Source organism: Coregonus lavaretus (assembly GCF_964263955.1).
Source record: "Coregonus lavaretus genome assembly, chromosome: 33".
Taxonomy (NCBI): Eukaryota; Metazoa; Chordata; class Actinopteri; order Salmoniformes; family Salmonidae; genus Coregonus; species Coregonus lavaretus.
In genome coordinates, this window is record NC_140020.1 from 15,493,137 (window position 1) to 15,637,315 (window position 144,179).

Sequence of the window (144,179 nt, forward strand, 5' to 3'; positions counted from 1 at the left end):
ATTTAGCAGACGCTCTTATCCAGAGCGACTTACAGGAGCAATTAGGGTTAAGTGCCTTGCTCAAGGGCACATTTACGTCATTTAGCAGACGCTCTTATCCAGAGCGACTCACCAATTGGTGCGTTCACCCTATAGCGATCATCCGTTCACCTACTCTGCGTCTCACAAAGATACGTTGGTTGGAACCAGAAATCTCAAATTTGGACTCATCAGACCAAAGGACAGAGTTCCACCGGTCTAATGTCCATTGCTCGTGTTTCTTGGCCCAAGCAGGTCTCTTCTTCTTATTGGTGTCCTTTAGTAGTGGTTTCTTTGCAGCAATTTGACCACGAAGGCCTGATTCACGCAGTCTCCTCTGAACAGTTGATGTTGAGATGTGTCTGTTACTTGAACTCCGTGAAGCATTTATTTGGTCTGCAATTTCTGAGGCTGTTAACTCTAATGAACTTATCCTCTACAGCAGAGGTAACTCTGGGTCTTCCATTCCTGTGGCGGTCCTCATGAGAGTCAGTTTCATCATAGCGTTTGATGGGTTTTGCGACTGTACTTGAAGAAACGTTCGAAGTTCTTGACATTTTCCGTATTGTCTGACCTTCATGTCTTAAAGTAATGATAGACTGTCATTTATCTTTGTTTATTTGAGCTGTTCTTGCCATAATATGGACTTGGTCTTTTACCAAATAGGGCTATTTGAAGAATCTCAAATATAAAATATATTTTGATTTGTTTAACACTTTTTTGGTTATTACATGATTCCATATGTGTTATTTCATAGTTTTGATGTCTTCACTATTATTCTACAAAGAAAATACTAAAAATAAAGAAAAACCCTTGAATGAGTAGGTGTGTCCAAACTTTGACTGGTAGTGTATATATATATACACACTAACGTTCAAAAATTTGGGGTCACTTAGAAATGTCCTTGTTTTCGAACGAAAAGCAATTTTTTTGTCCATTAAAATAACATCAAATTGATCAGAAATACAGTGTAGACATTGTTCATGTTGTAAATGGCTATTGTAGCTGGAAACAGCTGAGTTTTTATGGAATATCTACATAGGTGTACAGAGGCCCATTATCAGCAACCATCAGTCCTGTGTTCCAATGGCACGTTGTGTTTGCCAATCCAAGTTTATCATTTTAAAAGGCTAATTGATGGTTCTGTGAAATACTTTTTACAATTTTTGACTTTTCAGAGTCAGTTAAATCTATTGTTTGGCCCATTTTGCCTGAGGAAAAGAAGCTGCCTAATAATTATACTCACCTTGATATAGGGTGTTGATCTCCTTAGGCCACACCCTCCCTCATTACACAAATACACATCACCTGATATGCTTAAATCCAATAAGCATTCCAGTTTATACAGCTTGGAGTTGGGAAATATGCATAATAATGATGATATGGTCAAAATACTGACTGTGTAGAATTCAAGGCACACTTATCCAGCATGGCTACCACAGCATTCTGCAGCGATACGCCATCCCATCTGGTTTAGGCTTAGTGGGACTATCATTTGTTTTTCAACAGGACAATGACCCAACACACCTCCAGGCTGTGTAAGAATGCCAAGAGTGTGTCCAAACTTTTCACTGGTACTGTATGTAAAAAATAATTTGGCCATTTTTTTCATATATTGTTGAACATAATCTACTCTACGGGCATATTCAAGTTACAGAGTGGATTCTCTGCTAGTTTTAAAGTAATGGCACATAGTAGGCAATGTAACCAATCACAGCCCTCTTTTACTTACTGTATATCATTTCAAATCCTCCAAATAACCAGCAGAGGCTGACCATTTTGAATCCATTTTCACCTTCACTCGGTTGGTAATGCTTACAAATTGGATCATAACGCTAAAAGTAGCAGAGATCCCACTCTGGAACTTTGATATGCCCGTAGAGTATATTATGTTCAACAATACAGTATATTGAAATATTAGCCAAATCCAACATTTCATATTTTCAATATTAATAATAATATGCCATTTAGCAGACGCTTTTATCCAAAGCGACTTACAGTCATGCGTTTTTTGTGTATGGGTGGTCCCGGGGATCAAACCCACTACCTTGGCGTTACAAGCGCCGTGCTCTACCAGCTGAGCTACAGAGCTATTCAGGTTTATATTTTCAATATTCGTAAATTAATGTACTAAAATTATTATTGACATCAAAATCCTATTCATAGGCCTACAGAGCAAGCTGTAAGTCTTCATATGACACCAAGATTTGCTTTGTAGCACCTACAGATAAAACATTATGGAGTCTTAAAGAAATGTTCCTGAACTTTGGTGACTCGTAAGTATTTTTTAAACCTCCGGCTTTGGCCTGACTGTGTCATTTCCATGCACAGTTTTTATGAGAGTAAAGTCATACCGTAAAAAAAAAATCACAACAGCTATGATAGAAACAGGAAGTTTTGGTACAATTTTATAAATTCGGACAAATAATTTGTTCGTTCAACATGGTGGGATCTTTTTGATATAATAACCATCCTATCGAAGTAAACTTGGAGTCACACAATGATATGGTGTGTGGTCCTCCCACTACGACTCGGGAAACCATGCAATTTATTAGGCTACAGATGAAATAAGTTATGATTAACTTCACAGGGTGGTAAAAGTGCACAGTAATGAGCTTGATGCTCCTTTCCAGTAAATATTGATGGTCTTATTCTGGTGACATGATGATCGATGCTTGACTGACATTTGACAAATACAAATATTCTCACTCTTATCCATAATAATCTCATCATGTAGGCTAGCCTACCTGCACTGTATCTGTGAGCTGTTGGGTATATAGCGCACGTGCCAAGACCAGAGTAGGCACATTTGCTATTTAACGCAACAGTTTTTGTGACAAAACTATCGGTAGAGTTGAAAATGCGATGGAAACACAGAACTTTTGATTTTTATTCGGTACATGAAAACTCATCACGCACTGATTTTTAACCGCAACAAGTGAGTTTGGTGGAAACACACCACTGGTGGGAAATGGCACATATTTTCTTTATGCAGATTTTTGAATATTCGCATGAAAATCTGTCGCCATTTGGATGGATACCTAGATATAGTGTAGTTCATACACGCATAATCTACTGTCATGAAATCCCTAGTTTGAAAGCGACTATTTACTGCAAGCTGTGCTGCGCCATTTTTCCTCATGTGGGCCAGCCCCCTAGCAATTCAAGTTCTAGCTTCTTGCCATTTGAGTGACAGCTAGCAAGATGCTTCACACAGAAGAGCGAGAGAGCAATGAAGTGGTGCACATATTGGCACATATGTGACTTAATACGCAATTTTCTGGACTACTTTTGGCTCGTGAGTGCTACTTTCAGAATTACTGGCTAAAAAGTATACAAGAGTACCGCAGAATCTCTTTAAAGGTGTCACGTTCGTTGAATGACGGGACAGACCAAGGCGCAGCGTGATATACGTACATGTTTATTTAACTTTAAACACACGACAAAACAACAAAGGAAACGAAACGTGAAGTCCTAAGGTAGATAACACAACATACCTTACAAGGAACAAGATCCCACAACTAGACAGTGCCAATAGGCTGCCTAAGTATGGTCCCCAATCAGAGACAAAAAGCGACAGCTGCCTCTGATTGGGAACCACACCGGCCAACATAGATCCACACATACTAGATCGACAACATAGAAAAAGCACAACAAGGAAATATACACACCCTGACTCAACATATAAGCGTCCCCTGAGTCAGGGCGTGACAAAAGGAGGCCTGGGTAAGGCCAAAATATCACAAATATTCAAATTTTCAATTAATTATTTCTCAATTATGTTTTAAGATACAAATATCAAAGTATGTTAAAGCACCCATGCAATTTTTTAATCATCACTGTATGTCTAATACATCCCCTGTGTGTTTATTTCTCTGAGCCTCCTTTTGCCATTGAAATGCTCATTCTGATCATCTGCTAAATGACGTAAATGTAAATGTAAATGTGTGGGCTTGTTGATACAAATTTTTATATATTTACATACACAGCCCTGCTTAGGATCGTCTAGACTCTAGAGCCCTCAAACTCAACTCTGGACCTTGAAGCCAGTTCCACTGCGGTTTTTCATTGTTCCCCTCTAATCAGGGACTGATTTAGACCTGGATAAAAAAAAAAGTGGTTGTCCCACTGGCTATCATAAGTTGAATGCAGCAATTTGTAAGTCTCTCTGGATAAGAGCGTCTGCTAAATGACGTTTAATGTAATTAAACTAAACACAAACAGGACATTGTCCATCTGAGACTTGCCACGGGTTTTCACCCTGCTGTGACTGGATGCCCCATTTTTAGTTTCAACTTTTGCTCAGAGTGAACAGTTTGTCTGACTCTATAGGGTTCCGTTTGACGTCAGAGTGCCTCTCAAGCGCCAACTTTGGTTTCTGATGAGCCATGTAAGGCTCTGTGACCTGACTCACATTGAAATTACACTCTGAAATTAAACTGCAAAACTGCAAGTGACATTCAACCATGGCTCAGCAAAGTAAAAATACGTTTGCAGAGACAGTGAGTAGGATCGTTTGTTAGACCAAGCTCTGTATGACTATCTATATCATGTTGAGTTAAGTATTTCAAATATTTCACAAAATGTTATCAATTTATATTTCAAAGTATTTGATTCAACCAAGCACCAGTCTTCACTTTCCATCTTAAAGGGCCAGATAGATTCTGGGGTTCCCTTTAATAGTTCCAGACGTTCTAACCATTTTAACTTCAGCTGTTCAGTGCCTAGTCATGCTGCCATAGGAAAGAGGAACAAAGTTGCGCTGTGAGACCCAGGAAGTGTTGCCTAGCCATGTGAATGACTTGGATGCACCAGAACAATGCTCTCCGCCTGCCGTTTCCTCAGACAGCTGCCCAAATTCCATGTATTATACCCCAGGTTGCCTGGCAGTGGAACCCTCATATTGGAGCCTCAATCACACATTACAACATGCCAAAAGGCATTGGTTTAAAAGCCATTAAAATAACCACCGGCCGGCCACTACATTTTCAAAGGCACCGTTAATTTCTAGCTATTTATCAAATAGCCTTTTCTTTTGTAATGCAGGACCCGGGAAAGTCAAATTTGAGCTTTAGCGCACACATTTCTTCATCCCTTTTTAATTATTGTTGTGTTAGAGGTGGAACAAGTTTGTATTTCTAGCTGCAGATAAGAAGACTGCCTTTGCCAAAAATCTGCTCAGGAGCTCTTTTCAGGAGTTGAAAAGATGAATCTCCCTATTGAAGTGCTCCATCTGCTTGACTTTCACAAAGTTGAATGACAACAACTAATGAGTGAAAGAGATCCTATGCCTGGCAGAATCTGTCCTTACTACTGTATTTTAACTGATGAGATCACTCTCTCAATCCTATGTTTTATCAATCTCAGCCTAAAGTACTGTCATTACAGACATACACTGAGTATACAAAACATGGGGGTGCAACTCAATATTAGGAAGGTGTTCCTAATGCTTGGTATACTCAGTGTACATTGCCCGGTTGCACCATTGCAAGATAGTCAAAGTAATACATCTTATTATGAGGTGAGAGAACGCAACAAGGTTGGTAATTGAAATAAAAGAGCTCCATTGAAGAAGTCTTCTTCAATGGAGCTCTTTTATTTCAATTACCAACCTTGTTGCATTCTCTCACCTTATAATACGATGTATTACTTTTTCTACAGTGAAGCATAAAATGTGTCTTGTTTATATGCTTCACTGAGGCGCCGTCTTCTTCAATGGAGCTCTTTTATTTCAATTACAAAAATGACCCTAAAGGTCATGGCTTCAGAGGACATGTCTCGTTTCATTCATCTTACAACCCACCATGCAATCAATGAATGTTATTACAGTTCTTGTAATATTTAATGAAAAATAGAAACAGTGTGTCAGGCAGCCAAGAAAAGCTCAAAAGCTGTGAAGACAGATGGATCATTCCGGTAAACACATTGTTGTGGGAAATTACCACAGAGCCAAAGATCTGCTTCGTCAGAATAAAGTGGAGGGACAAAGTTTGGTGCTACTCTGTTGTTCTCTGTTGTTGTGTTGATGAATTCCCTCAAGTTAGTCTGTGACATGCTGCAAAGCAAGAAAACTACACAGTCCCTAAAGGGAAAAGCAGTTCAGAAACGTGTATTGCTTGTAATTGTCCACCATTTCCCTTTAGGATAGAGTACATCTTTACATAATTTATATACTGCAGTTTACAAAGCTATTGTTTACCCGCTCACTACATTACACTACAATACCTGATGAATGGTGGCAAATGTTTTGTTTCAAATGTTGATTTGCAGTCAACTTTTAGCCTTACCAAAACAAATAGATCCTGAAGCTGCCATTAGCCTATAGCTAAAACGTTAGAGAGATGATGATGATTATGGGGGAAAAAACAGGCATATCGTACTTGATAGACTATAGGGAGTCTATCTAGTAGTGTAGTAGACTCCCTTTTCTGATATTCCGTCATGGCATCAGCTAATCCAAGCTTCCGCAAACACAACATTTCACAACCCTCATACAAGGATGCTCCAATCCATCAGAAGCACATTTATCTGCACCGATCCAGCCATTTCAGGGATGGCCTTTTTCATAGCTCTTGGCATAGAAAGAGTATTATTGTGTTCTTGGACAGTTCAGTACAGTAACTTCCAGCTGGTCACAGAAACCTTGAAGCCTGATTCTTTGGGCAGCCCTTAGCAACATCCTGTAGCTCAGCTGGTAGAGCACGGCGCTTGTAACGCCAAGGTAGTGGGTTCGATCCCCGGGACCACCCATACACAAAAAAACTAAACAAAATGTATGCACGCATGACTGTAAGTCGCTTTGGATAAAAGCGTCTGCTAAATGGCATATTTTATTATTATTATATTATTATTATATTATTAAAAACAACAATAGCCCCAGAGTAGCCCAGTGGGCAACCTGATCTGTGCCTGCACAGATTACACCTCGCGTGACATTGTTCTCTGGCTATATGGGTGTCCTAGAGATGAAGAGGGCCAACAGATGGCAAGGAGAGGGAGAGGGAGAGAGTAGGCAGACCAAGGCAAGACCACCAGCTGTCATCCTCCACTGTGCCCTCTCACTGTCGTAGCTGGACCTCCATTACCCCTGTCTGAGGCTCAGAGGCACACACAACCAGCAGATACACAAGCACATGCCACAGACATTCCACAAGAGAGGAACCAACACAAACCACCACTTGAGGCTAGAGTGTACACACAAACACACTTCTTAAGGTGGCAAACACACACACACACACACACACACACACACACACACACACACACACTGTTGATCCAAACCAAAGCTTAGCAGAGAGAGGAATGAAGAAAAGCAACAGAGAGTATTAATTTAGCAACTCTTGTCCTGGGGTTTGGATGACTCAAGTATACCCTTGTTTTCAATCTATGCGTCTCCAACAGGTTTTTATACAAGACCACTTGAATAGACTTTGCTGGAAGACCCATGTGGGTGCAAGAAGGCAAACGTATGATTGATGGGGGCACACCACTGAACAAAGTGGCTTGACAGGTATTTTTCACCCATACCCTCCACTTCACATTATGCTGATGACCACTGTTAAAGAATTTGCAGAGACCAGTATTTACTTATTTTCTGAGCAGTGAATAGCCTACACTACAATTGCTAATTCGAACCCTTAAGAGAGTCTGTAATGTTGGTTTTGGGCTTTGGACATCATTTGAGAGAAAAATAACACCTTTTAAAAGCATGACACAAGCAGGATGAAAATCAAAACGTTACTCTTAGGTTATAACAAGCCCATTATCACGGGTTCCAACACGTCTTTGCTTCGTGACCTGCCAAAAGGGTTGAACAGTGAAAAACAAACACAGACCAAAGAATAAGTAAAAAACAATATTGGCAGTGAAGAGAACATGGCGCTGAATTTTTTTTCCGCAGTTTTAAAGGCAATTTTTCTGCAATTCTATCCATTTCGCAATGGAGCTGAGATAAAATGTTACAGTTTCAGCTAATTTCGTGCAATTCTACACAAAATCTAGAGATTTTCCAGTACTTTTCTATACTTTTTAGCCAGTAATTCTGAAAGTAGCGCTCATGAGCCAAAAGTGGTCTCCGAAAATTGCATACTATGCCACATATGTGCAGATATGTACACTACGTCATTGCTCTTTCTCTCGCTCTGATGTGTGTGCATCTTGCTAGTTGTCACTCAAATGGCCAGGGGCTGAAGCTCATTGGCTAGAACTCGAATTGCCAGGGGGCTGGCCCATGTGGGGAAAATGTAGGGAAAATGGCACAGCTTCCAGATAAAAAGTTGCTTTCAAACTAGGGATTTCATGTCGAATTGAGGTAAAACAGTAATTATGCTCATAGATTATGCATGTGTGAACTACATCCAGCCCAAAGCGGGAGGTTTAAAAAATACTTAGTGGTCGCCGAAGTTCCTAAGCATGTCTTAATGCTGTGTTCTTATGCTCAAACATGATAACAAAATCAATGGGGGCCTGATTGTCTAGCTTTTATTTTGTTGATTGTAAATTCTCAATGATTATAGGTTATTATTTCAAAATATAGGTCCATTATCTTTTCTATACTTTATTTTGTTTTAGTCTTTAAGTTTACACTGAAAGCGTTTTTTTCATCTTGAAAATCTATAAACATTTTAATAAATGTTTTATTTGCAATGCAAAAAAATGCACCAAGGCATTAACAAGGAATTCTGCCTTATAGGGTTCTCAGCTATACAGGTGGGGCAATGTGCACTACAATCCCAATGCTCTGTTTTAATGTTTAGAAATGTCAATCATCACTTGCTATATGGTTTTCGAAACATTTGGAACTTATCTTTCATATCAGCGAGAAATAATTTTTCAAATAAAAAAGGTACACTTACTGTAGCAGGATTCAGGTGTGCCTCCAGCCGATTAACTACACTTACGCTACACTTCCTCCCCAGTTACACTTACACACATATCCGCGCGACACAACTGGACCCCTGCCGCGACCCACAAGTGGGTCCCGACAACAATTTGGGAACCACTGGGCTACTAGTTTAGGTAATTGTGATTTATGCTGGTGGTTGATGATTGCTGAATCTTCAAACTACAACACTATTGTTTCCATACAAATATCAAAAAGACATAACCAAAAACAGCATTTCAATATTTATTGAAATACGACAATGTAGGCTAATGTAAAACTGTATTCACACACTGCTGAAATATGTTTTTCTTGCTCTGACCAATTGCTCCGCTGTTTCAGAAGATTACGTTTTGATAAACGTGCACTGAATTTAAACTTGGCAAGTGGTGCTTTACAAAAGAAACGAATGAATCAACAATCATATGCTATGTCAAGTGTTTGATGTAAAATTAAAAACGAATAATTATTCATAGCCTATGCTTGAATGGTATGCATTTTATTACATTTGGTCCAGTCAAGTCTGAAGCAGCCTAACATTTCTCATCCTTACCTGCTAAACAGTTTTCTTATCCTTTGAACCATGGACGGCGATGCTGTGATGGTTTCAGGAGGTATGGTCTCAATAGTCGTGACAACATGATTCTGCTGCGAGGATATCATCTCTGAACTAAACATTTAACGATCAGAAACCAGGGTGCATTCTGCTCGGTGCAAGGAGAAGACGTAGGGCTCGGGTACTCCACGAGGGACTAGATCCGATTCTCTGTGCGCGCGATGGACAACCTCCGCATTCATTCCATGGAAGTGAAGAATGTGTGTTGGCCCCACACGCGGGGGGTTCATGCAATATGCACCTGTTCTTTAGTGAAATGTTTGCAGAGGTACCCCGGTTCGTCAGTGTGCATTTCCTGAATGCCTGCTTCGGGCTGTGCGCTGATTATGAGAGGCGACTGGTTTTGGAAGGGAGGTAAACTACCTTTATTAGCCACCAGAGGGAGTGCTTTCACCACAGTTAGTGCTGTTGAACCTGAGGAATAAGCCCATTGAATAATGTCTACCGTTGGAATAAAGCTATGTAAATAGCCTGCAGATAAAGCGGATAGTTGTGCTCTATATACATAGTCCCAACAAATAGTCTGGTGTGGGGTTATAACAGATAAGCAATGCATGTGTAAATTGGCGAAAATAAGCATTATGGAAATGACAATGTCACATAATTTCAGTAAACCATACTGTAAACCTATTTTTACTTTTTCAGTTTCAAAAGGGTCTGGACTGACTATGAATATTCCACAGGGATATAGACTAATCATTATATTTTAATGGATAAAAGGAAGGAAATATTTGTATATTCATTCAAATAAATGTCATGTCATCCATATCAGTTGAATCACAGTAATATTTCCAGTGCCTTTGAATATGTCTACTTTATTCACCAAACCTTGAAATCTCACTACCTTGAAGTCAAGTTAGCTGTCTCGTGTTGCCATCCTCCCTAATTCCATACTGAAGCTAGCTGTCACAAGATCAGATGTCAAGGAAAGCTGTCACAAACAACAGACGAGTTAGTGGGGATAAAACAGTTTGGAACTAAAACACAACCATAAACAGTGAGCTGAGCTCTGCTTCCTCTAGTCAGAAAGACACCTCAACATAACCTAGTAATTTCTTTCTCTCTCTGCTTGTCTCTGCCCACACAGGGACATTTTCACAGACAGTCAAGACTGGCTTGTTTTGGAGCTGCCAATATTCTGGTTGAAACCCCATGAGTCACTCAGAGCCACAATCACAATGTTTACAGGGAGAAAAACAGCATGTTCCGTAAATGATGAAATGTCATTTGAGCAGCAATGGGAGGGAAGGACCTCTTCTCTCTGATGTAATTCTGCAGCAGCACAGTGTATGAGAATCTAAAGATACTGTGTTGAATTATCGGATGTCATTATTGTCATTCAAATGGCCATGTTACACCGTGTCAGAGGGCTTACTACAGCCTCTATTTAAGCCTTTTTCATGGCTCAGTTCAGCAGTCCCTCTGCCCTGGAGAACTGGGGTGTTTCTTCTAGCCTGGAACACCCTGTGGATCCGTCAGCCTGTCACACACACACACATCATGAGGCCATGAACGATGAAAGGTAATTATGGTAATATAAAGGCTCTGGTTTGGGGTACATTGGTGGTGGAGTTTACCTTGGTTGAAATTCCAAGTCACTTGTGATCTTCTTTGGCCAGCACTACTTTACGAATAGGACCAATACCTTGGGTCTTCTTCAGTACATTTCTTTCCTGAGGGAGAGATCAAACAGGCAAATAAATAATCTGTGATAATCAAACAGTAAACAAAAATACCTTTACTACAATGAATATCAATGAATATATTATCACTAGTGTTGGCTCCAACGCCTCACTCACATGCCCCACTTGAGACGGCAAGGGTTTCTTGGGGTCGTTGTGGCCCACATTAAGTGCCTCCACAGCCTTTAACAGTTTGAGGCAGTCTCTCTATTACCTGTGCATCTGGAAAGTAACTGCACTTTCCTGTCAACCTGCTGGCTGCTGCACACATCAGGATGACTCATTCTCACCCCTCTTGTTAATTAGGCAGAATGAACAAATAAGTAAAAGGGTCATTGGCAGGGAAATTAATAAAGTAAATTGTTTCACCCTGGCAGAGTTTTAAGCAGGGTTGGGGTCAATTCCATTTAAATTCCAGTCAATTCAGAAAGTAAACCAAATTCCAATTCCAAATTTCCCTCACTGAAAAGCATTGAAGAGAATTGGAATTTCACATTACTTCCTGAATTGACTGGAATTTAAATGGAATTGACCCCAACCCTGGATTTAAGTAGAAAGTATTCTGCCAAATTCACCTGGAATTCCCAAAGGTATGCCAGAATGTTAGAGGATTATATAGATATTAGTTGCTGAGGCTGTCAGCAGAACCACAGCCATGATAGAAGAGTATTTATTGCATGTACTGTATGGATAAGTATTTCTGCACAACAATACAGACATTCTGCTGTGGCAGTTGTGAACGGCCATTGAATCTCTGTCGCAATAGTATTTTGCAGTAGCCTATTCTTTGTGTGCTTGATCATGATCCAGCATTAAAACGATTGCCAAGTGAATAAAAGAGATACCAAAAATGCCTCCCAGCCGAACTTTAACTTTCAGCGTTCCCAATGAGCTCTTTGTGTGAATTATTAGTTCATGCAGACTTCCAGAAGAGAGATGGTCAATAGTGACTGTTGGAGAACTGGGGTCACAGAATTAGCTGAGGACAGATCTCTTTTCACTGGAACAGAGGCAAACGCTCAGGGTAGCTGATAACAGCTATGGATTTAGTCCGTCCTAGACCTCTAATACTCGTGAGAGGCTGGATTTAGTCCGTCTGTAAGATTTAGTCCGTCATAGACCGCTGATACTCGTCCTATTCGGACTTACAGAGACAATGGAACATCTTTGGCCTTGTATTCCTGATATGGGGAGTACTCCAGGGGCCATGTGTGTACAAATGGGCTTACATTACTCTATAAATATCTGACTATATTTAACTATGCTGGGTGTTCTCCTTCCTCTAGTTTGGTCACAGCATGAAATGCAGAAGAAAACAGTAATAAGCTATTTATGTTTAATTCTGTTTCATGATGTGACTTGTGAAATGAAAGTAGTCATTTTATTGGGATGGGTCCTACACAGGCAGCCCAATTCTGATCTTTTGCCCAATTATTGGCAAAAGAGCTGACCTGATTGGTCAAAATACCAATTAGTGGAACAATATCAGAATTAGGTTGCCTGTGTAAACATAGCCATAGTCTCGTGGTCCTCTGTAGCTCAGCTGGTAGAGCACAGCGCTTGTAATGCCAGGGTAGTGGGTTCGATGCCCGGGACCACCCATACACAAAAATGTATGCACGCATGACTGTAACTCGCTTTGGATAAAAGCGTCTGCTAAATGGCATATTATTATTATTGTTCATGAGCTGTCTGTCTCAGCCCATCAGACCCTTAGCAGGTTGTTAGTACAGCGAGAGACAGGTGCGGTCAAGGATGTACCTCGTCAATGTATTGACCTGTGTTGCTCCCAACAATATACCCGTGGAGCTAATAAATCCCATCCAACTGTTTGTTAAATGGACCGAGGCCAGTTAGAACACTCTAGATATTATCTGCTAACACACACTTTAATTAGTTTACATATTACATTATTATTATGTAGTTATTCAGATGTGGTTTATTTACGTTAGTTGGTATATGTTTGGAATGGCTGCTTCCTACAATTACATGTTCCCAGACAGCACTAATCATCCATCCGCTGGAGGTTGAAAAGGCACTGTGAAACATTGTCATGCACCAATACTCCAGCTCTCACCTATCAGAGTCGTCATGGAAACATACAACTATCAGGGGGAGTTGTAGTATTTCTGCCACACACACACACACAACACAGCCAGACGCACAGGCACACACACTCTCTCTGGTCTCTGTGTGTCTGCTCCACTCAAGGGTCACTTTCAATACAGGAAGGAATCCTCAGAGATACAGTAGCTGGTCCCTGTCCAGCCCACGTCCTTGGTTCTTTTGGGGCATGTACTCTACACGCATGCAAACTTGTCCATGTTCAAGGACTGATCATTTCTTTCAACATGTTGTTGTGGTACTATGCTGCTCTCTCTGTCTGTTCATATTCAGTACAATCCTTTCGAGCGCCAGTCTTTCTTTAGCATTCCTCGAGGCAGCCCTCGAGGTACTCATAGATTATTCATGATAACTAGGCATTAATAAAACAGTGACAAATCAGCCAGTGTGGCAGTTAGCAGGATCTGTTTTTGTTGTCGTTGTTGATTTCATAAGCTGGGATGCATCCTAACCTTTGAGAGAGAGAGAGAGAGCGAGAGAGAGAGAGAGAGAGAGACAGAGACAGAGAGAGAGAGAGAGAGAGAGAGACAGAGACAGAGACAGAGACAGAGACAGAGAGAGAGAGAGAGAGAGAGAGAGAGAGAGAGAGACAGAGACAGAGACAGAGAGAGACAGAGAGAGACAGAGAGAGAGAGAGAGAGAGAGAGAGAGGGGGGGGGGGGGGGGGGGGGGGTCGTTATTAGAGGAATAAGCACACAGAGGAATCAGTCACTGCTAGATAATTGTGGTACTGTCTGAAAGGCTATCAGTAGCCAAACCCTAGTGATCCATCAGGGGGCATTCATCTTAGCTGGAGTGTGTTAGTGGAGCATGACAGACGTCCTGTGAAGGCAAAGAAATAACGCCCCAACTGTGTAGGCTAAAGCATTCAAATCAATAAAACAGAGGCAACTAGCAGGTCTTAATAAAACATCATAATCCTTGGATGTATTTATGTCTTCCCTAATGTGTCCTGACTGGGCTTGTGTGTATATAAATGGACCTGAAATGATGATTTAGCCTTGGACAAATCCACCAGGATATTATTCTGAATCAATGTGCTGTGAATAATTCATGTAGATTTACCAACACTGGGGTTGGGCTTTGCTCTTTCCATTAATGTATCTGATACTATTCATAGAACCAACATATTGTGATATTTTGTCACGCTCTGGCTCCGGGACTGTATATTTTGAGCCAGGGTGTGTTCATTTGGTTGTGTTGTATTTGGTTGTGTTTCATTGTTTGGTCGTGTGACTCCCAATCAGTGGTAACGAGTGTCAGCTGTCGGCTCGTTATCTCTGATTGGGAGCCATATTTAAACTGTCATTGTTCACCTTGGGGTTGTGGGTTTTTGTTCTATGTTCAGTCGTTGTCACTGAGGACTTCATGATCGTGTTTTGTTTTGTATTCTCGTGTATTACATTAAAATCAATATGTTCGCTACCAACGCTGCGCTTTGGTCCTCCTCTCTCGTAGACGATCGTGACATATTTCTCAACTTAAACCCAATGGATATTTACTGCAATTTTACTGTCAATACTGAATCAAGTCAAAATGGGGGACTGCCACAGGTTCTGACTAAGAAAGACGAGTGCTGTGTATTGTAGTAGTAGACCAAGGTATATTAATGCTGCCTTTAAGTATTGAGTCATTTATCTTAAAAGGATGAAACTACAGAAGTGAACAAATAAGAACAGCAGGATCCCACATCAGAAATATGCAGTTTGTTACCAGTTCTCCGTTTAAATTCCATCTTCATTTAAAATAGGTACACACATAAATAAATAAAACATGTTTGACATATTATTTACAATCATACACAGATGAACAACCTGGTTGCCATGGTTACTTCAGCACTACACAGGAAACATTATTCACAATGCGAAAACCCCTACTAGGCCCTACCCCAGTTCAGTGGCTTTGGCACTGTTTACAACTAGAAGCCTATGTCTGTGTGTGTGTTATTTCCCCCCAGCACCAGACTGAACATGAAAATTAACATTCACAAATTAAGTACACGCCTCCTACAAGGTCACATGTTCATAATTGTTAATAATTGTTCATAAATGCACTCACAGCCCCCTACAGTTAGCTGCTTATAGCCAGCATACTGGAAACTGACAGTGCTTTCTGGCATTCTCTTGCTGATCAATCAGCAGGGAGAACAGTAAATTGAAAGGAAGGAGTAATTAAAACATGCTATTGCCATTCTACATCAGCTGTAAAAACGATGTTAATATCTCATATAAGACTTTCTGTTGCAGTGCAGTGGAAGCTGCTGAGGGAAGGACGGCTCATAATAATGACTGGAATGGAGAGAATAGAATGGCATCAAACACATGGAAATCACGTGTTTGATGTATTTGATACCATTCCACCCATTCTGCTCCAGCCATTACCATGAGCCCGTCCTCCACAATTAAGGTGCCACCAACCTCCTGTGGCCCCACAATGCTATTGCTTAAAAACACAAATGAGCATGAATCTAGCACACACTGGTTGGTTCTAGAATGGTTATGAGAATATTTTCAGCTTGGCTTCTCTTTTCTTCCCCTCAGGTTAAGAGGCCATGACAGTACAGTACATAGGGGAATACTATTGGGTCATCGTCAATAATTGTACTCCCAAGGCATCCTTCAAATTTGACTGATATCCTACTTAAAGATGCAGTCTGGGATCTTTAGCACAAAAAAAGAATGATGTTTACATGACTTAACATATCATACGAAATGGATGACGTAGTACACAGTTGGATGAAGTAGTGAACCAAAAACAGCACCCGTTTTGGCTCGTGAGCACCACTTTCAAAATTACTGAAATTATAGAAAGGTTCCGGAGCATCACTTTAACACACGAATTTGACAGCTACATTCTCATGGATAGGAAGGAATCTTTTAAGACAATAAATCTCTACAAAATAACCAATTTATTGTATTGAGAGAGAGAGAAGCTCTGTCTGTCACATTTTCTCATGTTACACTGGATCAAATCTAATCTCCTAAAGGCATCGCTAGGGTTATCAGAGAAGTAAATATGGCATTTTGGATAAAGGAGATACCAAAATGTCAGTGCTAATATATTCCTAAGAAGCTTACTAGAGAGGAAAATCCTCTCCCTTGCAAGGATGCTTTCTTTATGAACATAACGCAATTTCACTTAGTTCTCAATTACTGGCATTTAAAAACGTATTTTCAACATGTATTTTTATGTTTTGGGTTGGCAAATAGGGGGCCATAGCATCATATATCACAACGTTGAATGGGAACATAATCACGATAGGACAAAGGTTGACATCCCCCAACCCTATTATGAACATAACGCAATTTCATGTAGTTCTCCATTTCTGCAGCCTTCACTGGATCTAAAAGACTGACATTGAGGGTGGATTTAAAGTAAATCTGCCTCAATGTTGTACGCATAAGTGATTTACATTGAACATTAGTTGTTATTTTGTGCTTGTAAAGTAGACATTGGAACAGTACATTTTGATATTTCTCCAAAGCAACATTAGAATAGTCTCCATTTGGAGCAACTAGTACCATATAGTCTAACCAGACAGAATAGCTATGCAGATGACAGTAGGTAAGAAGAACCCTACCTTGTCTTTTTGCAGAATGGCTGAAGACATTTTGTAACACATAGAAAACATCAATGTAGCTAAACAGCTGCCACATCTTAAAACACTCTACACTCAACCATCTTCCATTTGAGGGGGATGTTAAGACTTGTGTAAAGTGCTGTATCTGAGAGGGAGTAGAGTAGCAGTACAGGGGTTCGAGCTGCTCTCAAACTGCCTGTCCTATCGAAAACACAGCATGAGACAGCATCCAGACATTTGCAGCTCTCCTGTACACCTCAGTGTTTAAAATGAAGCGTTTAACAAGAAGCATTTGTAGTTGCTTTCCCTTTGAATGATGGTGCAGTCCATCATGCATTTGAATGACTGCTGCATATACATTCAGAATGACTAGAACCCTGCATCTGAGTGTCTCTCCCTAAGTACACAGCTTTCAGATGGTGAAACACCTATTTGGTTATATGGGTTGGGACGCAATGATCAGAGAATGGCAAACCACCAGTGTCAGTGCATTCCATTGTTCAATAGTTGGCCCCCCGTGGGAAACGAACCCACATCCCTGCCGGCCAAACCCTCCCCTACCTTGGACAACGCTGGACCAATTGTGCACCGCCCATGGGTCTCCCGGTCGCGGCCGGCTATGACAGAGCCTGGACTCGAACCAGGATCTCTAGTGGCACAGCTAGCACTGTAATGCAGTGCCTTAGACCACTGCGCCACTCGGGAGTCAAGGTTTTAAATCCACCAGGCCCTTAACTTCTCGGGGCATACAGTACAGGGACTAAAAGACTTGTTCACCTCACCAAAGAACACAATACATGTGAGGGGACATGCAGAGAATAAGATCAGACAACACAACTCTATAATCAACCATTTACACCGGTTCAATTTAGCTGGCAGGAATGTTATTCTAAAGACACATTTTCGGCAGTTCAGTCTACCTTCAGAAGAAGCTGAGGGAATCCAACCCAAACAAAGCAGGTAGGTCTACCGCATACATGGGGTTTTCAGTAACATTAATTAATTATTCACACTGATAACCTTCCTATGACAACCCAACCACTGGCTGTTTCAGTCCCACAGATAGTCAGTTAGCATTATGGTGTAAATGCATACTGCCACATGGAGTGTGTCATTTGAACAGGTATAAAGCAAAGGTTGGCGATGTACTGCCACCTGCAGATATGGAATATTTGCGTATAAGTATAATTCATTGGTCGATCCCTCATGTCCCAGATGGAATCATGTGAACCTTCCTTAACCAATAGGAAGTCCCACCCAGTTGACTACTTCAACAATTTTTTAAGTCCTCAATGGCACTGCCCATGCTAAAACTGGCTTTTGGCCACTAGAGTCCTCTATCTGGGGTATCCCTACAGTGTAAATACTACAGTATGCCATCTAACCAGAGAGAAAGGAAAATAAAATACTGAATCTGGGTTTTAAACAAGTTCATGAGAGGAAAGAAATAGCAGACAAACACTTTAATACAAGAGTTCGTCAATCTTCACATGGATTAACAATAACAGACAGCAGCATTGAGGTGCTCAACATGCAGAAATCTTCATGTTATGGACAACATTTTTATTTTATTTTTTTCATTTAGCAGACGCCCTTATCCAGAGCGACTTACAGTTAGTGAGTGCATACATATATTTTTTTTCATACTGGTCCCCCGTGGGAAACGAACCCACAATCCTGCCGTAGGTTTAGTGTAACTTGCTGGCTGAGTTTCACCCATGTACAAAAGCAGACACACACACAGTCCACCACTAGTAACTCTGAATGAAGACAAAGCACAACCATGTAGTTACACATCCTTCACATCGCATCACATGCAGAGTAAAGTCACGTATCACAGAGCTCTCATTCCACATCCTCTTGTACCACATTGATCAAGCGCTACATTTGAAGCACACTTATGTAAAGTATATGGTACGGTCCTCTGTAGCTCAATTGGTAGAGCATGGCGCTTGTAACGCCAGGGTAGTGGGTTCGATCCCCGGGACCACCCATACGTAAAAATGTATGCACACATGACTAAGTCGCTTTGGATAAAAGCGTCTGCTAAATGGCATATTATTATATTTCCAGAAAAAAAAAACAAGGAGGTCCTCCATGCAGTCCTTCATTGAGATAGAGAGACCTGAAGCGCAATGTTGTTGTTCAGCATTAAACATTCTGCCTCACACATCCCTCCCAACACACCAATACACCACTCCCTTCCAGAGCAGCAGAAAGCTTTATCCATCATCCTCATTCATACCTCAGGGGCACAGCAGGATCTACAGCAAACAGAGAGAGCGAGAGAGAAAGAGAAGCAAAGCAACACTAGATTTACACCATACTGCTAACAATGTCCTTCAGGTGATGTTGGTTCCTTGTTAATCCGGCTGACACGGGGGTATTGGCGGATCTCCTCCAAGCCTGCAGATGTTCAGTGCGTGCCGCTACCTTGGCAGGGCCCGTACTATCCAGCATGCCTCACAGAGGCAGCCTGGCGAGCCTTTCACGTTGCGGAGGAGCAGTGAGTCCGAGTGAGTGGGGGTGGAGGTGAGATTCGATGTGATGTGGCGGTACGCTGTCTGCTTGTTCTCTAGTGCCTGTACTGTAAACATAGAGACCCGGGAGGAAGAGGGGCTAGGGCGGACCCCCACCCCACACCCTTGTCGTTCCCCTTCCTCTGGAGGGGGCGGGGCCAATCACTCACTTCCCCAGCCGCTGCTCACAGGAGGCGTAGCGCTGCAAGGCGCTGAATAAGTCCTCATAGGAGACGTCCACATGGGAGGGTAAGGAGCTGCAGGAGAGAGGGAGGATGTTAGAGAGATATACTACAGAGAGACACTTCTGGAGTGATGAACAGAAATGTCATCATGTTACATTAGTTAAAAGGCTCACTCCAAATACAATTATGCACTTTACTTTACTGATGCTTAAAAAAGCTAATGTCTAAAGCAGTTACAGCACTATACGGCCATCTAGTGTTCGATGGAGGTCAAGGCCCAAAATGTCCTTGCAAATCATAGAAAATGATTGGGGACTCTAGTGCCCAAAAGCCAGTTTTAGTATGGGCCGCGCCATTGAGGACTTTCACCATTTTGAAGTAGTCAACTGGGTGGTACTTCCTATTGGTTAAGGAAGGTTCACATAATTCCATCCAGGTCATCAGGAGGGATCAGCCAATGAATTAAACTTGAGCAAATATTCAATAACTGTAGGTGGCAGTATGCACCCTTTCAGTTTGTTAACCAACTCATAGAAATAGTAGAAGAAAATTGACGACTTCAAAATGGAGATGGCCTCAATGGTAATGCCTGTTCAATGGTAATGCCTGTTCGCTCACAGATGAGATAATGTACCTTTCTTTATTGCGCCAAATGATGGAAACTGTTTTTCGATAAATGATGATTGCCAAATCATTTTGAAGGTACACGAGGCATGTAATGTCACCACGTAACTATAAATCTCCACTCCACATTTAATTCTAAATGCCAACTAATTGCAAAATAAAACATTTCAACTATAAAATTGCTTCTTTGCAGGACAAGGATTGTCCTGACTTTCAAGAATGCCTGAATTTCTTCGCCTTGCTTTTCTGGTATGCTGGCAAGTTTCACCATCCAATTATTTCAGATCTACAGGAGTGCAAGTTTCACCATGGCACGGACCGTGGCGATACTTTGGCACATGAGAATTATTCGAATATGGTAAATATTAGTCAATCATTGCATTCTATGCCTAAATGGGTAATGGAAACACTTCAACCACTACATTTTTATTCAACACTAATTTTATTTTTAGGTGTGACGCCATTACGTCCAACTATTTTTATTGACACAAGATAGTTAAATGGAAACGCACCCTAGCAAGCAATTGTCGCATCCATTTTCTATGAAGAAAAAAAATCACTGGACAAGTTCATCTCTAAAAATAGGATTTATGCAATTGTTAGTGATGCATCATCATCATCTGGCAACATCTAACTGCACATCTTATGAAGGCTGAACTGCAACATTTCCTCTCCATTTCCACTATCCTTTAAATAGCACTGCTATTTATACTGGGTTGCACAGAAGCGTTTTAAAAAGCCTTGCCAATCTGTCAAGCCAGGAGATAAATTAGGCAGCAGAGACAGGTTTACCAGTTAATCTGCACAGATAACCACACAACAGGCCCATATCAATTATACTCAGGAGGTAAAGCAAAGGACACGCACACACAAACTCTCCCTCTCTGTCACACACACACACACACAAGTGGTTATGAGGAATCAGAAAGGAACCTCATTGTCATTCGTGTCCAGCTCTTCAGAGCAGCGGCTATCCCAGCGCTCTTCTACACGAGTGAGGCACCCTTACCTAACGTGTGTACACACACACTGTACAATACTCACATGAACTCTGTCAGTCTGATGTGCCAGGGCAGGAACCCCAGGGTGCTTTCTACTGGGCCGAACTTCAGAACCAGGTCTGGATCTGGTGTACTCTTCGATTCTGCACATAGAGACAGCATGGAGAGAGGTCAATGGAACAACCAATCACTGGAAATTCCAAGCCCCATAGATACTGACTGTGCTGAGGAACAGCTGTACTCACTGGCCCTGAGAGGTAAACACACCATAACTTCACTGTACACTACACTGGATTTGATTGGACTCAACTGCACTGAAGTGAACTCTGCTATCCTCTGTAGTTTATATTATGTCTGGATACCATATTTCTCATGAGTTTGTTCACATTTCTGCCTTCGGTCTCATCCATCACCTTCTACAAGAGTCTGTTTTGATTAGTGAGTGCAAACGGAGGTATTCCACTAAAGTAACGGTCCTGTGATTTACAGCTAGTGATGGTGATCAGTCTTAGCCAGGGGCTAACGATGGGCCGGGGCGGGCAGAGGGTTCAGGTCAAAGAACCCACTTTGAGAGAGGAGCTCTCTGGCACAGACTCCAAGTGCTTTATCTTCCCTTCATCTTTTGATCAAACACTGTTGGAGCTGCTCTAACAGGGGGCTCCTTGACATTTACCCCATTTCTTCCCTCCATCCTTCCTGAGCTTCAAATAAAGTGAAATTGCTACTCTGAACATCATGCCAAAGGAGAGCTGGTGAGCTAAGTGTCACTGTCTGTACTCCAGCTTGTAATAGTTTGGCACAGATTAATAGCAGATGATTTAAAGTCTATGATTAATACTGATATGATCAATATAATGTATATGGGTTTTATCCTGAAGATAAAGCAATTAAATAAAGGTGTTGTCCACAGCCAATGAATAACAATACACTAAGGACACCAGTAAGAACCAATGGCATGTCCTCCCCCTGATCTTGGGGCAGGGGCCTCCTCCTCCTCACCTCTGAGTAAGGAGTCCAACACAGTGACGTTGATGTCTTTGGATGTCTTCTCCCTCTGCTCCACAGCTCTACACAGCTGCTGTGCTGCCTGCACGATCCTCAGCTTCCCATCGTCTGGAGACAGCACCTTCAACAGAGACTGACACAACACCACTGTGGACACAGAGGAATACAGTCATAATGAGCCCCACAAACACACATACTGATACTCAGACTCACACATCACAATAATCATACCAATCAATGGTAAACGTGTCAGGTGTCTGTTTGACTGAAGGTGGGTGGGAATTCCTGCTTTACAATCCTTTAATATGACATTTATGGATTACAAAACAATTGAATAACAGGAACATAGAGATACTATAATTAATAGGTTATACAAGTGAATTATAGGTTCTCTATGAACAGGAAAAACAAGAATTCCTTGGTGAAGAGAATTATTCTGTGTTGTGTTCCTTTACAACTCCATATGGTCTGTGTGTGTGACGGTGTGTCATAACAGATTGACTTGCTCAGGGGAGAATGGTGTAGTTGCCAACAGCAAGTAAGACTACACAATAGAATAGATCTTAATCAGTCAATATAGGCTGGCTGCAGTCCACATGCTCTTCAATAAACAAATGCCACAGATGATGCAATTATGCATTCAAGCCTAGTTGAATTGGAATCCATCTAAAAAATACAGTTAACTATAATATTTGTAATCAGTTTCAAACTTCATTCAATAAGTGACGATGAATTGTGGATATTGCACTCCAATTAAGCCTTGCAATCTAAATTGCCCTAAAGGGTTTCATATATTATTTAGTATCCAATAGAATTTAATTGATTATTCATACTACACATGGCAGAATTCTGAATGCTTCTCTGTTCTCTTCTCGGTTGTAGCCCGTCTAGTGTTTCTGGTGTAACCAGATTATGGCATACTGCAGTAGTAGCAACAACGGAGAATAGCAGAGAAACCACAGGGCATGTCCCATTGTTCCAGGTGTCTTTTCAGGGGCCATATCAAGCGTTGAGTAGGTGTAGGAGTGCTGATTTAAGATCAGTTTAGTGCACTGTTTCTTAATCCTGGTCCCGGGGACCGAAAGGGGTGCACATTTTAGTTTTTGCCCTGGCACTCTGGGCTCTAAATTAATATATTTTATTGGTAGCACTGGTGCTCCTAACTTAGAAAAGTTAGGAGCACCACATAAAAGTTAAGTTAAAATAGATGTTTAAATTGATGGATATAGCCTATATTCGGCCTATATGAATCCTACTTACATTTGAAGCACATCTCCTGAAGGAGGAAGATGTGCTCAGATGATTCAGAACATGCCATTGTATAAACATGCTGATCTACACCACCACTGATAGCAACCTATATTAGAGTTAACATTTACTTTGCCCTAGCGGATTTAGCTAAATGGCATTTAGTTAGCGATTAACATTATTTTAAGCACATGCCAGCTTCCTTTTACATGCTGAGCAGACCACGTGCATGTTGATTTTGACCACCCACACCGGATGCGATCAGGACACGCAGGTTGAAATCTGAACCAACTATATTAATTTGGGGACAGGTCGAAAAGCATTACACATTTACGGCAATTTAGCTAGCTAGTTTGCTGTTGCTAGCTAATTTGTCCTGGGATATAAACATAGGGTTGTTATTTTACCTGAAATGCACAAGGTCCTCTACTCCGACAATTAATCCACAGATAAAAGGGTAAACCGAGTTTGTTTCTAGTAATCTCTCCTCCTTCAGGATCTTTCTTCTTCTTTGGACTTTATATGGCGGTTGGCAACAAACTTTAAGTTTCATTACCACCACCAACTGGACTGGAGTGTGGACCTTAGTTCATCTTTCAATCATGATGTTGTGGAGTACCGCTTTAGACGAGCCCTCCTAATCTGAGATGCTTGATACATACGGCCCCTGCTGTTCAGTGTTCAAGTGTCTCACCTTGATGGTCCTGTTTATCAGTGCCATTGTTAAGGAACTCCACAGAGAGCTGCTTGGAGCCTTCTAGACCTAGGAGCTCCTGCTGCTGCTTCAGGATCTCATCCATCAGCCTGGAGTTGTTCCTCCTGAAGACACCTGGGAACCAAAAGGGTCATGGCTAGAAGGGATCCATTTTTTGACAAATTAACATCACATTTTACTTTTCGTAGCAGGTTAGGAGAACTTACGCAGCAGCTTAGGATAATTAACATAGCAGGTTAGGAGAATAAGGTTAAGGTTAGGAAAAGGGCTAGGGTTAGCTAAAATGAAGAAAGAAAAATCTGCTTTTGATATTAATTTACAAAAGCTGGATGCCTTCTTGCCATGACCAACCAAAAGGGATATGCAAACAATCCAATAGGGATATGTTATCTGTTGGGAGGGAGGGGGGGAGTTTCAACCTCTCAGTGGGGGTTAGGAACATTGGGCACATCTGAACTCAACAACTGAAAGATGAGAAAACAAGAAGATCTGCAACCTTTCAAAACTGAGATCTAAAATTAACATCATAAGTCTAGTAATTAGGGGGGAATAATGCGTCATATGCCAGATTTGGCTGTAAGAGACTGATGACACAAGTCAGCAGACATTGAGGAACCACACAGCACTGAGAAGGCCCTCAAGAAGGCTTAAACAATATTTTTTTTAAACTAGCATGACCCAGTAAGAGTGGCTGTGGTGAAGCAAGAGCAGGAATACTGTGTGTGTGCAACCTTTCAGTTTAGCCAATTCCCTCTAGGCTCAAAGAATGGGTGAAAAAGCCATAGGGCAAACCTTGAAAGCCTATTGAGAGTCGAGACCACTAGTTGAAATCATATTCTATAATTAGCTATACAACATTGTTACAGTTGATAGAAAATAAAAGTATTACACTCCAGAGGTTTCTCTAATGACAAGACATGCCATATTGGGAAAGAGGGAAGGGCCCAAAGACAATTTATAAACTGGGTGGTTGGAGCCCTGAATGCTGATTGGCCGACTGCCGTGGTTTATCAGACCGTATACCACGGTATGACAAAACATGCATTTTCACTGCTGTATTTACAAAACATTTATTTTGACTGCTGTAATTACGTGGGTAACCTGTTTATAATAGCAATAAGGCACATCAAGGGTTTGTGATATGGCAAATATACCATGGCTAAGGGCCTTAGCATTGGTATATTGGCAATATACCACACCCCCTCGGCCCTTATTGCTTAAGTAAGCACCAGGAATATGAGCTGTGAATGGATACTGGTACAGGGTAGTATTATTACGTCTTTCACACTGAAATGAGGGGCAGAGAGACGAGACAGAGACATAGAAGGCCTAAGCAGATATGGCACAAGTAAGCGGTTAGATTTCTGAAAGGGAAGAAGGCTGGGTAAAGCTATTTAACTATCAGAATTTGTTAGATACCTAGGTAACAGTTATCCAAGATAACTAACAAAGTACCATGAATAGGAAAGTTCACCATTCGCTGATTACAAGCTAATCAAAATAATGGCTGGCTGGCAAGTGTCTGCACTGCAGCGCACGTTACTGTCTGCTGATGCTGTATTTATCAATACTTCCTGGTGTCATTTATTACAAATTAAATAACTAAGAAATAAAATCAATGATCTTACCGTAATTATCGTACACACTGACATAAGATATGCCGACTGCCATGCACCACACGACAAGGTTGGCGATATCTGTGTACCGTGGCTCCTCTTCCGCTATCAACAAGCCGATATGGTCAGGCAGCTTCTCCAGAGATTTCCCATCCGCCCCCCATCGATACCGACGACCAACGCGTTTACCGGGTGCTGGAACTAGCTTTTTTTGGTTAGGAAACGAGAGAGCTATCGGCACAAGAAGCGCTGTTAAGGCTCGTGACCACAGTTGCCCATTCCAATTCCGAAGACGGATTCGGAACCAAGTGATAAGCGTTCTATGAATGTGGAGAAGGACATGCAGAACCCGCCACACGAACTCGTAAACGATTGCCATTATGCCGCCCTTCTTGACGAAATGTTATAATGATCAGGTATGTATCGAGCTTTGCATTTCAAGTCTAGTTATGATGGATACACACTAATCTACTCCTGTGAGTCATTTAGCTTAATGCCAACACCTCAGCTTGCCGGCTGCCATCTTCATCCAACCTTTACACTCTGAACCCGGAGGATACACGTAGCTCACTGATTGGACGATTCAGCAAACATGAAATCACGCGAGAGCTACGTAGGGTTGTTCTTTTCTTCTTCTATGGAATATTGGCGATCACACAATTGAATGTGCATCCCACCACCTACTATGCGGGATGGAAACAGGATTCCCCCCAAAAACTGAGCAAACTAACAAAAAACGTACAAAAAATAAATAATATAAATCAAACAACTTTTCTGTTAAAAAATACAATATCTGATCCCTACACAGGCTCAAGGGGAACCTGGGAGGGCGGGTCTTCCGACGCCAGTACCCCTTGCAAGTCTTTAGATGTAAAGTCCTTAAGTCCCAAAAACTTTTCTGCCACAGCCACAATACTGTCCAGTTTCTTAGACTTCTTTGAGACTTGTGCTGTACAGTTTATAAATGTGGCAATGAACGCAACAAAATCCACAAAAACATTTACTACAGGCTGTCGTGTTCCATTACCATATCTTCACTATCATCACTTGTTTTCTCAATTCTTATAATCGCCTCCGCATAGGAGATTCGATTGACCGCTCTAACATTTGCCACCTCAATCTCCTTCACCCTTAGAGGGCACTCCAGAAACTCAGGATCATGATCCCCACCACAATTACAACACCGTCGTCCTTCTACACACCGTTATTCAGTATACTCTGTTCGTCTGCACACACATGGCCAAATCCTTTACAATTCTTACACAGCAGTGGTTTGGGGACGAAAACTCTTACGGCGTATCTTACATAACCAAGCTTCACATGCGTAGGTATTTGCTCTTTATCAAAAAACAACAGGACCGACAGACTTTCTTATTTTTCCCCCATTCACCCAGCGGGTCAGACGCCGGTCACCAACAACACCTGGAATTCTCTTCAGGTATTCAACCTGAACATCTGTCGTCACCCCTGAGATGACTCCTGAAGTTCAAAACACAAAACTTATGTTGTCCAGATGCGTTTGAGGCCCACTGCAATCTGCTTATGCTCTTCAGAAATACAATTAATCTAAATAAGACCACTCCTGGTCACTCTGACAGACCCATACTTCACCATTTTCGACACCTCAAACGGGTTTCCCACAAACGCATCCCAGCAAGAAGCGATTCATTATCATTCACACACGTATCCTCCACTCCAATTTTAGACAATTTCCTTTTTGTTCCAATTTTCGATACTACAGTTGTCCATTCAGAACATTCGTCTTCACCAAATTTGCTCGACGCGCTGCTTGATTCGAACTCAGCATCCACGTCCGCCCGTCCCCTCAAACGCACGCCGAGGTACTCGGGTTGTTCTTTTTTGTCAGAAACTGGAGTTTTCCACTAGTTACCACAGCCACAAAGTCAGAATTGGCTATATTGTAAACATTCATTAACAAACATTAATACAAAAAATGTGCTGTTTGGGCTTAATTTAAAGTTAGGCACAAGGTTAGCAGTGTGGTTAAAGTTAGGCTTAAGGTTAGGGTTAAAATCAAATTTGAAGATACATTGTAGAAATAGGCGGGGTTTATGACTTTGTGGCTGTAGTAACTAGGGACGACCGAACCTAGAGGTAAAGTGCAGGCAGGTCGTCACTGCCACAAAGTCACAAAGTCACAAGCCCTGCCATTTCTACAACTTCTCTTCCTAAAATAGGATTTTAAACCTTCAAGTTTAATGTCACGTGTACAAGTACAGTGAAATGCCTTCCTTGCAAACTCTAAAGACAACACTGCAGTTATCAATATCAATGTAGTACTAAAACATTACACAAGGTAGAACAAAAACACACGAGTAATACACATAAGAAATAAGAATACGAGAAAGTAAAAAGCTTTGAACAGGGTCAGTTCCAATACCATATTTATAATGTGCAGGGATACTGTAGTGATAGAGGTAAATATGTATAGACCTTACCCGTAACCTTAACCCTAACTTTAAATTAAAGACATAAAAGCACATTTTAGATTTTATGCATTTTATAGACAATTTTGACTTTGTGGCTGTGGAAACCGTGCAGGTCCAGCACCCTAGAAGTCCAAGTCGGTAATTATCAGTAGCTTGTATTTATTTGTCTGTGGTTTGTGCAGTGTACATAACACTTATTTATTTTTTTGAGTATCAATTAAGATTCTGCTATTAAATTCAGCACAAAACACACACACACACAAAAGTAAGGCTTATCCTATAGCAGATTATTAGCATCTGTTTGTGCCAAGTAAATGAAAACTGTAATGATATACTTGTTTATTTATTATTATGGTATTATACATTAGGTATTGAAGGTCTATTCTACATATACCTATTTACCAATGTATATTGCAGTGGCTGTTAATACAGTAGTTCAATGTTTTTCTATAGACTACGCAGCTGAAGGTAACTTCCTTAGCATTAATTGCCAAACTACAGTAATACATGTCAAAACATTCAAAAGACAAAAAATACTCAGTATGTTCAGCTAAACATGAAATGCCTCTGCTACATCTATTTTCTCCATCTACGAATCATAGTCATAATACTCCTCAGTGTCTGTCTGCTCCACTTGGTCCTCAGGTGCGGTTTCCGTGAAGTACTCCTCACATCTGTCCTGGGCCATCAGGTACGCTCTCCAGCTGTCCCCTGGCGCTCTCACAGGCTCATTACACAGCTCTTTAGGGATCTCCACCCTCCTGGCCAGCAGGGTCCTCTTGACCCCCAGGAGCTCACAGGTGCAGTTCCAGGGGTTCCCGTCTAGGTAGACGGTCCTCAGCCGGGGCAGCAAGTCCAGGGTGATCTGGGGGAGGGATGTCAGCTTGTTCCTCCTCAGGTTCAACACCTGCAGGCGCTTCAGGGACCTCAGCTCCTGCTCCTGGACGACCTCGATGCGGTTCCCTTTCAAGTCCAGGCGGATCAGACTCTCTGGAAGCCTGCCAGAGAGACATGTCAACAGAACAGTGGGCAGTGGCGTCTGCTCTCACCAAAAGGCCAAAGGAGTCACATTTAAGATGTGTTTATCTATCTATCGTCTTGTGGTTTATACTCAAATATGTTTAACCAAAGACCTACAATGTGGTTAGGCTGCTATTCTACCAATATATTGTACAAAGATTATTGTACAAATGAGTAATACTCAAGTGAATGTACAACACATCTATAATGTATTTAATGGATTCATAAATATGATCCCAAATGTTAGTAAAGCACCATATCAAAGGGATGAAATACATACCCGTCTGGAATAGAGGAGAGGAGGTTCTGTTCCAGAGCCAGGTTGGTTATGTGAATGCTGTTCCTCAGAGCATTAGCTTCAAAGTTCCAGATGGTATTATTCTCTAGGAAGAGATGCTTCAGCTGTTTCATTCCAGACAGGTGCTGGAAGGTGACTTCCTGGATGGAGTTCTGTCTGCAGTCCAGTCTTTCCAGTTTGGGGCTCAGTCTACTGGGCAGTACCCTCAGGTGGTTTCCTGGCAGCTCCAGCACTGTGAGGTTGGGCAAGCGAAGGCCACCGTCCACAGAAACCAACCTATTGTAGGACGCAGACAGAGATTTGAGGTTGCGGAGTTGGCCCATCTCTCGGTTCCTCAGTGCTCGTATTTGGTTCCTGTCCAAGTTCAGGTAGGACAGGACATGAGGGAGATCAAGTGGGACTCTTGATAGGAGGTTCCCTGGTAAATGTAGTGTCGTCAAGGACTGTAGCGGTGTGAAAAAGGCTGAGGGAAAAGAGGGGATCTTGTTGTTCCCCAAGCTCAACAGATTCAGTTCGGGGAGTCTCAGAGCACCTTGCACTGTCTCAATTTGATTTCCATCCAGGTAAAGACACTCCAACTTCACCAGGGTGGAGAGGGTGTTGGAACGCAGGTTGGTGATCTGGTTATTCTGAAGATCAAGCAGGCGTAGTTTCTTCAGCCCCTCAAAGACAGACTCCTGGAGGCCTGTGATTCTATTGTGGCCCACATTGAGGGTCTCCAGGCTGGGTGGGAGACCACGAGGGATCTGATGCAGTTTGTTCTTCTGTAGATCCAGGCTTCTTAGTACCCCCTGAGCCCTGAGAGCATTGGCCTCCACCACCTCCACTCCACAGGATGAAAGGATCACTTCCTCCAGCCCTGTCAGGCCAGATATGTCTCTACCCTGGAAAGGACAAACATATCAGGAGAAGATGTGCACCATTATACAAACAATATGCTATAAATCACAAGTAAATCATCACTCAATAGTCTTTAAATCTAACTGATTTCCAAGCATTAATTACAAGATGAAAGGTCTGACAATGGTTTGATAGTGAATCCATTGTTACCAATGTCACTGATTATCGATGGTTATTATCAAATGAGCAATTCCACTCTTACCTTTAGTTGCTTGATGTGGTTGTATCCCAGGTTTAGTTTCCTCACATCTTTAGTGATTCCAGTGGGAAAAGACTGCAACCTGAAACACTGCACTGACTTTGCACTATCACACACACACTTCCTTGGACAAACATTGCTACAGATGCACAAGAGAGTATGCAATGTAATACTAGCCAGCAAGATCATGAGAAACCACATCATGAACATCCAGCCTAGTTGGGCATCTCAGTAAAAAAGAACAGCACTCCCTCTTACTCTGGGGGTTTAAATACCTCAGCAAGGATTATGTGGGTGAGAGTAGGTGCTTTGCTTCATTTGGAACAATGGCAGAGATGTTTATCTTGGTTAAAAAACAACATTTGACACCGACAAGGAACTGACACAAACAGTAATAGATAGCCCTTCTGTTTGCGGACGTGAGAAACTTGCTGATAAACCATTTACAACCCATTCAGTTAAACAAATGCAATTTCCTCCTCTGTCTATTTGAATACTCTGTCTGCCATTGGCTTGAAGGAGTTGCCATATGTTTTCTACTTATGTTTGCATGTTATGTTTTAAGATATGTTAGATTAACTACCTTAACCCTGATTATTGCATGCACGCGTGACTGTAAGTCGCTTTGGATAAAAGCGTCGGCTAAATGGCATATATTATTAGTAAAATGTAATACAGATTAGTGAACAACGACCACCAGTCTTTTAACTGATGGATTGCCTCCTGTAGTGCCACCCAGGGCATGTATATTTATCTCTCATGAACATTAAATCAAATATTTGTCTGATTATACCAACAACAATGGTGTGAGATAAGAGGGTAGCAAATACAATTAAAATTAATTTATTTAATGCAAAAATTAGCTATGTAAAATATGTAGTACTGTCTGCATAGCCAATCACACGATGCCTACAATGACATATTAAATGTTTACACTCTCCAACAATATATTTAAGACACAGGGAGTTGCCAACAAAAACAAGAGTGGAAAGCAAAGCATTTAACCCCAAATTTTTACGACAAAGGTAAAATAATATGTGCCACTGTCTGCCAGTGCAAGGAGGGCAGGAAACTGCCCCCAAGAACTCAACACAGATTGACTAGATATGCTATCGATTGCTTTTTCTCTGCTGTGGCAGACTGTTGTAGTCGATTCAAAGCTATGATCTGTATCCGATTACGGATTTCCTGGTAGGATTAGGGTTTGGGAAAGAACCAAATACATTTAATTTTGCTAGTCTTTTCTGAAAAGAAACTGTTTCGTATGATTAGGGCATTTAGAGTACGGTGTAACTCAATTATTACGACTCAGTAAACTTATACAGGGAGGCAGACACAAAGCGCTGTTTTTATTTGTGAAGGGAAGCGGTTTGTCAGCTAGCTAACGTTGGCTAGCTTTAGCTTTTAGCCTGCACTGTTGGACATGTCTGCTTCGGCCGGTGTCTCTCCGTCAGCCCAGGGCACGGCCCTGGTCAGTCCAGGCACGGGGATGTCCATGTTTCGGTGGCTTGATGTTTTGGAGAAGGAGTTTGACAAGGCATTTGTTGACGTCGATTTACTACTTGGAGAAATCGACCCAGATCAAGCTGACATCACATACGAGGGTCGTCAAAAGATGACAAGTCTCAGCTCCTGTTTTGCTCAGCTTTGCCACAAAGCGCAGACGATTTTTCAACTTAATCACAAAGTAGAGGTGAGCACAAACGTGTCTTGTATAAATGCTTAAAAGGATGTGCATGATCATTTGATATGTTAATAGAATACTTATGCTGTGTAGGCCAACAAGCTAGCTCCTAGTTAGCTAAATAGCTGTCAGAATTAGAATGTCCTCCAAGGCTCTCTCAATGCATGACAGTGCGTCTCTGCCCATCCAGTTGACAGGTCGAGGGTAGATGGCTCGACATGATCCCAAACAACAACTCCGTACTTTGTCCCTTCCTAAAAGTTTGAGATTGACCACCAGTATCAATATTTGTGTAACTTGTTGACAATCTGCATTTATGCTCTGGCACTTGACAGAATAAGAATTTGGCAACAGTACACACACACACACAATATTTGACAGCCACTTAGTTGCAAAATCTATTGATGAGAAAAACAGAAACAAGGATCATCCTGACCCATACTCCACCATGTATGACCTCACCATGCTCAGTAACCATTGTTTGGTCAGCTGTGTAGTTGACTCTGTCAAGACCTTCCCAGCAATTCTTATGACTACCGTAGAGCTCCTATTACTGCCTGTATGTAAATTGATACTGCATTTCAGCCTCTACCTTCAGTGCAGTATAGTGCTGAGGCCAGGAATTCTGGCTTTACACAACCAGTTGACACCCAACAACACTACAAAGTCATGGCCTAAGGGTATATGACGTGGCTAAAGTACACCAAATCTGTGGAAAATCCACTGATTGGATTTGTGAAATGCCTCAGTTTTCTGTCCACTGGTAACTGGCGTTGGCAGTGTGACCATTTACAATTATGCTAAGTTCTATTTAGAGAAAGTAGGTTAGATCTGTATTGTTACATTTTTACCTAGGCCTACATGTTTTCCACCTACCTAAGGTAGCTTTGAGATAATGATAGGTTGACACAATGGTCACATTACAGCAGGAAGGGCAGAAGCCCATGATAAACACATCTCAAAAGGCACCAATGCAAGGGGTAAGGGCATAGAAATGTAAAATACTGGAGCATGGGAAGTTCACAAATATTTGTCAGATTCCACACCAGCAGACTGTGAGAATTGCCAGAACATAGAAACGTCATTAGGAGGAAAGATGTTTGAAATGCTTTTACATTTGTATCACAAACCATTGAGAAAATCATGAAAGTAAGTGGCCATTTTAGGCCTATACATGCCTCTTGTAAGACCCATGGATCGGTGAACCGTAGGCCTACATGATACACACATCTTGGTGTCATTATGCTCTAAATATAGATTGTCTTGATATTGAAATACAATTGAATTCATTTATTCAACATCAAAAATATTAATCTCAACTACTGCCTTGGGAGAGGCTACTGCCACAGATCAGAGCTAGAATGGGTCTCAGGGTAGAGGCCACTGCCACAGATCAGAGCTAGAAGGGGTCTCAGGGTAGAGGCCACTGCCACAGATCAGAGCTAGAAGGGGTCTCAGGGTAGAGGCAGTGCTCCTATTATCCTCCTAACTGGGAAGATGCTGGAAGGGCGTGGTAAGAGGGTTTGCCCTTTACAGCACCACAACTACCCTTTTTGATTTGGTTGATTTTAAGACCTTGTTTGGAACAATATACTCTACAAGTACATAATATTTCCAGAGTGGACTCTCTGCTAATTCTGAAGATGATACATTTTATGAGCACCACCAACACTGTGAATGGGAAAATGGATTCAAAGGGCTCTCCCACTGCTTGTGACTTTCTGAATGTGCAATCCTTAAGGAGGACTGTGATTGGTTAATGACTTGTAACGTCTATTTCTTTTTTTTTAATGGGTAATATCATTAAAAGTACCAGAGCCCACTCTGGAAATGTGATGTGTTTGAAGAGTATATTGTTACAAACACAGGGCTCTATGCTGACTTTTTTTTATTACAAGGAGCACGTGTGTGGCTAATTTGAAAAATGTAGGCGCACACAAAGAAATGTAGGAACACAATGAAAATTATTTGAGGTATTAAAGCTAGAATCCTTAATTCTTCTAGGCGCACCGGTGCTCCTAAATGAAAATTCCAGGTTGCACAGCAAAATATTTAGGCGGATATGGAAGTAAAATGATCACACTGTAGAGCCCTGAAACAATATGGCTAAAAATAAGATACATCGAAAAGGGTCGTTTTGAGATATTAATATTTTTAATGTTGAATAAATGAATGTGAAAATGTGTATTTCAGGAACTGGACATAGGCTACTCCATATTTGAGAGAACACTAAGGAGTATAATGACACCAAGATGTTGTCTGTATCATGTACGGTTCACAGATCATAGGGTTTTACAGGAGGCATGTATAAGTACAAAAAATGGCCTAAAATGCCAATTTCATCATGATAAAAAAAGGTGATACATGTAAAAAGCATTTTAAACATCCTTCCTCCCAATGAAGTACGTATGTGAGAATTGCCAGAACATTCTGAGATGCCAAAAATATTTTCAGCTGTCGTGGAATCACCCAATATTAATCCAGGTTCTCACACAGAAGACCATACATAACCGACGTTCTATAGTAATACTAGTCCCGTGCAAATAGGGCTAAAGAAGGGTTTAAGGTTGCCTAAAGCCCTATTCGGACTGGATTCGTTTTACTGGGGGAGGTCGGGTAGTGTAATTATGTGCACAAAACATGGCAGGAGAGTAACAATTCCAAAGTCCTCTGATAGTACTAGTCCCGTGCGAATCGACATCCCTGTGTTTTGAGAGAAATGTATGAGTTTGACAGGTGTTGCTCGCGCTTTGAGCAAGGAAACAATAACTGATTCGATAAATTGAACAAAATGCTGTGCATAGCCTATATATGAACGGCCTAAATGTATCAACTTTCACAGTGAATGCTTTTGTTTATACGTTATGTGCGAATATGAATTGAACATCGGCAAATGCGTCAAGAAAATAAATTGCGGCTATTTAATGCAACCCTTGGTTTTAATCGATCGCAAAGCATCATACAACCGAGCTAAACGTTTGGAAATGACAAGTTCACTTCCTCATTCATAGCCTAAAAACGCATATCAAGTGCAAGTGCGCTGTTTAGCTCACATCTGAAGGCTAGGACGTCGTCTACTGGGGATCGCTAAAATATCTTAATGATTATGATCACACTTTCTCAATTCAAATATTATGGCGACACTTTACCAAAGATGGTTTAGAAACTTGGGAACCAAGCTCGAGTTATCAGTGTAGCCTTTTGTCGACCGGACTTGTTGAAATAGCTTCATGCCTAGAAAAAACCTCCAGGCTTCAGTCATAACTATCAATTTATATATATATAAGGTAAGTATTACAGGGGGCAGTTTGGAAAAAACGAATCCTGTCCGAATCGTCCTCTTGAATAACGGACATTCTGGTGTAAATACATAACCAACGTTCTCTAGTAATACTATTCCCGTGCGAATAAGGTTTTATACCACATGTGTCTCTCCGAGTTTTCGCTCCTCCCTTGTACTTGATTGATGAATTAAGGTCACTAATTAGTAAGGAACTTCCTCACCTGGTTGTCTTGATCTTACTTGAAAGGGGAAAACCAAAAGCCAGCAGAAACTAGGCCCTCAAAGGTTTGAGTTTGACACCCCTGCCATCTACTCATAGGAACCTTACCAGCATATAAGCTAGTATTGGCTGAAAACGACCTAGTTGCACCTTAACCCCTTTTATGTAGTCTGTTGGCATGTTATTCTTAGCAATGCTGCTGTGATGTCAGAATAACTAGTAAACACTCATGAAAGTAGAGTAGAAGATTTTCTAGACCTTGAGGACTCAGATTGGTGGTGTCAAGCCTGTTTTTCCTGCCTAGCCATTGGAACCCATTACGAGCATCCATTTCTAGATTCAGATTTTTGGCTAACTCAGAATTCCACATGAATACGAGTGTATCGGCTAGATTTATATTTGGATCTATATTTGCTGAAGACCGTAAGCCTGAGAAGGAAGAATGTCTTCAGGTCCAGGGCCTCTCTCTGGTACCCAGATGTTCAGTGTCTTAGTGCTGCTACAGGTTAGGACATTTGGTGCCTGTTTCAGACCCCATGGGGATGGGTGTAATCTACTTTACCCCCGCCGTTAAAAATCTATTAAAACAATTCTTTATTTTCTCCATAGTCCTGAGAGTTCAATGGGGGCTTTATCCCCTTCTGTGAGATGAATCAGTTTTGCATGTGTGAATCACTTAAAAAGCTTTAACTGTGGAAGATGTAAGTCTGCCGGGGAAGCCAAGCTTTAGGGAATTACTTTCTGTCATTATGTTGCCGACACTTGAGAAAAAAGCTAAACTGTGTCTTGTCGAGGGAGCTAGGTTTTTAAATGCAAACAAAATAGATTGTAGAATAATAATCAAACATAAAGTGATCGCTCGGCTATTAAGACTTCCTCAGCCTCGGCTCCGGACTGTTACTCTGGCATAGTTTATCAGGAAGAGGACAGGTCAGCCGGACCCATGTCTTAGCCTCTCTGATTAGATTAGAGAGCATAGTGTTTAGGAGCAAGGATATAGAGATCACTCTGTGACCCAGCCATGAGATGCCCACATTCCACAACGCCCAACCCTCTGTGTCACAATCAGGATGTCCTGCCCCTTTTTGGCGTGTGTGTCAGTGTTTCCCCTACCTATATTACATTTGAGAAGCTATAGAATATTCGTACTATAGAATATTCTATTTGATTTAGACTGGGTCTCTATAATGAAGGCCTGATTATTACAGTGATAGATGAGTCTCTGTCTGAGGAGGATAATACATCATTTAGGAGACAGAGGCTGTTTAGTATTCAGTCAGATTCACATGATAACCACACTCCTCTTTCATCATCATAGGTGGAGTGAATCCTAAAATATGACGCTCATTCATATCATAGATTAATTCATTCCCACAGCTGTGACAGGCAGATGGCCCCAGTTCAATGGCATAAATCAATCAATGTTTTGTCTCTGAACTTAACTCTGCTTCCCATGTTGCCAAGCTCAATAAGCTCCAGAGACTAGCACAAATGTGATTTCTTTTTTTCAGGGTTCTGTTCGCGTACAATAGACAACCCTCAGCGCAGGATCTGTAGGCCTATTCATTTTGGCACAATTCATTCAGGCTTGAATAAAAAGTAGCCTGCTTTCTAAGAAAAAAACTTGTTGGAAATATCTGAACGAGAACAGAGAGAAAATGTAAAACAGACCAATTAAAAATCTAATTTGATCCATGCTGGGATAATGGCATGGGCCTGGCACACTGATTGCACTACATATAAATGATGATGAGGGTTCCTAAGAATCTAGGAAGTCAGAAGAAGTGTACACTTATGTAACTCTCTCTCTCTCCTCTCCCCCCTCCCTCCTCCAGGCTCAGCTGGTGGACCTGCGTTCGGAGCTGACTGACGTGCAGGCGGAGAAGGAGGTGGTGGAGAGGGAGGTCCACGACCAGCTCCTCCACCTCCATGCCATGCAGCTGCAGCTTCACGCCAAGGCTGGACAGACCGTGGACTCTGACTCCATCAAAGACAGGATGGTAGGGCACCTCTCTCACACACACGACTGCTAATATATTTTTTGGTATACCTGCTGAGGTTCCAGTGGGCCTGTAAAGTGGTAAATGGTCATATTCTTCCCCACTGCTTGGCTGTGATTTTAACTCTGCCTTTCTAACCTTTGACCCCTTCTCTGTTCTTCTCACCTTAAGCCTGTTCCCTCAGTGGAGGAGATGGTAAGTGTGTGATGTCCTCTGTGTTTGTGGTTAGTGATAGCTGTGCATCTCTGTCTTGCATGTGTCTGTGCCTTGGTCTGTGTACTCATCCTACCCTCAAGTTCGGTCTTTTCCTGCTCTTGCTAACAACAGTTGTTCATTAATAAGTCCAACAGGCCCTCTATGGGGCTTGTGCTAGCAGTTACATTTTACATTTTAGTCATTTTGCAGACGCTCTTATCCAGAGCGACTTACAGTTAGTGAGTGCATACATTTTTCATACTGGCCCCCCATGGGAAACGAACCCACAACCCTGGCATTGCAAGCGCCATGCTCTACCAACTGAGCTACAGGGGACTACTAGATAGTGAACTAATGCATGTGAACAATTGTGCAAATATTCTAAGGGGAAAGAAAAATGTGATATTTCTGTGAAAGCCATGAATGCCATTTGGTGAATGAGGGAGGTTGCTGTGTAATACATAAAGTATGTAGTGTTTGAGCTACGTTACCAGAGGGTCCACAAACACCCAAAGCTTAGACTGAGACAAAGGAGTCCCCAAGGCTCCCAGCCTAGGACCTGCGGCCAACCTGCCCTCCCCGATCCCAGTGCACCGCAGTGACGACAGTGATATCAGATATGGAATTATTGTAGCTTTGTTGCATTGTGTTTGTTATTGCCTATTCATGTACATTCGTGTTGCCCTATTTGATAGGAAAATGCATGTTTTGATACTTGGAAAGAGTTTTGTTTCAATAGTCAAGAAAGCGCAAAGGGAAATAGGTAAAACATAAATTACTACAAGACAAAAAAGCTCACTCAATCAAGCCTGATGGTCTTATAAAAGCAAAGCTTACTTTCATATAATTTAAAAAGTTTGAAAAAGTAGTGGAATGGGATAATGTCTTGGTGTGAGGAAAGCATTCAATACTTTATTTTGTAAGTTTGCGGTACAAATCACATTATTGTTGGAGCACCTCCTCCTAAGAGTATGAATTAGGCTGTTTGAGACGTTTTCAATCCTAAGCAACCTGCCTACACATTGTTTGAATTACAATAGACCAATTTAGCTACTGTAGTAGTTAAAAGATGTGTGCTCGAAAACCTTGGTAGAGCATGGGTGAAGTAGGCATTGTGGTGCTCATGTGACTTGAATTTCCTTTTTTGGCTTCAGACCAATATCTACTTCTCACTTAAAACATAGTTTTTGTCCTTAATTGATATGTGATTGTGGTCATGTTTTCATCATAACAAATCAGAAAATGTAAGCACATTTTCTAGAAAAGGAAATTACCAATTGTTCTGGTTGTCAATTTGATGCCACAAACAATCAAGTTCTGATGGAACCAACTGGCTGTACCTGTGTTCTAAAGATTAAGTTCAAATCTTTGACCCTTTGTTCAATCTCTAACTTATGGATAACTTGTTAGTCATGGTCACCATAAGGGTTAGTGCTTTGAACTTATAATAGCCAAAGTCACAGTTACCTATCTTGTGTGTCCTGTGTATGTGTGTGTCTTGTCCTCAAGTAGATATTTCATTTAACTTTCATCTATACTGTATGCTGTATCCATGTTTGTCTTTGACATGGTATTTGTGGATGTAACACAGCCTGTGAGGATGCAGCTGTGGACTGCTCTTTTCCTGCTCCCTGCGCTGTGGTGGCTCCCTGTCAACTGGGCTTCATCTAATATTGATCAGAGGAGACTGCTCTAGCCTCGAGTCATGACCCAGTCTCTCTGTAAAGCAGGGATCTCTCTCTCTCTCTCTCTCTCTCTCTAAACAGCACAGTGCCAGAGCTGACAGGAGCGAAGCACTTGCTCTCTCTGTAGAGTTTAACTCAACCATTTATCTTTGCTTGTTTGTGTTTGTGTGCGCCCTCCCGCCTGCCTGTGTGTGACAGGAGAGGGAGCTGCAGGCCAACAAGAAGGAGAAGGTGAAGGAGGTGAAGCTGGAGGCAGAGGTCAAGCTGCATAAGAAGGAGAATGAGGCCCTCCGCAGGCACGTCGCCGTACTGCAGGCTGAGGTCTATGGGGCCAGATTGGCAGCCAAGTACCTGGACAAGGAGCTGGCTGGAAGGTAACCCTAACCCTAGCTCCAACCCTAGCTCAAGCTTAGACTGAAATAGGGAGGGACTACCTCAAACCAATAATGCTGACAGTGGTAACTGGTTGTCTTTGGATCCATCGTCTCCAGAGTACAGCAGATCCAGCTGCTGGGTCGGGACATGAAGGGTCCCGCTCACGACAAGCTGTGGAACCAGCTGGAGGCTGAGATCCACCTTCACCGCCACAAAACAGTCATCCGAGCCTGCAGGGGGCGCAACGACCCCAAGAAACCCCTACCATCTCCAGTGGGGCATGTGAGTGGACATCAGAGTCAGGGGTTTGATTCTCATTGTAGTGAAGATATTTGTTTCCTCTTTGTGTATCGCTGATTATTTGGTTGTTTTATCTCTCCCTCAGGAAACAGATATACTGAAGAAGACTCAAGGAGTTGGTCCTATTCGTAAAGTAGTATTGGCCAAAGAAGATCACGAGGGACTTGGAATTTCAATCACGGTAACCTCCACCACCAATTTTAGCCCAAACCAGAAAGTGTTAAATGCTATGCCTCAACCCATAGTCTGTTGCTTATCTGTCATGGTCCATACCCTAATATGTGTGTGCATGTCTGTGTGTTCTTTCTGGATGGACAGGGTGGTAAGGAACACGGGGTGCCCATCCTGATCTCAGAGATTCATCCTACCCAGCCTGCGGAGCGCTGTGGGGGGCTCCATGTGGGCGATGCCATCCTGGCTGTCAACAGCATCAACCTGAGAGACGCCAAACACAAGGAGGCTGTCACCATCCTCTCACAACAGGTCAGACTCAGCCCCAGGGAGATAGAAGGGTTGCATCTTGACATTAATTGATGTATGACATGACTAGCTATAGTGGAAGAGTTGACTATAGCATATACAGCATGGGACCAGGCTAAGTAAAACCATAGTAAAAAGTGAATACATTCCTTTTGTGATCAACATTTCAAAAGCCTTTTGTCACCCTCTCTGTGACACCCAGTTAGTGTTTAGCCTGGGGGTTCGAGCTTTTACTGAGAGTCAGTCATATCTTTCCTTTCCTTAACTTTAGTCAGCCCACACACTCTAGAGTAATTGAATGGAGGTTCATGCTGGGGTTAGTTCATTTAGCCTGCGGGACTGCTGCTGTGGATTGGGGAAAAACAGTTAATCATGCCTCTGCAAACAAACAAACCAACAAACTAACTAAGCTTTTGGGTAACTTACTGTTAAGTTTTCTCTAACACTGCTGTGCATGTGTGCTTGTGTGTGTGTCTGCCTGTGTCTGCCTGTGTCTGCCTGTGTCTGCCTGTGTCTGTCTGCGTCTGTCTGTCTGCGTCTGTCTGCGTGTGTCTGTCTGTGTCTGTCTGTCTGCGTGTGTCTGTCTGTCTGTCTGTCTGTGTCTCCTCCTGTCCTCAGAGGGGAGAGATAGAGTTTGAGGTGGTGTACGTGGCCCCGGAGGTGGACTCTGACGACGAGAACGTGGAGTATGAGGATGACAGCGGCCATCGCTTCCGCCTCTACCTGGATGAGCTGGAGGAGGGGTCAGCCGCCAGCAGGAACAACGGCACAGCAGACTTGGCATCACTGCAAGGCAAGTTATCTCTACTGTACCTCAGTCCTGGGCTGTCATTGATCATAGAAAACGCACACATAGTTTTCACAGTAGGAGGGCTTCATTTCGATGTAGCTACGTGCATTTGAAGTGTTTTTACTTCACATTCACTTTCATTAGACAAATGGAAGTCTTTGTGTTAATGTGTAAATGGTAGGCTTGGACGGTATCCAGATTATCATACTTATACTGACCTTGTGCCATACCCGGATATTCGGTAGTACCGTGACTGAACACAAGGGGCGCTATTTTGAAGCCCCACTGAGCCTTTGAGTACTGAAATAATATATAAACGCAACATGCAACAATTTCAACGATTTTATTGAGTTACAGTTCATATAAGGAAATCAGTCAATTTAAATATATTCATTAGGGCCTAATCTATGAATTTTATATGACTGGGCAGGGGCGCAGCCATGGATGGGCATAGGCCCACCCACTGGGGAGCCAGGCCCACCCACTGGGGAGCCAGGCCCAGCCAATCAGAATGAGTTTTTCCCCACAAATGGGCTTTATTACAGACAGAAATGCTCCTCAGTTTCAATAGTTTCTCAGACGATCCCGCAGGTGAAGAAGCCAGATGTGGAGGTCCTGGGCTGCCATGGTTACACGTGGTCTGCGGTTGTGAGGCTGGTTGGACGTACTGAAAAATTCTCTAAAATGACGTTGGAGGCAGCTTATGGTAGAGAAATGAACATTAAATTCTCTGGCAACAGCTCTGGTGGACATTCCTGCAATCAGCATGCCAATTGAATGCACCCTCAAAACTTCAGACATCTGTGGCATTGTGTTGTGTGACCAAACTGCACATTTTAGAGTGGCCTTTTATTGCCCCCAGCACAAGGTGCATCTGAAATGCTTACTAACAGGGATGTAAAGAACTTTGTGCACAACATCAGAGAGAAATATGCTTTTTGTGCGTGTGGAACATTTCTGGGATCTTTTATTTCAGCTCATGAAACATGGGACCAACACTTTACATGTTGCGTTTATATTTTTGTTCAGTATAAATGTAATATCCCATAGAGAACGCTAACTAAATGCTAACAAGTGCATTGTGAAAATTCTAGAGTCTCTGAGCTAAAGTATTTGCAGGACAGACATCCCAGCTCATAAAGTTATACAAATAACTAAAAAATGCTACTCAGTTGGCTGCACGCACAAAACAAATATTAGACAGTAAGGCTCTTGATCCAGGAAGTGATTCTCTGCTGTTACCAAGCGATACTTGATTTTGGAAGAAGCTAGCCACTTCGCTAGATAGCTAACTAGCTACTAAATTAGCAAACCAAATGCACAACTGCAGAGCATTTTAGACAGCTAACTTAATAGTTATACGATATCTAGCTGGCAAACATTTAGTTGTGAATTCCATACTGTAACTAGATCACCTGGCGTGTGCTGCACAACAGTGAGTGACTCACAAGGCTTGGGTCTCTCTTCGTTGGGTGCTTGTAAACAAACACCACGTGACTGGGGAACACCGGTAAGCTTCATAATGAAAAATTATGTGACAGGTGAAATGAAGAACGCAACCTTCTTTATCTCCTAACGTATTGCAAAAGTTGACTACAGGTATTTACTTAAAAAGTAGCAAAAAAAATCAAATGTATTAAAAAAATTCAACGGTATTGACGGTATTAAAAAAACATCCTGTGGCTATTTCCAAATACCCCGATATACGGTATACCTCCCAACCCTAGTAAGTGGACTTTACAGACTGCCACAATACCATATGAGCATATGTGAATGAACAGAAAATATGGCATTTCAGTTGGTACAAGAGTGACGATAGATGCTACAGTAAGGAGAGAGAGTGTATTCATGTCTGTCTCTCTATATGTGCCTGATGCTGCAGCCCTGGAGAAGATGTCAGTGAGTGATGGCCCAGAGAACGGAGACACAGGGATCTTCAGTGAGACGCCATCGGAGGAGACCCCGTCTAAGGCGGCTGAGTCCGGAGAGAGCACTTCCTAGAGGGGCGGGCAGGAGCTGGAGGGATGGGGTGAGGGGGTGATGGGGGGGCAGAGGAGGAGGGAGAAAGGCTGAAAGACTGGAGTGCAGGTGTGATGTGTTTTTGTACTATACTATATGAGATTTGAGAGACTGGACTGCATCAGAGTCCACTGGAGGATATGAAGAAATGGGGATAGAGTCGACTCATCATTAAGTCGTCATGGAAACGCACTCAGAGCTCTTGAATTCACGTCACTATCTTTGTGCAATGATGAGGAACCAATGAGAGAAGACCACAGATTGAGGAGAGGATGTGGGTCTAGATGGTTGAATGGATGGACTGAGTGGTATTCTTCTCTTGTGTGTATAGTTAGTGATCCTATTCGCCCCCATATTAAGACTACACTTCCTTACTGTGAGACTGCCCTGCTGGTAATGAATACTGTTTTACTAGGCTGAGGAAAATCTTCTCCCTTCATAAATGTTGGCTTTTATTTATCTCTTACACATGTAGCTTGTGTAGAGGGGTTTCTCTCAACTGTAATGTTCATTTTCTATCACTGATTATGATATCAATGTTGATTCCCATGTCATACCTGCACCGCTCTAAGATCCACCTACGAGTAGGCTTAGCCCTCAAGTGTTCAGAATATAGAACAGCCACATTCACCTACTGTATGTCAAAACAGAATGTACAGTCAGGGAAAGACTTGTCAGAATTCAAAGGATTTCAACTATTAGGGTGTGCCCTCTGTGTTTCATTAATGGTATCACATAATGTCACCATAGTTGTGTTTAAATGCAGGATACATCTGGTTTTCAGTCCTCATTACACAACATTTTCATTTAAAGATGGGGCACTCTGAGCGATGTATCTTGTGTGCTGCCTCGCTGTCTTCATACTGTGTTGAAAGTCCTTGTCATTTACTTTGAGGCACACACACTGGCTGATGTTCTCTGAAAACAAGTTGTGTATGACAAAGTTACTGATATCTCTGGAAACATTCGAAAGTTGTTTTGTATTTGTGTAAAAAATACCACAAGTACTGTATGTGTTAACTGTGTCAGTGCCACGGAATCTACTATATTAATGGTGTTTAACTGACCCATATTCGCAAACTTGGGATACATCTTCAACATTACACAGACAATTATAGGATTTGTGTGTTATGAAGCACTGCAAATTGAGTCGCCTGTACCCATAAGTATTTTATTTTCATTAATTGTCACGTGTCGCTCCATTGCCAGAAATTAGAAGTGCAATATCTTTATAATAAACTCAACTAGGATTTCTCCTTAACCGTCTTTGTTCTTGTCCCTTTTCACGCAAAGTACATATCTTGCTTTTTGTATGTCCCTAAAGTTCTTCGCTGGTTTGTTTCCCACCCTTCTCTACTGCTGGTGTGCTGTGATCTTGTATCAGTGGCTGTCAAGCTGTGTTTTCAGACTTGTTAGGACTCAAAGATGACTGACCACAGTGTGTTGACTGCACTGTGTTCTGATATTAAGAGCTGTCATAGGGTTATCAACCTGTCTGAGGGATGGGGGTTTCCAGCTTTAATCTATGAATCTTACACAACCAAAATGTTTGTGTACATGCACTAAAGATCTGTTAAAAAATCAAATCCACAAACTATCATCTTTAGAGAAATCTGTATATATTATATAAATGTATTGGCTGTTTTAAAACATGAAATCAGTGCATTTCTGTAGATCATATTGGAATTTAGCTACTGTAGTAGCTAGCATCTCTCTACTGTACTTATTAGAAATTTACCCCAATTGAGGTGGTCATGACAACCTACAGCCTTGTGTTCCAATCTTGACTTCATTCATGGCTAATCTGCAGTTACTGTTTTATTTTTATTTTTTTATCTACACTGAACAAAAATATAAACGCTAAATGTAAAGTGTTGGTTTCATGAGCTGAAATAAAAGATCCTAGAATTTTTCCTTATGCACAAAAAGCTTATTTCTCTAAAATGTTGTGCACAAATTTGTTTACATCCCTGTTAGTGAACATTTCTCCTTTGCCAAGATAATCCATCCACCTGACAGGTGTGGCATATCAAGAAGCTGATTAAACTACATGATCATTGCACAGGAGCACCTTGTGCTGGGGACAATAAAAGGCCACTAAAATGTGCAGTTTTGTCACACAACACAATGTCACAGATGTCTGACGTTTTGAGGGAGCGTGCAATTGGCATGCTAACTGCAGGAATGTCCACCAGAGCTGTTGCCAGAGAATTTTATGTTAATTTCTCTACCATAAGCCGCCTTCAACGTCGTATTAGAGAATTTGGCAGTACATCCAACCGGCCTCACAACCGCAGACCACGTGTAACCACGCCAGCCCAGGACCTCCACATCCGGCTTCTTCACCTGCGGGATCGTCTGAGACCAGCCACCTGGACAGCTGGTGAAACTGAGGAGTATTTAATTCTGTAATAAAGTCCTTTTGTGGGGAAAAACTCATTCTGATTGGTTGGGCCTGGCTCCCCAGTGGGTGGGCCTATGCCCTCCCAGGCCCATCCATGGGTGCAACCCTGCCCAGTCGTGAAATCCATAGATTAGGGCCTAATTTATTTATTTCAATTGACTGATTTCCTTATATGAATTGTAACTCAGTAAAATCATTAAAATTGTTGCATGTTGTGTTTATATTTTTGTTCAGTATAAATTGCGATTTGATCAAACTCAAATGCTCTGCGTGAAGGACATGTCCAAGCCAAGGACAGTTCCCTGCTTAACGTTAGTGAAAGGACACACAGTGGCACTAGACACTGAGAAATCGTGTGTCATCTTAGAGAATATTCACATCGCTTGTTGCCAGTGCTTTTGACTGAAGAAAACAAAGGCTCCCTTTTTGTACACAGGTTTTACCCGACCTTGTTTTCTTAGTTTTTATTTTATTCCTTAAAAGCAATTATTTTTGTCATAAAATGTGTTTCTGAAATCTTGGACGATTTGGTATAAATGTCTTATCTGTAGTTAATGTATAACATGAAATCTTTGAATAAACTTAAGTGTATTTGCCCAATGTGGTCTGTACAGTGTATGTGTATAGCCTGCCCTCCTTCAAACCTTCAATATATGAAAGGGAGATCTTCATCTTCACGAGGTTGAAATGTGAAGGTCCACATTGTTGACAATGAGAACCAGACAATGATTAAACTGGAAGTTATTTTTCTGATGTGTACTGGTTACTAATACTAATTTTTTCCTTTGACCTACAATGAACACCAGGGGGAGACGTAAGCTCTAGAACCACTGGTAGTGCATTCTGAGTTATCAATACAGCACATGGAAACAGCAGTCGTCAATTATTCACAGTGAAGACACATACTGAACATTTAGCAAATTAAAGAACATACAGTTACGATTCATATCAAACTGCTAATGATTTCATACAGACAGTTATGGTAAGAATCATCATCTCATTTAGCCAAATACTTGTAAACAGGCTCCAGTTTTCAGTTAACGTTTTTCCTACCCTTTAGAATTTGTCAATGGGACACAGTACAAAACAGATACTCTTCAAGCTGACATGAACAAAGCTAAAATCACAAAGTCGGCAGTCTGCAAGAAGAGACATGACAGGAATTTGTGGGGATAAACTGAATATCCAGGAGTAGTGTGGTCACAGAGAAAGCTGATCTGAGTCTGAGCTTTCATGTAGCTTTGGGTTGGAGGCTGGAGGTGTAAATGGTGCTCCACACCCCTGTGTGAACGGCCTGGACTAGGCCCAGCCCACTGGCAGACAGGACCTCACACACACCCGCTCTCATCACACACTAACGCTCATAGCAACAAATAGTATCTTCTCAGACTAGGGTTATCTCCACCAGACAACCACTCTAACCCCCGCTTATGGAGAGACCAGTAATGTGTTATCAGGGCCCTCAGTGAGGCTGTCATATCCCCAAACCAGCCCTCTCCCCTCTTCTCCTCAGCTGGGCCCAGAGCTGGGAGGACTGGGCAGCAGCAGTGTCACTGATCATCAGCTGCTGCTCCACGACTGACACCAAACTACCACATTCCTCCACAGACAGAAACAGGCTGATTGCTGGTGGAGGTGGGGTGTTCCTGTCACTTCCCACTTCTCTGGGCGCTGGGACTGGAATGCTGGTCGTCCCAGGGCCTAGGCTAGGCTGCTGAGACGCACATTTTCACATAGTAAAGAGACCTTGACATGTGGAGGTCAACTGCTGGTGTTTTTATTCAGGGCTCAGTTTACAGCCAACAGTCAGTAGACACACTGAACACTTTGAATGAGAGTGACAAACTTCTTGCAACGATCAGACGCAGTACTGTACATGTACAAACATACAACCCCGCTTGAAAGAGCTCCACAAAATATTTCACAGAAATGAAAGAGTTCTTAGTTCCATCCTAACACAGCAGCAACACCACTGGTGCTTTTAATATAGTCGACAGCACAGGACAGCAATTCTATAGATTTTTTTCTTTACTCTCAAACGATGCACATGTATGTACACACTGCAGTAATGGTACCATTTAACATGGCTTTGTATTCAACATCCATTTAAAAAGAACAGGCCTTTACAGTAGTTCTTGACCTAGTTCAGTTAAACAGATCATCTAAAAACAGCTTTGTGATGTGTTGTAGTCCAGTTATACTCCCCTAAATCCCCTGTTGGGTGTTTCTAAATATGCCAGACTAACTGTACACTCTCTCCCATTGCCTATTCATGGGCTCTCTGCTCACACTGACCAGATCTGCCTCCAGACTTTGATACAGAGCAGCGATGCAGCCGTTCGGCTTTAGAGCATAGAGCCACCTGCAACATGGTAACAAAGCCCCCATTGTGGGGGACCCCATGCGGTGACACCAGTCCTTTCAGTCCCTTCATTCACAGTGTGTCCTTACAGTTCTCCGTTAAGAGCCAACTCCACTGACTGACTGCATAAATCGCCCTATAGTAGGACCCGCTGGGGACACACAAATCTGCCACTTTAAACTGGGTGCTGCTTTACTTAACAAGCACTCTGCTTCCTCTATGCCTCTATGTCTTCCTGCTGAAAACAGCTTCACCTCAGACCGAGAGATTCTGAAAGCTTTATCATGACCTCAAAATATACTGTACAGTTAAGGAACCGAGTCACATTATCTCAATCTTATGTTACAGTCACAAACATCAGTCACAGTTGGGAATGAGGGGAGGTATTTTCCAATTTTGAGGACATGTCCTGTCTCCATCACTATTTGCTTTTTAATAAATCACCTTATCCCTAAAAAAAATAGGAAAATAAAAGTAAGCATTTGTATTTTCATGTCTGCCTTCACAGCCTCAGAGATGCATCCAGTTCATCCAGTAGGTCCGTTTCACACAGCAAACACAAACACTGTCGTCTCCCACACGCCGGATGTCAGTTGAAAAATAATTTACCATTTAGAGGAGATTGGTTATGTTTTCTACAGTGAGGTCCGTCTAAAACGGCAGTAAACTGAAAGAAATCACAGTTTGACAGTTTGTCCTGTAGTCCCATAGATGTTCCATCCTTAGGTTCCTCCAGAGCTGCCCTCAGGGTCTGGTCTATGGTCCGGCCTGAGGCCAATGGCGGGGGCCACCCTCACACAGTCCCTGGGGGTAGAGTAGCTCTCCAGCGCCGCCGGCTTGGCCAGGGGCCTCTGGTAGTCTGAGTAGCCATTGCTCCTGCTCTGGGCTGCAGGCTTGTTCACCTTGGGGCTGTCGTAGACCCCCTCAGAGTTACTGTGTCCCTGGTCTGTTTTGACCTGGGGGGTCTGGTAGCCCCCGGAGGAGCCCACCCCTGCCTCCCTGTCCATGGTTTTAAAGGAGGGGGTCTTGCTGAGGACCACCCCTGGGATGCAGTAGTTGGCCGGGTCTGGCAGGAAGCCATCCTTGTGGAAGGTGTGGCGCTCGATGATGGGTGTGGCGTACTCTGGCTCCTGGTTGGTGAGGGGCAGGGCGTACTGGTTGGCTGTGTGCAGGTAGTCGTAGTGGGTGGAGGGGTCGCTAGGGTCCTCCTTGGTCTCTGTGTCCATGGGTCTGAACGTAGAGCCCTTCCTGGTCACTGTGCCCATCCCAATCATCAGAGGCTGCTGGTACTCTGGAGGACACAAGGACACAAGTCACTTAAGAACTTTATTACCAGTGCCATGGTGATCAAACGTGACAGTTTTGGAAAGAGCATATTAAAACACCAACTTGTTTTTTTTTCACTCAGTTATAATGAATAATATGACTCCTTTATAGTGCATTCGGAAAGTATTCAGACCCCTTCCCGTTTTCCACATTTTGTTACGTTACAGCCTTATTCTAAAATGGATTACATACATTTTTTCCTCATCAATCTAGACACAATACCCCATAATGACAAAGCGAAAACAGGTTTTTAGAAATGTTTGCAAATGTATTAAAAATAAAAAACAGAAATACTTTATTTACATAAGTATTCAGACATGCACTGTCAACTGTGGTAAATTCAATTGATTGGACATTATTTGGAAAGGCACACACCTGTCTATATAAGGTCCCACAGTTGACAGTGCATGTCAGAGCAAAAACCAAGCCATGAGGTCTAAGGAATTGTCCGTAGAGCTCCGAGACAGTCAAGGCACAGATCTTGGGAAGGGTACCAAAAAACACAGTGGCCTCCATTATTCTTAAAATTTGGAACCACCAAGACTCTTCCTAGAGCTGGCCGCCCGGCCAAACTGAACAATCGGGGGAGAAGAGCCTTGGTCAGGGAGGTGACCAAGAACCCGATGGTCACTCTGACAGAGCTCCAGAGTTCCTCTGTGGAGATGGGAGAACCTTCCAGAAGGACAACCATCGCTCAGAACTCCACCAATCAGACCTTTATGGTAGAGTGGGCATACGGAAGCCACTCCTCAGTAAAATAAACATGACAGGCCGCTTGGAGTTTGTCAAAAGGTACCTAAAGACTCTCAGACCATGAGAAACAAGATTCTCTGGTCTGATGAAACCAAGATTGAACTATTTGGCCTGAATGCCAAGCATCACGTCTGGAGGAAGCCTGGCACCATCCCTACGGTGAAGCATGGTGGTGGCAGCATCATGCTGTGGTGATGTTTTTCAGCGGCATACTGAATACTTATGTAAATGTGATATTTTCATTTTTTATTTGTAATACATTTGCAAAAAATTCTAAAAACCTGTTTTTGCTTTGTCATTATGGGGTATTGTGTGTATATTTAATCAATTTTAGAATACGACTAACGTAACAAAATGTGGAAAAAGTGAAGGGGTCTGAATACATTCTGAATGCACTGTATATCAAAAGGACACAATTTTCTTTCAACACAGACATGATCCCTTTCATTTATCTGTATATACTGGTAGCAGGTTTATAGTGACCCATCTCAATATTAAACCCTGGCAGAGTATGTGAATCATCAATAATTGGTGCCCTAAAGGAAAGCTGTGGATTATTAACAGCAGCAGTAGGCCATTATTTATCTGTCAGGAACTGTTCAGTAGACTACTAGAGGACTTTCCAAAGTAAAGGATTACACTAGCTAGCCTCCTGCTGGCTCCAGCTTTGATGATCAACCCTCTCAAGCTCACCCAGAATTACATGTAATTACTAATAAGAGCCAGAGAAGAGGATCGTCAACTGGTTTTTCAGGCCATTGTGTGATGATTAATGAAGTCTTCTTACTTTGTATTGTTGGTTCAGACACTGAGTCAGGAGCTTACAATGAGTTCTAGATTGCTTTGGCAATGGACTGAACAGAGAACTGTAAACTAATCACCACAGAGTGTGTCACAGTTACTGTGAGTGGGGTTATGTCTGTAAAGAATGGAAAGCTTGACTGAGTTTTTTTCACCTCACACTGTCTGGGTGGTGGAGTTATTATGGATCAATACAAGTAACTCAGACACTCTTGGAGGAAAATGGAAGTTCAATAGGTGGTGGTGCCTCCATTGAATGGTTCTATATTCATTTCTATGGGAGCCTCAGGCTCTTGAGTTGGGATGATTGGAGGTGTGTGAGTGTATGGACATACGTCTCTGTGTGTGGGTGTATGGACATACGTCTCTGTGTGTGCATGTGTCCTCACCTGCCATGGTGCTGGTGACCAGGTCTAGTTTCTGCATGGGGTCCTTCTCTGAGCTGTAGCTGATGGTGAACTCTGTGGACTGGTGCCTGGCAAATGGCTGCTTGATCTGCTTCCAGCAACCTGAAGGCCGGGGGCAGGCAGGCAGAGACAGTAAAAAGACAATGGTTAACTCCACAGACAGATAGACATAATGACAGGACTCTAGCAGGGACAGCACAGAGATAAGCACCAAATTACAGCTGACCGGCTGGCTGAAACTGCTGAGGCTTCCATATGTGAGCTATTCTTTTAGAGACGCCAGGAACGAGAGTCATGCTGTACTATAGATATGGTTCTGTTTCAAATTCTCTGTCTGCTTTAATCATGTGGAGGGTAGAAGTGGATGAGGGTAGGGCAAGGGGGGTGAAAAGCTGGCAGTTGGACCTATGCTTGTGGATGTGGCCCAGTGTGCTTGCTGGAGCGCGTCTGTCTGCTCTCAGAGACAAGCCCTGACTGGCTTTCACTACCCACAACTCCCCACCGTACAGACATGTTGTCACAGATCAATAAAGCTGGGATCTGTGAGTTTCATTAAAGCAGTCATGATGATAAGGAACAATATACAACCTGTTAGCTGACTGGGTATTACAATAACAACATGGATTTTTCTATTAGTTATATTTTCCTGCCTATAGCTTATTTCTAAGGCTCATCTTCACCATTCAAATTTATTCAATTTGATGTACAGTATGAATGACATCTTTGACAAAGTAAAGACTAACATTAGGCTTCATTGCTATGACAAAGAGATGAGTTGAGAGATTGTTCACTGACCTGTTTTCTGGGTATCAGAGGATCCGTACGAGTTCTCCTTTGTCTTCTTCCTGTGACAGAAAGACAAATGCTGGGGTGAACTCCAGTGACAGGGAGGACAGGGGTGCTCCCTCACCCTTTCCCGTGATAACCTCCTGGGCGGGGAGGGGAGGTGGAGCTGAGGCAGGGGGATGTAGTGTCACCTTTATCCCCAACACACAACTGCCTGGCTCTGCTGAGCACCCTTCTCTCGTTTATCTTCGTTTCGCCCTCTCTCTCTTCTCTCTAGGGACTCATGCAGCTGGCTAGATGTTCTGACCCATGACCCCTTAAGCCCCTCTCCCTACCACCTACAATAATTATGTGCTGGACTCTGATGTGTCTCTGTCTGGTTCTAATGTTTACAGATTTGGCAGAGGTGACATATATATACAGTGGGGAGAACAAGTATTTGATACACTGCCGATTTTGCAGGTTTTCCTACTTACAAAGCATGTAGAGGTCTGTAATTTTTTATCATAGGTACACTTCAACTGTGAGAGACGGAATCTAAAACAAATGTATTATTTATAATTTTTTAAAAATATTTTTAGTCATTTAGCAGACGCTCTTATCCAGAGCGACTTACAGTGCATACATTATTTTTTTTTCATACCCCCTGTGGGAATCGAACCCACAACCCTGGCGTTGCAAACACCATGCTCTATCAACTGAGCTACATCCCTGCCGGCCATTCCCTCCCCTACCCTGGACGACGCTGGGCCAAATCCAAAAAATCACATTGTATGATTTTTAAGTAATTAATTTGCATTTTATTGCATGACATAAGTATTTGATACATCAGAAAAGCAGAATTTAATATTTGGTACAGAAACATTTGTTTGCAATTACAGAGATCATACGTTTCCTGTAGGTCTTGACCAGGTTTGCACACACTGCAGCAGGGATGTTGGCCCACTCCTCCATACCTTCTCCAGATCCTTCAGGTTTCGGGGCTGTCGCTGGGCAATACGGACTTTCAGCTCCCTCCAAAGATTTTCTATTGGGTTCAGGTCTGGAGACTGGCTATGCCACTCCAGGACCTTGAGATGCTTCTTACGGAGCCACTCCTTAGTTGCCCTGGCTGTGTGTTTCGGGTCGTTGTCAAGACCCAGCCACGACCCATCTTCAATGCTCTTACTGAGGGAAGGAGGTTGTTGGCCAAGATCTCGCGATACATGGCCCCATCCATCCTCCCCTCAATACGGTGCAGTCGTCCTGTCCCCTTTGCAGAAAAGCATCCCCAAAGAATGATGTTTCCACCTCCATGCTTCACGGTTGGGATGGTGTTCTTGGGGTTGTACTCGTCCTTCTTCTTCCTCCAAACACGGCGAGTGGAGTTTAGACCAAAAAGCTCTATTTTTGTCTTATCAGACCACATGACCTTCTCCCATTCCTCCTCTGGATCATCCAGATGGTCATTGGCAAACTTCAGACGAGCCTGGACATGCGCTGGCTTGAGCAGGGGGACCTTGCGTGCGCTGCAGGATTTTAATCCATGACGGCGTAGTGTGTTATCAATGGTTTTCTTTGAGACTGTGGTCCCAGCTCTCTTCAGGTCATTGACCAGGTCCTGCCGTGTAGTTCTGGGCTGATCCCTCACCTTCCTCATGATCATTGATGCCCCACGAGGTGAGATCTTGCATGGAGCCCCAAACCCCAAAATTCTGGAAAACTGTCAAATCTCTTAAGGGTTGCATTTCCTCCTCTCTGCCCCAGCAAATTAATTCTGGCCACATTACAGACAAAAATGGCATCATTGATGCATTTAAATCGCCCTTTTATTTCAGCTGGCTATCTTTTTGAAAGAGTGTCTAACCCTACCATCTCTAAGAGTGTCTAACCCTACCATCTCTAAGAGTGTCTAACCCTACCATCTCTAAGAGTGTCTAACCCTACCATCTCTAAGAGTGTCTAACCCTACCATCTCTAAGAGTGTCTAACCCTACCATCTCTAAGAGTGTCTAACCCTACCATCTCTAAGAGTGGGCTAAACCCTGATTCTGGAATTTTGCAGATTTAGTCAGAAAATGGTAGTGAAGTTTTTGCATTTTGGCAATTCACAGAAAAATAAGTATTTGATGCCTTACTTTCTATAGATACCAAGAAACCACTGGGGCTGAACAATTGGAACTGGGTCTGCTCAAATGTGCTGCCCCCCTCATTGCTGGCTCAGTAACCCATATCTTAGATCTAACATTGTTATCAGGAAATGTTTCAAAAGTATGGAAAACAGCGTATGTGCTGTCACTCCATAAGGGCGGGGATTGTGATCTTGATAATTATCGTCCCATCTCCAGGCTTCCATGTCTAGCTAAGATTCTTGAATCTTTGGTAAATAAATAACTTCGCTCTTTTTTATCTGAGCTTGGTATTTTGAATATAAATCAATCTGGGTTTAGGCCAGGGCACAGCACTATCACAGCAACCACATTAGTTCATGATATTGTCAATGCTTTAGACACTAAAATGAATTGTGCTGCCTTGTTTGTGGACCTGTCAAAAGCGTTTGATACTGTTGATCATGCTATTTTATTGAACAAGTTGTCCTTGATTGGCATGGCCTCTGACGCCTGCTCATGGTTTCATGATTATCTTAGTGACAGAATTTCCAAATTTCCTGAAGATGTTCTGCAGGGGTCGATACTAGGACCTGCTCTTTTCACTATTTATATCAATGCTATTGGTCCATCTGTTTTAAAAAATCAATTTCATCTATATGCTGATGATACTATTATGTACGCAATTGCCACGACAGCTGACCTGGCTGTGACATGTCTACAGTCCGATTTTTGCAGCTGTGCAGGAAGCCCTTACTGATAAAACTCATGCTTAACAGGGGCAAAACTAAATGTTGTTTTCAAGTTCTTGTAAGATTGTCTCAGATGGATTACATCTTCACTCATCAGATGGTTCTATAATCAAACAAGTCCCTGAATGATTTAATGTTTAAAAAACATAGGAATTAGCTTGTTAAGAAGCTAAGATTTAAAGTGGGCTTTTTTACAGAAACAGATCTTGCCTCTCTCTAGTCAGCAAGAAGCAGATTGTGCAGTCAACCTTTTTATTGGTTCTTGATTATGGTGACACTATTTATCAAATTGCAGCTGCCACTACTCTCAACCCCCTGGATGCTGTTTATCATAGCGCCCTTCGTTTTATCACAGGAGACAGTTCTATTACTCATCATTGCATTCTTTACCAAAAGATTGTCTGGACCTCTTTAAAGTCATGTAGATCACATCATTACACTCTTTTTGTTTACAAAGCCCTGCTCCACAAGCTTCCAACTTACGTAACTTCACCGTTAAGATTTAAAATGTCATCAAACTCGTGGTTAACTCTGGAGACTCCTTTGGTATCTACAGAGTTATGTAAATCAGCTTTTAACTTCCTTGCACCCTGGTTGGAATAATCTCCAAATGACGTTTCAATTGGATGCTTTGGTGTCCCTAGGGCAATTCAGACAGCTGACAGAGGATTTTTATAATGAAGAATATGTTTGTTTTAATTGACTGTGTTTTGTATCTTAATGTGTATTTAATGTGTATATTGTGTATATTTATGTTTATCTATACTTGCCTATTGATGATTTCTTTTTTGTATTGTGCAGGGCTCATTTGCAAAAGAGACTTTAGTCTCAATATGACTTCCCTGTTGAAATAAAGGTAAATAATAACCAAAGACAATGAAGGCTGGTATTAAAGAGATTCATGGTACGTGTGGTGTGTATCCTCCTCCAGTGTTCTGTCACTGACGACTGTGGTTGTGTTGGTCAGGTCTGGCTCGTTATGTTATCTGAGCAACAGACAGGCAGCCATTCCGAAGGACCGTTCTAAGAATCTCCCTGACCCTCATTGTCCTACAGTATATAATGTATCTATCCCTCACTCTAATCTATTTCTTCTCTTTCACTCTCTCTTTTCCTGAAAACATCTACCTCTCATGCATACTGACACAGACACATAGGCAGACAGATAACATCTCCCACACATACGTAACAGACATACTCTAGGGAGTAAGCACACGATAGATATAACCCGCTGCTATGGGCACGTATAAGATCAGGCTAATCTGAGTTTGTCGGTCATGTTGTCATGGGGACAGGAAACGCACGAGTTAAGAAGGTGCAAGCTCTCCTTACACAACCTTACATTACGGTCTCTAAAAACATGACATTATCTATTCAAATGACATGAACGAGTCGCTTACTTCTGTAGCATCTTGACTACACATATCCCAATCAGCAGGAGCACCAAAGATAAGACTGTGGGTACGATGATGATGGCCAGCTTCACTGAGAATAGAGATGAGAGGACCGAGCATGTTAGCCAGCTATTACATAAACAAACAGAAGGATTCTGGTGGATGGTTAATGCAGGCTGGTTAAAGCAGTGTTTTAATGAGATGGGTACCTAGGTCTGCCTGGGAGGGCACCGGCTCAGTGATCTCTTCGTCCACCACCGGAGGCTTGGGTTTGGTGGGTAATGTCTCCAGGGAGACCTGGGACGACAAGTTCACTGAGGAGAGAGAGGGAGAGAAGAGGAAGAGAGAGAGCGAGAAAGAGGGGGGGTTTAGCTGTGAGCAGGTGTGACAAAAACTTGATACAGCCCAAAACCAAAATAACAGAACTAACTTACTTCCCCACTTTATTGTAATGTACTGTAAAACAACAGATCAGTAGTTTTCTAATATGATACTATGTTTCATAATCGTCGTCTCAGAAGGATTATCTACATGCAGTCATCAATCACTATCTACTAACTCACTGATAATACTATCTGGTATTGTAGCCAGACCCACCCACTCAGTACTGTGGTCTGGACATGGTGGTTAGGATGAGTACCTCTGACATGGTGGTTAGGAAGAGTACCTCTGACATGAGGGTTAGGATGAGTACCTCTGACATGGGGGTTAGGATGAGTACCTCTGACATGGGGGTTAGGGTTAGGATGAGTACCTATGACATTGGGGTTAGGGTTAGGATGAGTACCTCTGACATGGGGGTTAGGATGAGTACCTCTGACATGGGGGTTAGGATGAGTACCTCTGACGTGGGGGTTAGGGTGTACAGTATACCTCTGACATGGGTATTAGGGTTAGGATGTGTACCTCTGAGATGGGGGTTAGGGTTAGAATGTGTACCTCGGAGATGGGGGTTAGGGTTAGGATGTGTACCTCTGAGATGGGGGTTAGGGTTAGGATGTGTACCTCGGAGATTGGGGTTAGGGTTAGGATGTGTACCTCGGAGATGGGTGCAGCCCAGCAGCTCTACCCTCATGGCGATCCTCTGGTGCCAGGTTTGAGGGATGATCCGCAGGTAGCGGGCTATGATTGGAGGGTGGAAGGTGTTCCTGGTCTGATGCAGACTGTCCTGGTTCCCCTCAAATATCTGACAGGGAGGAAGGGAGAGAGGGGAGGGGGTCGCTGGGTTTAATTGATGACATGCATTTTTGTAATTCATTAGCAACACAACACATTGATTACATATAAAGAAAGGCCTATTGTCACACGATAATACAAAGGAATGTATTTTGTTGGCCAATAACATCTACCAAAATGTCTATTTGTTCCATGATCAGGCAATTCAATATTGGAGTCAGATATTCGATAATTGGATTTGGAGTACTCACCATGTATTGTGTGCTGTTGTTCTGTGTGTACGTCCTCCACCGACTCCTTTCCTTGTGAACTATCTTGAAGCTTCTCACATAGTAGTGATAGTCCAACATAGTAGAGCCAGTCGTGATAATCCCTGTAAAACAAAAAATAGAGAATGTAAAAACTCCAAATCTCACTTTCTATTGTTCACCCGTTGGTCAGCCCTGGAATGTGCTGGAACAGGGACAGGAGACATCACCTCAGAGAGCAGAACAGTCACTGCACCACCAAGGGGAAACCCTCCCAGACATTTGCAGCTCCCAGACAGCCATGATGAGCATTTTTGTGGCAGAGGAGCGCCTGACACGGGGCCAGAACAATATGGCGGCAGACGGACGACCAGCAACATGTCATTACTCCACATTACACAGGGCATTGTGGTTCATATGGAGACGCAGTGCAACCTATCATTATAGGAACTGACTGTCATATTTCAAATACAGAATGGCAGACTCTCAAGGTAGTTGTTGGTTTCATGGCTAAAATGTACTTTTGTTGCATAAAGAGCAACAAGGGTTTCCAATGCACAATTGTTGACACCGACAACAACAGAAATCAAATCTGTGAGTATCATAACATGAGTATCAGAAAGGCATGATCCTTAAGGAAAGAAAGGGTTGTATTCTTCAGGCTATAGAGTCTTACGATTGTTGCACAACAACAATTATACGACAACAGTGCTTCCATTTTCATGGAACTGCATTCCAATCAAAACGATGTTCCCCTTAACTCTGGATTTCCGAACCGGCAGACAAAGCTAGACATTCTTCATTGACTGGAACCCAATGTGTTGTAAAACAGCATGAAATTAACTTGGGACTTGCTGACTACACACACCACACTCAAAATAAACTATTGCGTCCGGCATGGTCTTATATTTAAACAGGCCTTTGTAAGTCACTTTCTTGTTTGTGGAGGAGCAATACAGAGGGGCATTCTCTCCCTCCATGCATTACTGAGAACTGGTCTAATACATTAGATTACTGGTCTAATGCTGTGTGTGTGTGTGTGTGTGTGTGTGTGTGTGTGTGTGTGTGTGTGTGTGTGTGCGCCTGTGTGTGTGTCCGCGTGTGTACACATGTGCTACGGTTTTGCAGTGGTGAGCCCTCCAGAGTTAAATCAAAAGAAAGGCCCATTTATAAGGGTAATTACCCCCTCTAAACAACACCCTGGATCAGATCTCATTCTATCCCTTCTCAGCTTTTTCCGACAGATGTGTGTGTGTACGTACATGTTGAGCCTTAATCCTATTACCATCCTCTACAGAGGGCTATGAAAGGGGGGGAAGCAGCCAGGCAGGAGAGGGTTAAATCTAAATGCCTGTTTTTAATTGATGCCACGGGGGGAGGAAATTGCCATTGCTCCTATAAGACTTGGCCAAGAATGCCAAGGCTCCTACTTTATTACAGTTAACTGTAATGTTAACAGTATGCTGAGCATTGAGCAGGCCAAGTAAGAAGGGATTGCCATTTATCAGGAGAGAGAGATTGGCAACAATGGAAATCTGTACCAGTAGGCTACAACCAAATCTCAAAATTCCAGATGTGAAAAACACCATAAAATAAGCTTAGCCTGGTAACCTAAAGGTACTGTGCCTTCAGAAAGTATTCATACCCCACATTTTGTTGTGTTTTCAAAATTCTTCAAGCTCAGTCAAATTGCTTGTTGCTCACTTCTAGAAAACCATTTGCAGGTCTTGCCATAGATTTTCAAGCAGATTTAAGGAAAAACTGTAACTCGGCCACTCATGAACATTCACTGTCATCTTGGTAAGCAACTCCAGTGTAGATTTGGCCTTGTGTTTTAGGTTATTGTCCTGCTGAAAGGTAAATTCATCTCCCAATGTCTGGTGGAAAGCAGACTGAACCAGGTTTTCCTCTAAGATTTTGCCTGTGCTTAGCTCCATTCCGTTTATTTTTTATCCTGAAAAACTCCCCAGTCCTTAACGATTACAAGCATACTCATAACATGATGCAGCCACCAGTATGCTTGAAAATATGGAGAGTGGTACTCAGTAATGCATTGTATTGGATTTGCCCCAAACATAACACTTTGTATTCAGGACAAAAAGTTAATTGCTTTGCCACATTTTATGCAGTTTTACTTTAGTGCCTTGTTGCAAACAGGATTAATGTTTTGGAATATTTTTATTCTGTACAGGCTTTCTTCTTTTCACTCAGTCAATTAGGTTAGTATTGTGGAGTAACTACAATGTTGTTGATCCTTCCTCAGTTTTCTCCTATCACAGCCATTAAATTCCGTAACTGTTTTGAAGTCACCATTGGCCTCATGGTGAAATCCCTGAGCGGTTTCCTTCCTCTCTGGCAACTGACTAAGGAAGGACACCTGCATCTTTGTAGTGATTGGGTGTATTGACACACCATGCAAAGTGTAATTAATAACTTCACCATGCTCAAACGGATATTCAATGTCTGCTTTTTAATTTTTTACCTATCTTCCAATAGGTGCCCTTTTTTGCGAGGCATTGGAAAACCTCCCTGGTCTTTGTGGTTCAATCTATGTTTGAAATTCATTGCTCGACTGAGGGAACTTACAGATAATTGTATGTGTGGCACACAGAGTGAGTCCATGCAACTTAATATGTGACTTGTTAAGCAAGTTTTTACTCCTAAACTTATTTAGGCTTGCCATGACAAAGGGGTTGAATATTTATTGATGCAAGACATTTCAGCTTTTCATTTTTAATGAATTTGTAAACATTTCGAAAAACATTATTCCACTTTGACATTACGGGGTATTGCGTGTAGGCCAGTGACCAAAATAATCTCAATTTAATCCATTTTAAATTCAGGCTGTAACACAACAAAATCAGGATAAAGTCAAGGGGTGTGAATACTTTCTGAAGGCACTGTATGTAGGGCAAGCCGGACATGCCCTATATAGTGTGGAGACAATATAGGGATCCAAATAAATGAATAAGCCTGAAGAAAAAGTCAGAGTGCTACTTAGCTTCTATTGTTAGAGTCAGGTAGAGAGGAGTTTTGGATGCATCATGTTTGAGAGCAGGTTCCTCTGAGTAGGACTCTTATCTCACCTGTGATCCTTTTCTTCTCCCCCAGGTCCAGCTGGAGCCACTGCAGGCTGTCGTTCTGGTCTGCAGCCCAGGAGCAGCCCCTTGATCCTGGGTCAGCCTGGGAGCTGTTGGGCGCCCAGTCAGACTGTGAACTAGAACTCACAGACACATGCCGCAACACTGACTGGTTCTTACAGTCTAGAAAACAACAACAGAAGAGGAAAAAGTAAATAACAAAAATTCTGCTGCTCTAACTGAATAAAACTGAACCAAAATATTCCCACTACTTCCTCTGTTTCCCCCTCAACATTACTGCTTGTTTTTGTTTTTCTGGTTTAACATGAATTATAAGTAATGACGTTTCAAAACGAATTCTAACAACATCAAGGAGGGGGACTGTATATTGTTTCTCGACTTTACACTAGCATTTGATTAACATAATAAAACGCATCTGGAATCAATAACTCAACCACTTATGGTGAGCATTGACTCCACAGGAAACGTACATGTCTTAAAAATCAGCATCTGTACTCTTAAAGGGGAAATAATGTATACTTGGAATGGCGCTGGAATGTATAGAGGACATTTTATGGGCTCCTGACCAATTCTGCTATTCAAATCAAAGGCTATTTGTCACATGCGGCGAATACAACTGGTGTAGACCTTACAGTGAAATGCTTACTTACAAGCCCTTAACCAACAATGCAGTTTTAAGAAAAATAAGTGTTAAGTAAAAAATAGATAACTAAAAAATAAAATAAAAAAATAATTAAAGAGTAGCAGTAAAATAACAGTAGCGAGGCTATATACAGGGGGCACCGGTACAGAGTCAATGTGTGTTCTTTTGCACTGATCGTAACTTTATTTTGTACATAATGTTTCCACCATCGTTTCCTATGACCGGAATGAGCTTCTGGACATCAGAACAGCAATCACTAAACTCAATTTGGATGAAGATTTCTACTTCAATGAGTTGGCGGACCAGGCCCTAATCCCCAACACTCGGAAGAGAAAGAGACGGCGACAGAGGCAGACCTGATGAAACTACGGCAGAGAGTAAATAATCCGCCTCTACCCTCTGTTCTATTGGCGAATGCATAATCACTGGAGAACAAACTGGACGAGCTCTGTTCGAGACTATCCTATCAATGGTACCTGAAGAACTGTAATATACTATGTTTCTCGGAAACTTGGCTGAACAAGGACATGGATAATATTCTAGCAGTTTTTTTCTATGCATCGGCAGGACAGAACGGCAGCGTTGGGTAAGCTCAAGGGGGGTGGTGTGTGTCTCTTTGTTAACAACAGCTAGTGCGTGATCTCTAAAATTAAGGAAGTCTTGAGGTTCTGCTCGCCTTAGTTAGAATACCTCATAATAGGCTGTAAACCATACTATTCACCAAGAGAGTTTTCATCCATATTTTCCGTAGTTGTTTATATACCACCACAAACCAATGCTGGCACTAAGAATGCACTCAACTAGCTGTATACGGCCATAAGCAAACAAGAAAATGCTCATCCAGAGGCGTCGCTCCTAGTGGCCGGTGATTTTAATGCAGGAAAACTGAAATAATTTTTACCAGCATGTCACCTGTGCAACTAGAGGCGAAGAAACTCTAGATCACCATTACGCCACACGCAGAGACGCATATAAAGCTCTCCTTCACCCTCCATTTGGCAAATCTGACCATAATTTTATTCTCCTGATTCCTGCTTACAAGCAAAAACTCAAAACAGGAAGTACCAGTGACTCGCTCAATACGGAAGTGGTCAGATGAAGCAGATGCTAAGCTACAGGACTGTTGCGCTAGCACAGACTGGAATATGTTCCGGGACTCATCCGATGGCACTGAGGAGTTTACCACATCAGTCATCGACTTCATTCATAATTGCATCGACGACGTCGTCCCCACAGGAGACATCCTGTCAGAACAGTCACAGGAGCAACTAGTCTGACTAAACCCGTCAACTCCGCAACTAACTAAAACCCTATGTAAAGAAGCTATGACTCTTGTCCTCCTCACCATTCCAACATAATGAGAGAGAGGAGCATTGAGGAAAGTCAATAAGGAGCTAGTCTTATTTAAAGTGCAGGACATCAACAGTGTTGATGAGGTCATGAAGAGTCCAGACTAGGGAACATATACAGTGAGGGAAAAAAGTATTTGATCCCCTGCTGATTTTGTACGTTTGCCCACTGACAAAGAAATGATCAGTCTATAATTGTAATGGTAGGTTTATTTGAACAGTGAGAGACAGAATAACAACAAAAAAATCCTGAAAAACCCATGTCAAAAATGTTATAAATTCATTTGCATTTTAATGAGGGAAATAAGTATTTGACCCCCTCTCAATCAGAAAGATTTCTGGCTCCCAGGTGTCTTTTATACAGGTAATAAGCTGAGATTAGGAGCACACTCTTAAAGGGAGTGCTCCTAATCTCAGCTTGTTACCTGTATAAAAGACACCTGTCCACAGAAGCAATCAATCAATCAGATTCCAAACTCTCCACCATGGCCAATACCAAAGAGCTCTCCAAGGATGTCAGGGACAAGATTGTAGACCTACACAAGGCTGGAATGGGCTACAAGACCATCGCCAAACAGCTTGGTGAGAAGGTGACAACAGTTGGTGCGATTATTCGCAAATGGAAGAAACACAAAATAACTGTCAATCTCCCTCGGCCTGGGGCTCCATGCAAGATCTCACCTCGTGGAGTTGCAATGATCATGAGAACGGTGAGGAATCAGCCCAGAACTACACGGGAGGATCTTGTCAATGATCTCAAGGCAGCTGGGACCATAGTCACCAAGAAAACAATTGGTAACACACTACGCCGTGAAGGACTGAAATCTTGCAGCGCCCGCAAGGTCCCCCTGCTCAAGAAAGCACATATACAGGCCCGTCTGAAGTTTGCCAACGAACATCTGAATGATTCAGAGGAGAACTGGGTGAAAGTGTTGTGGTCAGATGAGACCAAAATCGAGCTCTTTGGCATCAACTCAACTCGCCGTGTTTGGAGGAGGAGGAATGCTGCCTATGACCCCAAGAACACCATCCCCACCGTCAAACATGGAGGTGGAAACATTATGCTTTGGTGGTGTTTTTATGCTAAGGGGACAGGACAACTTCACCGCATCAAAGGGACGATGGACGGGGCCATGTACCGTCAAATCTTGAGTGAAAACCTCCTTCCCTCAGCCAGGGAATTGAAAATGGGTCGTGGATGGGTATTCCAGCATGACAATGACCCAAAACACACGGCCAAGGCAACAAAGGAGTGGCTCAAGAAGAAGCACATTAAGGTCCTGGAGTGGCCTAGCCAGTCTCCAGACCTTAATCCCATAGAAAATCTGTGGAGGGAGCTGAAGGTTCGAGTTGCCAAACGTCAGCCTCAAAACCTTAATGACTTGGAGAAGATCTGGAAAGAGGAGTGGGACAAAATCCCTCCTGAGATGTGTGCAAACCTGATGGCCAACTACAAGAAACGTCTGACCTCTGTGATTGCCAACAAGGGTTTTGCCACCAAGTACTAAGTCATGTTTTGCAGAGGGGTCAAATACTTATTTCCCTCATTAAAATGCAAATCAAATTATTACATTTTTGACATGCGTTTTTCTGGATTTTTTTGTTGTTATTCTGTCTCTCACTGTTCAAATAAACCTACCATTAAAATTATAGATTGATCATGTCTTTGTCAGTGGGCAAATGTACAAAAATCAGCAGGGGATCAAATACTTTTTTCCCTCACTGTAGCTAGCTAATGTTAGCTGGCTGGCTCGCTAGCTAACGTTACGTGTATGATCTTACTATTCGTATCTCAGAGCCATTTGCTCTGAGATTTCAAATACTTTTTTCCCTCACTGTATGTCAGACATGTCATGGCATCATTTGTCAATGTCAGGACATTTATCAATTTGTCATGTGAGCATTGATGATGTCCGAGTTGATCGGAGAGCAAAGATCTCTTCGTGCAATTATTGATATTTTAGAGAGAGCAGTCCCTTTGAGCTAAAACATTTACCACATAAGGCCTATGTGAAAGTGCCTGCAAGAAACATGACAACTGTAAATTGGGAACGAGACACATTTTACATCACAAGTTCTTAGAAAATTGTTGTCCAGAGTAACTGAGCGTAAATAAGCCTAATAAGTGCAGTCTGTCTTCTGACATACAGTGCCTTCGGAAAGTATTCAGACCCGTTGACTTTTTCCACATTTTGTTACGTTACAGCCTTATTCTAAAATTGATGAAATAAAATAATTTCCTCAGCAATCTACACACAATACCCCATAATGCGAAAACAGGTTTTTAGAAATGTTTGCAAAGTATTCAGACCCTTTGCTATGAGACTAAAAATTGAGCTCATGTGCATCCTGTTTCCATTGATCATCCTTGAGATTTTTCTACAACTTGATTGGAGTCCACCTGTGGTAAATTCAATTGATTGGACATGATTTGGAAAGGCACACACCTGTCTATATAAAGGTCCCACAGTTGACAGTGCATGTCAGAGCAAAAACCAAGCCATGAGGTCGAAGGAATTGTCCGTAGAGCTCTGAGACAGGATTGTGTCCAGGCACAGATCTTGGGAAGGGTACCAAAACATTTCTGCAGCATTGAAGGTCCCCAAGAACACAGTGGCCTCCATCATTCTTAAATGGAAGAAGTTTGGAACCACCAAGACTCTTCCTAGAGCTGGCCGCCTGGCGAAACTGAGCAATCGGGGGAGAAGGGCCTTAGTCAGGGAGGTGACCAAGAACCCGAAGGTCACTCTGACAGAGCTCTAGAGTCCCTCTGTGGAGATGGGAGAACCTTCCAGAAGGACAACCATCTCTGCAGCACTCCACTAATCAGGCCTTTATGGTAGAGTGGCCAGACGGAAGCCACTCCTCAGTAAAAGGCACATAACAACCCGCTTGGAGTTTGCCAAAAGGCACCTAAAGACTCTCAGACCATGAGAAACAAGATTCTCTGGTCTGATGAAACCAAGATTGAACTCTTTGGCCTGAATGCCAAGCGTCACGTCTGGAGGAAACGTGGCACCATCCCTACAGTGAAGCATGGTGGTGGCAGCATCATGCTGTGGGGATGTTTTTCAGCGGCAGGGACTGGGAGACTAGTCACAATCGAGGCAAATATTAACGGAGCAAATTACAGAGAGATACTTGATGAAAACCTGCTCCAGAGCGCTCAGGACCTCAGACTGGGGCGAAGGTTCACCTTCCAACTGGACAACAACCCTAAGCACACAGTCAAGACAATGCAGGAGTGGCTTCGGGACAAGTCTCTGAATGTCCTTGAGTGGCCCAGCCAGAGCCTGGACTTAAACCCGATCGAACATCTCTGGAGACCTGAAAATAGCTGTGCAGCAACGCTCCCCATCCAACCTGACAGAGCTTGAGAGGATCTGCAGAGAAGAATGGGAGAAACTCCCCAAATACAGGTGTGCCAAGCTTGTAGCATCATATCCAAGAAGACTTGAGACTGTAATCGCTGCCAAAGGTGCTTCAACAAAGTATTGAGTAAAGGATCTGAATACTTATGTAAATTGGATATTTCCGTTTTTTGCTTTGTCATTATGGGGTATTGTGTGTAGATTGATGAGGGGGAAAAAACAATTTAATCAATTTTAGAATAAGGCTGTAACCTAACAAAATGTGGAAAAATTCAAGGGGTCGGAATTCTTTCCGAAGGCACTGTAGCTGTTGTACCGTCACGTGTCTGAACACATCTGTACTGTAACACCAACAGTTGATTTGTGAGCGTTCCCAGGAGGCCTGCCTGCCTGCCTGCCTGTGATATACAGTGCTATGAAAAAGTATTTGCCCCCTTTCTAACTTTCTCTACTTTTGCATATTTGTGATACTGAATGTTATCAGATCTTCAACCAAAACCTAATATTAGATAAAGGGAACATAAGTGAACAAATAACACAACAATTACATATTTATTTCATAAACAAAGTTATGCAACACCCAATTCCCCTGTGTGAAAAAGTAATTGCCCCCTTACACTCAATAACTGGTTGTGCCACTTTTAGCTGCAATGACTCCAACCAAATGCTTCCTGTAGTTGTTGATCAGTCTCTCACGTGGCTGTGGAGGAATTTTGGCCCACTCTTCCATGCAGAACTGCTTTTTTTATTTTCTTTTTTTATTTCACCTTTATTTAACCAGGTAAGCCAGTTGAGAACAAGTTCTCATTTACAACTGCGACCTGGCCAAGATAAAGCAAAGCAGTGCGATAAAAACAACAACACAGAGTTACATATGGGGTAAAACAAAACAAAGTCAAAAATACAACAGAAAAAAATATATATACAGTGTGTGCAAATGTAGCAAGTTATGGAGTTAAGGCAATAAATAGGCTATAGTGCAAAATAATTACAATTAGTATTAACACTGGAATGCTAGATGTGCAAGAGATGATGTGCAAATAGAGATACTGGGGTACAAATGAGCAAAATAAATAACAATATAGGGATGAGGTAGTTGGGCGGGCTAATTTCAGATGGGCTGTGTACAGGTGCAGTGATCGGTAAGGTGCTCTGACAACTGATGCTTAAAGTTAGTGAGGGAGATAAGTGTCTCCAGCTTCAGAGATTTTTGCAATTTGTTCCAGTCATTGGCAGCAGAGAACTGGAAGGAATGGCGGCCAAAGGAGGTGTTGGCTTTGGGGATGACCAGTGAGATATACCTGTGACGTGTGGGTTTTCAAGCATGAACTGCTCGTTTCAAGTCCTGCCACAACATCTCAATTGGGATTAGGTCTGGACTTTGACTAGGCCATTCCAAAACTTCCAATTTGTTGCTTTTTAGCAATTTTCATGTAGACTTGATTGTGTGTTTTGGATCATTGTCTTGCTGCATGACCCAGCTGCGCTTCAGCTTCAGCTCACAGACGGATGGTCTGACATTCTCCTGTAGAATTCTCTGATACAGAGCATAATTCATGGTTCCTTCTATTAAGGCAAGTCGTCCAGGTCCTGAGGCAGCAAAGCATCCCCAAACCATCACAACACCACCACCATGCTTGACCTTTGGTATGATGTTCTGTGGAATGCAGTGTTTGGTTTTCGCCAGGCATAATGGGACCCATCTCGTCCAAAAAGTTGACTCAAGTTTGCCAAAAAGCACCTGGATGATCATCAAGACTCTTGGAAGAATGTTCTATGGACAGATGATTCAAAAGTAGAACTTTTTGGACGACATGGTTCCAGTAATGCCTGGCGAAAACCAAACTTTCTGGATTTTTTTGTTGTTATTCTGTATCTCACTGTTCAAATAAACCTACCATTAAAATTATAGACTGATTATGTCTTTGTCAGGGGGCAAACTGATAGATTAATTTGTATTTTAAGAATAATGACTAAAGGATTTCACCCCAAATACAGTATAAATGTGTGAACGGTGTTAGAGTTATAATGTAGTGTTAACCTACTAACAGAGGGGGGCGGGACTAAACATTCCAGGGTGAAGGGGACTGAGAAAACTGGTTAAAAAAAGCCTCCTAAAGGTGGGCGGAGCAAAGTGCCTTTGTGTGTCAAGGGGTATAAAGCTGTATGTATGTTTTTTGGCGGCAGAGCTCTCCATGATTAAAAATACACATCATTCTTGCTGGTTGTGGACCTTGAATCATTTATGATTAAAACCAGAGCCTTACAACCCCTGGTAATGATTCAAGCTTAGGTTGAATTAGAGATAGAAATTCTCATGACACAAACGTACAAAATCAGCAGGGGATCAAATACTTTTCCCCCTCACTGTAGCTGACTGACTGGATGAAACTGTGCCAGACTGCAAACAGCTGTATGAAAATATCACACAGACAGGAGATACAGGGTTCCCACTCTTCACACCAAGATAAGGTGAGACTACACTAACTTTCATTTTCCAAACCAGATATTTTACCCCGTTTGACTGCGAATTACTACCTTTTTCAACAACTATCAGCAAGTCATCAGAAATGCTGGCATAAAATGTTTCATTTTGTAACTGGAAGGCTTTGATACATTCCTTCCTGGTGAAAATGCAGCACATTTTCTTATGTGATAAAAACAATGGCCTAAGAAACTGTAGTTTGAGAAATAAATATTTAAGAGCATAAAATCAGTAGAGAAAGAGAACAAAACAAATCTTACCATTAGTGACGAACGTGAAGAGAGCGTCGGACAAAGAGCCGCTGGAAGAAGAAAAATTATATCCATCAATGGTGGGCCGTTAGCTTCAATGATTACAATTACAGTGATAGATTGAGGGCCTGCCATTGTGGAGGAACACCCATTGTGGCCACAAAGGAGCATCACCAGATTGTCACACCTCCCCATTCTCTTCCCAAATCAGCCTTCACAAGGACCCTGCGCTTTGTTTCCCCTGCCCTCCCCTGTGTAGTCTCTTCTCTCCTAGTGGCCTATAGCTGGGGGATAAACCTGAACACATTAAGACCCCAGGGTTGGTGTTAATTAAAGGGGGCTAGTTGGGAGAATTGTATATTTCTCCGTCATCACTCAACAATCTCTAATTTTCACCAGCTTCCTGGATCTGATGTCTTTATCTTTGAACAGTTCAGAAAAGCAGACGAGGTGGTTAAATTATATTTATGGACGATAAGAGAGGTGTGTCAAAGTACAAAAGATCAAACGCTTTAATGTGGGTACTGACTTTCACCTGCACTTGGGAGTGTCAAAATGATCTACTATCTAACAGTCAAAAAGAAACGGATCCTGCTACAACATGGATACAAACATACACAGGTGTCCATCTTGGTTTGAGCTGATCCATTTCCAATAACAGAAAGTCATTATCAAACAAGATATTGATCCTTTCTTCCAAATTGGACAGAAACTGTCTCAGGGCAGTGTTATATCATCACTGTCAGCCATCCTGAGAGTGGGAAGCATGGGGCTGTGGTTGATTGAGAGAAAGGGATGGGCATTGGTCTTGTCAGAGTAAATATTTTCCTTCCACATTTTTCATGTCTAAATCCAGCAGAATCCAGTGAGGAAGTAAAGTTAAGTCAAACTTGTCTTATCACAACGGCTTAACAGCATCCAGTCCTTCCTGCATTTTAGGGAAATTAGGGCAAGGGGGATACCTAGTCAGTTGTACAACTGAATATTTTATACATACCGTTGGGAGTGTTTGTTAAGTTCATGTTCTAACACAACCCAAGTATTCATCCCCTTCAGCAAAGGCCAAGTATTTGGAGAATTAGACTTGTATTAGGCTGGGGTTGTACATTTACAACAGAGCACTATGCTTCATGCAGATTTGGTGACACAGCACTTTTCAAGAGAAATCCACAAATCCTCAAGGTCTAGGAGCCAGAGAACGATACTGAACATATTCAATTCAGCAGTGCATGTTTAGCCATTGAATGCAATGAAGCAAATGTCTAAAGACCCCATGCATGTTTCCTTTGTATAGAATCTGTTAGCAAAGCTCATATAATGTTGTTACATGGCTATAAAGAAATGTCAGTGTACAATATGTTAATACACAGGTTCAGTAGGACAAAAGGTTTATGTACTGGTACAATTAAGATTTATTTGCTACACATAATAGGAGTTTACATTTACACATTTAGAAAGTGATTGATTGATGTGCAGTGCTCAATATGTGTAGAGGGCAAATCAATACTGGGTAATTTGTGAAAACCGAACCCATACATTTAAAAATGTCACAATTTGATTTGCCATCATTGCTTCAATGCATTCACATAGCTAGGCTTAGGGGCTCTGAAGCTTATTTGATATGCACGAATTATCACGTTAGGTTTGCATGCATTACTTCTAAATGACAAAATCCTCCATCCCCCACTGAATATTAGGGACAGCTTGAGTGATGGCCATTTCTTTAAGACTCAAATCAAATTATTTCAAGCCCCTTTGCCTTCACCCTGTTGTCATAATACTAGAGATGCATCACTGTGTTACATGTATAAAAACTGACTATACGACTACACGCTGCAGTCAATAATGACTGATGGACACTATTTTTCTCTCTTCCCCCACCTCAGACTTCAGACCTCCATCCTAAATCTCTATGATTGCCATGGGCAATAGACTGAGTGTCTCTGACATTTATGAGTAGCTGGCTAATATATCATTGAAACAGTGCAGGAATGCTAGCCCGCTAGCCCTGCCTGATAAATCCTGTTTCCACCTATGTGAACTAGCCAAGGCCAGGGGCAGCGGACATTTATTTAATACTCGAAGCAGAGATGACACAAAGAACATGAGGTGTCCCTTCATGCAGGTTTATGCTCCTCTTAGGACTGTTAAAAAGATCAATCATAAGCCAGTGGCTAATGTTTGTAGACACCAATTGGTACCTATGCTTACAGAAACCTATAGTGCTGTGAAGGGCAACATGTGATGCCTAACATTCAAGTCTACTGCTGTTGTACTGCCCATCCTCTGAATCATGGCATGTCATTCCCCAGTACTCACTCTTTGGACTGGATCCCATTGGCTCTGGTGGCGGGGTAGTGACTCAGGCCTTTGTGGGTCTCCACGGATACCCATCCTCCTAACTCATCCAGGATAACCCCTGCATGGACGGCAGCCTTACACAACACAGATGTCTGAAACAACAGAGATATATCATATATTAGACATACAGAACTGAGGTCTGAAACCACAGAGAAATATCTGATATTAGAGACAGACAGACCCATCATAGAGGTCTGAAACAAAAGACAGATATACTATTACACAGACAGACACAGCTCAGATAACAACCAGGGCTAAACACAGAGAAGGTGGGAGAAGTGTAAAACTCCGGACACTCTTGTAATGGAAGTCTGAGCCTGAGATAGCCAAACTGTGTGTGGTGCTACCATTCAGACGCACCAGGTCTGGCAAAAAAACATTTCACCAAGAGAGTGTGGGCCACAAAATACATACATAAAACCTGGACTTGCAACAAAAGTGAATGAGCTTGGACTACTGCTTCCATCAGTGCATCTTTGCAGTCCAGTGCACCATTCCTCTCATGTCTGAGGTTCCCTTTAACATGGAATGGCCCATAGGAGAGCAATGCAGCTCCCCGTCATTCATCTGTGTCAGCAGTGTGAGCACAGGCATCTCATCCCAAATTAAAGAGGCAATCTCATGATATGGAGCCGCAGTAGATGCTAATCTACTATAAGCCCCATGCATTCTCAATCACACCACACTTAACTTAAACGTGGAAAAAAAGGCACATTGTGATTGCATTCAGGGGCGACAATTACAGTAATTGCAGCTATAGTAGGAATGTCAAACATACTTCTCGGTGGTTCATTACTTAGGAAATCAGTACTTTGTCACAGAACATACAGTACCTTTGGAATAGCTAGATGCCTACCTCTCAAGAGAATGCCCCACCCTGCTGCTGAAATGAAGAGCTGGGACAGGTGAAAGGGAGCTCTTTGATGGATAAGTGTATAAAAACAGGCATTTCCTCCATAAGACAACGTGAAATGCCTTACAATTAACATGGCAATCACTGGAGTGCTGTAAAAATGAAATGTAGCTCTGCCGATCAAATTCTCCATAAAGTCTCAAACACTAATACAGATGAAAAATGAATTTCTGAAAAAGTTGTTCAAACATGGTAAAAAAGACTAAAAGAAATATAAATATATAACCTAACTTCAACATGGAGACAAGGTGAAAGCTCAGTGTTAAAATCAGTTACGGCACATTTCAGCCTGCAGCCATTTCCTCCCTTTCCATGTAAAAAGCCATTACAGACAGGCTGGTCTGACGACTAGGTGTTATACAGTAGGTGAGCACTGAGCACATATTCTACTCTGAGTGGGGGAGGGAGGGAGGGTCCCATTAGCGGGCCAGTGGCTGGGGCCCTGAGGAGCTGCTTTACAGAGGCCTGGCTGTCGCTTATCTGGACCAACAGCTGCTCTGGGGTCAGATTTAACTGTCTCATTATTATTACCCTGATCATTTATACACTGCCGGGTGGGCAGGCCACCACACCGTAAATACATTGAACTCTGCCCTGCCTGTCTGCCTGTCTGCCGGTGGAGCAGATGGATAGGCTCTGGTAGTTTGTATATCCCGAGTGGCGCAGTGGTCTAAGGCACTGCATCGCAGTGCTAGCTGTGCCACTAGAGATCCTGGTTCGAATCCAGGCTCTGCTGTAGCCGGCTGCAACCGGGAGACCAATGGGGCGGCACACAATTGGCCCAGCGTCGTCCAGGGTAGGGGAGGGAATGGCCGGCAGGGAGGTAGCTCAGTTGGTAGAGCATGGCGTTTGCAACGCCAGGGTTGTGGGTTCGATTCCCACGGGGGGCCAGTATGAAAAAAATAAAATAAGAATAATGTATGCACTAACTGTAAGTCGCTCTGGATAAGAGCGTCTGCTAAATAATGTAAAATGTAAATGATATCATGGACCCAGTCAGAGTTATGGCTAGAGACTAATCACAGACAGTTGCTGGAGCAGGGCTGGGTTCAAGGCTGCTGCTACTGCTACTAGTAGGAGCATAACAGACTAGATAATGGCTTTAACACCTCAGCCAAAGACGGTCTGGTTCTAACTGAGAGTGGCCATGTGTCCTGCCTCTGTTAACCTCATTCTCTATACCTCTGCAGACTATTTCAGAGAAGCATTTACCATCTTAGCAGCAGGGGGTGAAATGCTACATAGTAGGAGAGGAACCATCAACAGTTACTCACTTCCCTGCTGTCAGTTCCCAAGGGTCATAATCACTAACTAAGTAGACCTTTCAACCAACAAAATATGTTGCTAAATTATTAATTCACTTACAGTGCTTATTAACACTGAATGATGACATATGGTATGATAACCACATTAATTACCGATACACAATGTATCAAATACATAGCCACAATGCCTAGATGTCTTGTATGGTTATAACAAATACACTCTGAGGAACATTAATGCCATACCATAAACCGCCCAGAACACATTCAAACTGTTTGGTCTAAATGCTAATGGCCGTGTCTATTGAATGGGTGCAGTGGACAGATAAACAGGCATCATCTCCTCATAATCTAGGCCCTCCACCAAACCCTCTCAATACAATAGCCCACGTGGACTAATCAATCGCTCTGGCCCAGTCTCCCAGGCTGCATCCCAAATATATAAGGGAATAGGGTGCCATTTGGGACGCAGCCCCAGCCCTCGACGCCCATCCTTCTTCCCAGCAGACGGTGGAGCGTTGGGAAGTTCTCTGTTGTTGTGCTCCCTCAAACCTATTGTTGTGGGGCTGTGGCTCCCTGCTGGGCTTCCTAAGCCTGGAGCTGTCTGTCACACTGACCGCCTGGCCGGTGGGCGGCTGCTCAATAGTCCTGATCACACCCCAGAGAGAGCAGAACCTCAGGAGGCCGGGAAAGACCCTGGTCTGGAAAGCCCCTTTCTTTTTAGATACTGAACCCCATGCAGGGCTGGACAGGGTAGGAGGGCCAGAGGACCACGGGGTTGACCCATCCAGGTGACCCACATGAAATGTATCCTGAGCCCCATAGAGAGGAGGACTATTATAACTACAGTTCTGGAGTATTTTTGGGAATACAGTGACCAGAATCTTCTCACAGAGCTTAGTTCTTAAGAGCTTAGTCTATATGTGTGTTTGGCTGTTCACCTCAGAGTATTACACATCTTATGGTATTACACATCAGCTACTATTTCCAGGTATTACACTGAAACAGCCTTACAAAGAGAGGTGGAAATCTCTGGCTCTAACTATGTGTAATGAGCCCAAAGCATTCTACAGTACACGAGCCCTAAGCCAAGCACAACTGGACCAGGTTTTACAGTTGCCTTGCCCCTTTGGTTTGGCTGACCTGTGATGCAACCTAACAGCAAAACCCAGCTCTGCTGCTGAGGAAAAATGCACCGCAGTTACATAAACAGATTAACCATCCAATATACCTCCACAACCACTTTGTGTTTGTGTGTGTGTGTTCAACAGCAGCAGCCAGGCAAAAGCACCAGCAACAACTGGTTAGCCTGGGACCAACTTCTCCTATCCAGCTTTTGGTGTGTCTGTTTCTGTGCCTAACAAGGGCCCATTCAGACCTACTACTACTTTAAGAACCTGTGGGCTGAGATGCTCCAAGTGGGGCCTCAGAACAGTTGTGTTCCTCTGACAGAAGACAGGAAAATGTCATCAAGGGTAAACAAACAAGTGCTTGGCTGGCTGCTTCAGTGGACTAGAACCTGTTAGGACAGAACTGCTGCCAAGGCTTCCAACAACACATAGATGCCTCGTAAATACCTACTCTGCAAACCAACGTCTGTGCTTAAACTTTCCCCAGGGGGGAGGCAGAGACCAAACAGCATTTCTGTCTGCTTTATAAACCTGGAAAAAAGCCAGAGAGCAGGCTACCATAGAGGAGGACTAGACTTTTACTTACATGTCTGTAACCCTGGGAAATGTCCCCGGATATGTCGCCTGCCACTGCTTTGCATCCTGCCGGACAGTACTTCCTGTGAGGGTAGACAACAATAGAACACACTTGTTGACAACACATTGGCCCCATCCTGTCAATTTCCCCAGATGGACACAGTTCAGTGGAGTGGTGAGTGATCTCTTCACACCAGATACGGTCTCTGCTGACACTATCAACATTACTACACCCTAATGTGACAAAATGGACTTGGTGGAGACGTATTGTATAAGATACTTGAATCTAAATTGTACATTTATTTCAGAATATTTAGGAAATGAAAAGCCCATCTTTGACTAGCTGTGGGGTAACAAGGGGTAATATTTTTCATTAAGGCCCATAGTCAATCTAGGAATCTATTGCCATTACAGTTAATCAAGAACTCAAAGCATGACATTTGACTTGTCTGAGACACACACCTACATACGAAACACCCTTACCTGTATTTTAAGCCTGAGAAATGGCTACCTTTGTCCAAACATGTGAGCAGATCTGAGGGGAGAAAACAGGGGAGGAGCGGAGAGACAATGAGGGGAGAAAATACCATCTGACCAGTGGTAGAGCTGACAGAGGAAACCAGCCCTGTGGAGCAAAAAGGACGACAACAACAGGATGAAGACCCTGTTTCCTTCACTCCCTCTGGGATGAACATTAATGTATACACACGCACAGACACACACAACGCACACATTCATTGCTCTTAGCGATCAACTACATTATGTTTTGGTCAACAACATCATAACGGTGGAAACAGGCATATCCAGCAAAACCAGTTTGTAAACTCCTATAATCTCCTGGATCAGCAAACTCTGTGTTTGTTTGTCATTCAATATGGTCTGACTTACAGCAGTCTATGCTGTGTTCGAAAACGCTGCATGTAGAAACAGCCCCAACCCTTCTGGGTTCACCCCAAGGAGAGGAGAGGACAGGACAGGACAGGCAAGTCGTGGCACAGCTGATTGATTAACCAGTAGCACTGACTGTCCTCAGAAAGAGAAGGCCAACCAAGGGACCGCACAAAGAAAACACAGATGTAGAATTCAGACAATGGTGTATTTTTTATCAAGATCATTATTTTGGCATAAAACACCATTTAATAATTAGTTTAGGTGTAGATCTAGAGAGGAAGAGGCTCAAACCTCTGTGGTCCCCTGAGGAGTAGGAGAACAGGAACCCTCGGCCCGAGATGTGACGCCCACTGCGGAACTGGACGATGACCTCATTGGAGTCCGTGTGCACCTCTCTGGGGTAGGACTTCAGGCTGCCACAGAATGTCCCATACACTGCAACAGGAGAGAAGGCCACAGGTTTATCATAACAGCCATTCATCTGCATTTTGACAGCAATGTGACCTCATTTCATATTCCAAATGACCAACACAAGATGGTGCCACCATATCTGAGGCCATCCCACAGGGGCTGTTTATCCCTCCAGGTCTCACTGACAGGTGCTCTATTTTCAGCCCCAACAACCCAAACCACATCATGTCATCTGAACCTCTCTTCCTCTCTCCCTTTCACACACACACAATGAAAAAAAATGCTTCCCTTTTGTCAGCGACAGGAATCTCACTGTAAATAATTTGCAGGGCAGACAAAGGGAGGGGGAGAGAGAGAGAGAGAGAGACACCCAAACCCAGCACAGTGCCCTTTCCAAAGACCGGGTCTCAGCCAGGCAGCCAGTGCTGGTTGTGCTTGGTCTCAATGGCCTGTGTGTTCACCTGACGACCATGATGAAATATGATGCATCCACTAGTCTCTGCATCCACTAGCCTCTGGGTGGAAATCACTATATCCACTCCCTCACTGAACTACACATCAACAACCTTGAGGGATTTCCTGATGAACAAATAATTACATTCCTCAGTCCTATTGCCCTACAGAACATTAGAAGGTTCATATAAAGGAGTTTCAAAAAAAGTGTGAAAATACCACATTCAAGGTATGACCGGGAATGGGATACTGTAAATATCACTAATTCCTATGGGTATTAATGAGCAACACATGTTGTGAAACCTAGTCAGTGATGGAATACTTCCACCAGGAAGCTGTTGAGGAGAGAATCCAAGGCATACAGTGTTTCACCACTGAGGTTTCAAAGGGCCTCTGACACCCTGGCCTCTGTACTGGTAACCTCAGCTGTGGGTGGGTTACAACATGGGCATGATGATCATTCACTGTACAGCATGATGGATCTGGCAGCTCAACACTACCCTCAGCCCATATCCTGCTCTTCACCCCAGCCTCCTTCCAGCCCAGTAATTGTTACTCAGAGTAGTAGTGGCAGGCTGGAGGAGAGACGTCCTGCTATAGTGCTGCATGACAAATTTACATTTACATTTACGTCATTTAGCAGACGATCTTATCCAGAGCGACTTACAAATTTGTGCATTCACCTTATAGCCAGTGGGATAACCACTTTACAATTTTTTTTATTTAATTTATTTCTATTTTTTGGGGGGTGGGGTAAGGGGGGTAGAAGGATTACTTTATCCTATCCCAGGTATTCCTTAAAGAGGTGGGGTTTCAAGTGTCAGGTGTGGTTTCAAGTGTCAGGGATAGGATAAAGTAATCCTTCCAACCCCCCCCCCCTAATTTCAGATGGGCTGTGTACAGGTGCAGTGATCGGTAAGGTGCTCTGACAACTGATGCTTAAAGTTAGTGAGGGAAATAAGAGTCTCCAGCTTCAGAGATTTTTGCAGTTTGTTCCAGTCATTGGCAGCAGAGAACTGGAAGGAATGGCGGCCAAAGGAGGTGTTGGCTTTGGGGATGACCAGTGAGATATACCTGCTGGAGCGCATACTAGGGGTGGGTGTTGCTATGGTGACCAATGAGCTAAGATAAGGCGGGGATTTACCTAGCAGTGATTTATAGATGACCTGGAGCCAGTGGGTTTGGCGACGAATATGTAGGGAGGACCAGCCAACAAGAGTATACAGGTCACAGTGGTAGGTAGTATACAGTGGGGGGGAAAAATATTTAGTCAGCCACAAATTGTGCAAGTTCTCCCACTTAAAAAGATGAGAGAGGCCTGTAGTTTTCATCATAGGTACACGCCAACTATGACAGACAAAATGAGAAGAAAAAAATCCAGAAAATCACATTGTATGATTTTTTATGAATTTATTTGCAAATTATGGTGGAAAATAAGTATTTGGTCAATAACAAAAGTTTCTCAATACTTTGTTATATACCCTTTGTTGGCAATGACACAGGTCAAACGTTTTCTGTAAGTCTTCACAAGGTTTTCACACACTGTTGCTGGTATTTTGGCCCATTCCTCCATGCAGATCTCCTCTAGAGCAGTGATGTTTTGGGGCTGTCGCTGGGCAACACGGACTTTCAACTCCCTCCAAAGATTTTCTATGGGGTTGAGATCTGGAGACTGGCTAGGCCACTCCAGGACCTTGAAATGCTTCTTACGAAGCCACTCCTTTGTTGCCCGGGCGGTGTGTTTGGGATCATTGTAATGTGGAAAGACCCAGCCACGTTTCATCTTCAATGCCCTTGCTGATGGAAGGAGGTTTTCACTCAAAATCTCACGATACATGGCCCCATTCATTCTTTCCTTTACACGGATCAGTCGTCCTGGTCCCTTTGCAGAAAAACAGCCCCAAAGCATGATGTTTCCACCCCCATGCTTCACAGTAGGTATGGTGTTCTTTGGATGCAACTCAGCATTCTTTGTCCTCCAAACACGACGAGTTGAGTTTTTACCAAAAAGTTCTATTTTGGTTTCATCTGACCATATGACATTCTCCCAATCCTCTTCTGGATCATCCAAATGCACTCTAGCAAACTTCAGACGGGCCTGGACATGTACTGGCTTAAGCAGGGGGACACGTCTGGCACTGCAGGATTTGAGTCCCTGGCGGCGTAGTGTGTTACTGATGGTAGGCTTTGTTACTTTGGTCCCAGCTCTCTGCAGGTCATTCACTAGGTCCCCCCGTGTGGTTCTGGGATTTTTGCTCACCGTTCTTGTGATCATTTTGACCCCACGGGGTGAGATCTTGCGTGGAGCCCCAGATCGAGGGAGATTATCAGTGGTCTTGTATGTCTTCCATTTCCTAATAATTGCTCCCACAGTTGATTTCTTCAAACCAAGCTGCTTACCTATTGCAGATTCAGTCTTCCCAGCCTGGTGCAGGTCTACAATTTTGTTTCTGGTGTCCTTTGACAGCTCTTTGGTCTTGGCCATAGTGGAGTTTGGAGTGTGACTGTTTGATGTTGTGGACAGGTGTCTTTTATACTGATAACAAGTTCAAACAGGTGCCATTAATACAGGTAACGAGTGGAGGACAGAGGAGCCTCTTAAAGAAGTTACAGGTCTGTGAGAGACAGAAATCTTGCTTGTTTGTAGGTGACCAAATACTTATTTTCCACCATAATTTGCAAATAAATTCATAGAAAATCCTACAATGTGATTTTCTGGATTATTTTTTCTCAATTTGTCTGTCATAGTTGACGTGTACCTATGATGAAAATTACAGGCCTCTCTCATCTTTTTAAGTGGGAGAACTTGCACAATTGGTGGCTGACTAAATACTTTTTTCCCCCAGTGTATGGGGCTTTGGTGACAAAACGGATGGCACTGTGATAGACTACATCCAATTTGCTGAGTAGAGTGTTGGAGGCTATTTTGTAAATGATATTGCCGAAGTCAAGGATCGGTAGGATAGTCAGTTTAACGAGGGCATGTTTGGCAGCATGAGTGAAGGAGGCTTTGTTGCGAAATAGGAAGCCGATTCTAGATTTAACTTTGGATTGGAGATGCTTAATGTGAGTCTGGGAGGATAGTTTACAGTCTAACCAGACACCTAGGTATTTGTAGTTGTCCACATACTCTAGGTCAGACCCGCCGAGAGGAGTGATTCTAGTCGGGTGGGCGGGTGCCAGCAGGGTTTGATTGAAGAGCATGCATTTAGTTTTACTAGTGTTTAAGAGCAGTTGGAAGCTACGGAAGGAGTGTTGTATGGCATTGAAGCTCGTTTGGAGGTTTGTTAACACAGTGTCCAATGAAGGGCCAGATGTATACAAAATGGTGTCGTCTGCGTAGAGGTATATCTGAGAGTCACCAGCAGCAAGAGCGACATCATTGATATACACAGAGAAAAGAGTCGGCCCGAGAATTTAACCCTGTGGCACCCCCATAGAGACTGCCATAGGTCCAGACAACAGGCCCTCCGATTTGACACATTGAACTCTATCTGAGAAGTAGTTGGTGAACCAGGCGAGGCAGTCATTTGAGAAACCAAGGCTATTTGCAGCGGAGGGTGCAGAGCTGGTGGCCGGGGTAGTGGTAGCCAGGTGGAAAGCATGGCCAGCCGTAGCAAAATGCTTGTTGAAATTCTCGATTATTGTAGATTTATTGGTGGTGATAGTGTTTCCTAGCCTCAGTGCAGTGGGCAGCTGGGAGGAGGTGCTCTTATTCTCCATGGACTTTACAGTGTCCCAACACTTTTTGTAGTTAGTGCTACAGGATGCAAATTTCTGTTTGAAAAAGCTAGCCTTTGCTTTCATTTACATTTTACATTTTAGTCATTTAGCAGACGCTCTTATCCAGAGTGACTTACAGTTAGTGAGTGTATACATTACTTTTTTATTTTTCATACTGGTCCCCCGTGTGAATCGAACCCACAACCCTGACGTTGCAAACGCCATGCTCTACCAACTGAGCTACATCCCTGCCGGCCATTCCCTCCCCTACCCTGGACGACGCTGGGCCAATTTTGCGCCGCCCCATGGGTCTCCCGGTCGTGGCCGGCTACGACAGAGTCTGGATTCGAACCAGGATCTCTAGTGGCACAGCTAGCACTGCGATGCAGTGCCTTAGACCACTGCGCCACTCAGGAGCTAGCTCAAGGCTGATTAGCCCACCACAACATCCATTCGGTTGCAGCTAGCTAGTTGCGATGATCCGGTGTTAAAGGTCCAGTGATTCAGTGATTCCGGCAGAAAATCCTATATGTTCTGGGTCGATAACGCGCTGTGCAGACTGGCCGATAATAGTCCAGGCTAGAGCTGGCTGGTAGGTAGTGCAGGCCACGGACAATGGTGAAAAAAACCCCGCTAACGGTGGCTAATAGCAAGTAGCTAGTTTGCTGGCTACTCCCGTCCGGTAGACAGAGAGGTAGATAGCCGGGATATGGGCTCGAGGCTAGCTCAAGGCTAACTGGTGCTTGCTTCGGGGGCAGTGGTGATTAGCCAACAGCAACATCCATTTGGTTGCGGCTAGCTGGCTGCGATCCGGTGTTAAGGTCCAGTGATTCAGTTATTCCGGCAGAAAATCCGATGTTCTGGGTGAAAAAACGCTAACGGTGGCTAATAGCAAGTAGCTAGTTAGCTGGCTAGCTAGTTTCAACTGGAGATTCTAGATAAAAAGGTAAGTAAATAATAGAATCCGTTCCACATTGAGTGAGGCGGGTTGCAGGAAAGTATATTTAGTAGAAGGATGAAAAGTGTGATAGGGAAATATATACGTAAAAGACAAAAAAACAAAAAAAAACAGGCTATTTCCACGGACACACAAGAGTACACGACCGCACTGCTATGCCTTCTTGGACAAGTAACAGACACATCTCAACATCAACTGTTCAGAGGAGACTGTGTGAATCAGGCCTTAATGGTCGAATTGCTGCAGAGAAACCACTACTAAAGGACCCCAACAAACGTGTCTTTGTGAGACACGTGTGGGTGAACGGATGATCTCTGCATATGTATTTCCCACCGTAAAGCATGGATGAGGTGTTATGGTGTGGGGGTGCTTTGCTGGTGACACTGTCTGTGATTTATTTAGAATTCAAGGCACACTTTACCAGCATGGCTACCACAGCATTCTGCAGCGATACGTCATCCCATCTGGTTTGCGCTTAGTGGGACTATCATTTGTTTTTCAACAGGACAATGACCCAACACACCTCCAGGCTGTGTAAGGGCTATTTTACCAAGAAGGAAAGTGATGGAGTGCTGCATCAGATGACCTGGCCTCCACTATCCCCCGCCCTCAACCCAATTGAGATGGTTTGGGATGAGTTGGACGGGAGCGTGAAGGAAAAGCAGCCAACAAGTGCCCAGCATATGTGGGAACTCCTTCAAGACTGTTGGAAAAGCATTCCAGGTGAAGCTGGTTGAGAGAATGCCAAGAGTGTGTTATTTCATAGTTTTGATGTCTTCACTATTATTCTCCAATTTAGAAAATAGTAAAAATAAAGAAAAACCTTTGAATGAGTAGGTGTTCTAAAACTTTTGACAGGTAGTGTAGTCAAACACCATCAAAGCACATAGAGATCTCAAGGTAACAGAGAGACTATAACGGCATACAGTGACTGTCAAATGTATTGGGACAGTGACACATTTTTGGTTGTTTTGACTCTGTAATCCAGTACTATAATCCAGCAATGACTATGAGGTTAAATTGCAGACTGTCAGCTTTAATTTGAGGGTATTGTCATCCATATCAGGTGAACTGTTCAGAAATTACAGTACTTTTTGTACATAGTATCCCCATTTTAGGTTAACAAAAGTATTGGGACAAATTCACTTATATGTGTATTAAAGTAGTAAAACGTTAAGTATTTGGTCCCATATTCATAGCACGCAATGACTACACTGAACAAAAATATATAAACACAACATATAAAGTGTTGGTCCCATGTTTCATGAGCTGAAATAAAATATCCCAGAAATGTTCCATAAGCACAAAAAGCTAATTTCTCTAAAATGTTGTACACATTTCTTTACATCTCTGTTAGTGAGCATTTCTCCTTTGCCAAGATAATCCATTCACCTGACACCTGGCAAATGCTCACCTTCGATGGCCACTGGCACGCTGGAGAAGTGTGTTCTTCACGGATTAATCCCATTTTCAACTGTACCGGGCGGATGGCAGTTGTGTGGGTGAGCGGTTTGCTGATGTCAAAGTTTTGTAAAGAGTGCCCCATGGTGGTGGTGGGGTTATGGTATGGGCAGGCATAAACTACGGACAACGAACACAATTGCATTTTATCAATGGCAATTTGAATGCACAGAGATACCGTGACGAGATCCTGAGGCCCTTTGTCGTGCCATTCATCCGCCACCATCACCTCATGTTTCAGCATGATAATGCACGGCCCCATGTTGTAAGGATCTTTACACAATTCCTGGAATCTGAAAATGTCTCAGTTCTTCTATGGCCTGCATACTCACTAGACATGTCTCCCATTGAGTATGTTTGGGATGCTCTGGATCGGCGTGTACGACAGCGTGTTCCAGTTCCAGCCAATATCCAGCAACTTCGCATAGCCATTGAAGAGGAGTGGGACAACATTCCACAGGTCACAATCAGCACCCTGATCAACTCTATGCAAAGGAGATGTGTCGCGCTCTATGAGGCATATGGTAGTCACACCAGATCCTGACTGGTTTTCTGATCCACGCCCATATTTTTTTTTAAGGTATCTGTGATCAACAGATGCATATCTGTATTCCCAGTCATGTGAAATCCATAGATTAGGGCCTAATGAATTTATTTCAATTGACTGATTTCCTTACTCAGTAACTCAGTAAAATCTTTGAAATTGTTGCATTTATATTTTTGTTGTAACTCTACACATTTGTTGGATGCATCTGCTGTTTGTTTTGGTTGTGTTTAGATTATTTTGGGCCCAATAGAAATGTATTGTATATAATGTATTGCGTCATTTTGGAGTCACTTTTATTGTAAATAAGAATGGAATATGTTTCGAAACACTTCTACATTAATGTGGATGCTACTATGATTACGGATAATCGTGAATTAATCGTGAATATTGATAAGTGAGGAAGTTACAGACACACAAATATCATACCCCCAAGATATGCTAACCGCTCACTAATACAAGAACAGGATCACCCACAACTTCCTCTTTGTGTGAGGCTATTCTCAAGTTCAACAAAGACACCCGCTCTCTCCTCCGGCTCTTTATATAAGGAAAAACCCCCCAGAAGAAGCTCTGTCCTTGGCTAAGTGAATAGGGAAGCTCAGTCTGACATGTGCTTTACATCTGTGGAGAAGGAATGTTATGAAGACTGTGGTCTGTGTAGCACCACCACCGCTAGCTAGGTCACACTTCCATCCCCACATAGAACCAGAGAGACAATAGCCAAGGCCAAGATGGCTGACTCAGACTCACCATGCTTGCCTCCGTAGCCAGCCTTGAGGACCTTGACATAGTCCGACTGGCAGTCCCGTGCCTCCACATCCAGGTCTCCAAACCTGAGGACCAGGCTGTTGCCCTCTGGCACACGGATCTTCCACTCGCACCAGGTATTGTTGGGGTAGGTTCCCGGGTAGTTCTTAGATGAGAGGACACCGCTCTCTGGGCCCAGCATTGAGTGGCCACAACCGTCATCTGGACAAAACCATAGGAGTGAAGTCGAGTTAGATCAGAAAAGTTCTGTCTCCATTTTGGTGTTGTATTTCTATTACATTGTTTAAGACTTGTTAAACCATGATATGAGAAACACACGTGATGGTGGAGCTAGGTGGAGAAAAAACTGGAAGGCAAATAAGAACATTCACCATTCAAGGCTCAACTTTCACTCCACAACTACGCCAAACAACCTCACCAGTAAATTAGACATATTGTTCAGTTTGCTAGCTAGCCAACATGACTAATTTTACTAAGCTAACCGTTTACAATTAATCAAGGAAAGCAGCAGGTCTACAAAGAGAATGTGCTAGTACATATGAAAGGAATCACTCATGTTAAGTAGACATTAAGGGAGGGAGACATGTCAAGACAAGTCAAACCAAACACACTGTAAATATTGCATTGTGTCAGCAAAAATACAAGCCCTGATGAGAGCTATTGGAAGGCAGTCTTAATTACATCAATCAAAGTGAGTAAAAATTAGCCAATGTCTCGATGAGCTGACGTCTTCTCAGACTGACAACAAATAGGAGTTACTTAACAGAAATACCTGGCTGATGCACTTCTGCTTAAGAACGCAGAGCACAGCAAAGCAAAAAAAGCACAACCTCCAAGAAAGGCAATGCTCTCTCTCTAGAGATCCAGAGATCCCCATTGGGTGGCACGAGAGGTGGGGTGTCTGTCTGAGATGCTCAGCTGCTTGGGCCAGGCCAGCTCCAGGCTCTTGTAGAAGGTGTGGGGCTTCCCTTTGGCCGTGTGTGTGTGTGGTGTGCCAGTGGCGCCCATGCCTCGGGGCCTAGCCCAGCACCCTGGTGACACGGTGGACCCTGTTTACAGAAAGGTTAATCCACTGTCCCCCTGGGTGTGGCATTAACACCTGTGACAGCACTAACAGGCCCGCATGGGCCTCATGGCAGCTGTGTCCCACAGAGACCAGTCACCAGACTGCTTCCCACAGACCTAGGCCCAGTCCTAGCCTCTAATCCCTAGAGACGTCACGTAGATATGAAATGATTAGCAATATTGATTAGCAATATGGTGAAAATTCTACCTAGCTTATCATAGGGCAAGGTTGCGCTACTATCACGTCTTATGCTTACACCTATCCCCAATACATCATACCTATTCAATTTCTTTCAGATCTAGCCTATATAGGGCGGCAGGTAGCTTAGTGGGTAAGAGCATTGTGCCAGTAACTGAAAGGTCGCTGGTTCTAATCCCCGAGCCGACTAGGTGAAAAATATGTCGATGTGCCCTTAAGCAAGGCACTTAACCCTAATTGCTCCTGTAAGTCACTCTGGATAAGAGCGTCTGCTAAATGACTAAAAAATAAAATTAAAATAAATATGAAGTGCCTAGGAGGTAGGGGCTAGTGTTTGGACTGGGCCCTTGAACTTAGATGTACTGTATGTAGAACAGAAACACATAGTCCAGACATCAATGGCAGGATCTGTGCAGTGCTGGAACATTTCGCATAGGCCTAAAACATGCATGAAATAACACTGGTTTCTGGATAAGGAGCTCTAAAGACAGATTCTTTCCAAGGAAGGTAAATCACATTTCATGGAAAAACATTTAAAGAAAATTAGTTGGCCCACGGACAAATGAATGAGGCTATTAAAAAACACATGATGGCAGCTTTGACTTGACTGGCCAGTCCACAGGCATGCAGTGATGTTACGTCAGCGTCACACACTGGGCAGGCACACACAGTGGCCTTTGTGGTCGGAGGCTGGACTCAGTCCAGATGTGAGGCTGGGCGGACAGCACAGCGGGACGGAAAAATGTAAACAAGATGCAGATACCCACCTGGGGGCAGGCGCAGGAGTCAGTGCATCATCACACAACGGTAAAGTAGGAAATAGACTACACCCATGCCGCGGAGAATTACTGACCATAGGTGTGTAAACAGAGAAGGTCAGAGTGGGCCCTTTAAGATCCACTCAAGAGCCTTTTCAGGTAGTGGTTCGTTTGGAACAATAACAATCAAGCTCTCTGTCTATGTTTTTTGTTTGTTTGGTTCAGTCCACATGCACTTTAAATACCTAAAGTACAACAAAATGTTTACATGACAGAGTCCCCCAGCAGATAGACCTACTAAGCCATTTTTTAATCTTCCATGACCTAGACATTTTCTGATCCTCTCAGATATAGGCTCCTGTGTTGGAGGTTTCAGTCAGATTTCAGTTCTTGTCTTTTTTTAGTTCCTGAGATTCTTCATTCATAGTGAGGTATCATTTCTCTCTATGCAGTGCACATAGTTGGGTCACTAGAGTAATTCCACCTAAGCTTTATGTATCATTTTCTCACTCCAGTCATACTGATATACACAGGCAAACTCATTCATTCATTTTTTACTAACAGAGAATATAATGATGCAATTTAAATGTTTTATGCCAGTGCATCTCTCATCGTCTCTCCTGAACACCTGGCTGACTTCTGCCCTCGGGACAAACATGAAATATTCACTTCACACACTCAGAGGGGCAGTTGTGGAAGCAGATGCAATGTGACAGGCAGGGAGGCTCAACATAATACCAGGTAGAGGGGGAAAACGCCATCAAATAATGACAGGAATCAATTCTTCCCCCGCTCTGTCGGACTACAATGTGCATCGGACTAAAACTGTTCATTGCATGGCTCCACACAAGGTTCCCAAAGGAAGCCAGTGGGAGAGCTTTGGCTAAGCTGAGTGCTAAGGCATGCGTGGCGCTGTAGGGCATTGTTCAGCAGCCAGTGGTGACTCCTTGGTACTGAGAGACAATACCACAGGAGCACAGGCACAAAAGGATGACCCTGCTCCATTGTCATTCTAAGGCACGTAGCCTACTATGAGCCTATCTGGCTAAATAGTACAAAATCGAGCATTGCCGTCCATCAGTGTGGTGGTACAGGAGGATGATCAATCACACAGCTATTATGGTCGCAGCTCCAGTACCTCCCTTTTGGCTGTTTTGTCACGGGTGAAAGTCACCTATCTTCTTAGGGATTGTTAGATTACATTTGGCAGGTAGCCTATGTAAGCCTACAGGCTTAATGGTTAACCATTGAACTGAAGACTACTATACTTACTTTCAACATTCCTCTTCTAAGATAATACAGCTCAGAGAGTTTCAAGGAGTAATGTTTGAAAGACAACTGTTAAAACATGACTGGTTCTATTTCTCACAACATTTTGCATGTTTGATCTCAACTCAATGTAGCATAACAGTGATTCAATGTAACAAATACATGATTCATTGTAATTACATGCCACACACTACTGTTTCATTGAAGTACTTAACATTCGAGGCTTATTGAACAAGCCCCACACAATGTGTTATTAACCCTTTATGTGCCATGTATTTAAGGCACATAAACACTGTCTGGTGTGCCTTCAACACATGGTACACCAAAGTCTAGTAAAACGTCAAATTATCGGTGTCATCCTGAATTAAAGAATATTCAGGTTCCATCGAATGTGAAGTAGCGAGACCTGTTACATACAATCTGCTGTAGTACAATAAAGTAATGGGTAATCGTGTAAATCGCGGTTGCTTTAACGACGGTTAGTTTGCTTACCGAGTTTTTCGCCGAACGCGGAGAGTATAGTCCAAACCAGAAAGAATCCATGAAGTTGCTCCTTTCCCGACATCTCAGTTTTTATCCAAAGTAAGGCAACGAAAGCGCATATGGACACACATTTGTCTCGTCTTCATGGGATCATTTTCTTTAGGAAGTTTTGCTGTAATTCAAAGGATCCCGATGCGCTCCGTGTGCTTCTATCCTGCCTGTATCTCCACAGTAGATTCCTTGAATGAACTCTTCCGTGTTTCATCCACAGGCGGCACCCAGTGGTTGGGTCGACCAACCAGTCTGACCGCCACGGTGTCGTTGGGGAGAGGAGTATAACTGTTGAGTAGCCAAGAAAGGTAGACAGGCAAGAGGCAACACAATTGATCAAAATAATTGTTGTTGAGTTCAATTGCACACCTCTGCTGAAAGGTAAGCCTATGATCTTTTTATCTAGGCCTACTTCATATAGGCCTACTATTCTGTAATCAATTGCAATGCTATTGGGTATTTGCTATTCTAGCCTATTTATTTAATGACAGAAATACTGACTCAAGTGAGGTGTTTTTAGGTTAGCTGATTAATTGACGATGTTTGTTTTTCATTAACATTTAAGGTGATCATAGGGCAGTGAGGTGTGGAAGACCCCCGTTAATGGGTTGATTAGATCAAGTTGATATACACTGAACAAAAATAGAAACGCAACATGAAACAATTTAAAAGATTTTACTGCGTTACAGTTCATATGAGGAAATCAGTCAATTTAAATAAATGCATTAGGCCCTAGTCTATGGATTTCACATGACTGGGAATACAGATATGCATCTGTTGGTCACAGATACCTTAAAAAAAAGGTAGGGGCATAGATCAGAAAACCAGTCAGTATCTGGTGTGACCACCATTTATTTGCCTCATAAATGTGACACATCTCCTTCGACACATCTCCTTCGCATAGAGTTGATCAGGCTGTTGATTGTGGCCTGTGGAATGTTGTCCCACTCCTCTTCAATGGCTGTGGGAAGTTGCTGTATATTTGGCGGGAACTGAAACACATTGTCGAACATGTCGATCCAGAGAATCCCAAACGTGCTGAATGGGTGACATGCAGTGGCTACCTGTCATTCAGGGCAGGTGGTTTGAGCCCCACATTTTAGCAAAAAAAAATATATATATACATATATATATATATATATATACACTATCAGTCAAAAGTTTGGACACACCTACTCATTCAAGGGTTTTTCTTTATTTTTACAATAGTTTTTACATTGAAGAATAATAGTGAAGACATCAAAACTATGAAATAACACATATGGAATCATGTAGTAACCAAAGAAGTGTTAAACAAATCAAAATATATTTTATATTTGAGATTCTTCAAATAGCCACCCTTTGCCTTGATGACAGCTTTGCACACTCTTGGCATTCTCTCAACCAGCTTCATGAGGTAATCCCCTGGAATGCATTTCAATTAACAGGTGTGCCTTCTTAAAAGTTAATTTGTGGAATTTATTTCCTTCTTAATGTGTTTGAGCCAATCAGTTGTGTTGTGACAAGGTAGGGGGGGGGGGGTATACAGAAGATAGCCCTATTTGGTAAAAGACCAAGTCAATATTATGGTAAGAACAGCTCAAATAAGCAAAGAGAAACAACAGTCCATCATTACTTTATGACATGAAGGTCAGTCAATACAGAACATTTCAAGAACTTTGAAAGTTTCTTCAAGTGCAGTCGCAATAACCATCAAGCGCTATGTTGAAACTGGCTCTCATGAGGACTGCCACAGGAATGGAAGACCCAGAGTTACCTCTGCTGCAGAGGATAAGTTCATTAGAGTTACCAGCCTCTGAAATTGCAGCCCAAATAAATGCTTCACAGAGTTCAAGTAACAGACACATGTCAACATCAACTGTTCAGAGGGGACTGTGAGAATAAGGCCTTCATGGTCGAATTTCTACAAAGAAACCACTACTAAAGGACACCAATAAGAAAGAAGAGATTTGCTTGGGCCAAGAAACACAAGCAATAGATATTAGACCGGTGGAAATTTGTCCTTTGGTCTGGAGTCCAAATTGGAGATTTTTGGTTCCAACCGCCGTGTCTTTGTGAGACACGGTGTGGGTGAACAAATTATCTCCACATGTGTATTTCCCACCGTAAAGCATGGAGGAGGAGATGTTATGGTGTGGGGGTGCTTTGCTTGTGACACTGTCTGTGATTTATTTAGAATTCAAGGCACACTTAACCAGCATGGCTACCACAGCATTCTGCAGCGATATGCCATCCCATCTGGTTTAGGCTTAGTGGGACTATCATTTGTTTTTCAACAGGACAATGACCCAACACACCTCCAGGCTGTGTAAGGGCTATTTTGCCAAGAAGGAGAGTGATGAGTGCTGCATCAGATGACCTGGCCGCCACAATCCCCCGACCTCAACCAAATTGAGATGGTTTGGAATGAGTCGGACGGCAGAGTGAAGGAAAAGCAGCCAACAAGTGCTTAGCATATGTGGGAACTCCTTCAAGACTGTTGGAAAAGCATTCCAGGTGAAGCTGGTTGAGAGAATACCAAGAGTGTGCAATTTTCTGGTTCTAACATGATTCCATATGTGTTATTTCATAGTTTTGGTGTCTTCACTATTATTCTACAATGTAGAAAATAGTAAAAATTAAGTTAAACCCTTGAATGAGTAGTTGTGTCCAAACTTTTAAATATATACTTTTTTTTTGGGGGGGGGGGGGGGGGGGGGGGTTGCCTGTTTTGCATGTTATTTTGGCATTAATACATGTCACGTATCAGTTTGCAAACAATTTTTTTAATAAATGATAAACATGGTCTCTTTTTTGCTTTCTTGAGTAAGGCAGCTCCAAAATGCAGGTGTTTCAGCCTAGCTCAGTGCTTTCTGTGGTGGTGGGGCAGCCAGCGGAAAATATGGAGCATAGGGGTTGGTAATGTTCTCTAGTTGTGCTGTGATTGGCTCAGTGTTCTGTCATTCATGGGGACACTACTTCACTGCCAAATCTAAGGGTAGAGCTCGAGAATTCAAGCCCCTTGGGTGCTGCCATAGAGTTACATTAGAAGTGCCCATCCAAGAAGGCTCAAGGTCATTGGCCACAGATAAATTGACGTCAAATCATGGTATATCTACAGTAGCTTTGATTGGACTGATCATGTCAACATCATACTTTCAAAATCTTAGCTAGCAGTCATCATGAATCAAGTCGACAATCTACTGGCAAATCCTTTTTAATAAACATTGCACAACAAGTTGAAAATCGCAACTTCAACAATGAGTGGTTTGGAAGGAATCAGTGGCGTGGGTGTGTGGAGTGGGTGTGTGCTATTCAGTGGAGTGGGTGTGTGGTCCCAATACTGGGTTTAAGGGTCTCTTTCCCAAGCTTAAAATTATAAACATTCAACATTGGCCATGCTGTCAATCCAGCATGATTTCAGCCGCGCTCAAAACAACTGTTAACTCGGAACTGGGAAATCTGACTTCAGTGAGTTCAAGACAACTGTGAACTCGGGGAAAAAACTAGCTCTGACTGGGAAAATATGTTTTGAACGGTCATCCAACTCAGAATTGTAAGTCGGGAACTCTGGCCTCTTTTTAGAGCTACGACCTGAAGATCACTGACGTAATCATGATTCAACCTTGCTTTTTCCCCAAGTTCCCAGTTGTCTTGAAAGCACCATAAATCCAGAGAATGCCAGACTTTGATGACAAAGTTTGATGACAAAATTTGCCCACAAGGGACTGCCGCGCCTCCTTCCTGTTCAAGTGAGCACAGCACAACAAGCAAACCAGATGGCATCATTTTCTTGTTTATTTTAATCTATGGATAGCCAGGGGTACACTCCAAAACTCAGGATCATTTACAAACGAAGCATGTGTTTAGTGAGTCCATCAGATCAGAGGCAGTAGGGATAACCAGGGATGTTCTCTTGATAAGTGTGTGAATTTGACAATTTTCCTGTCCTGCTAAGCATTCAAAATGTAAAGAGTACTTTTAGGTGTCAGGGAAAATCTATGTAATTTTCTTTAGGAATGTAAAAGTAAAAGTAGTCAAAAATATAAATAGTAAAGCACAGATAGATACCCAAAAAAACTACTTATGTAGTACTTTCAAGTATTGTTACTTAAGTACTTTACACCACTGGGCATAAGCTATGGACAACGAACACAATTGCATTTTATCAATGACAATTTGAATGCACAGAGATACCATGACGAGATCATGAGGCCCATTGTCTTGCCATTCATCTGCTGCCAACACTTCATGTTTCAGAATGATAATGCACGGCCCCATGTCACAAGGGTCTATCAGTACATCCTGGTGGGGCAAACCCCCCCCCAAAATTGGGGGATGCATGCCAGCAAATCCACTACACAACACTAAACAATATATTAATTGCACTATAACGGTGACAAACTGTGCCCACAAACTGTCAAGGCCTACATAAAGCTGTCCCAACAGCAGAGTCCCAACACCTTACCACTAGCAGCGAAACAGTTCATTCAGCCTCATTTACTGCCTTTAAAAAAAACATAGCTGATATATGGCTGACTTGCTTAAACAAATGTTGTTTCTACTGACAATTGAGATGTGCCAATTGCACTCTCCCTCAAAACTTGAGACATCTGTGGCATTGTGTTGTGTGACAAACCTGCACATTTTAGTGGCCTTTTGCCCAGCACAAGGTGCACCTGTGTAATGATGATGCTGTTTAATCAGCTTCTTGATGTACCACACCTGTCAGGTGGGTTATCTTGGCAACAGAAAAATGTTCACTAACAGGGATGTAAACAAATTTGTGTACAACATTTGAGAGAAATAAGCTTTTTGTGCATATGGAAACTTTTATTTCAGAGTATGAATTATGGGACCAACACTACATGTTGCATTTATGTTTTTGTTCAGTACATGTGAAAGACATACACTGAGTGTACAAAACATTAAGAACACCTGCTCTTTTCATGCCATAGACTGACCAGTGAAAGCTATGATCCCTCATTTATGTCACTTGTTAATTCCACTTCAATCAGTGTAGATGAAGGGTAGGATACAGATTAAAGAAGGATTTTAAAGCCTTAAGACAATTGAGACATGGATTGTGTATGTGTGCCATTCAGAAGGCGAATGGGTAAGACCAAAATATTTAAGTGCCTTTGAACGGTGTATGGTAGTAGGTGCCAGGTGCACCAGTTTGAGCAACTCAGTATTAGGAAGGTGTTCTTAATTTTTTTAATTTAATGGGTTGATTAGATAATGTTTATATATAGTTAACTTTTCAAATAATGTCACACATTGTTTTCTTTCACACTCATAGAGTTCAAATACCCTTATGCATGCTTCTCTATTGCCCTGTCTCTATAAGTCTTTATCCAGACATTCAAATGCAGTTTTGATTGACTGTCGTTGGGGCCGCTTTAGGGAAATCTATTATTATTATTCCTTGTTTATAGAAAAATGTGAATAGAACATTTACATTATTGGTGGATGTACATTGTAGCTGACTGCCATTGATAATGATAATGCAACAAAGATCTTCTTGATCCATAGTCAATGTCTTTACTGTACTTTACTGTACAGTAGGCCTACTTTACTGTAAGGGCCATCTCCAAATTGTCCCCCTGCTGCTCTCTTGCCAAAGACAGAGCAGTTATACACTGTCAAACAGTCATAGTGCTGTCCTCTCAGGGGAGATGGTGATGAGTGACCGTGGGAGCTACCTTATCCCTTTTACTGGGCCTGCTGCTAGCTGCAACAAACACATGTCAACACGTCTACATCTGAGCTCCATTAGACACTTCCTCTATTACATGGGCTCATATCACATACCATATCACAAGAAATTATGAGACAAAACACATCTGCCATAGACTGACCAGGTGAATCCATAAACTTCTATGGTTTTGATAATTACAAATGCAGCTGGGGATTAGGCTTACTACCTGGTATAGATCACATCGAGCAGAGTGAATCACTAGCTATGCTGGAACTAAGTACTGGGACCAAAGGCTCATAAAGTGGTATAGTGACAGGATTATGCAGGAATGAGTTAAAACGTGAGGAAGCGTCTAGATAGGCAGACTCATAAGACTCTGGGCAGACTGTCTTAATGCTGTGGTCCATCGTTTGTTAGTCATATATTTCATCCCCTTGATATATCTTATTTTTCTTTCTTTAAACAGCAGGGATTCTTACAGATTGTGCCTTTAATGTTTATCTTTGGTCCATAAATTGAATAGTGGAACTATATCTAATCCTAGTGGAGTTTATGTGCACTGCATGTTAGGCAAACTTCAGAAATATGGCAGGCACAGAAGAGACAGATGAAAGAGGTTAGTTATCATAATCTTTGGGAGAGATGCAGAGTGATCTACAGCAAATATTGAATTCTGTTAATGTCCCTATTACAGAACTGAGTCAGAAAATTGTTTGAGTTTATTTTGAGGTCACTCTGAAGTATGTGACTTTCTGTACTGAAGGCAGAGAAAGCATAGACTTTTCCTTTTTTTACACAACTATTTAAAGTGCCACCCATTACACTTGCTGTGCAAATCAAACACATCTCTGAAAGCGCTATCTGGAAATCCACTATCTGTAATTGATTGAATCACTGACTATAGATAAAATAATCGGCTAAATGGCCCGCCATGTTGAAACAAATATGGATAGAATATAGCAACCTGCAGATGGCGCTGTTGATTGGGAAGGGATCTCGTCCTCTTTTCTATACAGGGAATAACATCCATCTCATTGGCGACTACTCTTGTCTCAATGCTTATTACCTACAAATTATATTGAACCTCAAAGATGTATGAACCCAATGTGAGAAACAAGTTTAATAAAAGGAAAGGGAGAAGCCTGAACAAATAGCACAGTCGTTGGTTGCCACTAGAACATACTCAAGGAAGAAAGTCCATAAGGCTGGTGACTCTCCTGTCCTCAGAAAGTTTCAATTTTATTTTTAAATTACATTGACCTACAATGTACAGTACATGTGTTCACAGGGGACAGGCAAGATCTTGTCTGGATTTTTAAAAATTCCTTGTTTAAAGAAAAATGTACATTGTAGCTGACGGTTATTGATAATGATAATGCAACCAAGATCTTCTTGATCCATAGTCAATGTCTTTCCTGTACTTTACTGTACAGTAGGCCTACTTTACTGTAAGGGCCATCTCCAAATTGTCCCCCTGCTGCTCTCTTGCCAAAGACAGAGCAGTTATACACTGTCAAACAGTCACAGCACTGTCCTCTCAGGGGAGATGGTTCCACAAAATGAGTCCCTTTTCAGTAGTGTAACTTATAGTAGTGTAAATATATAGTAAGGGCCAAATGAAGTAAAAGTGTTGACCGTAACAGGGTTAACGATTTCATCTTAAATCAGCCATAATATGTTCCAAACACAGCATCATATGATGCAAAATGCATCATACAGGGATGATGTCTGTATTTTGAAAGTTGCATATCTTAAAAACTTGAGTGCTGACAAGGAAAACATTTTGGGACTATGTCAGCAATGGACTGGAGTTTTCCTTTAAAGGGCATTTCATTTAATATATCAAGCTTTTAAAATGCAATATTGGTGCACAATTAAAATATCAAAGGGATGCAGAAGGGACTCATTTCCTGGACTAACCCACCTAATTGTAGGCTATCTCAACCCAGCTAGCACATAACGTTCTGAGAACCATATGCTTCTTAGAGCTTGGTTGTCCTATGGTTACTTTGCATACAACCTTCCCACAACATTCAGGGAATGGTGCACGATAACCAGCTAGTACATCATGTTCTGAGAACCATATGTTTCAATACTATGGGAATTTCAGTACTTCAACATAACGTTTTCTATAGGTTTCCTCATGGTGCTATTGAAAGTCATGTTCTCAGAACGTTCCGAGAATGTTAAGAAACAACGTTCTTCTGTGGGAATTTGAGTACTTCAGCTTAATGTTTTCTGGAGGTCTCCTCATGGTTCTTTTTTAAATCATGTTCTCAGAACATTAAGAAAACTTTCCATAAAATTCACAAGAAAACATTAGTAACATTTAAATAACGTTCTAAGAATGTTATTTAAAAATATACATTCCGTTCTCAGCATCAACAAAACTCTCTCTATCCTATATCTTGTTAAGTGTGTTCATGTTTGTTGGCCGCGCCCACTATTTGGCCACACCTGATCTTAATGAGTGCTTGTTTCCTTCGAAATGGGGTCTGTTTGAATAGAGTAAAATGAACAGCTTTGAGTTTAAAAAAAACATTCATGCTAGCTACATCCTGGTGGCGCAGTGGACTAATTCCATGGATAGAGAACAGAAGATCATAGCTTCGGATCTCCCTGAGGCCCCCCACCCCCTACTGAACATATTTATATACCTGCTCATGTTGCACTTAATGCCTATCAGACAGTGTGTTATAGAGCCATTGCCGATAAGTGAAGGCCTTCGTTCAACTTAACAATGGTGATTTTCAATTACTGATGATCTATACAGTGTATTTCCATGTACAAGGAGAAAAACAAAGTGGAACTCAAAGATTATTTACTAGATTATATCCCTGCAATTACAGCTGAATGGTTCTCAATCCACTCCAATATGCACCAAGCTATAAGCAATAGCTTGCAGCATATTCACCATTATCCCAAAACTATTGCCAGCTGAAAACAAATTGCAATAACTAAATCAAATTACTGTCAATAAAATAAAAACAATTACGATAATAATGTATAAATGGTTATGGTTATCTTTCATAATACCAAGTTCTAACAGCTTTTGTGAAGATTTATCTTGAATGTATTTTATAGTCCATACTGTGCCTGTTTTCTCTTTCATTAGATTGAATCAAGGCTGTGAGATTTTATTTTTTTACACGTCTTGTGCATTCTGTTGCAGGCACATTTTTTATGTTATGACTCTGAGAGCAGAAATGGTGGGTGAAATTAAGCACTATGAATGAAGAAATTGTATTAAATATTGTTATTTGATTTCGCTATTCTAATACTAGATTTAGAGGTCTTCCTAGGCCTTGTTTAAATTGAATAGAATTTGAGAGAATATCTTTGTAGTTTTTAAAGTTCTAGGTCACCAATGTCTGTCTCATAACGACAAAAGTACAATAGTACTTTTTCCAAGGTTTCAGTAGAGAGGTTAGGGTACTTCGCTATTCAAGGCTTGTGCTAAATCAATATCCCATTTTCAGACCACAATTTAAAGTGTCTCTCTTTTAATGAAAAGAAAGGTTGAGGCTTTCTTTGCAATGGTCTCGCTCAAGGTTTCATTACATTTTTATGATACAAAAGCCAACAATTTTTTTAAAATGTTAATTCCACAACACAATTAGAATTGTATCCAATGGTCTGCTATTTTATTTGTTTGGACAGAATTTAATTTTGTTTTTATATCCACCAGTTAAGATGTTGACCCAGGAGAAAATGGTTAACCTGTTCACTTATTTGTCAGCTGTAAAGTTGTTTACAAATCTAATTTCTTCACCCACATTTTGACCCTAAGATTTCAGAGGTCCTTGTTACTGTGCATACCCTCCGTGCATTGTTATTTTATGTAATATTTTTGACATTCACAATTTGCCCCCATGAAAAACATGAATAGACCTACATTCGATAAAAAATCATGGACAGACTTTTCAATATCAAAACACACTTGATATTGTTAAAATGTTTGCTTTCCATGTAATTCATGTAGGAATGATGAGAAGTTGAGAACATACATTATAGTTTACTGAATGTTCTTGACTTGCTGGTACCATTGAAAATGTGTGTCCTCCATATTTTTACACTAGGCTGCGCTGTTTCTTACCCATGGCTGCAGTACACAGCCATAGATCATAATGCAGTGCTTCGTAGGTGAAATATATATTCTTTATTATTATAAAGAAATCTAAAAAAATACAACATCTCACATGTTTCTGAACTCTGAAAAAATATCCTCAAATCTAATTGCAATATCATTTATTTCATACTGGTAAACTACGTAAAGCATTTAGCCCACCCATCTGGGGACAACCGCATAAGCTTCCCTTAAAGGGGCAATCTTCTGTTCAAACAACAACAAAGCGGTCGCCCCACCAGTGTTTTGGTAAAGGATGGGGCTGGAGAAATGGCAGAATATATTTTTGTTGTTGCATGCACTACAGATGGCTATATCGGTCTGCTAATACAGAACTAGTAAAGGTCCAGTGCACTACTTTTTTGTTTTTGTTTTTTGTAATAATGTTTGTTGTTGTTTTATTAACTTTTTTATTCTGATTTTTCAGGGGGTGCTGCAGCACCCTCAGCACCCCTGCTTCCTGCAGCTGTGGGCATTTATAAGGTACAGTGTATATTCTTCAAGAATCAATGGGTATACAGTTGAAGTCGGAAGTTTACATACACTTAGGTTGGAGTCATTAAAACTCGTTTTTCAACCACTCCACAAATGTCTTATTAACAAACTATAGTTTTGGCAAGTCGGTTAGGACATCTACTTTGTGCATGACACAAGTAATTTTTCCAACAATTGTTTACAGACAGATTATTTCACTTATAATTCACTGTATCACAATTCCAGTGGGTCAGAAGTTTACATACACTAAGTTGACTGTGCCTTTAAACAGCTTGGAAAATTCCAGAAAATGATGTCATGGCTTTAGAAGCTTCTGATAGGCTAATTTACATCATTTTAGTCAATTGGAGGTGTAACTGTGGATGTATTTCAAGGCCTACCTTCAAACTCAGTGTCTCTTTGCTTGACATCATGGGAAAATGAAAAGAAATCAGACAAGACCTCAGAAAAAAAATTGTAGACCTCCACAAGTCTCGTTCATCCTGGGGAGCAATTTCCAAATGCCTGAAGGTACCACGTTCATCTGTACAAACAATAGTACGCAAGTATAAACACCATGGGACCACGCAGCTGTCATACAGCTCAGGAAGAAGACGCGTTCTGTCTCCTAGAGATTAACGTACTTTGGTGCTTCTAGTGCAAATAAATCCCAGAACAACAGCAAAGGACCTTGTGAAGATGCTGGAGGAAACAGGTACAAAAGTATCTATATCCACAGTAAAAACTAGTCCTATATCGACATAACCTGAAAGGCTGCTCAGCAAGGAAGAAGCCACTGCTCCAAAACCGCCATAAAAAAGCCAAACCACGGTTTGCACCTGCACATGGGGACAAAGATCGTACTTTTTGGAGAAATGTCCTCTGGTCTGATGAAACAAAAATAGAACTGTTTGGCCATAATGACCATCGTTATGTTTGGAGGAAAAAGGGGAAGGCTTGCAAGCCGAAGAACACCATCCCAACCGTGAAGCACAGGGGTGGCAGCATCATGCTGTGGGAGTGCTTTGCTGCAGGAAGGACTGGTGCACTTCACAAAATAGATGGCATCAGGGGAAGGAAAATTATGTGGATATATTGAAGCAACATCTCAAGACATCAGTCAGGAAGTTAAAGCTTGGTCACAAATGGGTCTTCCAAATGGACAATGACCCCAAGCATACTTCCAAAGTTGTGGCAAAATGGCTTAAGGACAACAAAGTCAAGGTATTTGAGTGGCCATCACAAAGCCCTGACCTCAATCCTATAGAAAATGTGTGGGCATAACTGAAAAAGTGTGTGCGAGCAAGGAGGCCTACAAACCTGACTCAGTTACCAGCTCTGTCAGGAGGATTGGGCCAAAATTCACCCAACTTATTGTGGGAAGCTTGTGGAAGGCTACCCAAAACGTTTGACCAAAGTTAAATTTAAAGGCAATGCTACCAAATAATAATTGAGTGTATGTAAACTTCTGACCCACTGGGAATGTGATGAAAGAAATAAAAGCTGAAAGAAATCATTCTATCTACTATTATTCTGACATTCTTAAAATCAAGTGGTGATCCTAACTGAACTAAGACAGGGAATTTTTACTAGGATTAAATGTCAGGAATTGTGAAGAACCTAGTTTAAATGTATTTGGCTAAGGTGTATGTAAATATCCGACTTCAACTGTATATAATTAATATAAGAGTCCAGAAATGGATGCAGCAACTGCAGATTGCCCCTATAAATCCCAAATCAAAACAATTTGATAGTAAACTGTTTATTTTAAATTCAACTTGTGAATAGCTATATTGGCTATATAAATGCTAAGCCATGGAAAATAGAATGGCACAAAACTTGCAAGGCACAAAAATGCATGGACAAACATGAATAAAAACATAAGCCAGAATGCTGTGCCATATCACAAACCACTTATCTGTCAACAAGCGAACTGTCCAGCACCTCTGAATTCTACTTTTTGTATGTTGTTTGTACATTGGTATATTGAGCACATTTTCCCCTTAATTAACAAGAAGATTGCAGACATAGCTGCAATATATCAGTTCTCTGAAAACAAAGATGGAATGCTGTTGAGACCTTGGTTGTTATGTCTCTTTCTACTGCGGATGTGACTGTCAGTAGTTGAAACATGAAAGCTGGCCATAACATAAGACAGCTTCTTGACAAGAGGATTTGTGGCGTGACTCGCTGGTTTTGGGCTATACCGAGTAATTTGTAATTTCAGTCATTGCTGGAGGTGGCTGAGTGGGGCTCACTTCTCTGATAGGGGAATCAGGGGTTATACCTGTTTAGCCTTGACATTATTCCTGTAGGCACAGGTGCTGACAGTCCTCTCGTAAACTCAATTCCTACAGTATCTCTGTTTTAGACACAGACGAGATGAGTGGGCGTGCAAAAGCAGGGTGGCAGAGGGAGTATTTTACCTGGTAGGGTCCCCACTTTATCATACAAAAACGATTTACTTATACCTAATTTCATACTCTTGAAGCCATCACACACTCACATTGTGTTCAAATGCAGCTATCTTACCAGATCATAGCAGGGATCTGTAAACAATCTCACACTACCCATTAAGTCCTCTTGACTGACAATGAAAATATTACCACTTGATAAGTGCTTGTTACATAAACCACCATGCGGTGGAATGCAAGTCATAGCTGTAAGCTAAATCTTTCATATAGACTTAGACTCACAGAATGAAACCGACCATTATCATCAAGACAGTGCTTGTTTGATGTCTTATGTTTTGTTGGGCATAATGATGAAGGTCAATTTAACACAATACAAGACAGATGTAAGTGATATACAAACCGCATGTTATCACATGGCCGATTAGGAATGAGGTACTGATTGTCAGTCTTATTGGTGCTGTTCTGTCGTACAACTCTCCTATCTGTTTGGACTTTCAGATTAGGCTTTTTAAAAGCCAACAGAAGGAGAAGGGTCTGTCTTCCAGGGATGAAAGGGACTCCTGCACTCCTGCACTCTTTCATGCACTCCTGCTTCCATCTTTGAACTCAACCCTATACTGCAGCAATATATTTGATACGATTTCTATAGTTGAATATGGAAAAGAAGGAAGGACAGAAGGATTTTGTGTTAACCAATAAAAGCCTTGAGCTGGAGGAAGTGTGAGCTGACAGAGGACAGGTAGTCTGAAGGTACTCTGTCCCATTGTTAGCAGCAGCAGCTCCAAAATAATCATGCAATATTGTAGCCCCTAAAACTGGTGTTCCAACAATGCCACATTGGTTTGTGAGATCTGGATTTGGGATATGAGTAGTACACTGTGACTGACTTTTATCATTACAAGTTACAAGATCAATGCAAAGATAGAATAGCTAAGAAATATGTGTCGGGGAAGATTTCATGTAGAAATGTAGATCACTGAACTCTTCAGAAATTCTTCCTCTGTTCATTTCCAGTATAAATGTGTGTAGAGACTGCCAGAGTCTCCATCCCAAATGGCATCCTATTCCATATGTTGTGCACTACTTTTGACCAGGGCCCATAGGGCTCTGGTCAAAAGTAGTGCACTATATAGGGAATAGGGTGCCATTTGGGACAGGCCCAGAGAGAGGCACCACTGCAGCCGAATACGGCTGAGGTTTTAGAATTCTTTAATGTTTTAATTTCAGACTGAAAACGGGTGAAGGCCTCAACTGGCAACAAAGACATTCCATGCCATAGAGAAGCTGTTACTTGTGTAATTACTGTGATGCTGACGTCTCTTACAGGGGTTCAAATGTGTTCCAATGGGTTCCATTGACAAAAATAAGTGGATTTTTTATTTATCCCAGACCTGTGTATATAGCCTTCCTCTGTGTGCAACACTGAAGTGAATCGTCCTTTGAGATATTGTTGTTGAGATTGGACAACACCAAGGGAGAGTTTAAATACAGCTGTCCCCAGCACACCTTCATCCCTGCAGCAGAGACAGGGGGCAACAAGCTACAGTGCCTTGCAAATGTATTCATCCTCCTTGGCGTTTTTCCTATTTTTTTGCATTACAACCTGTAATTTAATTGGATTTTTATTTGGATTTCATGTAATGGACATACACAAAATAGTCCAAATTGGTGAAGTGAAATGAAAAAAATTACTTGTTTCAAAGACTTCTAAAAAATAAATAACAGAAAAGTGGTGCGTGTATATGTATTCACCCCCTTTGCTATGAAGCCCCTAAATAAGATCTGGTGCAACCAATTACCTCCAGAAGTCACATAATTAGTTAAATAAAGAAGTACAGATCAGGGTTGGGTTATAAAAAAAAATCTGAAACTTTTAACATCCCATGGAGCACCATTAAATCCATTATTAAACAATTGAAAGAATATGGCACCACAACAAACCTGCCAAGAGAGGGCCACCCACCTAAACTCACGGACCAGGCAAGGAGGGCATTAATCAGAGAGGCAACAAAGAGACCAAAGATAACCCTGAAGGAACTGCAAAGCTCCACAGCGGAGATTGGAGTATCTGTCCATAGGACCACTTTAAGCCGTACACTCCACAGAGCTGGGTTTTACGGAAGAGTGGCCAGAAAAAAAGCCATTGCTTAAAGAAACAAATAAGCAAACACGTTTAGTGTTCGCCAAAAGGCATGTGGGAGACTCCCCAAACATATGGAAGAAGGTACTCTGGTCAGATAAGACTAAAATTGAGCTTTTTGGCCATCAAGGAAAACGCTATGTCTGGCGCAAACCCAACACCTCTCATTACCCCGAGAACACCATCCCCATAGTGAAGCATGGTTGTGGCAGCATCATGCTGTGGGGATGTTTTTCATCAGCAGGGACTGGGAAACTGGTCAGAATTGAAGGAATGATGGATTGCGCTAAATACAGGGAAATTCTTGAGGGAAACCTGTTTCAGTCTTCCAGAGATTTGAGACTGGGATGGAGGTTCACCTTCCAGCAGGACAATGTCCCTAAGAATACTGCTAAAGCAACACTCGAGTAGTTTAAGGGGAAACATTTAAATGTATTGGAATGGCTTAGTCAAAGCCCAGACCTCAATCCAATTGAGAATCTGTGGTATGACTTAAAGATTGCTGTACACCAGCGGAACCCATCCAACTGGAGCTGGAGCAGTTTTGCCTTGAAGAATGGGCAAAAATCCCAGTGGCTAGATGTGCCAAGCTTATAGAGACATACCCCAAGAGACTTGCAGCTGTAATTGCTGCAAAAGGTGGCTCTACAAAGTATTGACTTTGGGGAGGTGAATAGTTATGCACGCTCAAGTTTTAATTTTTTTGGTCTTATTTCTTGTTTGTTTCACAATAACAAATATTTAGCATTTTCAAAGTGGTAGGCATGTTGTGTAAATCAAATGATACAAACCCCCCAAAAATCAATTTTAATTCCAGGTTGTAAGGCAACAAAATAGGAAAAATGCCAAGGGGGGTGAATACTTTCGCAAGCCACTGTAATGTAGAGATTTGAGGGATATGGATTTTTAATTCACCCAAGCTTGCAAACCCACAAACTGGCATGTTGATCATTACCGGTCGGCCACACAGATTCACTTGCTCAGGTTTCTTAATTGCAAAGCTTTGATAGAAGAAACTCAAAAGAGAACCTATTTTAACTTATTTAGGACTGAACATGAAATGGTGTTTCTGATGGTTCTGTACCTATATACTGTACTTGCCTTGCTGTCAAATAAGACAAGTAATTCTAAAAATGTTGCACTCCCAATAAACAAAATCTATTATATTCTTGTTATTCATGGTAGCACATAAAGGTAGAAGGGCAGAGCAGACAGTCCGTGTTGTTTCCAGATCAAATAAGGAAAAAATCGTCAAAGAAAGAAAAGTATGTGATTACATAGAACTTACTTCTGTTAATTTGGTTTAACACATAAACACAAACAAATGAAAGCAAAAATGCTCTGTATAACATATAGAAAAAAATTGAATAGGTACTCTGTAATTACATGCTTCAGTCCTGTCATATAACACAGTAATTACATAGGATATTCTATTGCTGTACCTCTGGCACAAGGCCTGTGTAATGCAAAGTGTGACCAAATTATTCTATAATGCTAGTTTGGTTTAGTTTAGTAACATAGGCCAGGTTTATTGGGTACAACACATGTTGAAATTAATCTTCATGAGAATCATGAGGACTATTATTGTATGACTCCTTTATTCTAGAAGCGTCTTTCTCAATGGCAACTATCCCCTTCACACTGTATATCAACCTTCAGACAATCAAATAAACTACGAGAGAGAGGGTGCAACAATCCGTCCCTGACTCAGAAGGCCCTCAGAGTTCAACTGGCCCATTACCCAAGGCTCCAGAGTGTCCCGTTGTTGTAAAAGACAACACATCGAGGCAGAGCCCAGCACAGCTGTCCACGCTGTAAGAGAATACCCGGCCTCGCACTAACCCACAGCATCAATCTCCAGTAGGCTGACAGGCGCTATGCCCACCTGTTCATCAGAACCGGCCGCGGCCCGGCTGTGTCCTGGCCAACACTGGGCCTACGTGTGCCACAACCAGTAGCATTTCAGCGTCAATCCTTGCCCCTGTGTTGTCTTCCTCCTTCACTTTGCACCACGTGTTCTCACTTTCTCACTGCCAACCTGCATAGCTCTATCACGGAAAGGTTGTATATAACAGCCAACGTAGCTCACAGGATGTCCTTCGTCTTACATGAGATATGGCCCAACCAGATCATGTTTTTGATATTTTAGCAGTCAGTTATAAATGTTCATGTATAAATCATACCATTGAATTAAACGTTTAGCAGGCTGTTGTTACAGTCCCTGAACTTGAAATGCACAGAAAACGGAGTCCAATGTTTGCTGCTAAGATCATAAGGTGATTCTCCTGAATGGGCCCAACCACGAGACTTAAAATCCCTATGTATGAATGAAGGCTGTACTGTAAATCCAATTCCATACAGTTACAGTACCAGGGAGCTGCCCAGTAACAGACAGAGCGGGGTGTGACTGTGTTGCATGGTTTGGGTTGACATTAAAAAACACATTGAATCAGCGTACTGGACCCCCCTTCCCATAAACCATCAACTCTGTGTGCACGATGTAACATCACTTATACACTGAGTGTACAAAACATTAGGAACACCTTTGCCCTCAGAACAGCCTGCAATTCGTTGGGATATGGACTCTACAAGGTGTTGAAAGTGTTCCACAGGGATGCTGGTCCATGTTGACTCCAATGCATCCCAAAGTTGTGTTAAGTTGGCTGGATGTCCTTTGGGTGTTGGACCATTCTTGATACACACAGGAAACTGTTGAGTGTGAAAAACCCAGAATCGTTGAAGTTCTTCAAACAGACCCTCTCTGTTTGACACACTCAAACTGGTATGCCTGGCACGTTCTACCATACCCTGTTCAAGAGCGCTTAAATATTTTGTCTTGCCCATTCATCCTCTGAATGGCACACATACACAATCCATTTCTCAATTGTCTCAAGGCATAAAAAGTATTCTTTAACCTGTCTCCTCCCCTGATTGAAGTGGATTTAACAAGTGACATCAATAAGGGATCATAGCTTTCACCTGGATTCACCTGGTCAGTCTGTCATGGAAAGTTTGTTGGTATTGGATTCATTCAAAATAACTGTCAAACACTCTTATACATGATTGCAAAAGAAAATGGGAGGTCTCAAGATCGTAATGACAAGTGGGACCAAATAATACTTCAAGAGGGATGGGCCTGAGTACATAGGAAAGGTCTCGAGTTAAATGTGCTCCTGTTTGCCAGTCATGTGATCATTTTAGTTGTTGTTTTGTTGATGTTGTTGAGTTAATGTATTTATGTTGATGTTTTGTTTTTGTTGTTTGTAATAAAACATTTTTAAAAAGGTATTGCTCTACATACTTAAATAAGGCCTTCAAACATGTCACTTGTTTATGTTCTTTGCTCTACATATGAAACCTATGTAATCTTTGGCTCCTCTGACATTAACACTGCTCTCATATCGAGGACAATCATCTAAATCTGAATGTTCTTATCAAACAACCCCCTCACAAAGAAAGACAAATCCTCTATGCGCTTCCTCCCCTCTGTCTACCCTCTTCTAGTCTAACCTCCCAGACCCACTCTGTTCTTCTTGTCTCTATCGATCACCTGTCAGGCTCTACTATTTTCCTAAGCTTGTGGAGGCTCCTCGCAGGTGAAGTGCTCTCAGCATACCTCACCTTCACACCTCACCAATCTCTTCTCATCCCCTACTCTTTCCTCTCTTCTGTCGTTTCCTCCCCTCTTTGCCGCTCTGACTGTTGAGCTCCATTATGCCTCCCCCAGGCACCCCCCCATCGCTTCCCAAAGCCCCCCCACTCCCGGGGAACAACCCTAATGGTAGGGGAGCTTGGACCTGGGCTCTAAGGGGTGCCAGAGCAGGAAGTTGGGGGGTTTTATGTTACCTGGCCAGGTAAGACCATGTTTGTTTACCATTATCACAGCAAGTCCAGAGGTCATGGGACATGAAAAAGTGCTGTGGCTTTGGAGAGTTAAGAATTGTTGACATTTGGAATAGCTGATACTTAATCCTGGCATTGTGTAGGATCCAGCACTCTAGCTCCCCGGCTCTTAACATTCCTCACCCACCATGGACGGACAGCGCAGGTCTAAAGGTGTGAGAGAGAGGCCCTTTTTTCTCTCTGTGTTCCCCTATGATCCTCACACCTACACCAACACCCACACGCACACATGCAAACACATTGTTTGATTCTTGTACATGATCAATTACAGCAACAAACAGAAATCAACATGTTGTTCCTCAAATACATTATCTATGTCAGAGTGCTCCTGTGGTATGGCAACTTTCCACTCCCCTCATGTATTCAGGTCAAAGTAAACTAAAGATTTTTTTAAAGAACTGAGTCGGGGTCTCAACTTACTGTTGAGAGTTAGAGTAGTAGAATATACAAGGTGCAATTTCGAAATTTGGTTGTGCATCAGCAGTTTTTCTCTTGTTATGTCAGTCGCTGACAGTCACTCAATTAGCCCATGTCAGCTAAATGTTTTGGGATTGGTAAATTAGTTTAGCGGCCAGCTATCAAAATTGTAGTAATCATGGTCGAATTATCGACTGGGGTGTCACTCTCACTCAGAAATCATATTAAAACTGCCAACATTTTTCCTTACCCTATGGCAATATGTGTAGAATTGCAGGAAATTAGCTGTAAAACTGCTAATTTGTCTCTCTGCCCCATCGCAAAATGAGTAGAATTGCATGCAATTTGTTATGAAATTGCTAAATCTTCTCTCCACCTCATGGCAAAATGTGTAGAATTGCAGCAAACTTGCTTTAAAATTGCAACATTTTCTCTATGCCCCATGGCAAAATGTGCAGAATTGCAGGAAATTAACTTTAAAAATATACGAATCTTTCCAAAAAACTATTTCAAAAATTAAACAAAGACTACGGTAAAATATCAATAATCTTTACCAATAAACAACCTTTACCAAAAAAACAATTTAATAAATCAAACAAAGACTACAGTAAAATATAAAAAACTTCTAACAAAAAAATACTATTTAAAAAATCTAACAGACTACATTAAAATATAAAGAATCTTTACCAATAAACCTATTTCAAAAATCAAACAACTACAATAAAACATAAAGAATCTCTACCAAAAAACTATTTCAAAAATCAAACAACTACAACAAAATATAAAGAATCTTTAACAAAAAATCTATTTTAAAAAATCAAACAAAGATTACAGTAAAATAGGAAGAATCTTTACCAAAGAACGATTAAAAAAATCTAACAAAGACTACGGTAAAATACAAAGAATCTTTACCAAAAAAAACGATTTCAAAAATCAAACAAAGACTACAGTAATATATACAGTAAAAACATATCTGTCAGACAGGGTCTGCCTCTTTTAGAAGGGAGATATACTACTACTCACAAACCGCACAGTTCAAAGAATCTGGTGGCCGGTGCAGACGCAGTGTCCATCATCTTAAAAATAAAGTGATTGCAATTGATGGGAACAAATTATCCTACAGATACAATTTGACACTGACATTTTGGCAGAGGGAGCTCGTCCAGAGGGCAAACATTCACTGCCTCTGAGAGCTTCTGAAACAGCTGGTCCGGAGGACCCAGTGGTCGTGCTGCTGTTCCCCTGTAGCACAGCACACTGGACAGACGGAGCCACAGAGTCTCGTAAATCAGGCCGACCAAGAGTGTACTGTAGGTGCCAGCCATCTTAGAGGCCGGCTGACCAGGCACAGCTTATCCACTTACAGTGCCTTCAGAAAGTATTCACACCCCTTGACTTTTTCCTCATTTTGTTGTGTTACAGCCTGAATTTAAAATTGATTAACATTTAGATTTTGTGTCACTGGCCTACACACAATACCCGATAATGTCAAAGTGAAATTATGTTTTTATAAATTTTTTTACAAGTTAATTTAAATTGAAAAGCTGAAATGTCTGGAGTCAATAAGTTCAGGAGTAAAAATGTGCTTAACAAGTCACATAATAAATTGCATGGGACTCTCTGTGTGCAATAATAGTGTTTAACATGATTTTGAATGACAACCTCATCGCTGTACCCCACACATACAATTATCTGTAAGGTCCCTCAGTCGAGCAATGAATTTCAAACACAGATTCAACCACAAAGACCAGGGAGGTTTTCCAATGCCTCGCAAAGAAGGGCACCTCTTGGTAGATGGGATTTCACCACGAGGCCAATGGTGACATTAAAACAGTTACAGAGTTTAATGGCTGTGATAGCAGAAAACTGAGGATGAATCAACAACATTGTAGTTACTCCACAAACCTAACCTAAATGACCGAGTGAAAAGAAGGAAGCCTGTACAGAAAAAAAATATTCCAAGACATGTATCCTGTTTGCAATAAGGCACTAAAGTAAAAGTGCAAAACATTTGGCAAAGAAATGAACTTTATGTCCTGAGTACAAAGCGTTATGTTTGGGGCAAATCCAACACAACACATCACTGAGTACCACTCTGCATATTTTAAGCATGGTGGTGGATGCATTATGTTATGGGTATGCTTGTCATCGGTAAAGACTAGGGAGTTTTTAAATGAAAATAAACTGAATAAAGCTAAGCACAGGCAAAATCCTATAGGAAAACCCTTCAGCAGGACAATAACCTAAAACACAAGTCCAAATCTACACTGGAGTTTCTTACCAAGACAACATTGAATGTTCTTGAGTAGCCAAGTTATAGTTTTGACTTAAATCGGCTTGAAAATCTATGCAAGACTTGAAAATGGCTGTCTGGCAATGATCAACAACCAACTTGACAGAGCTTGAATAATTAAAAAAAAGATAATGTGCAAATAGTGTACAATCCAGGTGTGTAAAGCTCTTAGAGATTTACCCAGAAAGACTCACAGCTGTAATTGCTGCCAAAGGTGATACTAACATGTGTCAGGGGTGTGAATACTTATGTAAATTTGCAGTGGTGGAAAAAGTACCAAATCGTCATACTTGAGTAAAAGTGAATATAACTTAATAGAAAATGACTCAAGGAAAAGTGAAAGTAACCCAGTAAAATACTACTTGAGTAAAAGTCTAAAAGTATCTGGTTTTAAATATACTTAAAGCGATAGCATTTACTTTAAAATAAAAATGGTATCCACAAGTTCATCTGACTCAGGGGGAAGTAGATAAAGGACCTCATTCCCAAAATCCCAAAGTATCCCTTTAAGTACAGTGGTGGAAAAAGTACTAAATTGTCATACTTGAGTAAAAGTCTAAAGTAAAAGTAAATGCTATACATCAAATTCCTTACATTAAGCAAACCAGATGACATCATTTTCTTGTTTTCTATTTATTTACGGACAGACAGGGGCACACTCCAACACTCAGACATCATTTACAAACGCAGTATTTGTGTTTAGTGAGTCCGCCAGATCAGAGGCAGTAGGGATTACAACGCGTTATATTGATATTGTCCTGCCTGAGCATTCGAAATGTAACAAGTACTTTTGGGTGTCAGGGAAAATGTATGGGAGTAAAACGTACATATTTTCTTTAGGAATGTAGTGAAGTAAAAGCAAACGTTGTCAAAAATATAAATAGAAAAGTAAAGTACAGATACCCAAAAAATGACTTAGGTAGTACTTCAAAATCGTTTTACTTAAGTACTTTAGGCCACTGTATATGAAATATTTCTGTATTTCATTTTCAATAGATTTGCTAAAATGTCTAAAAACATGTTTTCACTTTGTCATTATGGGGTATTGTGTGTAGATGGGTGAGAGAAAAAAAATAAATTTACTCAATTTTGAATTCAGGCTGTAACACAACAAAATGTTGAATAAGTCAAGGGGTATGAATACTTTCTGAAGGCACTGTAGACCCTTTCACGCCATCTGAACTGCTGCCCTGCTTGTGCTTGATGGCACTAAAAGAGCGACTCGGGTACATGTGTGTTAGTTTGGTTGTGTGTGATTTTCCGCCTTTGGAGGCAGTGAGTATAAGTAGAGGTGGTCAGAATGCACTGAGGGGGTGTATGAAATTGGAGCAGCACACTGTATAAGCTCACCTCCGCTCATATGAGTATGATTTATTTAACCAGCTGCTTCCCTCTGAAAATCAGAGTTTTCCATCTCAATCTGCCGTCTTAATTTGCAGAAATTAAGTGGTCCTTTAATCCTGGTGCTCAATGTGTGGCACATCACTTTAAACCCTGCCTCAAATTATATCCCACTGGGAGGTGGTCCTCTGTATACATACAATTTAAAGGGGAAGTAATCACACCAAGCAGGGGAATTCAATCTGAGCTCTAGATGAAAGTGTATGAAAATAAATGCATTTACTGCATTTGAGTTTTTAAAAAAATGTATATTTTATGCAAGGCCTGATCCATATCAGCTAACTATGGAATATTCAGTGAACTGAAAATGTACTCTCTAGGGCCCTCAAACTGAACTCTGGACCTATAAGACAGTTCCATTGCTTTTTTTCATTGTTCCCCTCTAATCAGGGACTGATTTAGACCTGGGACACCAGGTGTGTGCAATTAATTGTCAGGTAGAACAGAAAACCAGCAGGCTCCGGACCTCATAGGGTAAGAGTTGAATACCCCTGCTCTAGGGGATTCTGATAGATAATGGCTCTTCTATCTGTTCTAATAAATCAGACGCTCTAGATAGGTACACCTGAAAGTCTGCTAAATATGTTTGCTAAAAATGTAAAAGCATGTAATGGATCTCAATAAGTATAAATGAACTTCATATTGGCATGTATTTTGTATACATTGTTGGCATTTTCAAGTTCACAGATGACAGTGTTGTAATTTACCCAAAAGAGGCATAAACAAACCTCAATAAAAATCACCCTACGGTATGTTTTCCAAAAATAACTGTTTTATTCAGCAACTGACAGTTTTGGCAGTGGAGTCTTGGCCGACGACCACCACAGCTGTTTTTCCATACTCCCTACTTTTTCTTCTCTCCTTTAATGTCCCACGTTTCTGGTCAGTAATTGCAGATTCTGACAACAAGATCATACAATTTGTGATTTGTTAATGTGGGTTGTCAATGACTTTGTTGATGCATGTATTTCACCAAGTGGCTCCAGTTCCAGAGAAACTCTGTGTTTGTGTGTAAACTCACATTCAGTTACAGTCTATCTCACTGTACACACTCCAGGGGGGAAGATGACAGTTGTTGTTGGCTAAAGTGGCAGGCTATGGAGAGGAAAAAGCTAAATACAGCTATGGAATAAAACCAGTGATTTCTTCCTCAGGCTGCAGGTGGAAAGTCAATCCCTTTGTGGCTAAAGTTTACAGCTCTGAAGCTTTTACTCTGCCTTTGACGGTTGGACTTGAAAGTGTGTTTTTCTTCGATTTCATTGTCGGTCCCCCATCCATTGTTTTAGACGGTGCTTGTGTCCATCAGAGCTCCACACAAAATACTCCCTCCCATGTCAACAATTTGTCTTTAAGGCCAAGATCTTTTACCTTCCAGTGTCATTTTGTCAGTCGTTTGTAACCACTGACTTGGTTTCTCCCATCCAGAGGACTGTAGCAAAGTGTATTAGATATGTGAGGAATTCCTAGAACAAGACATGAGGATTCATTTCCATTGTTAGGAGTGTTCCAGCCCAGTTAACATGCAAACAGTGAGCGCTGCAGTGAAATAGGATATTCTCACTTTCATAGATCAGTGCTGAGATGGATGTGCATTGGTGCAAAGTAAAAGTAGTACAATTAGACATTTAAGTAAAAGTAGAAACTTCTTCCCCACAGATTCTGCCCCACAGATTTTGAGTTATTTAGTCTGTGTGTGTGTTAATATTTATTTCATGTGATTAGTGATTTATTTTAAGGTAAGAAAATCTGTCCCTCATTTTAAGGTCAACTCTGTTACATGAACGGAAATCTTGTTTTAATATGGTGAAACTATTCCTTTTTAAATAATTTGATACGATAATAATCGTAAAATCATAGTGTAAAAGCAGGTGAGCTGGTTCTACTCTTTTTGGCAATTTTCTGGTGTTTTGTGGTGGAATACTTAATGGGTCTGTCACGGTTTCGGCCGAGGCTGCTCCTTCTCCTTGTTCGGGCAGGCTTCGGCGGTCGTCGTCTCCGGAGTACTAGCTGCCACCGTTCTATGTTTCTATGTTTGATTGGTTTTGTCTGTTTGTTACACCTGTTCCTTGTTAGTGTTCATTATGCGTCCTATTTAGTTCTCTTGTGTTTGGTCAGGTGTTGTGTGTAATTGTTCGATGTCACGTGTTGTATTAGTTCGCTGTTCTGTTCTCTCTGTATTCGTTTTGTTAGAGAGAGTCCCGCACGTTGTGCGCTTTTATTTTTGGTACTTACCAGTGTGCGTTATTGTTCGCCTGTGGCCTGTTGCCGTGGTTGGCTTGTTTCCTTGGACTTCACTAAGACATCTGTTTCGAACCTCTGTGTGTCCTGCGTGTGATTCCACGTTACCTCTACACTCAACCCTGACAGGGTCGAGCATTACACATCAATCCCTATGGCTGATTTAAGATGACATCGTCAAGCCTGTTACGGTCAACCCTGTTACTTTATTTGGCTTTTAATAGATGAAATAAAATATATATTTTTCGCCAGGTTACACTACCCAAAATATTGATCACATTCCTCATGTATGCTCATATATTTTGATATATTGAATGTTGATATTGTGAACCTATATTATATATTTTTACTTCCTTTTTCAGGGAGTGATGTCACTGAGCACTGCCCCTATATATAGGACCTTCCACCCCCATCTGGTATATGGATGCCTGAATCGAAAAGTTCTACAGCTGCACCATCGAGAGCATCCTGACTGGTTGCATCACCGCCTGGTATGGCAACTGCTCGGGTTCCGACGCAAGGCACTACAGAGGGTAGTGCGTACGGCCCAGTACATCACTGGGTGTCACGATCGTCGAAAGGAGTAGACCAATGCGCAGCGTGGAATGCGAACATACTTTATTATATTCACCACACGAACAAAAACAACAAAACGATACGTGAAGTCCTTGGTAACAAACACTAACCATACACGGAACAAGATCCCACAATACACTGTGCCAAACAGGCTGCCTAAGTATGGTCCCAATCAGAGACAACAAGCAACAGCTGATTCTCGTTGCCTCTGATTGAGAACCACCCCGGCCAACATAGATACACATGAACTAGATCCTAACATAGAAACACAAACACATAGAATCTACACACCCTGGCTCAACATATAAGAGTCCCAGAGCCAGGGCGTGACACTGGGGCCAAGCTTCCTGCCATCCAGGACCTCTATACCAGGCAGTGTCAGAGGAAGGCCCTCAAAATTGTCAAAGACTCCAGCCACCCTAGTCATAGACTGTTCTCTCTGCTACCGCACGGCAAGCGGTACCGAAGCGCCAAGTCTAGGTCCAAAAGGATTCTCAACAGCTTCTATCCCCAAGCCATAAGACTCCTGAACAGCTAATCATGGCTACCCGGACTATTTACACCCCCACCCCATATTTTTACGCTGCTGCTACTCTGTTAATTATTTATGCATAGTCACTTTAACTCTACCCACATGTACATATTACCTCAACTACCTCAACTAGCTGGTGCCCCCGCACATTGACTCTGCACCAGTACCGCCCTGTATATAGCCTCCCTACTGTTATTTTATTTTACTTCTGCTCTTTTTTTCTCAACACTTTTTTTGTTGTTGTTGTTTTATTTTACTTTTTTATTAAGAAATAAATGCATTGTTGGTTAAGGTTTGTAAGTAAGCATTTCACGGTAATGTCTACACCTGTTGTATTCGGCGCATGTGGCAAATAAAATTTTATTTTATTTTATTTTATTTGATGAAGACCTAACGGTCGAAACGTTGTTATAATAAAATCACCTGGGAGCATGAGCAGCAGTGTGTGGCGTTTTTCTTTTTCTTTTTCACTACCCGAAAGGAACTCATTTCGTGGAACGACCCTTGTATGTTTTACATGATTAACCACATGCCTTCAGATCTTTGTGAGTTCAAAATGGCATCAGTGCCTATCACCATTTGTTGTCATAAACCATTCTAAAGTAGACCCTAAAGGAGAATACATGTCCCCCTCAGACCAGTTGACTAAAATGCTTTGGAGGGTCCTAAATCAGCTGTTAGTTCAGGAACATCCTTTGTCCATCCTGAGACATGGAATGTCAGTTTGAGGTCAAACTTAAAGAAATACAGATAGTCTTGGTGGATGTTGAGTCACTCTAGCTATGTAGTATGTAGATGAGTATTCTGTTTTGCTGGCTTTGAAATACATTCAAATCAATAGCATCCTTGGATAAATTATTCACATAAAAACATGTTTTAAAAACAGTTTGCTCCATATCACCAGCAGGATGCTCCTGTGTGGACAGGGTTCCAAGTACACATTTGTAGTGCTTATGTTGACTAATGTGAAAAATGCCAATGGCCATGGTGTGAGAATCGGCAGCCATGTGGCACATGTGAATGGTCTGAATATCATATAGAGAGAGCTGCTCTACAACTTCAGCATTAGCGTGGTTGGCATTCCTCTACAACCAGGGAGAGGCATTATCACACAAACTCCAACATCCAACTCCTCTGTTCAGTTGTGGTGAGAGGGCCAAGTAGCAGGCATTACAACAGTGATACCATGACAGAGCCCCGCCAGGAGGTTTTATGTGGCCCTCGACGTTAATTAATTTGAGCAAATAACGTTCTACAATATGATCCCTAGGAATTTGTATTATCAAAGTGTTTAAATACAAACGGAAGCTCACAGACATAGATGATTGTATACTGTACAAATAATTTTTTTAATCCTGCCTTTATTGTTGGAAAGATTATTGGGCATATTACCTTATGAATTATTGACATACTGTATACTGTAGGAGTTGCTCAGGTTGTCAATAGTTATCTTTTCAAACTATTGACCTGTGACCTTTTTGATGGCCCACTAATTTATATAGTTGACTGTCAGCGCATTACAAGGGCCCACCATTGGTTTTTATTTCTTTCATAAACAACCTCCATTAATTCATCTGAATTCAAGGATGGATTCCTGAGCCATAAATAAAGACAGACAAAGAAAGAAACAGAGGCTAAAGAGATGACATGCTATAGTGGGGGTCATGAGGGGTCATGAGGGCTCCTCTCAAATCAAGATGAACAGAGTTGGAAAATAAGGCATTACTGCAACATGGCTGCATGTAGCACACTACAAGTCTCTCAGGTGGTACATGTAAGTGATCCTGTCTTGCGTTTACGTAGAGGTAGACCCACCACAAGCCCTATACTCTGTATGACTATGATGGAGAGAAGGCTGAATGCTAATCTGAGCGGTGGCACTCTGCCCAGAGAGAACTGACTGTGGCAATGCGAGCAGAGCATGGCAGCCAGTGCTTGGGATGGTGAAGTTGAGGGTGTGAGATAGATCACACTGTGATTAATTCATGGACTAAATAGAAAAACAGAATGCCTTCTGTCATTTAGCCTGGCATGTGTTTACAATCATGTTTCAACTCTCTAAGGTTATATTATAATGCAAGCCTCAATCCAGGGTGGAATATATCAGATGCACTTTTTAATTCTGAGCAAACTGATAGGGGTAATTATATTCTAACCAAACAAATTGAAATAGTGCCAATGGTTTATAGAAGTGGAGGATGTTTTTGCATGGTTGAGACAAACTATACTGGGGGCAATGTAATGTTAAGCACACTAAAATTATACAGTATGTGTTGATGGATACCTTCTATCTTGGCAAACATAAATAACCTGTCCACAGTGTGGTTTCCAATTTTATGAGACCATAGTGAGAAGGCCAATGTAAGAACTTTTCTTCTTGGAGTATGCATGCTGTAATATGATAGCCTATCTATCCATGTACAAAAATCAATTGACATAGGGCTTAGGCCTATAGCATAGCCTATTGGTGCAAAGAAGCCTAAAGTATCACAGTTAAAAATATATGGTAAATAGAAATCAAAACTGGATGGTCTTCAGAGATAGATGGGAGGGATTGAGGGTAGCTGAAGGATGGGACTAAAAACAAACAAAGATCACTATTGTAAAATATACTGTGTCCGTAAAATGTATATAGTATGTATAAGCTGGAAGTAGAAGACTAAGTGTTGTTGTCCATTAGTTTACTCCAATTAAGGGAGGGGTGGTAGGGTTAGGGGAAAATAATAAAGGAAAATATATTTAAAAAATATATATATACAGTACCAGTCAAATGTTTGGACACACCTACTCATTCAAGGGTTTTTCTTTATTATCTTTTACAATTGTTTTACATTGTAGAATAATAGTGAAGACATCAAAACTATGAAATAATACATATGGAATCATGTAGTAACCAAAAAAGTGTTAAACAAATCAGAATATATTTTATATTTGAGATTCTTCAAATAGCCACCCTTTGCCTTGATGACAGCTTTGCACACGCTTGGCAATCTCTCAACCAGCTTCATGAGGTAGTCACCTGGAATGCATTTCAATGAACAGGTCATCCTTCTTAAAAGTTAATTTGTGGAATTAATTTCCTTCTTAATGCGTTTGAGCCAATCAGGTGTTGTGACAATGTAGGGGGGGGGGGGGGGGGGGGGGGGAGTATACAGAAGATAGCTCTATTTGGTAAAAGACCATGTCCATATTATGGCAAGAACAGCTCAAATAAGCAAAGAGAAACGACAGTCCATTATGACTTTAAGACATGGTCAGTCAATACTGAAAATTTCAAGAACTTTGAAAGTTTCTTCAAGTGCAGTCGCAAAAACTATCTAGCGCTATGATGAAACTGGCTCTCATGAGGACCGCCACAGGAATGGAAGACCCGGAGTTACCTCTGCTGCAGAGGATACGTTCATTCGAGTTACCAGCCTCAGAAATTGCAGCCCAAATAAATGCTTCACAGAGTTCAAGTAACAGACACATCTCAACATCAACTGTTCAGAGGAGACTGTGTGAATCAGGCCTTCATGGTCGAATTGCTGCAAAGAAACCACTACTAAAGGACACCAATAAGAAGAAGAGACCTGATTGGGCCAATAAACACGAGCAATGGACATTAGACCAGTGGAAATTTGTCCTTTGGTCTGGAGTCCAAATTGGAGATTTTTGGTTCAAACCGCCGTGTCTTTGTGAGATGCGGTGTGGGTGAACGGATGATCTCCGCATGTGTAGTTCCCACCGTAAAGCATGGAGGAGGAGGTGTCATGGTGTGGGGGTGCTTTGCTGGTGACACTGTCTGTGATTTATTTATAATTCAAGGCACACTTAACCAGCATGGCTACCACAGCATTCTGCAGCAAAACGCCATCCCATCTGGTTTGGGCATAGTGGGACTATCATTTGTTTTTCAAAAGGACAATGACCCAAAACACCTCCAGGCTGTGTAAGGGCTATTTTACCAAGAAGGAGAGTGATGGAGTGCTGCATCAGATGACCTGGCCTCCACAATTCCCCGATCTCAACCCAATTGAGATGGTTTGGGATGAGTCGGACGGCAGAGTGAAGGAAAGCAGCCTACAAGTGATCAGCATATGTGGGAACTCCTTAAAGACTGTTGGAAAAGCATTCCAGGTGAAGCTGGTTGAGAGAATGACAAGAGTGTGCAAAGCTGTCATCAAGGCAAAGGGTGGCTATTTGAAGAATCTCAAATATAAAATATATTTTGATTTGTTTAACACTTTTTTGGTTAATACATGATTCTTTGTGTTATTTCATAGTTTTGATGTCTTCACTATTATTCTACAATGTAAAAAATTGTAAAAATAAAGAGTAACCCTGGAATGAGTAGGTGTGTCCAAACCTTTGACTGGTACTGTATATATATTTACAAAAATATATATGGGTGATTGGAAATGATGCAGACAATTACATTGATGGAAGCCACAATCTATCTGCAATATTAAAGCTTATCTACCCCACTGAAAAAAATATATTTAAAAAAGAAGTCTAGAGTAATTAATATACACAGTGATTAAAATGTCTTGTGATAGGCTGTCTGCTGTGCTGGACCTGACTGATCTGGTGTCGCTTATTGTCCTGCCACTGCTGAAGGTCACACATAGTGACAACTGGCCCCAGATCACACTCTCCACATAAGGACATGGAGGTCTGTGTGTTTTTAGGATAATGTGAATGACACCTCTGCTCAATCTCTAAGTAGCAACCAAGAATTTATGAGTTCCTGCTTTTAGATTATATGTTAACCTCAAAAATATTCCTAATAGCGACACGAAAGGCTATCGTGTGTCCCATTGCATGTTCCAGAGGACCAGCTGGCTCGCACTCTTTGCAACCGGTTAGAGTCACCCACATGGTGCCGACGGCTTGGAAACAAGACTTGTGGCTTCTATTCGCACAGTTCTGGGTGGCACACTCAAACTAAAACTGGTCTGTTATTGCCTAGCCGAACTGCGGGAAGATGTTTGGAGGGGGGGGGGGGGGGGGGGGGGGGGGCGGGACATTTCTCCCACGCTGCAGATGGCTGTATGAGTCCGCTAATACAGGAGTTGTAAAGGCCCAGTGCACTACTTTTGTAAAAAGATGTTTATATTTATTTAATATGATTTTGCAGCTGCAGCACCCTTACAACCCGTGGCTATGCTACACACCAATCTATTATGCAATGCTCTTTTTTGTCTACATGCCACATAGACAAGTTGATGCTAGTAGGCTATAGCCCATTTAAACAAGCAATTGTTTTACCCAGATGACGCTGAATAGACAACACTTTGATGGTAGGCTACCAATAACAATTATGTTATAAGAACACATAGCCTACACACTGATAGTTTTAAAACTCATCAATCATTTTTCACTTAGCCTACACGCAGTAGGTTAATTCATTGACCCAAACACTGCATGTAGCCTATTTTACCTGCAAATTGCACATTTCATCCCATTAACTGCTAAAACGCTTCCATCTGAAAAGAGTCCTTTGTTAGTGGTTCTCCGGGAAGGGAGCGAGACCCTCCACCCCTTTCGTGTCTTTCATCACTTTTGTCAGAAGCTGATATTAATCTACAGCTGTCCAGTGCTAAACTGAAACAATCAAAAAGACCATCTGAGAAAGTGAACATATGGTGGCAGCATCACACTTTCTTTTGTTGTAGATTTTTTTTCCTCCCCCATATTTATTTTCTCCATCTGATATTTATGTTATGTGTTATTTGTGTTATTCCATAGCAGCTACCTCCCTGTAAAGTACTTTCTGAAGGCACTGTATATTCTTCCTGACAAGGTCAAATACTACTCTGTACAAATACTTCACACACTTTTGCTGGTGTACGGTATTGAATGCCCTTTAGACATACAGTATGTCTTCACATTGACAAGTTGAAGCATTAGCATTGACAGTATCTACAAGAGAATGATGTAGCCCTTCCTGCAGTCAATGACCAAAAGCACTCTCTTTAGCCTCATGGGTAGAAAGATATCTTTAATAATTTTCTCATTAATAAATACTTTTTTTTACGACAAAAATCTGGTGTTTCTATGTCACACAGTTTGGTTATATTTCATCAGTCTTCTGTGATGTATATAAAGTGAAGTATTTGGATGGAAAACATTTCAACTCTATATCTGACATGGTACAGGTGTCTTCTTTTTTTAAGCCCATAACCATGTGTGTGAGGTGTATACTTTGATTCAAAGTAGATTTGTTTAAGACTACCATGAAACGTTCTGTGTGACCCTGATTTAGCCCACTGAGGTAAAAGGTTAAGAGGGGAGAAAGGAAATAAGATGAATGTGAACCTCAGTACACTGACAATGCATTAGTGGAGGGGAAAATTTAACACTTAAGTTGTACTTGCAGATGGCTGGAAGATATGGATGTTGTACAATATAATATCATTGAAGAAATTAACTAGAATAATAGACAGACTCACATCATCAAACAGAATAGTTTTCAATTGGACTGTCTATGAAATTGTATTTTCTATAGATCACCCATTTTATCTGCCGTGTACATGTTGGCCTAAGCAATCAGTTGAGAGTGAGCACAGAGTCTATAGTTGAGTTTTAATCACGTTGTGCCATTGCTTTATAGTTACAGGCAACACATTGACATTACATCAGAACTGTATCAAGAAAAATACTTTACATTTACATTTACATTTTACTTTAAATGGCAATATATTAATATGGTCACAATACAATATTAAATGGGTATTCGTTTGACTTTGCTTTATACCTGGGATGACTGAAAAACAATGAGGAATACGTTTATAAAGATCACAATCTTTAATGCAACATTCTCACAGATGTAGGATCTTAATTTGAGCCAGTTTGCTAAAGCAGCAAAATAATCCTGCAGCAACAGGAAACGTGAATTATTATCAAATTAAGATCCTACACATGTATAGAGCTGCCCATAGATCGCACACAGACATACATACATAGCACAGTTGTGTGTCCACTTCTGCTACCCCCTGTCCACCCTTCCCCCTCAAAATCAACAGTCAAACCAGTTGTTCCCTGTGGGTCGGGGTCCAGATTTGACAAAATGCTCCTTTTATGAAGTCCGGAGCCCCTGGTCAAACACTGTGCAGTGACAGTACGATTGCGTGTGTCCGTTGAGTTCTGAAACAGTTGTCGTTGACAGCTGCTGGGGAGCATTATAGATTGAGTCAAGTGGCTTCAAATAGCCGGTGCTCACTTCAGTCATGTTAGAGAATGCTCCTCTCTCTTGCTCCTCTCCTTTCACGGATAAAGAAACAACAATGGCAAATAGTGTTTGTCCAGTCTCTGAGTGTGCTCTTGTCAAATCTCATTTTTGATGTTCCAGTTTCACACATTCACCATAAAAGGGTTTTATTTATTTTTTATTTTTCAACAAGTGTCCTCTTTGGAGGAGTTGAAAGCGTTCAGTCTTGGCCAGATAACAGTTGTCAGTCACACCACTTAGTATTTCTCGCAAGCTGTCCAGCAAGTCCTGCCCTCCTTTCTCTTAAGTAGGAGAGACTCAGTTTTAGATTCTCTCCCTTGTCCACTGCATTTCCAGCAGATGGTCTCCACAATGGCATAATTTCAGCTGAGGATGTTTCCGCCACAGAGGGTGTAGCGTCGAGCTGCAAGTGAGATTAGAATCTGTTACAGAAAATGTCTGTCAATATCACACAGTGCAGAGAAACACAGAGGCCAGCTCAGGCCTGGAGGGCAGCAGAGCTTTAAAACCAGTACAAGTCCTTGCTCTTATCCTGGGCCTGCAGACCTGAGAGGACAGGAAAGAGAAAGAAAGAGAGAAAACAGAAGGGAGGGCAAGAGAAGATGATTAGGAAGAGGGAGACCAAATGGCTTATAGGTAGAAGCAGGAAGCCCTGAAGCAGAAAAGTATGAAAAAAATCATTTTGCCTCCCAGGAAAAAGCAGAGACAGAGAACTCAACCTGTTAAACCACAGAGACATTGTCTTTCTTAGCGTTGGAGAGTGGCCTTGACAAGACAACTGTTTTCCCAGGGAGAAAGAAAACCTGCATTGTGTTATGAATGTAAACATAACCCCGGTGTAAGGCGTTGCAATGTTTCTTAACTTCTACCTTAAATGAATTGGCAGCATCACACTTTCTTTTGTTTGACTTTCTTAGTAGATTTTTTTTCTCCCCCATATTTATTTTCTCCATCTGATATTTATGTTATGTGTTATTTGTGGCCTGTTTGTATGTAGCCTATTGTATGACCTCATGGAGAAAAGTAAAGAAAACAGAGGTGGTGTTGAATATAGTGAAATAAATATCCCTGGTCTCTTCTCAAGAATAATAATATAAATAATATGCCATTTAGCAGACGCTTTTATCCAAAGCGACTTACAGTCATGCATGCATACATTTTTTTTTTGTGTGTATGGGTGGTCCCGGGGATCGAACCCACTACCTTGGCATTACAAGCGCCGTGCTCTACCAGCTGAGCTACAGAGGACCAATGTACATAGCAGCTACCTCCCTGTAAAGTACTTTCTGAAGACACTGTATATTCTTCCTGACAAGGTCAAATACTACTCTGTACAAATACTTCACACACTTTTGCTGGTGTACGGTATTGAATGCCCTTTAGACATACAGTATGTCTTCACATTGACAAGTTGAAGCATTAGCATTGACAGTATCTACAAGAGAATGATGTAGCCCTTCCTGCAGTCAATTACCAAAAGCACCCTCTTTAGCCTCATGGGTGGAAAGTTATAGATATTTTTCATAATTTTCTCATTAATAAATACTTTTTTTACGACAAAAATCTGGTGTTTCTATGTCAAACAGTTTTGTTATATTTCATCAGTCTTCTGTGATGTATATAAAGTGAAGTCTTGGGATGCAAACTCAAAATAGAAAACATTTCAACTCTATATCTGACATGGTACAGATGTCTTCTTTTTTAAAGCCCATAACCATGTGTGTGAGGTGTATACTTTGTTTCAAAATAGATTTGTTTAAGACTACCATGAAACGTTCTGTGTGACCCTGATTTAGCCCACTGAGGTAAAAGGTTAAGAGGGGAGAAAGGAAATAAGATGAATGTGAACCTCAGTACACTGACAATGCATTAGTGGAGGGGGAAAATTGAACACTTAAGTTGTACTTGCAGATGGCTGGAAGATATGGATGTTGTACAATATAATATCATTGAAGAAATTAACCAGAATAATAGATTGCATTGTGTTATGAATGTAAGCATAACCCCGGTGTAAGGCATTGCAACGTTTCTTAACTTCTACCTTAAATGAATTGTAGAGCACACAATAGTAGTTGCGCATGTTTGGGGACAATCAAATAACTAAGGCTATTCTGAAGTGCCCTTGGAACAACTACTCCTTTACGAAGAGTGTGTTGTTGTTGTTATTGCTGTTGTTACCTGCGTCTACATTGAGGCCGATGCTCTGGCTGATGTCTGCCCCTGCCCCTGTGAAGGTCCCGGTCCAGGCCGAGCTGGCTGACTCACTCTTCCCAATGTCACACGGTGAGGCGCTCGGCCCGGGGACAGTGGATGGAGGGAGCCGGTGTGGCCGGACGGAGGGCACCAGCAGAGAACTGTAGCGGGGGTCAAAGTGTGTGCCGTACACCTCGTGCATGCTGGGTCGAGGGTAGGCGGAGCCCTGGGTGCCGATGGCCCCACCAAGTGAGTAGGGGTGGTGGTGGTGGTGGTGTGAGTGGTGCCAGGGCTCCGGGGTGGCATGTTGGAGGTGGCTGTGTAGGGAGGCGGAGGAGTAAGGGTCCCCAGGGAAGGGTATCTCTGAGTGGGAGGCTCCTAAGGCACTGCTCATGGAGGAGGGCTGGTACGTACTGCTCCAGAAGGACGGGGGGAAACTCCTCTGGCTCATCGGGAATGATCCATCTGGGAAACCACAGACACATTGAAATGCTCAATCACAGATCAATTATGTGGTAAAGACTATGAATGTATCTTTGGGTGAGGATCGATAAGCCTGTTCTGAGGATGTGGTAAAATAGCAGAGTTTAAAGACTGATCATTCAATGATCAATTCAATTGAAAGGATGAAATAAAGGAGAACATTAAAAGATGCATGGATGAATATCATTGTTGTTGTCCATTATTCCTGATGGTTGATCAAAATTGGAGAATGGTTGGCTGTGTAATATTGGTCATATAATTACATTTTAGTTCATTAAGGGAGTAATATGCAACAGAGAAATGATACCAAACCCTCACTACAAGTTCCCCTACAATATAGTGAATAAGTCTGCGCCCTAAATTCTACAGAACCCATGTTATCATATTTTCAACTGCCTTATTTATAGCAATTCGTCGTGCCCATCAATTTTGTTTGACTTTCTGATTCCGTTGTAATTTTCAGCAAACACAAATGAGAGTGGTGAATGACTGCCAACTGAAACTGAAACTATGGGAGCAAAACATGGGATTAATTGATTTGTTCTAAAATCCAAACTTTTAAAAGGCTGTTTATTTTAGTAGGATGTGAACTCAATAATATACCAAAAACTAAGAACTCACTTGCATGCAAGACCTAGGCCTACTCGCCAAATGAATGCAAATATTTATGAAAACGTTTCCTGTATCTTCTATGTAGCCTAAATACACAGTCATTGAGGTGAAATGAAACCGCGCGCGGACAGGTGTTTGGAGTGGTTCTGTGATCGGCACCTTTCCAAGAGGTGGATGTAGGTCTACCTCGTGCGGACTTGTTGCTGACCGACCCGGGGACGTAGCTGGTGGGCTGGTTGAGGGCCCGGCTGAAGTGCTCGTCCACCACTGAGCTGATGTCCCCCTGGAAGTAGGTGAAGAGCACGCATCGCGAGTTCAGGTACTCGGCCTCTGGAGGGTGATCTTTCTCTCGCGCGCAGTCCTCCTCCTTTATCGTCGGACCCGGGAGGTTCGATAACGAGTTGCCCCCACTGATGCTCTCTTGCGCTTCTTGCATTTTGGAATAAAATGCCAATTTCTGAAACATCCGATAAAAAAAACGTCAGAATGTAATAGCCTTGACATGTATTAGATATTAATTCCTATCAAGGCATCAAGTTAACTATTATCTACTTGAATTTCACCTGCACATTTGGGTGACATTTTTGCGCTTTTCATTATTGTCCAACAGTTGCGCATTATATTGTGGCCTCTGTGCGTTTAATAAACCTATTTTAAATGGTATATTAAAAATAAAAGCATGGTCCTCTCCTCATTCATAGGCCTACTCAAACTATTTTTTAGACGTGACAGTGGTTGGATTCAAGAACACAGCTATTGCATTTAAATCCGTGAACATATCGCCAATCAGTTAATTGGTTAATTATGAACATTGGAGAGTCTTGAATGAATCCCACTATTCCCTTCTCTCTCTGCATACTCACTCCATTTAAAGAAGACTTTCGACCTATTTTAAATATGAAAACCAGCTCTCTGTGCAAACGAAGATCTGCATTTGTATATTGAATGTGAGAGGTTTTAAGAAAGTGGCAAACATTTAAGAGGGCCGTAGCACCAATGCACCTCTGGAAAACGAATAGCCCATATATGCCTAACTGGTACTCGTGCATGCACAAGCATTAACTTAATTTACAGTAATGTATCACCGGATATGCTTCAACGAAATCGTTACTAGAGCACTGCTTATTCAATTTTCAACTGCCCTTGCTCATGAAAAATGTTACACGGTAGCTAAGTAATTGTTGTGAATGTAAAGGATCCTATATTGCAGCCTATAGATTACTAAAGAAAAAAGAAAAAAGAAAAACTTCGACTTGACGAACGCTTAATAAAAGTTATAAACGAAGCCTACAATCTATTAATGACCCATCATTATTTTGTTTTGATTGGTTAATAAAGGCCTTGGCTATTTCAATGTAGCCTACATATTAAGAATAGTCCTAATTTACACATAGCAAAATATCCTAAATAGCAATAGAATCTAGAAACAACAAATTCAGTAGCCTATGCAATAGTCTAAGCCTGAGTGATTCGATTTAGCAAAACGGAGAGCATATCTATAAACAACTTGAAAAATATGTTGGTTTAAAACACTTATAAACACTTATATCAACTAACAATATTATCACGCAAATTAGATATAGTCAATAACAATTCAAGGAGGTATGGCTATCATTATTCATTAATGAATCATTAATAACAATCAAAAGTAGGCCTAGCATTGCCAATAGGCTAATAAATTCTTCTTCTTAAATAGATAACTGTTGAAAGGGACTATTGGTAATGTAGAATAATTTTTTAAGTGGCCATTGCCAAAATACAGTAGCCTAGAGAGACCAAATGACGCCATAATGCGCGATAAAAGTTTTTTTCCACACCAGTCTGACAAAAGTTTCCGTGCACTAAATCTGCCAATAAGCGAAATAACACAAGCAATAACATACCTGGTGACGATATGGACTATACGCTGCGGAAAAATAAGGCTGAGGTGGTGGACCATACACTTGATACATCACATCCAAGCAGCTCATGGCGAAAAAAGCGAATTCTCACGGATAATAACTTGACAGAATAAGCAGAATCTTCATTGGAGATTGTAGGGCTGTAATTTCCTAAACGCGGAGAGATTAAAGTAATTAAGAACGTTGGGGAGCGGGGTTTCTATCCAAATCGCGCTGCGCGTCCTGCCTTCTTAACGCTCCCTCAGTGCTACAGCGAGAGCGTAGCGGGCTAAAGTAAAGACATTACACAGCCAGCGGTTTTGAAGTGTCTCTGGACGAGCCTGCATCTGACCAATGAGGGAGCAAAAGCACTTCACAAGCTGGTTTATTTTTTCTTCTGAAAGTCTGCAATGAACATTTCATTACCGTCATGAGATGCGAGATGCTAAATGAAATACTATGGAGCTCTGCCAAATAGGGTAGGCCACTTAGTGGAGAGCTTAGTAACAAGCTAAATGTTTACTGATATCGACTGTTACCTGGAATTAATTCATTTGATATGCACCTGCATGTTACCTGCATTTCATCTATATTACAGGCCAATGTGCTAATTTCACACACACATGTGAATTTTATTTGTATCCCATGTATAGTGTCTTTACATAAGGCTAGTCACTCACTGGTTACCACACATGATAAAACATTATTGTAAATAACGTTGAAAATAAACCTTTAAAAAAATATGTTTTTTCGAATACTTTTACAGTTTGATGGGCCTGGATAGAAACCCATGGACCTGTGGCGTAACGTTCATGGGTCTGTGGTAAGCTGTGAAGGCCTATTAATAAATACAACCAAATCAAATCAAATTTTATTGGTCACATATTTAGTAGATGTTTTTGCAGGTGTAGCGAAATGCTTGTGTTCCTAGCTCCAACAGTGCAGTAGTATCTAACAATGAGTACAATAAGAGTCAGAAATGTCAACATACGGAATGTAACATAATGATCGTTAGCGTTAACTGTCTATGTAAACAGTTCAAATAAATGAATGAGAGGAATTCAGTGCTCCAACCCCACACAGTACAGAGTGCCACAATCCCTCGGTGGCCTGTCAGATTCCAAGGTCAGAGGTTAAATAGTTTGGTCACAATTTGTGTCGGGGTCAGAATGCATTATCTAGAGTTTGAATGATAATAATCATTTCACAACAAACAATAATGGCACTGGAATGAAGGTACTAACATTACAGAAATGCTGCTCTAGTCTATTGTGAACAAAGTGAGACAGGTAATGACTATTCATATCCAAAGACTCTCTCTGCTTTCATGGTCATTGTGGGCTTGGACAAATGGTTTTCCCACCATAAATATAGTGAGCTCCAAAAGCATTGGGACAGTGACACATTTTTGTTGTTGCTTTGGCTTTGTACTCCAGCACATAGTGAACCATTTAGAAATTACAGCACTTTATGTACATAGTCCCCCCATTTTAGGGGACCAAAAGTATTGGGACAAATATGTGTATTAAATTAGTCCAAAGTTTTGTATTTGGTCCCATATTCCTACCACGCAATGATATATCAATCATTTGCTGTTTGTTTTGGTTGTGTTTCAGATTCTTTTGTGCCCAATTGAAATGAATGGTAAATAATGTATTGTGTCATTTTGGAGTCATTTGTATTGTAAATAAAAAATATAATATGTTTCTAAACACTTCTACATTCATGTGGATGCTACCATGATTATGAGTAGTCCTGATTGAATCGTAAATAATGATGAGTGACAAAGTTACGGAACCACAAATATCATACCCCCCCCCCCCCCCCCCTCTAAAAAATGTTAACCCCCCCTGTTAATGTAATAGTGAGAGGTTAGCATGACTTGGGGGTATGATATTTTGTGCGTCTGTATCATTTCAAATCTAAAGTGCTAGAGTACAGAGCCAAAACAAAAACAACAAATGGTCTCTGTCCCAATACTTTGGAGCTCACTGTATTTCTTTACATTTTTCAACAATTGAAGGGAGACAAACCTTTTAACATAATCCCACAAAAATTGTCTGATGCTGGATAAATCATATAAAGGAAATCCAAGGTAAAGATGATTTTAGCCCTCTGATGAAAAGTTGGATAAGAGAGCGTCTTTGCACCCAATTAACCTTGTTAGCTGTGGCAGAAATATGACCATGGGGGAAACCACTACTCCCTCTGCTCTGCCAGCCCTGTGCTGTGTTGGGGAGAACCAGGCCCCTCACACATCAGCCCTCTTTAATGCACAATTAACAGCTCTGGATTTTCAGATGAAAACTTACTCCCAGCACCACTGCACGGTTGGAAGTAACACTCTGGTCACATCACTGGAATGCATGCAACACATGCTGACTTTATCCTCCTGTTTTGTCTACAGTCTACTGAGCACATTGTCTCAGGTCTACAAACAAAATACTCTACCTTTTTAGAATGGCTGGGTATTCTAGCACTTATTCAACTTATTCATACACTTATCATCTTTGTTGATATCTTCATCAATATTTCAAAGTTGTAACAGTTCATCAACTGCATTCAATGAGGGGGTGAAAGGGGCAGCACACAAAGGCATTGCCAGAAGTGAACGAGGAACGCAAACATGTACTTTACATAGTAGCTGAATGAGGACTGAATATATTAGTAGGATAGTTATTTCTCTAGTTATTTCAGGATCTCTACAAAAACATTAACATACTTACAACAAGATTAAAATGTTAACTCTTCAAACTGCTTATATAACTTTTCTTATTTTACAACTGACTCCTCAAATTAATGAAGCTGAAGGTCATTGGTGACAAACCCCTGTCATGACCATGTTGTGTATGAGGAATGACCATTGATCATCATTGGGTTTTTGGTGTTCTGGTAGTGTGACATGGGTGTTAAATCATGCACTTCATGTGACCACAGCAACCATTTTAGATGTGGTAGTTCCAGTGTGAAATGCGAAACAGAGAGTTTCTGTTTCAGGAGAGATATTGTGACACCTGTCCCAGACACACAGCCTCACTGCCACACAAGGTTCAGCAGCATATGAGGAAACCATTAAAGAGCACAGAATAGGCACATACAGCCCAGGACCAGGGGGAAAGTTCAAGGGTCATAGGTCAAATCCTAGGCAGTACACAGCCTTTTTGTTTGAGCCAATGATAATTTAAAATGCATGTAATGAACACGAAGAAAAAAAAGAAACCCGCACTCGTTTCTAATCACAGCACTTCATCTTCTAAATATGAGGCCTGCTACATCGGGACTGGCAATATTATGACAAAATTAGGACGCAGTGGGCCTGCAGTGTGTCCAATTGGTTCGCCAGGGCTCTGACTACGTAGCACGACATGGCATAAGAGAAGCGTGATACGTACAGTAGAGCCCCAGCAGCCCCTTCTCGTGGCGGAGACACCTGTCACTAGTATTAGGCGGCGATGAAGTCGTGGTCCGGCCTGGGGAGGAAATGTGGAAATCCAAAGACACTGGGTGACTCTTGAACGGAGCGAGGAGGAAGCGTCAGCTGTGGAGCTGCTGCTAGGCCGTTTCCAGGCGTATACATTCATACTGACTCCATTCATCCACCCATTCATTCCTTTGGATACGCCTGACATTAGTCTAATAGAATTTATTGAAAAACTACCAGGGTGACTATAAGTTGCATATGTGCTGAACCAGGACAATGTACAGTAGCACTCCCCATTAGGGAAAACACGCCAAGAGAACTGTATATAGAAAGTCAAAATGAAGTCATGTAAAACATGACCAGCCCTTCCCTAGACTTTCACTAGATTGCTAATTATTATTTTAATTTGATTTATCAACTAATGATAGTTTCCCTATTATTTCATGTTGGTCTTGGTCATCATGTAAATGTCCTCTAACAAAACCAATGTACTGTAGTTCCTTTTTTTAATCAGTGTTATTTTAACTTACAAAGATTTCATTTAGAATTCAAACCAAAAAAAGCAAGGCCAGCCATTTCAAATAATATTTGAATGAATGTTATGGGCAGTTATTTTTGGTTCTCTGTGCAGAAGCTGAAAGGACCACGTCCACAGCTCTGTAACAGAAAAGCTTGACAGTTCAGGGACTGGTTTCTTACTGGTTTAGTCTTCAAATGTGTCTCTTCTGTGAGGCATAATGACCATACGCCATCTTAGACACATGATTGAAAAGGAATTGAAAGTCTGAGAATTAATTTAATCTGAGATTCGGGTGATTCAGATAATATGATGACTGATTCTCCATCTTAGAGAACACGATGTATTCTGCCTACAAGGTCTAACCCTAACCTTTAACTTGAACATTTTGTCAAAGCTTGAATGAGATGATTCAAGACGACCAAACTGATTCAGACCTGGTTGTATCACTCATTGTTATTTTTTCCACGCAGCTGTAGCCCAGGCAATCTTGGTGTACCGTGGCTGAGAGGGTTAAAAAGAGAGGTACTGCTAGATGTGCTTCAGCTTCTCATTACATGCAGTATTATCTACACAAAAGCCCTATATCATATGAGTCAATTGTAGGAAATACATTTGTTCCATAACTTCATAAATATTTCATAAGGTAAAGGTAAAGGGTGTATTACTATTGACCCTCTGTAGCGTGTGTGTGTCTGTAGTGTGTTTGCAGTGTGTGTCTGCAGCACAGGAGGTTGGTGGCACCATAATTGGGGAGGACGGGCTTGTGGTAATGGCTGGAGCAGAATTGGTGGAATGGTATCAAATACATCCAACACATGGTTTCCATGTGTTTGATGCCATTCCATTTGGTCCGTTCCAGCCATTATTATGAGCCGTCCTCCCCTCAGCAGCCTCCACTGGTCAGGGCAGCCCGTCTGCAAATTCGGCACTCGTTGATGAGGAAATATTATTGAAAGGTGAATAGCATAAAAATATTTCCTTGCCATTCAAGTGGTGCCATGCCAAGTTGGCGTGGGTTTGGCTTGGCGGCGGAGCGCACGTGATAAACGTGCAATACTGCCCCCTCCACGGAGCGCACGTGATAAACGTGCAATACTGCCCCCTCCACGGAGCGCACGTGATAAACGTGCAATACTGCCCCCATCCACAGAGACCCGCATAACAACAACCACACGCTACGTCACCAGGCTCCTGTTGCATATTGAAGTCATATCTTTTCCTGCCAGTTTTATGGGTGAGGTACAGTATAAACCAGGGTGAGGGTGGGGTTGAAGGATGTGGTGTGCGGGTGACCAGCGTGCATTTGGGGAGTAGTCGGGAAGACATTTAGGAGAAATATATTAGTGTCACATTTTTACAGGGGCAAGAAATTCCCACCGGCTCAAATGTGTTTTGGCTGGGGGCTTGGCCCCTTGTCAAACCCATGAATGTCACTGCGCCTCCTATTTCTGGAGTGGACCTGGATCCAGAGAGGGGCGAGCCCATTAGCAGTTAAAATTAGGGCGGCCCCGTTGTAACAACACACGCTCACTTCCAACAAAGGCGAGACGTTGCTGGGATGGAGGAGTGTCGTGCCCAGTGTCATGGTCATGTGCCATCCATCAGTACTGAGTCCTGTGATTCAGGAGACAACTGGAGGGGCTGGCGATGTGGGGGGTGGACGAGGTGTGGGGTGGAGTGTGTGCGTGTGTGTATGTGTTTGCGGGGTAGGGGTGTGTAGTGAATGTGTGTGAGGGGTAGCGGGGTGTAGTGAGTGTGGGTGCGTGCAGGATACAGCAGGGTGTTTGTGTGTGTGGTACATACAGGTCGTTTGTAATCATCTGGCCATGGCCCCTGGCCTCTCTGGACTTTGAAACACGCCCATGGTCAATCAGATATCACCTGGCCCAAGTGGCATGGTATACCACTGGACCCCACATCACTGACTGATTACATAATGACTACTAGTGTCAGTGTCGCACAGTGGATGTGTGTGTCAATCTTTACATGCTTTGCCTAGTCTCTCCTATGACAGACTCCATTACAAAATCATTAGGAATGAAGGCTGCTGCTCATAAGAAAAATCCATTAATATTGAGTGCACATCGAACACAAAGTCGTAACAATGTCACACCTACAGCTGTCGCTTCTGCACAGTACAGCTATCAGTGAATGTTAATATTTTTGTGAGGAAAATATCTGCAAGGACAAGGAGAGAGGGAGAGATCTTTCCTCCGTGGCTGCAATGAGGAGGTAGAAATTAAACACAATGCAACCGGACTGATTTGATTGAGCTTAAAAGGTTGTGCGGACCGAATGGGCAGGCTTGTCCTTGCACTCTGAATCCCCCATTGTGGCCCTCATTTCAACACCTCTTTTATCCTGGGCCATTAGGAGCATACGACAGGATACCTTGATGGAAGGAGAAGAGAATCTCTCTCTGTTCAATACTGTTATGTCCCTAGGTTAGCATCCAGTGGTACTTTGAAAAAGCACTTATTAGTAAGTGGAATATAACTTCAGTTGAAAAACCTTTACAAAACGGTTATTTACCAGTTGAAGAGAAAGTCCTCGGACACAAGGTTATAATGATGATGGGTCTGGGAAATACACATTTTCAGATATTGCTGCAAATCCTACAAAAGTGGATTATTCAATTATAAACCTACATGACCTTACCTGCTTGAAAAAAAATATATATATAAATATACATATATATATATATACTGTATATTCAACTGTTGAAAAAACATATCTATAAAATACATATTATTATTTATTTTTTACTTTTGTTTTGATTCTGTAGATGTTCAAATGATATGGTACTGTATGGTCCGACAACACATTTCTATACTGAACAAAAACAAAAACGCAACATGCAACAATTTCAAAGAGTTTACTGAGTTATAAGGAAATCAGTCAATTGAAATAAATTCATTAGGCCCTAATCTATGGATTTCACATGACTGGGCAGGGGCGCAACCATGGGTGGGCCTGGGAGGGCATAGGCCCACCCACTGGGGAGCCAGGCCCAGCCAATCAGAATGAGTTTTTCCCCACAAAAGGGCTTTATTACAGACAGAAATACTCAGTTTCATCAGCTGCCCGGGTGGCTGGTCTCAGAAGATCCTGCAAGTAAAGAAGCCGGATGGGGAGGTCCTGGGCTGGCGTGGTTACACGTGGTCTGCGGTTATGAAGCCGGTTGGACGTACTGCCAAATTCTCTAAACGACGTTGGAGGCGGCTTACGGTAGATAAATTAACATTAAATTATCTGGCAACAGTTCTGGTGGAAATTCCTGCTGTCAGCATGCCAATTGCATGCTCCCTCAAAACTTGAGTAATCTGTGGTATTGTGTTGTGTGACAAAACTGCACATTTTAGAGTGGCCTTTTATTGTCCCCATCACAAGGTGCACCTGTGTAATGATCATGCTGTTTAATCAGCTTCTTGATATGCTACACCTGTCAGGTGGATGGATTATCTTGGCAAAGGAGAAATACTCACTAACAGGGGTGCACACAATTTGAGAGAAATAAGCTTTTTGTGCATATGGAACATTTCTGGGATCTTTTATTTCAGCTCATGAAAGATGGGAACAACACTTTACATGTTGCGTCTATATTTGTGTTCAGTATAAATGAGTGTCTTAATGCCCATAGAATTGAAGAAGGCCACTGGCAATCCATGTGCTGGAATTTGGGCTTGGCTCCATCAGTTCGGTCACACTTGTGGCTTATTTATAGGGGCCACCGTGGACTGATGAGGCAAACTCACTGCTGCCTGTCCACTCTCCTTGTTTTCGCATGACTTAGTTTGCAGACATGGCCAACTGAATGTGAATGCGAGTTGGGCAGACCCCAACCCCTCTCCCCCTTTGGACAAACCAAATATCGTACCTTACACACCATGTGACGTATCTCTCTAGAGAGCTAAAGGACTGAAGAGACATTATATTACTGTAATGTTAAGATTCTAGGATATACAATAGGTGAAACATGGAACATCCTGTATCATATTATAGCTCTCTAGCTTTCCAGCCCTGATCCTAACTGGGTTCAAATCAAACCCCGGGCCTGTGTGGGACAGACAGGGGTGATAATGCACACAGCCCGAGAAAATGTGAAAATATGAAAGACAGCTGCTGACAGCAAAATCAGATTAACAGAAAAGCATGTGTAAGGGACGTTGCACCGGAGCGTTGCACAGTGGGCCCTTTTCACAGCCACCCTGTCTGGGTGGTGACAGAGGCAGCTGTCCAGTTTTTCTTGCCCTTCTCTGTTGGCCATTAATTTCCCACAAAGGCCCCCAGTGACAACTCCCTCATAGTGACCATACTTGGAAACAAGGTGCATGACAGACATGGGGAGAATGGAATACACAACTTGGGTGCACAACAACATGTGCATGACAGCTACCCCCTTGTACAAGCAGGTCACCATTAACACCCACAATTTACTAGTAAAAACATTACATTACATTATTTTATATTTGAATGTGAATGGTGAGGGGTATTTATGTAGTACAGAGTGTAACGGTTTCATTAATCAAACTTTACATATTGCCTTTACATTTTAACAGGTTAAGGTACTTTTTGTAGGCATGCATGTTCACTGAAATGTATTCTCAATTTATTTTGTCATTTATTTTGTTATTTGAATTGTGAATGTAATATGAATAACTTTCATGGTGTGTACAATAATGAGGGCACTGTCCAAGAATTTGAATACTCAAGGTTTGATTTTCACCATGAACACATATTTTATGGCAAATTCCATTGATTTATTATCATATTTTTATGTACATTTCAGTTTAAATGCATATTTAATATAGGTCTACTAACAGTTGCAACGATATTTCACTGAACTAATATTGAGAATATCCTGAGATTCTGTTTGCAGTAGGTTAATCAAGTAATACAGTAAGGAGACATATTTCCAGTGTGAATTACGGGGGCCCCAGGGGGGTCTCAGACCCCTGAATGAGACATGAGCCCCCCTAAATGCAACAAAGTGAAACTTTGGGGGGGGGGGGGGGGTCTCTAAATAATGCTAATTTAACCATTCTTCTATTTGTTTAAAATGCCATTTTTACAGCTATAGTGGTAAATATTAAAATAGAAGCTTATTCCAAATTAAACAAACAACCTCACCTCTGTGTAATGGTAAAAAAAAAAAAAATCTATGTGCCTGCACTTTTCATCACGGGACAGTCTCGTATTTCAGCCCCTTTTCAGGTGTCCCAACTTTTCTTTCCACAAAAACAGTCATTTTGTCAGCAAGACGCATCAATTATTTCAGGCTACAAGAGTGTAGACCCAATGACAATCGTCAAATGTTATTACACCTTTTGGTGTTTTGTAACAGATGTCTCTTTCCATTCATCAAATAGAACGAGTGCACAGTTCACTGTTTGGATGCTGGAATTATTTTAGAGTGGACGAACATAAGCAGGTGGCCTACTTTTTGAAGTGATTCGTTTGACAATCAGATGAAAACATCATGACTGGTTGTGTTCATGCCTCATTAAAAGGTAATACATGTTTACCGTAAAAATACAGCTTTACTATTAGGCCCATAAAAAAATTCCACAGAGGAGGTCCCGTGAAAAAAATATGGTCCTATGATTGTCACAGGTATAATTCGCACTCTGCATTTTTCTATTGTTTTCCAGGAATATTCCTCATAGCTGTTGAGTTCTAAAATACTTTCCCAGCTATGTAAATTAGATATGTTAATGAATGGTTTCTTTCATCACATGAAGTGCAAACCAGGTATGCCATCTATGTCTACCTAGGCCTCTGTTTACGATGAGAGTGTGCCAAGCATTCAGACTAAATGAAAATATACACTACAGGAACCATCCCAGGCATCTCCCATAACAAGCTGCAGAAACTCTCTAAAGCATTGCTGCTATGTTGTGGGGAATCTTGAGAATCTTAAGCTTAAACCACCATGCTTCCCAGCCTTCAGCAGGACCTACCGGGTTACGGGGATCAGATCAGCGTAACAGTCCACTCTCACGATTATACTTTTTCCGGGATCTAGATTCTTGCCCACAACCACCGACACAGCACGGAGAGCGAGGCAGGCACCGTGGGCTGGAAAGTGATTTGCGATCATTACTCATGAGGGAAAATATCCCCTCCTATCTATCTATCTATCTATCTATCTATCTATCTATCTATCTATCTATCTATCTATCTATCTATCTATCTATCTATCTATCTATCTATCTATCTATCTATCTATCTATCTATCTATCTATCTATCTATCTATCTATCTATCTATCTATCTATCTATCTATCTATCTATCTATCTCTATCTCAGTACAGTAGCTGCTTTTGTGTGGTCTCTCTCTGCCTGTAGAGTGGTAAATCTCCCCCGTCTCCCCCGTTCCACTTAACACTCCCCATATGGGTCCTGAAGGGTGGACGGGTGGCTTAAGATTCACTTAAATGATGGTTTGGAGGAATGGGGTAACAAAATGGTAATGATTGTCAAATCTGTGGGAAATACTTAAGAATAATGGTCTGGTCTGGTGCTCGCCTCTCAGAAATGTTACAGTAATGCCTTTAGTGTTAAACAGTGTTGCATTTGCAAGATCATAATCAGCATGACACAAATTCCTGATTCCTGTGGTGTCTCAATAAAACTACGATGGGAAATCAGAGAGAAATGTGGCAAAAAACTATCACCCCTATCTGTCACAATGTCAAGTCATAACTTTTGGACTTGTCTCCTTGGACATGATCAGGTTTCATTTCAATATTTAGAAAAGCCCTTTTATGTTAGTACCTTGGGTCCTGTGACCAGCAGGGCCATCATATTGCAGTATTTCAGGATGAGGTCAGAGTCTTTTTCTTTGCGCAGTGGTCTGCCAATTTCTCGACACCTGCCTTAAAAGTGACAGCTCTATGGGCGTCCCCATGAATCAACGGTCATGTGGCCACATCTCAACGGTCCCGGACAGGCACCAAGTTAGAAACGTCCCTGTAACCCCAGTAGGACAGCTGAAAAATAGTACGAAGAAACGGACTAAGGGCTGGAGTGTGTTTTGGAGAGGGGGTGGTGGGTTGTGGAGAGCGGGGGGTGGACGGTTATTTGGAGGTTGAGGTCAGCAAAGGGTTTTGAGGGGCGCATGGAGATTGTGAAATTAGAACGAGGGATGTGCTGACTTTCTGGGAACAAATGTATGGAAGCCCATTCCCAGCACCATATAAAAAAAAAATGTCAATGCTATCTTGACATTTTTAGATAGTATCTTGAAATATTTTTATAGTATCTAATAATTTCGATGTCGATACTATCTCAAAATATCGAGATACTAAGTTTATTTGTAACCACAGGTCCCAGAGTGTGTGTGTGTGTGTGTGTGTGGGGGGGGGGCTAACCTAACGAGGTAAAACTCCGGACTCTAGAAATAAACATAGTTCACCGGAAATAATTATAAATCAGCTTTATATGGCCTATGATGGGATCAGATTTCTTCTAATCAGGTCATATAGTTAAAAAAAAACTAGACAACAACTGCTATTGGACAATATAACTAACAGGGCTGAGCTTGTTTTATGCAGGGTTGCATCGTGTAGGCCTTTGCATCTGTAATTAAAAAGTTACACAGAATGTAATCACTATTGATTGATTAATTACGGTCAATAATTTTGAATTGAGAATGTCTAGGTAGCCTCGCAGTTTGAATATGTACTCTATCTACTTACAATAATATTGGCACTATTCTCCATAGAATCTAAACCAAATTTCTCTTAACACAAATAAATAGGCCTATTTTAGGCTATGAATACATAGCTTAGGCTATAAATACATGACGTTACCGCTTTGTTTCCCCTGGCCAGAGGGGATCAGCGTGCATAGGCTTCTCAAGGCTGTACCTGCAGCTGTGGTTGTTATCAGTGGACTACAGTTGATCAGACTGAAGCACAGATTCATTGTGCTCGAGTTGACAAATCATGAAGCAAATCAGTTTAAACAACAGTACTTTGTCCCTCTTTTCAACGCTTTTGTGTCAATATTTTTTATTAAACCAGCTCACCACACGTTTGCCGGCAGCCCCGATGTGCTGATCTCTGCTACGTGGATTGTTTGAAATCGCCACATAATGCTACAAATGAAAAAACATTTTCTACATGTACACTACCGTTCAAAAGTTTGGGGTCTAGACACGCTAATGTATTTGTCCTCTTGCTCAGTTGTGCACCGGGGCCTCCCACTCCTCTTTCTATTCTGGTTAGAGCCAGTTTGCGCTGTTCTATGAAGGGAGTAGTACACAGCGTTGTACGAGATCTTCAGTTTCTTGGCAATTTCTCGCATGGAATAGCCTTCATTTCTCAGAACAAGAATAGACTGCCAAGTTTCAGGAGAAAGTTCTTTGTTTCTGGCCATTTTGAGCCTGTAATCGAACCCACAATTGCTGATGCTCCAGATACTCAACTAGTCTCAAGAAGGCCAGTTTTATTGCTTCTTTAATCAGCACAACAGTTTTCAGCTGTGCTAACATAATTGCAAAAGGGTTTTCTAATGATCAATTAGCCTTTTAAAATGATACACTTGGATTAGCAAACACAATGTGCCATTGGAACACAGGACTGATGGCTGCTGATAATGGGCCTCTGTAAACCTATTCCATTAAAGATCAGCCGTTTCCATCTACAATAGCCATTTACAACATTAACAATGTCTACACTGTATTTCTGATCAATTTGAACCATGGTTCCTGACGTCTCCGCATTCATCGCCACCTGCACTGTGTGTGCCAGAATAAGACTCTGTGGCAAGCTACGGCTGGCCTCCTTCAACCACTCCCTGTTCCTCACCGCCCCTGGTCCCATATATCCCTGGACTTCGTCACTGGCCTCCCTCTATCAGATGGCAACACATCCATCCTAACGGTGGCGGATAGGTTTTCCAAAGCCACCCATTTTATTCCCCTTCCCAAGATACCCTCAGCCAAGGAGACGGCTCAGCTCATGGTGCAGCATGTCTTCCGGATCCATGGACTTCCGGTCGGCATGGTCTCCGATCGCAGTCCTCAGTTCTCATCCTGGTTCTGGAAGGCGTTCTGCACCCTCATTGGGTCGTTGGCCAGCCTGTCCTCCGGTTTTCATCCCCAGTCTAATGGCCAGTCGGAGCGAGCCAAACACCTCCAGGTATCGGCAACAGGCGGACTGCTACTGGCTCCCCGCTATCGTCTCGGGCAGAGGGTATGGCTTTCCACTCGGGATCTGCCCCTCTGGGTGGAGTCCCGTAAACTTTCCCCCCTTTTATCGGCCCTTTCCCCATCTCTAAAATCCTTAGCCCCTCTGCTGTATCTGCCTTGTTGCACACAGGATGCATGTTTTGGAATAATTGTATTCTGTACAGGCTTTCTTCTTTTCACTCTGTCATTTAGGTTAGTATTGTGGAGTAACTACAATGTTGTTGATCCGTCCTCAGTTTTGTCCCATCACAGACATTAAACTCTGTAACTGTTTTAAAATCACCATTGGCCTCATGTTGAAATTCCGGCTTCCTTCCTCTGCTGGCAACTGAGTTAGGAAAGACGTGTAAAGGGTTCTACATGGAACTCAAAAGGGTTCTACATGGAACTCAAAAGGGTTCTACATGGAACTCAAAAGGGTTCTACATAGAACTCAAAAGGGTTCTACCTGGAACCAAAAAGGGTTCTTCAAAGGGTTATCCTATGGGGACAGCCGAAGAACCCTTTTAGGTTCTAGAAAGCAATTTTTTTTCTAAGAGTGTAGTGACTGGGTGTATTGATACACCACATGATACATCATTTAAAGCCTAATTAATAACGTTACCATGCTCAAAGTGTCTTTTTTTTTCTTTTTTTTCTTCTTCACATCTACCAATCAGTGCCCTTCTTTGTAAGGCATTGAAAAGGCACCTTGGTCTTTGTGGTTGAATCTGTGCTTGAAATACACTACTCGACTGAGGGTCTTTACAGATACAGTGCATTCGGAAAGTATTCAGACCTCTTGACTTTTTCTACATTTTGTTACGTTACAGCCTTATTCTAAAATATATTTTATTTTATTTTATCCTCATCAATCTACACACAATACCCCATAATAACAAAGCAAAAACATGTTTGGATACATTTTTGCAAATGTATTACAAATAAAAAACATAAATAACTTATTTACATAAGTATTAAGACCCTTTGCAATGACACTCGAAATTGAGCTCAGGTGCATCCTGTTTCCATTGATCATCCTTGAGATGTTTCTACAACTTGATTGGAGTCCACCTGTGGTAAATTCAATTGATTGGACATGATTTGGAAAGGCACACAACTGTCTAAATAAGGTCCCAAAGTTGACAGTGCATGTCAGAGCAAAAACCAAGCCCAAAGGAATTCTGCAGCATTGAAGGTCCCCAAGAACACAGTGGCCTCCATCATTCTTAAATGGAATAAGTTTGGAACAACCAAGACTCTTCCTAGAGCTGGCCGCCCAGCCAAACTGAGAAATCTGGGGAGAAGGGCCTTGGTCAGGGAGGTGACCAAGAACCCGATGGTCACTCTGACAGAGCTACAGAGTTCCTCTGTGGAGATGGGAGAACCTTCCAGAAGCCCAACCATCTCTGTAGCACTCCACCAATCAGGCCTTTATGGTAGATTGGCCAGACGGAAGCCACTCCTTAGTAAAAGGCACATGACAGCCCGCTTGGAGTTTGCAAAAAGGCACCTAAAGACTCTCAGACCATGAGAAACAAGATTCTCTGGTCTGATGAACCCAAGATTGAACTCTTTGGCCTGAATGCCAAGCGTCACGTCTGGAGGAAACCTAGCACCATCCCTACAGCGAAGCATGGTGGTGACAGCATCATGCTGTGGGGATGTTTTTCAGCGGCAGGGACTGGGAGACTAGTTAGGATCGAGTGAAAGCTGAACGGAGCAAATTACAGAGAGATCCTTGATGAAAACCTGCGCTCAGGACCTCAGAGTGAGGCGAAGGTTCACCTTCCAACAGGACAACAACCCTTAGCAAACAGCCAAGACAATGCCGGAGTGGCTTCTCTGAATGTCCTTGAGTGGCCCAGCCAGAGCCCGGACTTGAACCCGATCGAACATCTCTGGAGAGACCTGTAAATAGCTGTGCAGTGACGCTCCCCATCCAACCTGACAGAGTTTGAGAGGATCTGCAGAGAAGAATGGGAGAAACTCCCCAAATACAGGTGTGCAAAGCTTGTAGCATCATACCCAAGAAGACTTAAGGTTGTAATTGCTGCCAACGGTGCTTCAACAAAGTACTGAGTAAAGGGTCTGAATACTTATGTAAATGTGCTATTTTCAGTAAAAAATATAATAATAATACATTTGCAAAAAAACATTACCCATTATGGGGTATTGTGTGTAGATTGATGAGGGGAAAAAAAACAATTTAATCAATTTTAGAATAAGGCTGTAATGTAACAAAAAGTCAAGGGGTCTGAATACTTTCCGAATGCACTGTATGTGTGGGGTACAGAGATGAGGTAATCATTCAAAAATCATGTTAACCCCTATTATTGCGCACAGAGTGAATCCATGCAACTTATATTATGATTTGTTAAACAAATATTGATTTCTGAAATTATTTAGGCTTGCCATAACATAGAGAGTGAATTTTAGTTATTTATGTTATATTAATTTGTAAAAATTTCTAGAATTTTCTATTCACTTTGACAGTATGAGGTATTTTGTGTCATAATTATATCAATTTCAATCCCGCTTTGTAACCAACAAAATGTGAAAAAATACAAGGGGGTGAACACTATAGGTTACTGTAATTCTGGTTAAATGTTATTACAGATATTAACATAAAATAATGAGAACAACATTTAATTACATTCATTTTTATTTATTTATTATCGAGCTCCGCCATCATTCCATTTGCAGTGGCCCAAACTGTCCTTGATTAGCAGAATGGTTACCTCAGATGAAGAGATAAAGAGAGATGGGCAAATACATTCCAGTTGCCTGGGCAAAGGGAGATGACACTTGTTGAGGAATATATTACTGTTGCTCAGGGGGCAGTCTGAAGTATTCATCTGTTAGAAGTCACACAGGTCATTTATCCTGTTACTATAAAACATGTAATTATGCAGGCCAAAATACAACATTTGAAAAACATTGTTCACATTTTAGCTTTGCTTCTTTTGGGATGGCTAAAGTTTTTTGTTATTAGCCGGCGTCTTGACATCGTTGCCCCAGCATCTCCTTAAATAAACACCTCCTCATATCTGCTAATTAAGAATCATTCAGCCTCTTTCAGTGTCCAGCTGGAAAGAAAATGACTGTTTTCTTCTTCTTTTGCAGCACTACATTTTTCCAACATCTCCAAAGACTTGAATTGATTGATCATATAATGCTAGCGCCTTGAGGAGACACAAGTGCCCGGGGAGGGAGGGCATGCTTGGTGATGAAAAGATCCATATAAATTGGCTCGTTAAGAGGAGAAAGATCAGTATGTAACATATTCCTCTTATTCACATTGAAAAGAGACAGCTGCAAATAGAAAATAATCAAATTCCTCTGGTGTTTTTATTTTTTTATTTTATTTTTTTTCTATTTTTTTAAGTGGTAGATCAGCTTTAATATTGCAGATAGATTGTACTTCCATCAATGTAATTGTCTGCATCACTTCCATCCCCCATATGTTTTTTCCCCGCAAATATATATATACAGTGAGGGAAAAAAGTATTTGATCCCCTGCTGATTTTGTACGTTTGCCCACTGACAAAGAAATGATCAGTCTATAATTTTAATGGTAGGTTTATTTGAACAGTGAGAGACAGAATTACAACAAAAAAATCCAGAAAAACGCATGTCAAAAATGTTATGAATTGATTTGCATTTTAATGAGGGAAATAAGTATTTGACCCCTCTGCAAAACATGATTTAGTACTTGGTGGCAAAACCCATGTTGGCAATCACAGAGGTCAGATGTTTCTTGTAGTTGGCCACCAGGTTTGCACACATCTCAGGAGGGATT

General features: G+C 41.8%; 5 protein-coding genes across 6 annotated transcripts; 1 reads left to right on the top strand and 4 right to left on the bottom strand.

Moving 5' to 3' along the window:
• Positions 1 to 18,345: 18,345 nt before the first annotated feature.
• Positions 18,346 to 26,365, bottom strand: LOC311108110 (dehydrodolichyl diphosphate synthase complex subunit nus1-like). Its single transcript, XM_084150748.1, has 5 exons — positions 25,827 to 26,365; positions 24,178 to 24,312; positions 22,230 to 22,382; positions 21,274 to 21,373; positions 18,346 to 19,677 (listed from the first exon to the last, which is right to left on the bottom strand). Exons 1-5 carry the CDS (start codon positions 26,191 to 26,193, stop codon positions 19,587 to 19,589), a joined length of 846 nt encoding a protein of 281 aa, XP_084006874.1. The 5' UTR covers positions 26,194 to 26,365; the 3' UTR covers positions 18,346 to 19,586.
• Positions 26,366 to 28,789: 2,424 nt separating this feature from the next.
• Positions 28,790 to 30,974, bottom strand: LOC311108657 (nephrocan-like). The gene is made up of 3 exons (XM_084151350.1): positions 30,685 to 30,974; positions 29,565 to 30,466; positions 28,790 to 29,262 (listed from the first exon to the last, which is right to left on the bottom strand). The coding sequence occupies exons 1-3, from the start codon at positions 30,889 to 30,891 to the stop codon at positions 28,854 to 28,856; spliced, it is 1,518 nt and encodes a 505-aa protein (XP_084007476.1). The 5' UTR covers positions 30,892 to 30,974; the 3' UTR covers positions 28,790 to 28,853.
• Positions 30,975 to 31,850: 876 nt separating this feature from the next.
• LOC311108658 (Golgi-associated PDZ and coiled-coil motif-containing protein-like) lies at positions 31,851 to 45,624 on the top strand. 2 transcript variants are annotated; one of them, XM_084151351.1, is made up of 9 exons: positions 31,851 to 32,374; positions 37,704 to 37,868; positions 38,040 to 38,063; positions 39,947 to 40,122; positions 40,240 to 40,405; positions 40,509 to 40,604; positions 40,742 to 40,906; positions 41,522 to 41,696; positions 43,576 to 45,624. In XM_084151351.1, the coding sequence occupies exons 1-9, from the start codon at positions 32,105 to 32,107 to the stop codon at positions 43,692 to 43,694; spliced, it is 1,356 nt and encodes a 451-aa protein (XP_084007477.1). In that variant the 5' UTR covers positions 31,851 to 32,104; the 3' UTR covers positions 43,695 to 45,624. The 2 variants fall into 2 exon arrangements, with proteins under 2 accessions (XP_084007477.1, XP_084007478.1); XM_084151352.1 differs by lacking the exon at positions 38,040 to 38,063.
• A 2,248-nt stretch (positions 45,625 to 47,872) lies between these two features.
• Positions 47,873 to 88,882, bottom strand: LOC311108659 (discoidin, CUB and LCCL domain-containing protein 1-like). Its single transcript, XM_084151353.1, has 15 exons — positions 88,646 to 88,882; positions 84,845 to 85,063; positions 76,833 to 76,976; positions 76,134 to 76,185; positions 75,661 to 75,733; positions 71,728 to 71,861; positions 69,418 to 69,458; positions 61,295 to 61,471; positions 58,212 to 58,333; positions 57,823 to 57,970; positions 56,994 to 57,098; positions 56,791 to 56,875; positions 52,561 to 52,610; positions 51,748 to 51,867; positions 47,873 to 49,769 (listed from the first exon to the last, which is right to left on the bottom strand). The coding sequence occupies exons 1-15, from the start codon at positions 88,716 to 88,718 to the stop codon at positions 49,201 to 49,203; spliced, it is 2,112 nt and encodes a 703-aa protein (XP_084007479.1). The 5' UTR covers positions 88,719 to 88,882; the 3' UTR covers positions 47,873 to 49,200.
• Positions 88,883 to 122,596: 33,714 nt separating this feature from the next.
• Positions 122,597 to 127,352, bottom strand: LOC311108112 (transcription cofactor vestigial-like protein 2; the record flags this gene model as incomplete). The annotated part of the gene is made up of 4 exons (XM_084150750.1): positions 122,597 to 122,640; positions 124,273 to 124,752; positions 125,569 to 125,839; positions 127,266 to 127,352. 4 exons carry the CDS (start codon positions 127,350 to 127,352, stop codon positions 122,597 to 122,599), a joined length of 882 nt encoding a protein of 293 aa, XP_084006876.1.
• Positions 127,353 to 144,179: the final 16,827 nt, after the last annotated feature.

What these genes read in the sequence shown, in the direction of transcription:
- LOC311108110 (XM_084150748.1), bottom strand. Translation starts at nt 26,193, where the DNA reads ATGGCAATCGTTTACGAGTTCGTGTGGCGGGTTCTGCATGTCCTTCTC. An exon ending in CAGTGTGTACGATAATTACG is followed by an intron (nt 24,313 to 25,826) that starts GTAAGATCATTG and finishes TTTGGTTCCCAG; the next exon opens with GTGTCTTCAGGAGGAACAAC. An exon ending in TGATAAACAGGACCATCAAG is followed by an intron (nt 22,383 to 24,177) that starts GTGAGACACTTG and finishes CTGTGTCCACAG; the next exon opens with TGGTGTTGTGTCAGTCTCTG.
- LOC311108657 (XM_084151350.1), bottom strand. Translation starts at nt 30,891, where the DNA reads ATGTTCATGATGTGGTTTCTCATGATCTTGCTGGCTAGTATTACATTG. An exon ending in ACCACATCAAGCAACTAAAG is followed by an intron (nt 30,467 to 30,684) that starts GTAAGAGTGGAA and finishes TGTCCTTTCCAG; the next exon opens with GGTAGAGACATATCTGGCCT. An exon ending in CTCTCCTCTATTCCAGACGG is followed by an intron (nt 29,263 to 29,564) that starts GTATGTATTTCA and finishes TCTCTCTGGCAG; the next exon opens with GCTTCCAGAGAGTCTGATCC.
- LOC311108658 (XM_084151351.1), top strand. Translation starts at nt 32,105, where the DNA reads ATGTCTGCTTCGGCCGGTGTCTCTCCGTCAGCCCAGGGCACGGCCCTG. An exon ending in GACTTGGAATTTCAATCACG is followed by an intron (nt 40,605 to 40,741) that starts GTAACCTCCACC and finishes CTGGATGGACAG; the next exon opens with GGTGGTAAGGAACACGGGGT. An exon ending in AGACTTGGCATCACTGCAAG is followed by an intron (nt 41,697 to 43,575) that starts GCAAGTTATCTC and finishes CTGATGCTGCAG; the next exon opens with CCCTGGAGAAGATGTCAGTG.
- LOC311108659 (XM_084151353.1), bottom strand. Translation starts at nt 88,718, where the DNA reads ATGTCGGGAAAGGAGCAACTTCATGGATTCTTTCTGGTTTGGACTATA. An exon ending in AATGGGATCCAGTCCAAAGA is followed by an intron (nt 69,459 to 71,727) that starts GTGAGTACTGGG and finishes TTCTTCTTCCAG; the next exon opens with CGGCTCTTTGTCCGACGCTC. An exon ending in GGTCACCAGCACCATGGCAG is followed by an intron (nt 49,770 to 51,747) that starts GTGAGGACACAT and finishes TGTGTCCTCCAG; the next exon opens with AGTACCAGCAGCCTCTGATG.